At 35.8% G+C, this 138,244-nt stretch overlaps 10 protein-coding genes, 2 non-coding genes and 2 pseudogenes across 21 annotated transcripts; 7 read left to right on the top strand and 7 right to left on the bottom strand.

The window, feature by feature from the left end:
* The first annotated feature begins 257 nt into the window (after window positions 1–257).
* Window positions 258–6,074, top strand: LOC141845659 (uncharacterized). The gene is made up of 4 exons (XM_074733713.1): window positions 258–308; window positions 2,777–2,889; window positions 4,913–5,168; window positions 5,698–6,074. The coding sequence occupies exons 1-4, from the start codon at window positions 270–272 to the stop codon at window positions 5,974–5,976; spliced, it is 687 nt and encodes a 228-aa protein (XP_074589814.1). The 5' UTR covers window positions 258–269; the 3' UTR covers window positions 5,977–6,074.
* A 9,162-nt stretch (window positions 6,075–15,236) lies between these two features.
* On the top strand, window positions 15,237–15,812 carry LOC141844788 (ethylene-responsive transcription factor ERF110-like). The gene has a single exon (XM_074732786.1). It carries the CDS (start codon window positions 15,237–15,239, stop codon window positions 15,810–15,812), a length of 576 nt encoding a protein of 191 aa, XP_074588887.1.
* A 6,551-nt stretch (window positions 15,813–22,363) lies between these two features.
* On the bottom strand, window positions 22,364–26,523 carry LOC141844760 (tubby-like F-box protein 8). 5 transcript variants are annotated; one of them, XM_074732752.1, is made up of 6 exons: window positions 26,251–26,523; window positions 25,219–25,277; window positions 24,677–25,134; window positions 24,376–24,463; window positions 23,435–23,567; window positions 22,364–23,359 (listed from the first exon to the last, which is right to left on the bottom strand). In XM_074732752.1, the coding sequence occupies exons 3-6, from the start codon at window positions 25,031–25,033 to the stop codon at window positions 22,582–22,584; spliced, it is 1,356 nt and encodes a 451-aa protein (XP_074588853.1). In that variant the 5' UTR covers window positions 25,034–25,134; window positions 25,219–25,277; window positions 26,251–26,523; the 3' UTR covers window positions 22,364–22,581. The 5 variants fall into 5 exon arrangements, with proteins under 5 accessions (XP_074588853.1, XP_074588855.1, XP_074588856.1 ...); XM_074732754.1 differs by having other exon boundaries at window positions 26,287–26,523; XM_074732755.1 differs by having other exon boundaries at window positions 26,314–26,523.
* A 5,626-nt stretch (window positions 26,524–32,149) lies between these two features.
* Window positions 32,150–32,704, bottom strand: LOC141844655 (uncharacterized protein At5g01610-like). Its single transcript, XM_074732658.1, has one exon. It carries the CDS (start codon window positions 32,633–32,635, stop codon window positions 32,150–32,152), a length of 486 nt encoding a protein of 161 aa, XP_074588759.1. The 5' UTR covers window positions 32,636–32,704.
* Window positions 32,705–34,413: 1,709 nt separating this feature from the next.
* Window positions 34,414–71,694, bottom strand: LOC141845521 (uncharacterized protein At5g08430-like). Of its 5 annotated transcripts, XM_074733577.1 has the most exons (14): window positions 71,394–71,694; window positions 66,751–66,830; window positions 60,322–60,518; window positions 59,112–59,997; window positions 57,898–58,019; window positions 57,608–57,667; window positions 51,424–51,474; window positions 47,687–47,757; window positions 47,375–47,520; window positions 40,647–40,718; window positions 40,352–40,408; window positions 37,511–37,555; window positions 37,368–37,415; window positions 34,414–34,935 (listed from the first exon to the last, which is right to left on the bottom strand). In XM_074733577.1, the coding sequence occupies exons 1-14, from the start codon at window positions 71,480–71,482 to the stop codon at window positions 34,622–34,624; spliced, it is 2,238 nt and encodes a 745-aa protein (XP_074589678.1). In that variant the 5' UTR covers window positions 71,483–71,694; the 3' UTR covers window positions 34,414–34,621. The 5 variants fall into 5 exon arrangements, with proteins under 5 accessions (XP_074589678.1, XP_074589679.1, XP_074589682.1 ...); XM_074733578.1 differs by lacking the exon at window positions 40,647–40,718; XM_074733581.1 differs by lacking the exon at window positions 66,751–66,830.
* A 7,281-nt stretch (window positions 71,695–78,975) lies between these two features.
* Window positions 78,976–79,057, bottom strand: TRNAS-AGA (transfer RNA serine (anticodon AGA)). The gene has a single exon. It is a non-coding gene; the product is annotated as a tRNA-Ser (tRNA).
* A 1,389-nt stretch (window positions 79,058–80,446) lies between these two features.
* On the bottom strand, window positions 80,447–80,528 carry TRNAS-AGA (transfer RNA serine (anticodon AGA)). The gene has a single exon. It is a non-coding gene; the product is annotated as a tRNA-Ser (tRNA).
* A 507-nt stretch (window positions 80,529–81,035) lies between these two features.
* Window positions 81,036–81,904, bottom strand: LOC141844683 (uncharacterized). The gene is made up of 2 exons (XM_074732683.1): window positions 81,827–81,904; window positions 81,036–81,730 (listed from the first exon to the last, which is right to left on the bottom strand). The coding sequence occupies exons 1-2, from the start codon at window positions 81,881–81,883 to the stop codon at window positions 81,113–81,115; spliced, it is 675 nt and encodes a 224-aa protein (XP_074588784.1). The 5' UTR covers window positions 81,884–81,904; the 3' UTR covers window positions 81,036–81,112.
* Window positions 81,905–82,647: 743 nt separating this feature from the next.
* On the top strand, window positions 82,648–84,518 carry LOC141844702 (uncharacterized). Of its 2 annotated transcripts, XM_074732701.1 has the most exons (3): window positions 82,648–82,759; window positions 84,079–84,359; window positions 84,484–84,518. In XM_074732701.1, exons 1-2 carry the CDS (start codon window positions 82,675–82,677, stop codon window positions 84,321–84,323), a joined length of 330 nt encoding a protein of 109 aa, XP_074588802.1. In that variant the 5' UTR covers window positions 82,648–82,674; the 3' UTR covers window positions 84,324–84,359; window positions 84,484–84,518. The 2 variants fall into 2 exon arrangements, with proteins under 2 accessions (XP_074588802.1, XP_074588801.1); XM_074732700.1 differs by lacking the exon at window positions 84,484–84,518 and having other exon boundaries at window positions 84,079–84,453.
* A 4,142-nt stretch (window positions 84,519–88,660) lies between these two features.
* On the top strand, window positions 88,661–90,153 carry LOC141845335 (phospholipase A1 EG1, chloroplastic/mitochondrial-like; annotated as a pseudogene).
* A 2,387-nt stretch (window positions 90,154–92,540) lies between these two features.
* On the bottom strand, window positions 92,541–97,183 carry LOC141845590 (uncharacterized). The gene is made up of 3 exons (XM_074733653.1): window positions 96,983–97,183; window positions 96,183–96,357; window positions 92,541–92,900 (listed from the first exon to the last, which is right to left on the bottom strand). The coding sequence occupies exons 1-3, from the start codon at window positions 97,122–97,124 to the stop codon at window positions 92,810–92,812; spliced, it is 408 nt and encodes a 135-aa protein (XP_074589754.1). The 5' UTR covers window positions 97,125–97,183; the 3' UTR covers window positions 92,541–92,809.
* Window positions 97,184–109,215: 12,032 nt separating this feature from the next.
* LOC141845452 (uncharacterized) lies at window positions 109,216–117,190 on the top strand (annotated as a pseudogene).
* An 8,965-nt stretch (window positions 117,191–126,155) lies between these two features.
* On the top strand, window positions 126,156–127,814 carry LOC141845299 (uncharacterized). Its single transcript, XM_074733363.1, has 3 exons — window positions 126,156–126,451; window positions 126,546–126,838; window positions 126,990–127,814. The coding sequence occupies exons 1-3, from the start codon at window positions 126,184–126,186 to the stop codon at window positions 127,629–127,631; spliced, it is 1,203 nt and encodes a 400-aa protein (XP_074589464.1). The 5' UTR covers window positions 126,156–126,183; the 3' UTR covers window positions 127,632–127,814.
* Window positions 127,815–132,597: 4,783 nt separating this feature from the next.
* On the top strand, window positions 132,598–134,190 carry LOC141845451 (poly(ADP-ribose) glycohydrolase 1-like). The gene is made up of 3 exons (XM_074733503.1): window positions 132,598–132,869; window positions 133,070–133,255; window positions 134,113–134,190. Exons 1-3 carry the CDS (start codon window positions 132,621–132,623, stop codon window positions 134,188–134,190), a joined length of 513 nt encoding a protein of 170 aa, XP_074589604.1. The 5' UTR covers window positions 132,598–132,620.
* Window positions 134,191–138,244: the final 4,054 nt, after the last annotated feature.

Below are 138,244 nucleotides of genomic sequence, written 5' to 3'. Positions count from 1 at the left end.
CATATTTACGGACTGTTCCTTATGGTGAAGTGGTTTTGCAGACTTTAGCTTTAAGTTTTTGGGGTGGGCCACGGATAACAAAGTTTGAGCAAACAAATTATCAGAAAGAGTTGAGTGGACTAGATCGGAGGAATTCTTTAGTTAAACGTGGGATCGTGTTGGCAAAAAACCTTGTTGTAGGTGATCTAAGTCTTGTTGAGAGGGCCGCACTGACATGCAAAGTGAAAAGTCGAATAGTGGAGAAGACTTGAGCAACAATTGATGCAGCTATGATCAAAGGAATCCCAAGCAATATTGATCTTTTCAAGGTATTAATTTCTCCATCTATGAACTCTTTAATGGTTTTAACTGGTAGAAAATCTTGGTTTTACGCTGGCTAAGCTTCTACCTTATGAAGTGCTATAAACATAATAAGCATGTGGAGGTAAATGAGACAATTAATCATCGTGCCTTAGATAAATCATGAAATGTAGTAATACATATTCAGATGATCAGATCCTTAGCATGTTGAAATTACCATCATGCCAGCTCAATTAATGTCCAAGTAAAATAATGTGTAAAGTAATAATTGAATTTTTGAATGCCACATTTACTTGGCTAATTATGTATATTTTCTTGTGGTTGTGTTGTTTCCAGAGTTAACCTTATCTCTTCCTTTATTCACCATTAGAATAGGAAGACTGTCTGAATTTTTCTATGCGCTTTACCTTATCCACTTACACTGGGTTTAGGCAGGGACTCATTGCAGTTTGGTAATAAAAAAAAAGAAATTCACTTGGTTCAAATTTAGGGAAGTTTGCTGGTATCCTTGTACATACTCATCAAATCCGGTAATAGAGTCATGAAATTTGAGGCATACTAGCTAGGAGAATAACAACTCTAGTTGGGTCATTTTTTTTTTTTCAAATAGGCACTGATTTGGTTTAGAAAACCTGGGTTATGGCCATTCCTGTTCTTGTTTAGCACTGGCTCTCCTAATGTGCACTAATTAATATTCCTGTCATCTAAAACTCATTTCTAAGGTATGAGGTATTATCATCTGAACAAAGACAAATACCAGCACCGCACCAATTGGTTGAGTAATGGGAAATTTCAAAGTTTTACTTATCTGTTTGTATGTCTAATTGTATACATCTTTTAGACCAAATCAAAAAGGATTTTTAGATGACCTTGATGAAGTTCTTCATGATATACCTGAGTTTGAAAACCTCATGCTTCAAGCATCTTCTAATAGGAGAAATTTGAATGGACGTCATACTTGAGACGCTTAACTAGGGGTGTTGGGGAATACAGCTCGAGGTGTATTTGAAGGTTTTTGGTGAAAGAATATCTTATGATATTATAGTTATTTTTTTGTAAAAAAGACAAGCATTTTTTATTACTTCTAATAGTGGGAATAATCATTGTTAAGCTCACGAACCAAATATATTTTTTTTGGTAGATTTAATTGTATGATAATTGAAAGGGCATACTTGACAGACGCTTAACCAACCAATATGGACTGGTGTTACATATAGTTCACAGAAAATATCATATCATTATCATCAAGTCGTGTTTGTCTCAAATAAGTTGTGTTTGTCCTAAATATTTGTGGTCTTTTATATGTTTATTGAGATCTATACCATGATATATCATTAGTGATATTTAAATCAATTAAATTATTTTTTATTGCATCGACCGTGTTTCTTTTTGCCTCTCTTTACTTTTTAGACATTTCATTCTAATCAAATTCAAATCTTCTAACTATAAAGTTTATTGGTCACCTTTGAACATGATGTTACCACTTTAACTTATTTTCTCTCATTTTATCATATATTAGAGTTACACTAAATTGTTCTTTAGTATTTTTTTTTATTTTTTATTTTATCCTTCATAATAGTTTTATACATTCATTTTAGCATCCTTATCTCTTATACATTAATCTTCTATATATGTTGCTTGCTATTAGTCCAATACTTCGTTTAACTTAAAAGGCACACAACAATCACAATCACACGTGTGTAAAAAGGCTCCTCTCTTTTTGACCAATACATTCTTCGTCTTATCAGTGATGCCTTCGTCGACATCTCCTTGTTTAGTAATAGATTGAAGATATCTAAAATCTTACATGAATTTCATATTCATCCATCTTGTTATCTTTTCTTACTGAAATTACATTTCATATATTCTTATTTTATTTCTATTTGTCTTATTGTAAACTTTCACAGACCTGATATCTCTTCAACTCAGGTTATTTCACAGATTAGATGTGGAAAAAAAATAGTCAAAAACTTGTTAAACATGGTAGTCTTCACAAAATCAAGTTGACTTGTCATATGACTTAAAATGTCAAAAATGACCTTTCACAGTTTGACATAATTGACTTATGAGTTGAAAAATAATTCATTTTTATATTTTTAACCTATCGAAATAATAAATACATCCAAAAAAATCCTAGAATTCTCTAATTGAAAAGTAATTGCAAGTTGGTTGTTCTGGTTATATATCAACAATTATTTTATATCATAATAAATTAATTTTTAATATTGGTTCATCTGTGATTATGATTTCTAAGTATATTTTAGGTAGTGTTTTTTAATCTTAAATTAATGTGATTAATATGCAATTGGAAATATTAATCTGGGTTGGTCTGAACAATTATCTTCTCCTGGATGATGTGGCCGATCAGGACAATTGAACCTCTAGTTGAGCAATCTTTTGATTCGTTAACAGTTATTTATCCATAGTTATATTCTTCCTTCAGTTGATTAACTTGTTCAATCTTTATGGACCTCAGGAGCTTTTGATTCCCTTGGTAGTGGTTGCCAAAAAATTTGATGAGCTTAGGCAGTGGAAGAAGCCACGTGTAACTCTATCTTTTTTATTCATTGTCTATACCGTTATTTTCAGGTATGTAGATAATTTCTTTGTTTTTAGATACTTGAAAGTTTTTGTGTACCCTTCAAGTTTTATTGCTAAATTTTTCAATTCGGTGACTCAAAGAAAACATAGTATTTGAATGTCCTAAAGAAGTGGTGCTTATAATTCCAGAATGTATAGTTGTAGTGAAAGATATTAGCAAGGTTCAAAATTTTGAGTTGTGTCGAAGTTTTGATTTTTTACTAGAACAATGTTTTAGTATCTGCTCATGTTTTGATGCATGGTATCGATAATGGATTGGAGTTCAAAATGAAGGAGATGAAGCATAGGAAGGAGACATTATTTACGAGCATGATTTTAAATCTTATACCATATTGGTCGAAACCTACTATTTTGGTAAATTACTGAAACTTAATACTACAACGTCTCATTTGCTTCATCTCCTTCCTCCTTCAACCTTTCTTATTGATATCATGCATCGGATCGTCGGCACGATACTAGAACAGTTTCTTGTCAGTGTGCATGTTTTATGTGAGGGATATTTTAGTCGCAAACTTAAGAAAATCCAAGGGAGGGAACCAAGCCATTGCTAGTCAAGTTGCATGAGCCATGTTAGTGTTATGTAATTAGTCCCTCAAGTTTGTTTATGGCTTTCACCTTACTCATGATATTGAAAATAGGTAACTGTTTTACGTTTAAGACCCCCACAATCTATAGAGACCTGGAAGGTAGATATTGTCCATTCCAGCTGTGATCCATAAAGAAAGGTTGAATAAAATAAAAGACCAATTCATACTCGATCAATGACCATGATATTTTAGTCTTTTATAGAAATTTCAATTAAACTCTTTCTTGTTTAAGCCATCCATAATTTGTATACCTGAAAGAAACAAATGAATGAAGGACTGGGAATTGGCTGACCAAAGGAAAATATATAAATCATTGTTTAAAATCTTGTACTGTATCATGCGCTATGGTCAAAACATATCGGTTGGGAAAATTATCAGCATTTGATATTGTTCAGCACAAGTAATCTCTCCTATATTATTGTGTCAACTATGTGGATGAATATCATCATTGTGTCAATTATATGGATGATTATAGTGTCATGATAACACTTAATTTCTCTTGGCATGCTATGATACATGTCAAAATAATTTAAAATTTTAAATGTCATTTTTTTTCTCCATTTCTTTCAGATTCTATACCCGAAAGAAACAAATGAGTTAAGAACTGAGAATTAGGTGACCAAAGGTCAATATACAAATCATGTATTGGAATCCCATATTGCGTTGTGCGTATGGTCAAAATATATTCTTCTAGTTATCCAAACTCAATATTAATCGCATAACTAATCTTTCCTATGTCATTTTGTCAGTTATGTGGATGAATATTGTGTCATTGCTAACACTTGACATGATATAAAATAAATTTAAAAGTGTGTCTGCCCAATATAATATCCGAATTATATCATTTTAGATGTAACACAAAGTGCAAAATGAGATATGTAGATGCCATCTCTTGTTTTTTTTTTCTTCATTTCCTTCTTCCTTCCACTTATGATTCTTCACTAGCACTATAAGTCAGAACAGCAGCACAATCAAAACTGTGTACAGTTCCAGTCAAAGATAAACTCCGGCACAACTTGACATTTTGAACCTCGATAAAAATGGTTCATTCAAGTGGGAAAGCCCACAAACAACTACAGGACCAACCCGTTAAATTAGATTGTCTTTCCATTTATACAGCAGCGGGCTCAGATGGATTATCTTTTTTTCCAGTTTGCATCATCTGCTTGTTGTCAATTCTTTCATCAACATCATCTTCCGTTAATCTTTTGTGTAATAAAGAATGCATCTCTGATTTTTATTGTTCTTGGATTTGTTTGTTGTAATGTTTATCTTGTTAATTAAATTGCCTCGGCATTGGGTAGGCATTTACTTGCTTAGAAAAACATCTCCATTTGTTTCTTTAATAATATGGCATTGTTTTTTCGTTATGTCAATAAAAGATTACATTTGGTATCGTAACCATTATCTGTTGCCTTTTTCAGAAATTTACTGTCTTATGTGCTCCCGGCAACCATCATGACTATGGCTACCACTATGCTTTTATTGAAGGGTCTCAAAGAACAAGGGCGTCTAGGAAGATCTTTTGGTAGAGTAGTAATACGTGATCAGCCACCCTCAAATACAATCCAGAAAATAATTGCTGTAAAGGATGCCATGGCATACATCGAAAACTCTCTTCAGAACATTAACATTGTTCTCCTTAAAATTAGGACTATTTTGTTATCTGGTCAACCTGAGGTATGCTATCGTCATTTCCACACCTGTGTGATTGCTGCTGATCTCAAAAATTTTGCTCACATCGAACTGTAGGGATACCATAATTTAAAAGGTTAAGAATCAGCTATGTCAGCATCCGTTAGTGAAATTCCCTCTGAATACCTCTCTTAAGCATATCCATGTAGGTGTATCGAAAGAAAGCATAAGTAATTTGATATTAACTACTTTGATACAATCCTTATAAAATTGCATAAAATCTGTCATTTGCATGCTTCTTTTAGATCAACAAATATGTTAAAAAATTTCTTATGCTATTTCATGAATTTTCTTTTAGTTTATAGACTTGCTTCTCTTTTGAATTAGATTTTCTCATTCAACTTTTCTGTTCATGCAATCAAGCTACCCTACTCGAGTGTCAAGACTCTTAAGTGGAAGATGTAATCATATCGAAGACATTTTTTCGATAAAAACTATTAACATGATTTCATCCTTGCTTTGCTCAAAGATTACTTGAGATAGAAGAGGCTAATTCTATTTGGTCTTCTTGCAGGTGACATCTGAAATGGCCATGGTGCTTCTTGGTTTGGCGATTATTCTCCTTGTGATTCCTTTCAAATACATTCTTGCTTTCGTTATCTTCGACCTTTTTACGCGCGAGTTAGACTTCCGAAGGAAAATGGTTATCAAAGTCATGAAGTTTCTAAGAGAACGGTGGGCTGCTGTTCATGCGGCACCTGTGGTGGTACTACCATATGAGAGTACAGACGTGGTCGAAGTCGACAACACTGATGCAGACAAAGCAGGTCCAAAGAATACTGGAAAACGGTAATGCTGCAGTCGTAGTGTAAAAATCTATGAAATATCAATAAGTCCATTGATAGATACTAATAAACAAGCAAGAGGTTCAATATATTTCACAAATTATAGTTCTAGGGTAATTTCATTTTAAGTTATATATTCTATAAACAAACGTCTCTTTTTTCTCGTGTCAGATAATTTTTATTTTCACAGGCAGATGAATTTGCACCATCACTTTGTGTTTATTTTCCCACTTTTATGCATTAGACAATGTCATTTGTATGGTCGAGCAAGAATGTTAGGAACAAGTTTCTAGTATCCCATTCACCGGTTCCTTCTAAAAATAAAATAAAATGAATGAAAAGATTTTAGCTGTTCTTTTGAGGGAAAAAATAACAAATTATTATTAAAATATTTTCAATTTCGTTCAATACGTGAGTGTTACTCTTTTATGCAAACTCATCAATTTGGGAATGGTGATATGTCCAAATACATTGAGAAGGCCAAGTGATTTGATCAACTCGGCAAACAAATGATCCAAGCAGTCTAGACGAGCCACTCCAATTGAGTTGGATGGGTCAGGTCGATCGATCAAGTTGGATGATATGGTTGGTTGATTGGGCTACAAGTGATTTGATCACTCAAGTTGGGTAGCTAGTTAAGTAATTTGATCAAATCAAGAGACAATTGGATCGGTTAGATTGGGTTAGGGATGAGAGGCAACTGGTCCAATGACCCAAACAAGTTAGGTGGCAGTATCTCTAATTGGTCAATTGATTGAGTCAAGCCAGTAGTCATACCTATTAGGTTAGTCGATTCAGTTGGTTTGGTTGATCATGTAGGATCGATGAGAGCACTAGAAGGGGATGAATAACGCTGATCGTTTTTTCACATATTTTTAAAAATTTCATTAATTAAATATAAAATACATAGCGGAAAGTAATATGTAAAAATAAAGTTAACGATATTTTTTTATTTGGTTTATAGTCTCTAGCTGCTACTTCAAGATCTGCAGTCCTTGATTGCTTTCGTTGGGTAATCCACTAACTCTTTCTCACAACGAGAAAGAGTCACCTTTACAAATAAGATAGAAACAATAAACGTGTTACTGTTTCTATGAATTAAGTACAAAAAGACTTAAATAAAATATGCTAATGTTACTGACAAAGAAATTGGAGTGTGTGTGGTTGTCGGTGCAGCATCTCGACGTCGCAGCAGCGTCTCAGGAGCTTGGATTGCATGAATAAGCATCGTAGAATGAGTATGAAAGTTGTGTCTAGGGTTCTGATCGCAACTGCTTATATGGACCAATTTGGATGTCAGGATCTCCTTTCAGCACCCCACGTCAGCGAGTCGATCCACCATTGTATCTGACTTAGCATCTCTGGGCCCCAGATCCCTTCTGAGAGCCTAGAATACTGACGTAGAGGTTGTTAGATTAGTCTTGATTCCGCTGTGCTTTATCCTTCTTCGGACGCTTGAAAGCCTTTCGGACATTTAGAAGCTGAGGTGTCCCCGACAAATTGTGACGCACCACTTCATCTGCCTCGTTGGTCCAAAGAGTTGACTTCTGGGCGCCTAAATCTGTTCGGTGCCCTTGGACCATCCGAGCGCTTGGATCCAATAGGAGCACCCGAACTCAAATTTCAATTTCTTAATTTCCTGCATCACATAGTTAGCACAAGATATATATACAACAGGAAATTAGTTTTAGACAGTTTTACAACTGTCTGATCTTGAATTTCAAATTTCCAGTGAAATCCTAGGTCAGGTTGATGCCTATTGTTCTCTTCAAGGAAGCATGTCCTCACATACTCCTCTCAGAAGAGTTTATCTTTTTTGTCAACCATTCGGCCTTTCAGACCTAGTTGGACGTTTGCTCGGCATCAATCCTTTGACCTCCAGGGCTTTCTTCCAATATCTGATCCTAGCTGACCCATCAATCTGCTAAACGTCCGGTCCACTAACCCGCCTTGCCTTTCCACTTGGTACATACTTTTGATCTATCAAGACTTCTGTCCGGTCCACTAACCCGCCTTGCCTTTCCACTTGGTGCATACCTTTGATCTATCAAGACTTCTGTCCGGTCCACCTGATTAAGACTTCCTCGATCCACCTAACTCGGACTTCTTGCTCGATACACCTGAATAGGACTTCTTACCCGATCACATGACTAGGACTTCTTTACTTAGCCTCCAACTAGAAATTTCCTCTGTTATCTGCATACTTAGATTAACTTGTTAGCACATAACACAACCTTAACTTGAATCATTTGCCATGATCAAAATACAAGTTCAATTATCTAGTACTCCCTGCACCAATAGATCCAATCAATTTGGTTAGGTTGTTAAGTTGATAAAGTTGGTAGGCTAATCGGTCTTATTGATCGTACAAGCCATTCAATTTGAGCAGTCTAGTTTGCTCGGATGACTGAGTTTGCTTGGGCTAATCAATCAATCCAAACGAGTTGGCCGATCCAAATGACCCGATTAGTTTGAGTCGGCCAAACATATTAATCAAATCAATCCAATCCAAGAGGCATTTTCCTACAAAATAAACATATCGAATCGCCTAACTCGAAGTGGAAATGTGGAATCGGCCAAATCCCTTTCAAGTCTCAACACGAGAGTTGTGTGCAAAACACTTGGCCAAACTAGACCTAATTAAATGACAATGAAAGTGATTTAGACAATATTTTTGAAAACGATATCATGCGCGCATATTAATTAATATTTTATACATTGTGACACCGTACCTCTAAAGGAATAATTTAATTAAATTATTAATTTATAGATTAAAAAAATAATAGACTTTTACATCGTTAATTGTTTATTTGTGCTTGTTTATATATGTTGCCTTTAGTTCTTTTGGCCAAAACTTTTTACAAGGTTCACCCAATTGTCGTTAGTTGGGTAGTAATGAAATTAGGCAAATGAGCATAATCTAAGTGTACGGATAATTAAAGATTAATGATGCGCCATTTGGGCTACTGAATTGCCTATTAATAATTGTTAAAGTAGGCAGACGAAATAATTAGTTAACTAATTAACATCATTAATAGCGATGCATGGACCTCTTGCTAAGTTGGAAAGGAGACGGCGACCAGTAATTCTCCACGTTTCTCTCTTTATACGCATTGAACTCAACCGCCATTTGACTGAATTAATTAAAGATAGAATTAAGACGATCCAACGACAAGAAGTTTAAGCACGGCTTCACTTGTCCCCGGGCCAATGGTGCAACGGTAAGATATTCGGGTTGTGATCCAGAGATCCGTGATTCGATCCCCAGCTACGGCGTATTTACAAGAATTTTCTTTCAAATGGGGAACGTAATCAAAGGATGCTGGACATCTGGATTGGCCGCTGTATGCGCTTCTCGATTTATCCTGGTAGTCGATAGAAAATTTTTGGGATCAAATCGACCACCCCCAAAGATTGAGTCCACAGCACCGCTTCACTTCACGCCGGCGAACCCGTAGGACGACTCGTCGACCAGAAGAGCAGAGAAAGAAAGTGAGGGTAGTCTTGCTTTTCCTGTTCTGATAGGCGGGGCTCCATGGTTTCTCTCTTGGCTCAGCAGCAAGCCGTCATTGTCCCCTCTGTCTTTTTGAGTCTCATCTATCCATTCAGATATGCAGCATTCGACTTAAGATAAGTATTTAATAAGAAAGGATATGCGATAGGCAAGCCCGAGACCCTACTTATTTCGGGGCAACTCAGATATGCATATACGGCGCCCGCTAGGTTATCGGCTGGCTCAGGAGACTCTCCCCTTACCGGACGGATTCTCACTCAAAGAAGGTCAAGTCTACCCTCCGGAGCGCTAGCGCCTGCCCGCTTAGGTCGGATAAGAACCCATCCAATTATAGTTTAGGGAGCTCAATTTACTTTTATATTAGGCCATGAAGAATGGATCTAGAGAAAAGCCTGACATCCCCTCTGTCCTTCCGATTCTGAAGCTTAAGTCGAGCATATCATTTAAGATAGATCCCATACACTCTGACCACTGTTGGCTCTGAAAAGCGGTAGGAAAAGAGTTAACTAGCTCAAGCAGGAGGGTAGAACTTGAAGATTGGGTCCGCGTCAGAAGATGGTTCTCATCCTCCGCGGAGCTTCTTTAATCACGAACCGGAAGAGGTTCTCCGCTGATCCGGATTTTGATGAAGAAGGACGGGCTCTCCACTACTAATGGGAGGAATTCCATTTCACCCTTCCTCTTGCGAGTAGAGCTCTTTTCAGAGTAGGCCGTCTCCTTCTACTAGACTAGTCTCCCTCTCCAGAATTTACTATATTTGTAGGGCGACTTATATTTAGTTTATAGGCGGCTCTCTTAGGTTCTCTAGCAGGTGAACTAGAGGTAGCGTGAGGCCTGACATATCTATGTATGGGCGCTTCAGCGGGAAAGAAAGACCTGCAGCAGGATCTCGCGTCCCAGTCCACTCTATTTGAGACTACCACCAGCGCACTGAAAGGCACCGTCGCTCCTTCCCAACGCTCAGTGGTACAGTAGTCACAATTGAAGAGTGAGTGCAAGAGGTGCGAATGATAATGACGCGTTTGATAGCTCCCCCCGAGGAATTTCCCCATATGTGTCAAGAGAGGGAATGAGAATGCAACGCTAGAGAGTACAGCTTGAAAAGTAGCCATGTCACTTCTTTATCATTGATTCTCACATCCAATGCCAGGGAAAGAAAGAAGAGAGGGAGTCTATCTTCTTCTTCATAAAGAACCAACACTAATAAGTCAAATGCAATGATGAGTTCGCTAAAGCAGTCAGCATCTAGTATTGATAGCCAATATCGCGAAGGACCGCCATACTATAATAAATTCTACCTCACTGATTCATTAGCAATGACCGAACAGATGTGGGAAGGAGTGAATAGCTAAAATTGGATAGCGTGCTTCCTGCTTGGGGTTTAACTGCTAAAGTGAAAACTGGATCCCGGGGAGGACGTGTTCTCAGACCATGGCTGGGTAAGCGAAATTGCGTAGCAGAGAACTTATAATATACAGGCGGATTAGTCGCATAAAGAGTCCATAGCATAGCATTCGAGCATCCTCTGCATAAAGAGTCCGAGAAGCCTACGAGAAGGTTCGCCGGTCTCGGAATTTGGAATGCTACTATTCCGAGGCGATCGTCGTTGTATCTTGGGAACGAGTTGCTGCTATCCGTTAGCACCGTAGCGGAGCAATATTATTTACAGAGATAGTGTCGAACACTAGCCTCGACGATACATATCAGTTTGCGTACTCCCGGAGCTACCGGAATACAACAACATTTGGATAACCTAATTCAAGTAGATATATAATAAATGTACAATTCACTTAGTCGAAAACAAGTGTATTCAAAATTGTTTAAAAATGAACAAAGATATATAGAAGTATGTTTAATTATTCAAATTAAAGACAGAGAGAACAAAGAAATAAAATTGAGGAAATAAGAATAATGAAATGAGACAACAATAAAAAGAATCATGCTCCCATCCTCAACTCATCGTCATCATTTGCGAAGCACAAAAATCAAAGAAATAAAAAACACATGTACAAAATGATAAAACTCCATACAATCCTTGGAAAATGAAGATTGCAACAAGACCAAACCAATCATTATCATTTATCAAGAACTAAATAAACCCTTTTAGGCACAGAACATAAGAAAAAATAAATCATATTTTTCATCACCTAAATAGACTGTAAATACATCTAAATAAAAGTAAAACTTAATCTTTATCAAGGAAATGAAATGGTAGATGTATGCAACTCACTATTGCTCAAAAATAAAAGGTCCTCCATTTGATCGGACATACAAATGCATTAACATTTGAACTCAATCAAGCAAAGAGTATAGTAACACCAATCGGATTAGCATGATAGCGTTAGGTGCGATTTTTCTTTCCCAATCTTAACAGCGAGAGAAGCATAAAGAGAGGGAGTTGGAAAAAGGAGAAGAGGTTGCATTATATGGATAAAAAATTCCTAATTCATGTTCTTACCAATTAGAGGAGAAAGCATCACCAAGGAAGGAAAAACGTAACAAGAGAAGACTAGGATAGAGAGATTTTGAAGAAGAATAGATTAGATGTTGTAAAATAACATACATAATTAAAAATAATTTAAAATACTAAAAAAATCCCCTTTATAGCTTTATCCTTTGGAACCATAATAATATCTTTGCGAAATTCAAAACTTTGGTCAGAGAATGAGATCGTACAAATCTTAATCACATGGTCCTATTTTTTTCCGTTCTCTTAAAAAAATAAAAATATATTTAATATATTAAAAATAATGAGCCTCAATAAAAATTGAGGTCCAAGGCTTTAAGGCCTATGCCTAAAGCCCCTGAGCTAGCATTTTGTTTAATTCAAATAAATATCATCAAAATTATTCAAGAAAATCCTCTGTTCAACTTTAGGATTTTTCATAAATTTCAAAAAATATCTCTAAGTATAAATTTGGATCATTAGTAGGTACACCTTCAAATTGATGCTATTGTATCATGGAAAATAATCTGGCTTTAGTTCAAAGTTATTAGTATCTACCAAAGGTTTCATGATGCTTGTTTTTAATCCTCTCGCACTCGGTATTGTATAGTCCTTTAGAGGCTTGTTCTCTTCGTCGATGGCCATGATAGGTATGGATTGTTTTTGCTCATATTTAAGTTGCTTTTGTAGATTTCTTCTTTTATGGAAGGTTCTTTCAATTTTAGGATCTAAATCTAGAATAATTTTTAATTTGTCAAACCTTCACATAAAAGTAAATTGGTCAACCTAAAAATGAAAAATCAAAAAGTAATAGTAAAATAAGAAATAAAAAAATAAAATAAAATAGAAATCTAAATTAACTAAATTACAAATAAAATTAATATTAACTAAATATATTTCTGACAACGATGTCAAAAACTTGATGTGCAACTACCACAAGTGCACGGTTGTCATCAAGAGGTAAAAATTTTCATCCTCAGGATTGTAGAGTTTAAGTACTAGTTTACGTGCAACAGAGATTATCTAGATGAATCGAAAAGAGAGAATTGTTGCAAAAATAAGTGAACGAGGGAAAACAGAACGAAGAAGTTCGCCTCCCGGTCTAGCCCAAAAAATCTATCCCTTGAACTTTAATCATGCAACTATACACGAATACATGAAGCAAAATAAAATCGAATCAAAGATCAATGTGTCATTGATAAAAGGAAGAAATCACATAAAATAATTCTAGTATTAGGGAAACTACTCCATTACGATGGAGATACAAGCCATAAACACCAAAAGCAACATTCTACAATGCTAATTTAGAGAGAAGTTTAGAGAAAACTCGATTGTAGATGTTGATAATGCCTTTGGAAGATCTCCATGGGCTCTTTTGTCGTCGGAATCTCTTGGCTTCTCTAAAATCCTAAAAGATGGCTCTCTCCTTTAGGTTATCTCTTTCAAGAACCCCCTTGATGATTTGAACCTGTGCCCCCTTATCCTTTTATAGCTTCCAAAAATTATCAAATCTTCAATGGACTTTCTTAAAAATCAAGGGCATCGCCACACATGCCATAACCGTGTTATAAGATACAATGATGCAGAATCAGCAAATTAAATTTATGAAGGTCATAACTTTTTACTCGGATATCAGAAAGAGACGTGGTTTTTTCCTATTCAAAGCTCTTTTTGAGATTTATATTCATTATTGAGTGGAACCCATAACGATCTAGTTTTGGGCCCATCAGACATCATTTAGTACTTTTTCGGAGGCTCATAATATATTTTTTATTATTTATAGTAATTTTTTATTTTTAGGGGTTAAGGGTATTTTTATCCTTTGTAAGTTAGGGTTTTATTTTAAGGTCTATTTAAATGCCTATTTAGTTGTGTTGAGATAGTTTTTGTTGATTACTAATATATTTCCACCATCTTCTTCTTTAGGAAGCGATGAATGCTTTTCTAAAACTATGATATTCTTCTATAGAATCAATAAGTTTTAGAAGATTGCTTTCGGTATTCGTATATGAATCAACAGATTCAATAGTTGCTTATATGCCTCATAGCTAGGTCGTGTGGCCTGCTGGAAGCTTCTGGTCAGATGGCAACAAGGGACACGGTCGTGTTAGGGGACACGACCAGCCCGTGTTAATTATTAGAAGTTCTAATTGATGCTCCGATGTCAATTCTGCTTGTTGGATGGTACATGGCCATGACAGAGGGCCACAAGTAGGTCGTGTATCATGTTACATTGTGATGTCCTTAGACTTTTGTCTCCAATTTGTGTTCTAAAGTCAAGATCTTCACATCTTACCAATAAAATAAAAAAATTAGTCATCCAAAATTAAAAAATGTATATGAAAAAGTAAATAAATAATTTAAATAATGCTCATGTAATGCGATAAATATATATTAAATAAGATCAAAAATATATGTATAACCCCAGAGCAATGGTGAGATAATTAATTAGGTCTGTCAATGACATATCAAATATCTAGAGTTCGAAACTCAGTAACGGAGACTTTGTAGGGATTCTCTCAAATGGATAGCAGACTTAAGAATGCTAACTATAAGCTGATCCGACATGGGGCCAGGTCAATCACCCTAGAATTAATCGGCCCGAAGAAGATTAGTGGAGTCAGATCATCTGTTGATCTCAATGGGATCTAGCATTTTGTTTAATTCAAATAAATATCATCAAAATTATTCTGGTAGATCCTCTGTTCAACTTTAGATTTTTTTTTGCAATTAATTAAATTGTTTGACTGATATTCGTGTTCTTTGTTTTCTTGTTGTTCCCGGGGTAATGGTGCAACGGTAGGACATTCAAGTTGTGACCCAGACACCTGCGGTTCGATCTAAATGGGGAACGCAATCAAAGGATGCTGGACATTTGGGTTGACCGTCGTATGCGCTTCTCAATTTACCCTGGTGGCCGATGGAAAACTTCCGTCGGACCGGACCGATCACCCCCAGGGCTTGAGTCAATAGATTGAATGGGATTCATCATCATTTTTTGTTCAGTGCCACGCCAAGATTCTTGTTTGGGGGAGTAATCACAGATGACCTAATACAAACTGATTGTGGAAAAAAAAATTCAAGATACAAACAAATTATGCTATTGAATATGTGAGAATATGATCAATATGATTTCATCAAAACAAACTTTGATGATTTCAACTTTGTCTGTATTCATCTAAAAATTTTGTAATAAATAAATAATATATATATATATATATTTAATATACTCCAATCTGCATGGTGATTGCTACTTCTCTCTGATAGTTTCTCCGGCGATAGTGATACCTTCGCCTGCTCCGGCTGCCATGGAAGGGACCTCCTCCGCTCCTTCCGCGCCCGCAGTAGAAGAAAGCGAACGGGCGGCGCCGCCGCTGAAGTACCGGGGCGTGAGGCAGCGGCCGTGGGGCAAATGGGTGGCGGAGATCCGCGACCCGCACAAGGCCGCCCGCGTGTGGCTCGGCACCTTCGCGACAGCGGAAGCCGCAGCGCGCGCATACGACAGGGCCGCGCTCCGCTTCCGCGGCAGAAGGGCCAAGCTCAACTTCCCCGAGGACGTCTGCCTCCGTCCGCCTTCCTCCTCCGCTTCCCCCGCCGCCGCCGCTGATCCCCCGATGCCGGGTGCGGCCGCAGCGAGCGACTACTTGGCCTACTCGCGGCTGCTGCTGGACGCGTCTCCGGTGAACGAGTCCGGCGGCAGTTCCATGCCTTTGCGCTCGTTTCCGGTCTCCTCTGTTCCGTCTTCCATTCATACTCCTTTCTACGCTCCAAGCGAAGCAGCTGGGCTGCAGATGAACTGGGGAGGAGGAGGGGCGGAGGAGTCGCCGGAGAGTTGGACGGACTCAATCGAGTTTCCTCCGCCGTCTTCCTGGAGCGGGCAGTGATTGGACACGCTTCGACGGTGTTGTCGTTTGTCGCATCGATCGTTCTTCAATTCTACCGATTAAAGGTTGTGGCATGCACCGCCATGCAAAAGGCATCGTCTGCAGCTCGATCTGTGTTTTGGCCTTGTTTATTTTAGAATATATATATTTTATAGCTTGTTCTGGTATTGATTCTTTGATGATGTAAGGGGTAGAGAATGCACATCTCTCTTGTTTCTCAATCCATTTTATCTTTGAGTTTGTTTTACTTTTAAGTGTTATAAAAGAGGACGAGGCTAAAGAGTTATTTAGTCAATCTTTGAGTTTGTTAACCTTTAAGCTCGTCCCTTTTAATTTATAACTTTCATCACTAGCTACTTCTTTTTTCACTTATTTTAAGTTGATTTAGTTAATTTATCATCGATCAATCAATTTGTTCCTTTGATCGGTTTAACTCGAGTCTACTAATGATTACTTAAGTTAAGTGGATTTCATGATTAATAAATTGAACATTGTAGTTACTGAGTCATCCGACTATTGCAATAGGTCCTTCTGAATTTTAGTCAATTGAATCATGCTATCAGTCACAAACTTGGCTGATAGGCAATCAACTAAGTTTTTTAGTTGCTTTTTGAAGCTTTTATTCGCTTCTATCGTGCCAGTAGTCGATTGATGAAACTCATTTCGATAGACACTGTAGTAAAAATATTATTGTAGCAAACCCCATTGTTGTAGCAACCCCAGTTATTATAACAGAAATCTTAATTTTTGTAATAAACTCTAAAAACATCACAAAACTTCAATTTCAAAGTTTAGAGTATATCGGTCAATTGATACACCATATCAATAGACTAATATTCCTGTTTAAGCCTTACCAAGCTAAATTCTCATCTTTCCTAGTATCTAATTGATCTTAACCTACCATGACTTTTTTTTATCTGACATTCGATCAACTTTGACCTACCTAGACTTTCCGCGCCTATCATCCAATCACCCTTTATCTACCAGGACTTCTCTTATACCAAACATTCATCTTTTTTGACCTGTTTAGACTTTCATACTCACCTAGCATTCGATCGATCCTCCTTGATCTGTTAATTATTTTCATCCATATGCCAAGTGTCTGATACTCTATGATCTCCTTGGACTTCATGCATCTTATGCCAAGTGTCAAGTCAACATTAACTAACTTGGATTTCACTTTTCATGTCAAGTATCTCGTCTTTCATGATCCGCTTGGACTTCACTTCTCATGTCAAGTGTTCGATTCTCCATGATCCACTTGGACTTGCCTTCATATGTCAAGTGTCAGGTTAACTGTGATTCACTTGGACTTCTCATCTCATGCCAACTCCCCATTGGACTTCTAACTATCAAGTGTCTGATCAATCGTGACCTACTTGAACTTTTTATTTCATACTAACTTCCTATTGGACTTCCAACAATCAAGTGTCAGATCAACTATTGATCCACTTAGAGTTCTCCATCGACAAATATCTAATCACCCTAGACCTACCTCACTCAACCAACTACCATATTGCTCACCATATTATTCAAACATCGAAATTCAACTCGAGTTTGATCGACCTAGTCAACCTTCACTAGAGGTTGATTCCACTAACAAGTCTTACATTGGAGTTTTGGAGCAACATGTAAATGTTGTGAATTTGCATGAACAAGAGGTTCTCTCATGCATGTGCACCAGTATGGGGTGCAAATTTAGAGCTCGAATTGCATTAAATCAAGTACACTCACGTACAAGCATAACTTTTGCATGTCGAGTGTCAAATTGGTCAAGGCAAATATTGCCCAAGCAGCCCAATCAATGTTTGTCCACCTATTGCTTTTTATGCTAGCCTAAAAAATTAAAATGGATACATTAATGGCTGAAACAAAACAAATGATTATTAATCGCCAATCGGCTAGCTTTTTGAGCCAGTTGATAGAGAAAAATAATAGTCGAGTAATGGTCATTAATCAATAGAGCTAATGGTTGTCAAGGTTCTGAGCCTATTAAAAGAGGTTCCTTCCTTGGGCAATAGATATCAAACTATCGATCCATCTTTAAGCAAACAACTCCTCCGCATTCATTTTCTGCTCACCTATTTTCTCTATTCTTCCTAGTGATAACATTCAGGTATAATTCAGTTTGTCACACACAATCAATGCTTAGTTGTAAACATGATTAACCTATTGTATCCTGAAAAATAAATAGTCTACCAAACTTTTAAGCACCTTCATAGAGGGGACGAATCTATTTTAAAGAAACTATGTCTAACACAAGCCTTGATAATTCAGTCTACTCAACCTACTCGGTAGGTCGGTAACTTGGTCTGCTGGATAACTCGGCCAACTCAGTAGCTCGACCAACTCAACAATTGGGTATAATTTTGCTTGGTAGCTTGGCAACTCAGCCTACTCAGCAATTCGGCCAGCTTGATAACTCAACCTTTCTTAACGGCTTAGCCTTCCTTACCTGCATAGTCTTCCTAGCTTGATAATCCTGAGTTCAGCAGATCAAACCCATCTTGATAAATTAGATAAGTTTTAATTTTAAAATCAATAATTTCTCAAATTCAATAACTTATCATTCATTACGCGGTAGAAAGCCAACATATAGGTCTCTCAACTTGTTCACCTAAGCTTACTCTCGCAACTTAATTTTGCCACTAACTCATCACTTATTATGTTACTTGTTCCTCGTTGTAAAAATATCTTCACCAAAATATCAAAAATATTTTGATGGCCTACGATTGTTAAAAAAGAATTGTGTGTTAGTGTAAGGAGCACCAAATTATCGAACTTGTATTTTGATCATGACAAAAGGTTCAAGTTAAGATTATATTGTGCACTGATGAGCTAATATAAGTGTGCAAGTAGCATAGAAAAATTTTAATTTGAGGCTAGACAAGACAAGTCCTAGTTGGATGTTAGGCAAGAAGTTTTGGTCAATGAGACTAGGCAAAGAAGTCTTGGCAGATTGAGGATGTCATGCGGAAAGTCTAAGCGGGTCAGTGGACCGGACGTCTAGCGGATCGATGGTGTTGGGTTGCAAGGGTGCAAACATAGTCCCACATCTAAAGTACATGGAAAATATCATGGGGTTAAAAGGATGGAAAGTATCTCCATTGGTATGATGTCTTTTGGGTTGAGCCCAAGAACAAAGTCATGAAGGTTTAGGCACAAAGTGGACAATATTATACCATTGTGGAGATATTTTGATTCCATCGGTACTAACAAGTGGTATCAGAGCAAGACTGCTCTTCACCGGACTAACCGCCGGATGAGCTATGATTCAGATCTAACCATGTGGTTTGAACCTTAAACAAAGGAAGTAGGTGCTCCCGTATCTGAATCAAGAGGACCAGACACCAGGTGAAAAGTCCTAGTAGGTCGGGTGGACCGAGGGGTAAAAAGTCCTAGTTGCGACTAGGTGGGAAGTCCTAGTAGGTCGGGTGGACCGAGGGGCAAAAAGTCCTAGCTGTGGCTAGGTGGGAAGTCCTAGTAGGTCGGGTGGACCGAGAGGTAAAAAGTCCTGGTGGGTCGAGGATTCAGACATCAAAAAATGACGTTGAGAGGGGCCTGTGGTCCTTTGTTTGAGGGGGGATTGTTGGGTTGCAAGGGTGCAAACATAGTCCCACATCTAAAGTACATGAAAAAGATCATGGGATTAAAAGGATGAAAAGTATCTCCATTGGTATGATGCCTTTTTGGTTGAGCCCAAGAACAAAGCCATGAGGGTTTAGGCTCAAAGTGGACAATATCATACCATTATGAAGATATATCGAAAGGAAGTCTTGAGGGTTAGAAGATTGGTGCTGAGCAAAAAGTCCAAACAAATCTGGAGAACTAGATGTTTGGAAAAGGATAAGCTCTCCTGAGAGAAATAGGTGAGGATGTGTTCCCTTAAAGGGAACAGTAGATGTCAGTCTGACCTAAAGTTATACTGAAAATCCAAAGTCAAGACCAGACAGTTGTAAAACCGTTTAAACTTAAATTTTGCATTGTATTTGTATTATGTTAACTCTATGATGCAAGAAAATGAGGTCAAAGGAAATCCAAATTTCGAGCGCCCCTATTGGATCCGAGCGCTCGGATGGTCCAGGTGCCCCTATCAGATCCGAGGCGCCCAAATAGTCATTTCGTTGGGCCAACGAGGCAGATGAGATGGCAAGTCCCGATTAGCCGAGATATCTCATCTTCAGGCGCCTAGAGAAGGATAAGACACAGTGGAGTCAAGGTCTGATCCAGCAATCACCACATCAGCATTCCAAGTATCTCAGAAGGGATCCAAGCGCTCGGAGATGCTAAGTCAGCAATTACGTGCGGATCGGATAGCCCACGATGGGGGTGCCGAAAGGGAATCCAGGCACCCAGATTACTCAATAAAAGTAGCCATGAACAGAGCCTTCAAACACCATTCACGATGATTCTACAACCGATGTTCACGTGCTCTACGCTCCCAATACACTGCTGCAATGCCAAGACGCTACATCAACATCACACTCAAGTTCTCATTTATAGTCGCTAACAAGTAGCAAAATCTAATTTCATCTTTTGTGTCTTTATTTTCTAGGAACAATAAACTGTTTATCATTCCTCTTCTTGTAAAAGACGAGACTCTTTCTCATTGTGAGAAAGAGTCTTTTAGTGGATTACCCATCAGAAGCAGTCAAGAACTGCAAGCCTTGAAGTAGCAGCTAGAGGCTGTGAACCAAGTAAAAATAAACATGTCATTACTTTGTGTTCATGTTTTTCTTATTTTTCACTGCGTACTCAAGGTTTCTAAAATAAGTTTTCAAAAATAAATGAAAAAGTGAAACGCACTATTCACCCCCCCCCCCCCTCTAGCGCTCTAAACGATCCTACAATTGGTATCAGAGCAGGGGCACTCTGAATTGGTGAAACCACCATTCGAGCAAATTTTTTCTTTATTTTCTTCGCTAGTTGATCAAGTAGTCTGAATTGGTGCAATCACCTCTTCTGACAACTTGATCAATTTTTTTAGAGTTGCTCGAATTTGATGCAAACACCACTCGAGTGGTTTTCGTTATTTGTGCTTCTTTGTTCCAACACTACTAATCCAAGGCCAAGTCTTAGTATATTTTTTTTAATTTTTTTATGCAAGAGATACATTCTAACGGCCCATCAAGAAGGCTACAACACATCTCGTCCACCCCTCTTCTCCAAGGAAAGATTTAGACTACTAGAATGGTCGGATGGAGTACCACCTGAACACATAGGTGAAGATGTGGATAATTATCCAAACTGGATACACTGCCCCTACCAACGAAGAAGGAGTCCCCCTAGCTTGTGACAAGTGGGACCAACAAACCAAGAGGAAGATTGAGGCCGACACAAAAGCTACACAAACCCTCTAGTGCCACATAATGAAGGAGAAACTCAACTAGGTAGGACCCTTCAGCAATGTGAAGGACTTGTGGGACAAGCTAATCGAGTTGCACGAAAGAACCTTAGATACAAAAGTGAGTAAACGGGACTTAATTTTAAATAAACTATATAATATCAAAATGCAAAAAGGAGAATCCGCAAGCCAACTTCATACCCAAATCCAAGATCTCCTCAACGACCTCCACGCAATTGGACAACCAATCGAAAATCGGGACGTGATAAGGTATGCACTGAAAGTGTTTCCAAGAACTACTTTGTGGGCATCAATGGTCGATGCTTACAAGGTCTCTCGAGACTTTTCAAAAATTAAATTAGATGAGTTATTTACTGAATTTAAGTTACATGAATAGACTAATGCTACTCAGGTCAAGAAAGGTATTGCCTTAATTGCAGGACAACACAAGAAGAAGGAGCCAAGGTCCAAATCTCGAGTGGAGCTCAAATCCAAAGATGAATCAGATTCAGAAGATGATAAAAAACTCAACACCGAACTAGTCAACCTAGTTCAAAAACTATTCAAAAGAAAGAAAAGGCTCACAAAGCACGAGATCAAGAAAATAACCCAAGCAATGAACAAGCCATCTGGATCAAATCAAAATAAAATGAAGATTATAAGTAACTTGCTACGGCTGCAATAAAAAGGGTCACTATAAGTCAGAATGTTCAAACAAGAAGAAGGACAAGAATCAACGAAGAAGGAAAGCTCTAAAATTACATGGGATGAGTCATCTTCAGAAGATTTCAATGAAGAAGAACAAGCCCAAGTGAACTTTCTAGCACTACTGGTGCAAGATCAAGTGGTCAAAATTGAGTCCAAGCCCGAGTTCAAATCAAGTCCGTAGTCGAGTTCAGATTCGAATCCAAAGCCAAGTCTGAGAGAAGCCACGGATTTATATCCGTTTCAGATGGTTCCAATAACGAGGTAGACTCTTCCCTAGTTAAGAAATTATATTCCTTAATTTGTGATTTGACTCGTGAGCTAGCCAAATTAAATATCTGGATCAAGTCTTTGCAAGGCAATACATAATACATGAAGGAAGAGGTTTAAAAACTAAACCCTAGAAATTCAGAGGTAAAAACTAAGGAGCTAAATATGGAAAGAAGATAAAAACATTGGCAGTTTCTCAGTTCATCAAGCTATTAATGGAACATAAATGCAGTGTGAGGACAATAACTTAAATGCACATAATTAGAAAGAGAGAATCTACATGGGCCAAGCTCACTGTCACATTGCCTCAAAAGTCAGAACAATGTTGCAGGATACAACTCGATCACTAGAGACTAGCAACTGGTAAGAATCAACAAGGCACCAATTTTTTTTTTACCTTTTGAAAATTTTGTTCTTTGGATGTTTTCACTAAAACAATCGACATTATTATTATTCACAAGCCAACTTGGTGTCGAAGCTGCTCAAACAAATGGCGAAAGCCTGGAAAGCAGAGAGTGGATACCTGTAATCCATGGTGAACATGTCCTTTGCCACCTTGCCAAACTGGAGGATTACCTTATCGTGCTCGGATTGCGCTGCCGGTGGTTCTGACGGAGTAGGAGCGCCGGCTGCTGGCTGCACTGCAGATATCAGCTGGAAGTTCTTCACAGAAGCAATTGTGACCCTGCCCCGGAAGTTCAGACACCAACACTGCAGCTGCTCGTGCCACCTTGGGGGTTTGTTTCGCAGTACCAATGGCCTCTCCTTTATGCTATCCTCCTCTTCTCCCTCGTGAGCTGCTCCAGTTATATCAGAGAAGCGAGTGCTGTTGAAGTCCATGCGAGCTCCTCCAGTTATATCAGAGAAGCGAGCGCTGTTGAAGTCCATCGAGCGGTCCATGAACGAGGACTTGGAGAATGACATACTGCGGAATGAGTCATCGAGGGAATGCGAAACGAGGTTCTCAGGTTGATCAGGAACTGTGCCCCCAGGATCAAGTGCTGATGTAGGAATGGAGTACATGATGCAATGCATACGCCGTGGTCCGCGTGTGCCAAGAACATTCAACTCGTATGTAACCTGGGCTATGTTGTAGCTGCCTGAAGGGACTTTAGGAGAGACTCTCTTGGAGAACCTACGACTTGTTCGACCGGGTGGGCAAAGGGAAGAAAAGTTGTACGGAGGTTGGGTGTCGTATACTACAAATTTTGTACCAAGAAAGTTTGACCTGTAATCTTAGAAGAAAATGCTTAGATTGGTAAAATATATCACTTACAAATGCACAATCTAGCAAAACAAATACCTTAGCTTTCCAATGTATGAGCTGCTTGACCTTGATATGTTGCCAGAATTCACTGAGATAGTATATTCTGTATAGGTGGTTCGGCGATTTCTTTTAGCTGATAGGAGAAACTTCCCAGTCTCCACGAGAACAGCTACATATACATTCACTAATGAATGAACCATATGGATGGCAAAACATTTTACAGAATAAATAAAAAGGCCAGTAAAATAAGTGAATATATCAGTACAAGTTGAGTTCTCTACGCAGAAGTGAGAATAATTTTTTTTCCCAATCTTCTGCAGGACCACAAACAGATAAGATGAAATACAAAGTTTCTTCCTTGCCACAGCTAATAGATGAAAAATGAAAATGATAAATACTTAGAAAGATAGCAAACTAAGATTGTGTCAAAAGAATTCCTGAGAGAGAAAATCTGATCACAATTATAATCTGAAATATGGTAATCTTTGTATAATCAATTATTAACTGAAAGGATACCTGTGTAGGAGGAAGACACAAGTAGTGACAAAAAGAGTAACTCCATAAACTTAGATGTGCTAGAAATCTTTCTGAAGGATAAATAATAGCTAAGAGAAAATACAAAATTTCCTTGTGACAGCTAACAGCTAATTACCATAATAGAAAATGAAAGTCGCAAGTATTTAAAAAAAGAAACCTACGACTGTCAAAGCCGAGAGAAAAAAAAATGATCACAATTTAATTTTGCATAATTAATCATAAAGGATACCTATGGATGAGAGTGTTCAAGAGGTGATGAAAACAGTAACTTGATAAACTAAGATGTACCTAGTTCTTGTATGGAATATTTAAAACATAAACCACAACAGATGTCCAAACTAAAACAGCAAGACATTTAGTGTTGTTGGCCTCGTGGCAAGTATTCAACAAGAACAATATGCTTCTGAAATTCAAAATAAACAAAAGGGAAGGAAACTTACAGGGGTTAAGACACAGGTACAGACGATAAGTAAGTTTCGACTTATCTCTCTTAATGAAACATTGAATGGTTCCATCCCGGGGTCCTGGCTGCAAAAGATGACAAAAGTCAAAGATAATTTATGACCATGCAGGCAATTTCTCTTCCACCCAATCTAAATAAATTTTTACAGCAAGTGTTGGTAGCTGTCAGATAGCAAGCAAACGCTTTTGACAAACTCATCAATAGCATGAGCTGAGTTCACATAATGGATGATACACATGGCTGATGTCCATTATACAACATACGAAAAAAGAAACTACCTGCTTTAGAGAGACTGGAAATGTGAGCTTCCCACTAACTTCTGGACACCTAACAATCTCTTTGCACATCTCCCTCCATGATCTACACACAGCTGCACAGGCAACAACATGCTTACGAGATGGCCATGTGCTTTCACTTGTCTCTAGTCTTCTGATCACATCACGAAGAAGCTCAGGGGGTAAGCTAGCCCAACGACTCTGATGAATAATAGGACATGGATCATGCAGCTCCAACACAGAGCCTTGGGATTTCCCCCTGCGATGGCCGATTAGACTTGAAAGCTTGACATCAAAACTTCGTCTTGATAAACTGCCGAAGCTATCTCTAACATCACGGACTATACTACGGAATGACATCTACTCCAACTCAATTGGCAAAGAAACACAAAAACCAATCAGCAATGAGTTTGAACTAGATGGTTAACAGCCAGTTATCAGAAAGCCTTCAGCATGTGAAACTGTATGCAAACAAAAAATTTATAAATAGGAAAGCATATAAAGTATAGTGCAGAAAGGGAGACTGAGAATTAGCAGAGCCTAACCTTGCTATTACTTCAGTCATTCAGGAACTCAGGAGCTTTCACATACTAACCCCAATATGCTGAACAAAGATGAAATGTGAAAAATGAACACATTAAAGCTAATCTGTTAAATAAATAAATAAATAAATCATACAGTGATATACAATGAAAATTTGATCCAACAAGAAAATTGATCCAAATGTTATGGCTACATACGGCCATGTAAAAAAGTCAACCTTGACAAATGGGCACCAACTACACAACCATAGGTCAAATATCACAGAATTAACAAAGCTGTCATGATTAAGCTGTGTTATTTGACCATACATAATTAATTGCGTGAAGTTTTCATTGACAACTTGTTTCTCCATGTGTTTCAAGAAAGTGATTTTCTCCAAATCTTGATTTTACTCAGTACAGCTTTCAGCAGATGAGAATAAAAGTAAGGCACGGAACTTTAATGGTAATACCAAAAACTCCATCTCATGCATCATGAAAGATACTTCTTTTTTTTTATTCCCTGAAAATTGAAACCGACCAAACCTCACAAAGATGTATGAACTTAGATAAGCCTGCATCCGAAAACACAAAAAGAAAAGAAAAGGCAATCATGGTTCATGCTTGAATTCCTAACAGCAGCTGATGAGTTAAACGTAAACCAACCTTAATGAGCACAAAACAACACGAACAAAAAAGCCGTTAAAACAACAGAATGCTGCATAGGATGATAGTACGACAAGATAAAGGAAACATGCCCGAAGGTTGTTATTCAAACTAAGCGGTAGCCAAGTCCCCTTGTCGCCGTTTTAGTATGACTAGAGATCACAGAACTAAGATCGTACATTTTCCTGGGTATAGAGCTTTTAGGCATTTAGCTTAATAGTAGCCCAATACAGGAGAAAAGGAACAATTTTCAGAGAGATCGCTGAAGAAAATTAAGGAAAGCACAGATCGACGAAACAATAAAACAACGGATACAAATTCCAAGCTCGAAGCTTTAACTCTGACAAAAGGAACGCATCGTAGATTTGACAAGAATACCAACGAAATTACTAGAAGTTGAAACTAACGACACCGCAGGACTTTGACCTAGAAATTTTAGCAAAATCAAATCACCCAAAGAGGCAGAACCCCTACGAACTAAAAGCTCGCTCAGCAAATCGAATCCATCAAATCCCTCGGAACCTCGAAGCGCCGCGCTCTAAACCACCGAATCGGCCTCGGCGGCTCGCTTGATCCTTGCTTCTCGCCTCTCCCTCCAGGGAGACGGAACTGAAAGGCTCGTCCAATCCAGTTGAGATTGGGAAGAAGAGGAGGAGAGATGGAGACAGTGGGAGAAAGTGGGAAATGAGTTCTTTATTTTATATGCGTCTCTCGCCTCGTCATCGTCCGGGAGTTGACTTCCGTTCCGTCACCGTCACTTAACGGCGCCGTTAGTCTCCCTCTGCTTGCCGTCGAGGAGTATAATCGGTAATTAGATCTGCCACGTCATCTTCTAGCGCCCGTGAGGACGTGAGGTAGATCTGCTTATTAATTATGTTTCTAATCCAAATGACTCATTTGATTTGATTTAATTACAATTATCTCTTAATTAAAAATTCAGAGTCAAATTAATTGATAAATATATAAGGCCGTAAACAAGTTAAGTAAAATCACGTTTTGATGTTCAAATTTATTTGATAAGATAATTAAATTAAGTTTAAAATAAATTAAACGGTTAAAATGATTATTCAAAAAAAATTTATAAATTTGTGCTTGGTTGAAATTTGTCTTAAGTTTAATTTATTTAGATATTATCAAACTTTTCAATTTAAACTTATTTGATTGTTTAAAATTTTTACATTTTAAATTTATTTATTTAGTTATTGAACTTGAAATACAAACTTATTTATTTATTTTAAAATTTTCTTTATTTATTTAACATATTAATAAAAAAATTTTATTGATAAATATGATTCATAAATATTATTCGTGAATATTATTCACATACGTTCATTAATAAGCTGAACACATATGTGTTTAAACTTACTCATTTAGTTTAACAAGTTATTCAAACTTATTTATTTAATTAATTTTATATAATAAAAAACAAATTCTTACAAAATCAAACATCAAACTTATTCACAAACATTTAATTCATTGACAACTCTATAAATGTATAAAGAAATCATCATCAATACCACTTGTTAAAAACTTATTATTTTTCTCATCGTCATTAAATGAATAATGAAATTATTAGGGAATTAATTAAGTCTTTAAAATTTTTTCTCACAATCCACTAAACAGAACATGTTTCTTTCATAAAAGTTTCTTTATAGTTTTTTTTTAAAAAAAAACAAATTGTCACAAAACAAGCTAAACAAACTTTTTTAAAAAATCATAATTTTTAAATAATTTTATTATACTGTTTTCCTACAGTGGAAATAAACAGATGGTTCCAGAAGTGGCAGACAAACTTGAAATTAAGGGCAAAGGCCAAAACTAAAGTGATTGAGAGAAAAGAACTTGTACACACTATTTGTCTTGATTGGACTTCTTAACATCTCTCAAACCTCTCGGCTTAACTCAATAATTAATCCTAATCTTTATCCATAACTCACTAATAATCCTTGTGGTTTACATTTGCTATTTATTTAAGTTGATAGAGAGAGCTTAACTAATTCTAATAGAAAATACTTCTTCTTCTTCATCATCTTCATTTCATCATCTTCATTTTAAAAGCGTTTGGTGGGACGCATGGTCTTGTTCATCATCACAGCACCCAAGTGGATGTCTGTCCATGCCGACTTGATGCACCGTGACCGCAACTCAGTCGGCCCGCCCACCTACATACCTACCTAATCCACCTTCTTCCGTCCGAAAGTGGTCCTAAGCCGACTGAACTGGCTTAGCAATGCCATGACAAAATTCATAAATAATTTTTAAATTTTAATTTGGTTTGATATAATTTTCATCCACAAGTGATCCTAAGTTGGCCTCTTTGCCCTACGTCTTGCAATAATTATGGACAAGTGTTGCATACTCTTTTAAGAAATCTCCTCGAGCTCCACTATCTCTCGACACTCGTATCATTGTCGCGTGAAATAAGACGGTAAATGAATCAAATTGAGTTAAAATTTATGACATTCAAATTTATTTGATAAGGTAATCGAGTCAAATTAAGTGTAAAATAAATCAAGTCATTGAAATCAGTGTTCAAACTTGAATTAGTTCTTTTTTATGAGCATGAGTTTGATTTAGACTTGACTTAAGCTTGACTCGTTTAGATGTTATCGAGTTCTCAATTCAAACTTGTTTGATTATTTGAAAATTTTACATTTTAAACTTATTTAATTGATTAGTTATTGAGTTTGGTAATAAAACTTAATTATTTATTTTAAAAGTTTCTTTATTTATTTAACAAGTTGATAAAAATTTTATTGATGAATATAATTCATAAATATTATTCATGAATATTAATAAATTATTTAAAAATATTTATTTAATTAATTTTATATGTATTAAATGAACATAAATAAATTCTTATCAAATTAAATATTAAATTCATTGAGTTTAATGTTTGTATTATCAATTTAATAGTTAATGTTAAAAAATTACTAATTGGTTAATAACTCAGTTATTTTAAGTTATATATTAATCCATAAATAAATTATTTATTTATTAATTAACAAAAATGAAGCCAAAATTCATCTTTTTTTTCTCAACTTTCTCCTATTATTATTATGTAAAAAAAGCTACAGAATTAAACAATTTAAAATCTAACTTGGGATGTTGATGCGTGCTAAATATATTAACTGAATTAACTAACAAGGATTAGTTTGAGATTAATTAAAACTTAACTTGTCGTCATTTTATTTATTTATTTTTGCACAGTATGTAGAAGCTTCCACGAAACTTACACATGAAACCTTCTCCAATATGATATTATTTTGTATACATTGTCACTTCGATAGACCCGACTCTGATCCAAACTAGATCCGACTCAAACTTGTAACCGATTGAATTCAATAAGTTGGTTACATAGGCATGAACCCGAACCGGGCGCAGCCGAGCCAATTACAATTCAAACTCAAAAATAACTATTGAATTGACAGTTGTGTTTTTATTTTTATTTGTAAAGCCCCATATATACGACCATATGCCGTTGGCGACGACAATCTACCGTAGGCAACAACCACTAGCGTAGCCAAGTGGAGATGAGAGGGTATGATTACCCCTATGTTTTAAAAATTTAATCTTATATATAATATATATTTTTTAAAAATAAAAATATATTTAATTTATATCAATTTCTCTTTATATTTCTTCCTCCACTTGGGAGGAGATGAAGATGATCACGAGAAGGAAATTTATATCCAGTCATTTACTATAGGAGCTTATATCAACAGCTACAAATGTTATCTCAAGGCTCCAAAAGTATGGAAGAGTATTTTAAGGAGATGGAGATGTCCATTTCAGCAAAAGGTGAAAAAGGACATTGCCTCGGTGAAATTTCACTGAGATTCGACCCTTGCCTACTTCAGCAACTCTGCTCCGTCGTAATCAACTCAACTATGCCACGGGGGCGAGATGGAGATGTCCATGATATAGGCTAATGTGGAGATGAAGATGATCATGAGAAAAAGATTTGTACCTAGCCATTACTATAGGAACTCATATCAATAACTACAGAGGTTATCTCAAGACTCCAAAAGTATGGGTCCTAGATAAAGGCTAATGTGGATGAAGATTGGGAAGTCACCATGCTAGATTCTTGCATAGTTTATATCCAAAAATTGCTGATATTGTTGAATTGCAGTATTATGTTGAGTTGCCGAGACATGGTATACCAAGCAATATAAGTGGAGAAACAACTCAAAAGGAAAAGATTGGCTAGGAGAAGACAACCCATGGCTACCAACAACACATGGAAGGCAGCTCCAAAAGGGAGGAATGACTACAAAACAAGCCAAATTTAAACCCTTAACTTCAAGCAGCCTAAACCAACAACATCCGCTACTCAAGGTAATAGTGAGTCCACTTCTTCCAAATCCCATGATATTAAGTGCTTTAAATGTCAATGGTGTGGTCACATAATCAACCAATGTGTGAACAAAAGGGTGATGGTGATAAACATCCAAGGTGAACTTGAGTCGAAAGATGAGGATGAAATAGCTGATGAAGTGCCACAAAAGGAGGACAATGATGATGAACCATATGTTATTGTTGGAAACTTATTGGTAGTCGGATGAGTTCTCAATATGTAAGCTAAGGAGGGAGAAGATGACCAAAGAAAAACTTGTTTCATAGTCATTGCTTTGTAAATAACAAGATTTGCAGTGTTATTATTGATGGAGGGAATTTCACCAATATGACAAGTACTGATTTGATGGAAAAATTATCACTATCGACGACTCAGAAACATCCGCGCTCCTATGCAATTTGAAACATAACTATCCAAAGTGAATAAAAGAGAAAAGAAAATTATTCAACTACATTCATAAGTTTTATTAGGAGCTTAAGATACTTGAGTTGTATAAGAGTTAATATTTTATTAGTAGTTGAAGTTGTGAATTGATTTATGGAGAATCTAACTGAATCTCACATGTTGAGTAGCTAAGAAGACACTTCATTATATTAAAGATACTCTTAATTATAATATTTTATATTCATTCTCTTGCAACTACAAGTTTACGGATTATTATGATAATGATTTTGCAGAAGACATTGATGATTAAAAAAATACAATTGGTGGTGTATATTCTTTTTAAAAATAATATAATTTTATGGAGTTCAAAAAAGTAAATTATTGTGATACTTTCTAGTTGTGAAACTAAGTATGTTGTAGTTACTTCTTGCACTTGTTATGTTATATGATTATGAAGATTGTTAAAAAAAACTTCATTTGAAACACGAAGATGCTATCAAAATCATGATTGATAATAAGTTTGGCAAAGAATCCAATGTTGCATGAACGTAACAAATATATTTACAGAAGATATTATTTTATTCAAAAATATATTATAAAGAAAAAAGTTCAACTAGAGTATGTGAAGACCATGGATCAAGTTATTAATATTTTTACAAAGTCACTAAAATTTGATTATTTTCAAAGATTCATGCTTGGTGCAAAGAAGATTCAAGTTTAAAAGTGAGTGTTAGAAGTTGAATTAAACTTAAATATATGAACCATAATAAATGTTTGATGTACATGAACCAAGTGAAATATGAATCTTATAATTCATGTATCTAGATAGAATAAATTCATATATATCTAATTAATGAAGTATAATTTAAGAGTTTCTATTGAATATATGTAATGTAAAGTTGCAAGATAAGTTATTTTTATAATACAAGTTGTTTTTACAATATAAATCATTATACTAATCCTTTCCTCTTCCTAATAAGCTATTTAAGAGTCCACCTTCCAACAAAAGAATTAAGAATGTGTTTACCTAAATTATGTGATTATCAAGAAATCACATAATCAAAGTTATGGGAAATAAAGTATAACCTAATATTGTTTGGTTCAATTTATTTATTTGAAAGTTTTAATGTATAATCTAATTTAACATTTACTATATTATCCTTGGTTCAACCCTAAATATTTTTGCAATTAAATCAATTTGATATTTGATTAATTTTTTAAATTAAATTAAATTAAATTAATAATATTAGATAATAATATGTTGATAATGTATATAATAAATAAATATAATTGATTTATAGTTTTTAAATTTAAAATAAATTGTTATATATTTTAATGGAGATAATTCGATTAGTGTAAGGCTATGATCATATGGAGTTTTCTTCACAGATTCAGTTTAGATAAACGCATGCTCTTTGTAAAGATGAGAGTTTGAGACTTGTTTAAATTCTAGTTCATAAGATCTTTTGATTCTGATAATCTAATTCATAAGATGGCACAAAAAATTATTCATTTATGTGATCCCAGCATCTTTGGAAGGCAGACTCATGATTCGGCCGACAGGACGGCGATGCTGGCGGTGGTGGCGCAGTTGAAGCCGCACCGGCACCGCGGGCACTCCTCGAAGTTGGCGACGGGGAAGGTGGCGGAGAGAGGCCCGACGTAGAAGTTGAGGGCCGCGTCGCTCCGCCCGACGCTGCTGATGCTGAACCAGGCGAAGAGGACCTTGACGCTGACCCCCTTCAGGTCGGTCAGCGCCCCGGCGTCCACCTTCCCGGTGATCTTGCTGTCGTACTTGAGCACGTACCCGCCGTCCACCTTGAACTCGCAATTTCCCGCCAGGAACACCGTGAAGCTCCCGTCGCCCTTCAGCTCGTAGCTCCGCACGCCCTCCGGCAGGATTCCCTTGGGGAAATCGAACTTCTCCAGCATCTCGTAGGCGGAGGGTCGCTCGCCGGCGGAGGAGAGGGTTAGGACGGAGGAGAGTAGGAGGAGGAGGAGGAGGCAAGATCGGATTTTGAAGGCAGGCATTACCGAAAGATGGGATCTTGAGATGTTTTCGTGAAGATCCTCTCACGAGGAGTCGAATCGGGTGATGATTTTGATCGCGAGGAGTTTGGCACATGCTGGAATGTTGCCCAGGCAGATTAAATAGGTCTCTTCAGCATCCAAAAAGAAACAATAAATAAATAAATTAAATAAACCCAAAATTGGACTGAAAACAATATTTAGCATCCATCTAACATTTATGATATAGTTGTAAAAAGATAGGATGCTTTGTTGAGGTTTGAAATTCACTTCAGTAAAAATGAAATAAAAGATCGATTCCCTTCTATTTCAATAAATCTATTATATCTATTATGTAATAATCAATTCAATCATACCTCACAAATAAAATTTAAAATTCATACACCATATATATATATATAATATTTGAATAATTAATGACACTGAAGTATACATGAAAAGCCACTTTATTGTTAAATGTATTTAGTAATTAAAACATAAAATCGGATAGCCCCATTTTAAAATTAATTGAATAGCAAAAGTTAGATATCTAATTAATAAAAAAGAGAGAATTTGAAGGGAAATAAGATTAAAAATAAGCAGTGAATTTACAAATTAAGTCCACGAGGATTCAATTTTTATTGAGAGAGGCCTAGAATGACGAGGAAAATTAATTTTAAAACGGTAGAATATAGTTATATTATTATCATCAATCACATCGTTTTGTTTTTCTCCAAATGCATACCTTACAAGCAATAATCCCAGTACCTTACAAGCAATAATGCCAGCTTGTATTTTTATTTGTCTACTCTATGCCAACCACAATTTAGCAAAGATAGTTTACTTCAAAGGGTGGCAAAAGATGATTTGATAATGTGAAAAAACTCATTTTCAATAAAACTTATTAAAAAACTTCAACTGTAGCATATATGTGATATGATTAGACTTGTTTAAATATGAATAACTTTTCAAATTTAAATTAAAAATGATCACTTTAGCAAAAAAAAAAAAAAATATGAATCTGTCACCCCCCACACGATCGATCTCACGATCATCTATAAGGAGATAAATCGAGAAATTACAATTAACCACAATAGAAGAGAGCATTACTTCAACTTCACCGAAATTAAAACAATCACATGCCAATGCGACATGATCATCTAATCCAAATGTCTGTCCCTTGGTATTTTCCCCTTGAGAAGGCACAGAATTATGATCACCAACCATATAAATGACTCCAGTTGAAACTTGAAATGATGAGTTTTCTCCCATAAACTATGCCAAAATTAAATGACAAAATGTTCAGCCTATTATTTCTACCTTGAAAAGCATAACCTACGTGCATTGTTTCAACTCAACAGAACAAACGATCCAATAACAGTATCAGTCAATGTATGCTTTCTACCCTAACGACCTGCAGAAACGATCACAAACTTAGCATGGTGCACTGCATCCTCAGGCAGACAATTTCTAAAGATCAACGGTATGTAAAATGGCTGATGCTTGACCTGAGAATGAAGAGGAAGAAATCAACATGGTTGTACGTAGCTCTTCTTGTAGGTTCCCTGCGTTTAATACTTCCAATCGCCAAAGGAAAAAGGACATTAGCCATCAAACCCAGTGCACACAAGAAACCACCTACACACTGATGCAGAGTAACAATTTAAAACTTACATAAATGACTCAACACCAAAGCATAATTCAGCTTATTACTTACCATCCCATCCATGTTCGAAATGCAATGGAATGCTTTGGTGAAATTTATCATTTCAAGACTTTTACTTAGGATGCAATCTAAAATAAGATTAATCTGGCCAATAAGCAGACCCAAAGATTAACAAATATCATCAACATACAGGATGCTGACTTCCTTGCTGCATCTTAGAAATATAATACTGCCGCAATTCAATATCAACAAAGAGTGAGAGGCCTGGTGTACAGTTGCATATGATTCAGTATGAGTAGATTTGCTGATGGCACTGAAATGCATCATAGAGAAAGCAGAAGACGCTATTGACAGAGACCAAGTGCATCAGTCAGTAACATGGCGTCTTCTTGTGACTGCATTGCTCGCCAGACCTTGAAATCTTCATCAAAATAGCCTTGTTCCATCCAATATCTTAAACATACCATGTTAAATGGCCCTTGTTCATTACCAGAAGGGTCGGCGTAATGCCATATTTTATCCTTCATTCCGAATAGGAGATTTACTGGAATCTGGTTAGTTGACTTAGAGTTTGGAACTTCTTCACCTTTGGTTTCAACTACTGGATCTCTGCTTGTTGAATTAACGTCTTGCATAATGTCTTTTGATGTTTCATTTTCTACAACAAATCCAGTAAATTGAGATTGATGAACAAAAAGCATTTCAAGTTTGTCTCTGGAAAAAAAAAAAGTCAAGTTTTCAATCAAAGGTTCCATCAATTACACAACCAAATCAATTTATTCATTGTACAAGAGAAATTGAAAGTTCAAAAGAAAAAAAATGCTGAAGGCATATTTCCTACGAAAAATATAGTGGCCAACTTAAGTAGTACTTAAACTTTTCTCTCTTGTTCTTCTCTGACTTTGCTGAGTAGGCCGAGTAGTCCCCTCTTGTGAGAAGATCAGGAATCCACTGCTTTTTTCCTTTTGCTACTGATGTCATACCGCTCTAATTGGGCTTTTAGAGTAGATAAGCTTCACCTATTCTATTGATTGACAGAGGTGAACAGAAGGAAGGGACAATGAGTTCAAAAGAAGGCAGAGTTCATTATAGAAGAAAGTGATTTAACAAGTGAATGGGACGAAGACTTTAGAAAAGAGTTCAGCGTTGTGTGCTCGTTTGGGGCATAAGGAGCACTTAATGGAACAAAGGCTAGGAGCCTTTACATGATGGTTGCTTCCCTACCCTACCAACATCCGATGCAAGCATGTATAGGCAACCAAAATTTGATCACCACCAAAGTAAAGTGAGAATCACCAAGTAAATAGCAATTCTCTAGACTAGTTCCATGAACATTTACATAAAGGTCTGAACTGATGTTTAGTACCTGTAAATAATTAACATGGTTCACTAGTAATTTACTTTTTCTCTCCAAATTGGACTAGGAATTCTAGTTCACTTCGAGCTATTGCAATTAATCCCAGCAATTTAAGAAACAGTGATTTTCTAAGAATGAAATAGAGGATTTTCAGTATATAATAAGTACCATATCAAAATAAATTGAGATGTATAATTTTCATAATGGAAATTAATAAAAGACTGCAAAAATCAAACTATTCTTCTCCCAAATCAGGGAATAGAAGAAGATTTTGGAAAACTAAGATGCTGAGCGTATGCGACCAGACTATGCAATATTAACTGTCTTCTACAAGAGCCACAAATATTTCTAAAAGCAGTAGGTCCTTGAAAGATAAAAATATTCCCCAAACACTTCCACTACTATCCAATTGATTTATATTTTGTGAATCAAAGACCAAGAGGGAATTTAAAATATAGAACGTTTATGTCTATGGATTCTTTTGGTTAGTATACCATGCTAAGTTATTACAAGTAAACATGCTAACACTGGATTGGTAAGTTAGCTCAGCGGATTGGTAAGTTAGCTCAGCGATGATAACCCATCATTCTAGAAAAACAAAATTCAGAAAAATGATGTAGAAATCATAAACAGAATGTCAGAAATAGGAATAGGAAAATAAAAATGTCAAGCATGATGAAAACAAATAAACAAAATGGATAAACAGATAAAATCAGTTAACACTTAAATAATCTGGAAATGGCATTGAGTATGTTTTAATTGATTCAGAGTCTATGATCATTCAATTTGTGTTTCCTACGCGGGAAGGAGACAAATAGATAGAAGGGATTAACTTGGGAATATACCTATTTTTTTTTCTATCCTCTACCTTTCATGGTGTGAGCATTTTGAAAGGTGTTTGAAAGGTGTCAATCACCTTGTTGGAACATTACAATGGATGATCGCACGTTTGCCACAACATCCCATATCTCCAACAATAAGATCAGGCATTTCAGCTGCCCTAGTCTCAACTCATCTCAACAACAGCTGCCCTAGTTTCAGCTGCACCTTGTCAGTCCACATCAGTAAAAGAGACATGGCTATAGATAAGATGATTAGGAAGTAAAGTAAACTGAGAGGTCTTGGTCTCAGGATCTCAGCCTCGGGGTCTCGGCCTCAGCTTGAGAGGTCTTGGGGTGTCGGCCTTGGAAATCTAGAGGTCTTGGGGTTTCGGTCCAGACATCTTGAGGTGTTGACCTTAGCCTAGAAGTCTCAAGGACTCAATCTTGGAGTTTCAGCCTCAAAGGTCTCGGTTACATAAGGCTTGACGTGGACGTCTCAGCCTCGGCCCTAAAGGACTCAGCCTTACGGCTCAACTTCATCTATAGAGATCTCGGTGGGTCGTAGCCTGCAGCATGGAAAGGTTCGGCCCTCCCACCATTTGTGTTAGGCACAGTCCATGCTACGCCTAAGAAATCGTCTTTTCCTATTTTCTTGGAGGATACGCCTTCGTCATTGGCAGATGCAGGATAAGGCCTCTTCATGATAAAGCCTCGTCTGGGATCTGGTTTAGTGGCAAAAATATTAGATCCTCCTATGAAGATACCCTTAAATAGATGAAAGTCTTGGCGAAAAAGGGCAGCAGATTCCTAATTAAAAAGTTTAATCCCTTAGTTCCAAAAACTTTAGTTGCTAAATTTTTTGGCAGCATCAAACTACAGACAAAATTTATTAATAAATACATGTTGGCAAACCTGCAAGAGTCATTTCATCATTGTTTTGGTGGATTGCAACTCCTTGTCCTGAATAGTTCAACAAATATAAACCTGATTGAACAATGACACTTCTTCCAATTCACCGTGTGATGAAAATTTAATTGATAGCATGAGGTACGGACCTGGAAATCTTGCTGTGGCATTTAGATGGACTGCAGATCCATTATCTGCACAAAAAAATTGAATCAGAGTCGAACATGTTTCTGTAATATGATTGTAGTCATTCTAGTTATTGAGATATCTGAACTGTCAAAATTCCAATCGTGCTAGAACAAGTGTTACAACATCAATTGAGAATCCTGAACCCAATTTATAACGAAAATTTGATTATTAAGTTATAGAAGTACAGAAGACCTTTTGTTAACAAAATAAGCTTGTGGAATTAACACCTAATCAAATTTAAGATGGCAATAAAAAAAAACCTAAGATCACACATGTTAGAGGAACACAAGATGAGATCCACAGGTGAAGATAACTAGTGTTATTAGGGAGACGACATCAATCTCCTTGGAAGGAGATGGAGGAGAAGAACGGAGAAATGCTAAAAGGAATCATATGATATAATAGAATTTGATTGACGATTCTTTAACGTAAAGATAGATAGATACTTCTATAGTTTGGTTTGAACTCTAAACTCATTGGTTCATGATGGCCATAACTAATCAAAATAATTACTAAAATTAGTATTATTATTTTTATTCTTAACTGCAGGCACAAGCACATAGCAACTAAATTTCCAACTAATTTCCTTGAGTACTAAGCCCTTTTGTCCTACAAGCTCAACAATGCTTTCTCACTTTCTTGATTCACAGTACAAATTTGATATTGCTTGACCGTGAGGGTGAGGGTGGTGTTAGAAAATTGCACCAATTTGTAGATCAAATATATGAATGGATTCATTCCAGACCACTTAGCTCCCATTTGGTATGAATTTTCTTTCCCATACCCCAGGATTTGATAGGATTTAAATCTCAAATAAAGCCAATATAAGACATGGCATTATGTAAGGGATGGGTTTGTAACCACCCGATGCCACAATAATTAAGTATTACAAAGTGAGGTATAAAATTAACAATCCAAAAAAAAATATTACCATAACCCTTGTTGTGAATTAGTGACTAAATAGGAGATATTGGATAAGTTGCATGTGTTATTTGGCACCTTGTAACTTTTTAAATGGTCAGCGTAATATTTTGTTTGATAAGTAAAAGTGATATATCATTTATCCAAAATGAGGTTTTACAGTCAGTTCATGTATGATGTAGTATTAGATCTGAATAGATACTTAAAAATCTAACTGTCCACTCCTGAATATCCTTTCAATATCTAACTGACCCTCACAAATAAAACTATGATTTTGGGCCCTCCACGCATAATGTATTAGTGATGACAAAGCCAAATGACAAGCTTTTATCACCACCCTACTCCCTTTGAAATGTTGTCCAAAGATACAGATCGTCCTTCGATAGGTGAACATCTCTAGACGCATATGAAATTAGTCTCGAATCCTCTGCAATAGGAGGGCAATGGAAGAACAGATGCTCTTGTATCTCCAACATCTATTTATAACAGGTGCACTGTCGATCCTTCTAATACTCCTGTCGATCTCTAGTGGGGAGCCTCTATTGTGCCAGCATCCAAAAAGTGACTGCATGACTCATCTGAACATAAAATTGTTATACTGTTCAGGTCCATGGCACCCTAGGACTAGGACATCTAAAAAAATCATAAGCCTGGATGACTCCGCCATATACAGTTACCACATGCCGCTATATGAACTCAGTCCTATCAAAGGAAAGGGTCAATTTAGAGCATGTTAATTCAATTCGTATTAGAGTTATGATTTGGTTTTATATTTTGAGTCAGAATTTTACTATGGCTTTATTACAAATTGTGCTCATTGTATTTTTCTTTCATCGAACTTTCAAAGATATTTTAGCACCATGTGATAGTGAGATCTTATTCAACCAAAACCTATGCTAATATGTTAAAATAATTAGTTGCCATGAGAATTGAGCAGAAAAAAGAATACAATTGCTTATCAAAAAAATTTCAAAAGCATAATTAACACAAAATTAGGGGGGATTAAGAAACACTAACTTGTATCTGTTGATATTAAGTAATTAATTATTATATTATTACTTAATTAATCATAGTAAACAAAAATAATAACTAATAATGTAGAATAATAATATGACAAGAACATAGGTGTTTAATTAGAATGAGGTAGAGAAATTAAAATTATTAGAGAAGATGAAAGGTGAGGGAGATAAAAAAAAACTTATATCTTAAATGATATTTATGATCCCCTATATGATATGAAGATATTACTCAACCGAAACATATGCTAATATGACACTAAAATAATTAGTTGGAATGGCAATTGGGACAAAAACAGGGATCCGATTAATTATTGTTAAGAAATTTTGAAAAAAAAATGTTATTAATTTTATTCATTAATCTCATAATTAATCTGATTATTTATTAATTTCATTTATTGTTGTGTCCCTGAGCAATAAAGTTTGGCGATTACTCTATATAAACTTCCTCCTGAAAGGTCACCATGGATAAAAGTGTTTTTAATATCTAACTGACGTAAAGGCCAATTATCAGTGGCTGATACGAAAGTAATTTTAGCCACAAGAAAAAAATATCAGAATAATTCATTCCATAAGCTTGAGCATAGCCTTTAGCAATAAGACAGGCTTTTAGTTGAGTAATAGACCCATCAAATTGACTTTAACTATAAACACTCATTTGCATCAAATTGCCTTCTTCCAGGTCCAAGTACTATTGTCATCCAGAGCATTCATTTCTTCAATCATAGCATTGTGCCAACCAAGATAAAATAGAACTTCATGAACAGTTTTAAGAAGGAATATAGAATTGAGAGATGCAATAAAGGAACATGTAGATAATGATAAGACACACAAGAAACATTGGATAAGCATATTGATGTTTACCTTTGCGAGAAGCAATTGGTAGATCATCACCTGTAACTGGATCCGCTGACGAAGAAGCTGATGCAGAACATGGATCAAGAAGAATATAATGTCGAGAATAAACTTGTTGTATGGAAGGCTTAACAAGAACAGATTCAATAGGATCAAAAATAGAGGATGTGACGTTATAAAATAACAAAGCATCATCCTCCCCTTGACTAGGACGATAGTAGAGGCAAAGAAAGGTGTGGTTACAAGAAAAGTGACATCAATGGACACCAAATACTTATTAAGATTAAGAGAGTAACATCTATACCCTTTTGTGCATCAAGGATGGAGAGGTCTCTAAACTCATGTCCTTTACCAATAATTTTCTTCGTCGTACGATCTTGAAAAAAAAAACAATAATCAAGAAAGAAGAGACACAACAATTAAGAAAACAACTGAGTTTGCTTATAGAAATTAATTAAAAGACTATTAAGGTAAGCTTAAATAGTGTAATGAAATTGAAGGAGTTTGAGTAATTATCTCAGACCCAAAAACATAAAAGGTTGTGTTGGTGCAGTTTGCACTAATGGTCTAACTCAAGTTTTGATGAATGACAAATAGGTTAAAGTTAAGTTTGTTATGGGTTTTAACCTTCTTACTAAGTGTGCAGGGTTGAAAGACTTAGAACCAGACACCAGGCTGAAGTCCAGGATGGTTGAGTCCTGGCAGGAAGTCCAGTTGGGTCCGCGGGGCCTGACAACTGGCTGAAGACCAAGTTGGTGGAGACTTGGCAGGAAAACCATGGTGGTTGAGCCTTGGCAAAAGACCTGGTGGATTAGAGAAGTCTAGTAAAGTTGCGCTAAGGTAAGTAAGGTAAGTCACTGGAGGAGCGAACCAGTGAGGACGAGTTCCATTTTGGAACTTTAGGCGCGGTCCAACTTAGACCCACTTGGGTGATCTAAGTTGAGGCCTGGTTAGATCTTGGTCTGGATTGACAGGATCTAATTAATTTTGAATATTCTGTATTTTAGTATATTTTATTATTATACTAACTCTATTTTATAGGGTTTATTTGGTATATAGATAAAGTTAATTTTGCATGTGAACTCTGCAAAATTAATCTTCATTATTATTCATTTTACTAATATGAAATTTTATTAAATGATAAAATTATTCCTATAATAAATATTTAAGGAGGATAAAATTTCCTATAAAAATAATATATATATTATTTGAATTATTCTTTAATCCTGAATAAGATAAACTGCAAGACGTGGATCAAGTTTTGCGTTTTTTTAACATTTGCAGATCTAGATAAATTCAATAATGCCTATATAAAACTTCGGTCAGTGCATGAATGATAGAACTTCGACCGTCCTTCTACGGCGGCCCGAGCTTCGACACGACGTCCTTCTTCTGCGGCGGCCCGAGCTTCGACACGACGTCCACTTGCTATCGGAAGACAACTCCAACACACGGAGCTAATCGACAATCTACAAAAGTGTTTGGTAAGCATTGTTCTTACTGCTTGTACTTAATTTATAAATAGGAAGTGTGGGGTTGTCACATTTCCTATCCTTTGTATTCGAATCTCTCAACCGGGGGGTTTTCGTCGATCGAGGATTATAGTGGATTGCACAACGCAAAAGTTTGAGGAACCCCGACCTTCGAGTAAGAGTCGCCGAAGGCTCCGAATGAAGTAAAATCGTTCTGTGTTCTCCTGTATGCATTTCCCGCTTCGTATTTCTTATTTTCCGCTGCACGCTTTTCAAAGCTCAAATTGTTTAACTCTGATTTTAAACGAACGAATTTTTTTAAAAAAGCACGTGATTCACCCCCCCCCTCTCACATACACTCGATCCAATAGGTTGATCCATTTGCTAAAGTAATAGTAGAAATAGAGGTATGTGATTGAAAAATAGAAAACAAATGAAAATTATCTGTCATATAATCTGTGGCATAAGAATCAATGACTCATTTGGAGGATGAGGAAACAAGATATATTTGGTTTACCTGACTCGACAATGGTAGTAATTGGTGTAGATGAAGATTTAACACTTCTTGGAGAAGCAAGAACAAAATAAACAGAGAACTAAATTTGTAATACCAAAGAAACTCCGAAGTTGCACAAAAATTCTCACACCTGAACAGATGTTGACTCCATCAAGTATGCAAAGTTGTATGAAACAAGGCAAACGGAATAGTGACAATCAAAGAGATTTATGGTAACAAACTCATTTTCACATGCTGACTCTTACACGCAGAGATTTCAATGATTGGAATTTGAGCAATAACAAATTGGCAATAGGTGGTTCCTCCTAGGCCAGTGACGACTAATGTAGGAGAAGAATTGTCGCCATCGTTCAATAACGGAAGAGAAGAGGTTAAGGTTTGGAATGACAACTAGGGTTGGGGACAACAACTAGGGTTTGCTCTAATACTATGTTAAGAAATTTTGAAACAAAAAATATTATTAATTTTATTCATACATATATAGAAAGTATCTCGGAAGCAGCCTCTTGCAAAGCAGGATAAGGCTGCATACAATAGCCTCTTCCCTGGGGCCTTATATTGGCAGGAGTTTCGTACACCGAACTACCCTTTTTATATATATAAAGAGAGTATCTAAACTTAATCAAATCCCTACTGATACCCCATAATAATCTGCAATTATCAGTCATGGGGGTCAGTTGGGTGGGCCCATAAGGAAAAAAGTTGGGCTCGAGAAACATAACATGTTTGGTAAACGGGCTCAGAACTAGGAGATGCCCGGGAGTTCGGAGCTGTATAGTCCTCAATCTTAGAGTCTAGAACTTGGGAATCGGATTTGAAGCCCTATAGTGCTTAACCTTGAGTCTAGTACTCGAGAATCAGGTTCGGAGTCATATAGTGCTCGATCTTAGAGTGTAATGCTTGAGAAGTCTGGTGTCGAATAGTGCTCGGCTTCAAAGTCCAGTGTTTGGGAATTAGGCTCAAAGTCAAATGATGATCTGCGTTGGAGACTAATGCTTGGGGTAAAAGGGTGAAGGAAGCAATGGGCAATAAATACAATCAATAGTGAATGGTAACCATTATGGACAAAGGAAATCTTTAGGGAGGTCATTGTTAAATGGAAAGGTAATAATGGTTGTCGGCGACCATTGCAGACGGAGTATTGATGTCATAATGGACGTCATTATGTGGTAAGAGCTATTAAAGAAAAGTGATAATTCAGAAAAGGGGTATGTTAATCTCTCGCTATTCATCTTCATTCTACTAAAAATTCTATTACCTTCCTCGAAGTTTGACTTAAGCATAGGAGGAGTCACGCAGGGACAAGATCGGCGCTCTCTGACTATGTGTTAACTTTGGGTAGGACAATTCTCTTATTAAGATACAGAGGCTACAAGGAGTGCTCAACCACAGGCATCCAAGGAATACTCAGCTACAAGCATCCAAATTCCACCCTATCATGAATAGGCATCATCTGTGGGAAATATGAGACTTAGACGTCAAAGATAGTGTGTATGCGCCATAGTGCAAGACAACAGAGGGCTCAATCTCGCGCCTCCACTCCGGATGAGGGAGGAGTCCCCTTTGATCATAATCAATTGGTGCAGTTGATCAATTAGTGCAATGCAATTTGAACCCCGACTACGTTAGTTGGGGACAATAAATATAGGAAAGACTCAAAAGTGATGGAGGCTAAAGAAAGAGCATTGCAAATTTGTGAAGATCATCAGGTGCTAAGGCATCTTTCGGGTATGGCGGTGAATCCCAAAATCCACCGTCAGATGGTTACTGTGCTTATCACATATCACAGAGAATATGATCACACTACCCAAGATTGTCAGGGCCTGGATCAGGAGATAGAAAGGATCAAGGCGGAATATCTCCGACTTCGATTGCTCTAAGAATCGGGAACTTTTGATCGAGGGGCTTAGTCAGCTCTTGCTCGAGCCCATATTCTTCAAGAGGGCAGACTTCGCGGAGCAGACGGGATTCTTCTTCGACATCAACTCCACAACCCACGGATAGTAGCATCGGGGAGCAACCACAACCTAATCTCCCTACACGAGGTGTTATTAATGTGATTGTCGAATGAGCTACAAATAGAGATTCTAATCAAGCCTAAAAGGCTCATTGTCGAAGGGAAAACATGGCTATCGAGGATAAGTCGGTGACTCAGACTACACCCCCTATCCAATTTGGCTCCAACAACTTAGAGGGTGTCCAAGCCTTATGTAGCATGCAATCTCCTAGAACTTTATAGGAAGCTCAGAGGCTAGTCGGACGGATAGTGGCTTTATCCAAGTTTATCTCCCGATCAATGGATAAAGACTTGCCTTTCTTTCGAGTGTTGAAGAGGGGTGTTCGGCTCCGATGGAATGAAGAGTGCAAACAAGAATTCCAGGAATTGAAACAATATCTGGTTAGCTTACCAATCTTATCCAAGCCGTGCTCGGGAGAGCAGCTTTGGATATATCTGGTTGTATCTACAAGGGCGGTTAGTATGATTCCGATCCGGCAAGAGTACATTATGGGTATAATCACTACTTCAGTCCATTGTGACTTTTTAATCAAGGGTACATTATGGGTACAACCCCTATAGTTTTAGGGTCATCTAAAGTAGATTATTTATGGAGAGAATAAATAGTGTGCACGGAATGCTAGTAAACTAGAGAGGTTGTACATATAAATTACCTATGAACTTATATCTCCCCTCTTCCACTTGTTGGGCATAGACGAGTTTAGTACAACACGTCCAACGTTGCTAAGATTAAGCCATAGGTAGGGAAGTTTCCAATTGACCTTTTTTAGAAATGTATGCACCCCCTTTTAAGTTAAGCAAATCACATTCCTTATCTATTACTTTAATTATTTAGTATAGGTTAGTTCAGAGTTTTGCTGTTGTAAATAAGCCTATATAATTCTTGTCTTTCCTTCCTTTATTCCTCTTACTCTCCCTTTTCCTCCCCTTTTCTTTCTTTATTTCATTGTTACTTTTTGTTCTCTAAATTGTAACCCTAAACACCTCGCCACTACCATAACAGCCTAGCACATCTTCACTTCTAAGTAGAAGCTTATGTGGATCTGAAATTTAACTTCTCTTCTAAGTTTCCTACTCTTTCCTAGTTCCTCTTCACCTGCTTCTTTATTCTCAACTATTGTAAACATACACCTATCAAGACAAAGAAATGTCTCATCAATGATAAGTACTTTAATCTCGTGTATAAAAATAAAAGAGACATACAAAATTATGCAAATTATATAAGCATCAAGTTAATAGCCTTTTGCAAAACAAAATAAGACTGCGTACAATAGACCTTTCTTGAGACCCTGCATTGGCTGAAGTTTCGTGTACCAAACTGCTCTTTTTTGTATAGAAGCATTAAGTTAATGAGTTGTACCATAATATTTTTTGAAAAAAAAAGACCAAGGTGTTCGAAAATTAATTTGGATTCATACATGAAAGATCAATGATAAAGATAGAATTACATCAAGAATCAACTCTAAATCCATTTCTTTTACACTAGGCATGGATGAACTCACTGAACACATCTAAGATATGTTATCATGGTACATAATTGCGTATAACATTTTTTAATTGATGAGACACGTAAAGGAGTAAATACTAAGCTCGAATTTTAATGAAAAACACCCAGAGTAAAAGATTTTGGGCTTAGTAAAGATTGAATATATAGAATTTAAGTTTAGTAAAAAAACATAACAAGACAATTGGAAGATAAGAGAGAACTTGTAACTGAGAATTTTAAGTATCTAAGTTTGTTTTTGCAAAATGAAGAGGTTGAGAGAAATATTTTACATAAAATACAACCAGGATAGTTGAAATAGAGAAAGATATCAAATGTTCTTTGTAATCGTAAGGTATCTCTAAAACTTAAATGAAAGTTTTATAAAACGGTGGTTAAATCTGCTATGTTATATGGAGTTGAATGATGGGTTGTGAATCGAGCATATGCAGAAATGAGGATGTTAAAGTGGATCTGTGGATCTAGAGGATAAACACGATAGGAAATAAGAACATTAGAGAGAGTTAAGATTGAGCCTATTGAAGGAAAACTTCAAGAAATGCATTTAAAATGATATAGTCGTGTACTTAAACGACCAATAAATGTTCAATTAGGTAATGTAAAATCATGACAAATACACACATTAATAGAGGAAGAGAAATATCAAAGAAGACTTGGCTAATAATGATGAAACAATTTAAGATTCATTTAAATATCAATGACAATATAGTAGGAATCGAACCCAATAGCATCGGAGAATCCATATGTCCGATCTCACTTAGTTTTTTTTTTTTGATAATCCAAGTATCTAGGCCTTGAGCTCAACCAATCCTAGAGGCGAGCGGTCTTCCTCCTTGGTTCACCCATCGGATAAATCTGGAAATGCGAGCAGCTCCTCGCCTAGCAACCAACGTCCCAAATTTTTCATCCAAGGGAAAATGTCCTACAGTACGTCGTAAGCCCGACCTCACATTGTGGAATAAGACTTAGTTGTTATTGTTGTTGTATACACCACAAGGTTGCAATAGAGGGTAATGCATTTAATAAAAAGGTGAACCTATCAAACTTCAACAGAATTAAATATGTTGATGTGAAACTTGCAAAACGTTAAAGGAATCAAACAATTCTTAGAACATCTGGTAGGCAGCCGAGACCAGCCAATATGGTTAAAGTATTGTGTAGCAAAGAAAAATGATATGCATGGACAAATAGGCTAAGTATTTAGAAGCAGGGAAAATACTATAATCCAGAAAGGATAAATGAAAACATAGAAGGCCAAAAAACTTGCTGCCTTCACATATACAACAGAATGTTGTTATAAGATCATATAAAGGGATTTAGATATGTTATTTAAGGAACAGATGTTGGTTCATTAGGCCTGATCAGAGTATTATGATTCACAGCAAAAATGATATAATAAAACAGACAGTTGTTCCTATAAAATAATATAGGCAATAAATTGGATAAAGATGCATATCATGGAATGGGCAAATAAGATTGCAATCTGACAACACCAAGTTGAATGGATACTATTGCAGACAACCTTTCTTTGCTGGAGAAGTTAGTGGACTGTTGCTATGTTCCTCAATTTGGCAGGTATCGACAACCACATCTGGAATTTCTTGAAGAAGACGATTTCTCTCTTCTGGCATAAGAAGCTTTTCTCTTTTGTCAATATACTCAAATAGTGTAATACCCATCACCCAGAAATTGTCAAGGAGAAATAATGTAAATACAATTTTCAATTTTAATTATTTCCACAGCATGAATGTGATATGTGCTAAAGTAAGCAATAAAAGCAATTGTATAAACATTGCATATGATGCATGTACATATTTCCACATTTGAAGGATATTCTCTACGCCATCCTTTGTCATTTGCACGATCAATCAGTTTCTGTAGCTTCAAAATTTCCTTGTCAATCCACTGTAGGAAAGGAACTTAATCAACTTCATAGCAGATAAATTAAAAAATATGAAATATAGACAACAAAATGATGGAGCTTGATATGTTGGATGCCCTCCACGTGAATACACAAGTAATGGGGAACAATCTTATTACAATTAATGACTTAGGAACCCCCTCTAATTAAACATATATATTAGATTAGAGACATTATAGGTCCAGATCCATATACAATTATATATTTAAATGAGGTCCTCAGAATTCCCTCCTTGAGCTGGATAAGACATGATAGAAATGTAACTTGTTATATATGTATTCAATTCTAGGACTTCCTAAAGATTTAACTAGCAAGACTGCAAACTCATAATTGAAACTAACAAACAATGTAACAATCTACTGAGTACCATCTATCTAAGAAAATGACAATCTATCTCTATGTGTTTTGACCACTTAGAGAATGTGTGAGGAAGGTTGATTCTGACAATATAGTTACATTAGTTCATTGCAACTGTTTGAGTGAAACAAACTCACATGTGACAAGAGTCATAGCCTATGATTTGCATCTGTACTTGATCTGGGCCATCTGGCAACTACATTTTTCTTTTCACATTTTCTAAGACATTATATCCCTACTCTAAATAACCTAATAAGGCAATTAGGGTCTTGAATTTATAGAAGCACTAGCCCATTATACATCTATAATTTGAACGTGACCGCAACCATGACATAAGACACCCTTGCTTGGGACAACCTTAAGGTATCGAATAACACTCAAAATTGACTTACACCGGCTTTGACAAAGGAGATGCCAAGTCTATCTATGTTAGATAGTTCAATTGATTAACTAATCTATGATATTTCCTTATATCAGATAAGGACTCCCCTAGTGTATTAGTCTGATTTTCAAAAAATATTATTAGAGTTGTAGAACTTTCTAAATTAGTCTCTTGAAGCATATCCAACTAGTATCCTCACTGTGAGATTGTCTGCACTTGTTGAGCAACCTCGAAGTTTAAAAAATATCTATGTATTCTAAGTCATTGGCATCGTGCTAATGGGGACAGACTTTCAACCTTGTGATGCATGTAATGCCTTCATCTGTAATATAATAAAATCTACATTGACAACGAGAAGACTCATTTCCCAGATTGAGAATAATGTAACTTGAGTAATATGTTATTTCTTATGAGAGTAACACTAAATTTTTGAAACCATGCTCTGGGGATTCTTTCAACCTACACGGATTTTTATAGAAAATCATTATTCATGATCTCTAACCAATGCATCAGTGGACATCAGGAGATAATTACCACAGTGATATCAATATGAGACATAATGACCTTGGCACTAGTAGAAAATATATTCATATAGCCAACATATAAATCTATATATGCCCTTTTACCACCAATCAAGCTTTGAGATTACGAACAAAGGGGATACTTTAGCTATAAGCTCCCACTTGTACCAAACAACAGAAACTTCTTTGAAGGACTTCAAAGAGAAATTAATTTTCATATGTTTGCAATCTTTCATACTTGGACTTTTCATCAACCCCTCAACCTTGAAAATAGTTGTGTTGAACACTTGGATCCACATCCATGTTAGACACACCAACTCAATTAACATAGTTAAAAAGCAATGATGTCATTTCATCTTCTATAACTTGTCTCCGTCTTGGATCAAATATAGAACCTCTAAGATAGTTTCAGATTTGAAATGTTGAGCCATGCCAGTGTTCTAATCTTTGACTGGAGCAACACTATTTCAATATCATGCCAATATTTTGATATATAGTGTTAATAGTAAATTGGAGGTGGAAGGAAGAAAAAGATATGACAGTTACATACACAGTTAAATTCAATATTTGCTTTCCATCTAGAATATTAAGATTTTGAGATTATATGGAGAGAAATTACAAAATGAAAAATAGCAATATTATCTCAATTTTAGTATTTGTTAGTAAAATAATAAAAGAATTTTTGCTCTCTATTACAAGATACAAGGCTCTATTTCTTTACAGAGTTAGGGGCTTATTCTAGGAAATCCCAAAAGCTCTTGCAAGAATAGGGATAGCCTCGCATTTAAAGTTCTTAGCGTGGTGACAAACCAAAAAAAAAACAATGGTTGCAAATGACAAGTAGGTGGAGGAACAGAGGCAACAACAGAAAAGTGTATGCACGGGCAGTTCTTAAAAGGGAGACAAATAGATGTATGCTTCCCCCGTCGTGATGGAAGGAGACATCAAAGGGTGACTCACAAGTCCAAGAGAAAAAATAAAGGCATATGATCATCATGTTACTGCAGCTCACATACCATTAATGGAGAATAATCTCACCAAAATCAATGGCCTAGGCATTATTCTACCAACATGTATATTAGATTCAAGATAAGTACAATTAGATCCTTGTACATTACATATTTAAAAATATATATACAACACAAATTATTGGGACTATAGTTTCGTCCCTTGTGGTTTGCTTTAACTACAACATTTTGATGGTTTAGCAATACAAGTCAAGTTAAATTTGTATTAGAGGCATAAGAAGCTTCACACTCATGGATGGTCATTGACCCTAGAGAAGGAATTGAAGATATGTGATGTTCTATTAAATTGTGTTGTAATCTTAGGTGTATTTTCAAATTAAATTGTATTGATGGTATGATTGCCTAGGTAGAGTTTCATTAGGGTTAATTTATGTTTTGAAGCCTTATAACTTAGTGATATTATTATCAGGTCCCCTCATGGACTTATGCATCGGAACATTGTCAACGACCTATGGTTTTGTTTGTAGGGAATTGGAGTGGAGGCAAGGCTTTCAAGACTCAACAATGGCATGGTTAAGTATTAGTTCAACTTAAGAGTGCTCAGGGGGTCATGCTTTTGTTAATAGCTTATGGGCAAGACCTAAGGGTAACTTATGGGGCTCGTAAAATTTCTCAACCTATGTTAGTCAATTGGGCATATTTCAGTTAACTAGAACTGGGAACAAAATGGTTCTATTTGACCTTGTTCGGTTGACAGATGACTAGATGATGTTTAATCAACTAGGAGATCTGTTCAGCCAACTATGATTAGTATTGTTAGGTTTTCAACATTCAAATTATGTTCAAATAGTTGACAGGAACCTTGGTTCAGGTAATTGAAGTCATATGTTTCAGCTTTTTCCAAGTGAATGTTTGACCAGAGGATATATGAGCTTTCAGCCACTAAGCCACCATTCCATAGTCATTTTGTTGTGCTCTATTGCTACAAAAATGCCAAAAGAAAATCCAAGAGCTTGGACAAGATTTGAAGGTTTCAACTATATCAAACTCATTTGTAACCTCTCCTCTTGTCTTGGTTCTCACTTCATCTCTTGCTAAGAGCAACAGATTTGGTTTTTTAGAGAAATCCCTTGTTTGGGTCATCCATGAATCACTTGCAAAGAATCTAGAGTTGTTGTCTAGACTTAACAGTCATTGGAGAAGGTAATAGGTAATTTGACATGATAGTATAGGTGTGAGAAGAACTTTGCCCTTAGAGGCCAAAATAATAAGTCTGTGGCACTAGTATTTATGATGAGTAGTAAACTTTTTCACCAATTACCAAAATTGGTTAACTAATATAACTATCATAAAATTTAATTGTTATATTTCTAAGTGATCAAAAAGAAATACATGTTCTTTTAAAGAAACACAATGACATACATGGTTCATTATGTCAGCATGAATACTTCTGACCTTCTCCTCAAGATCTGCCTGTCAAAACAACAAAACTTCATAAAAAATAATATGATACAGGATAAGCTGTTCAAATTACAAAATTACATACAACCAAGATGTTACTCAAGCAAAGTACATTTTTAGCAGGAATTTCTCTCCATTTTAAAATAGCAATCTTATTATCCAAGTAAGCAGTATGCAACCAATAAAATAGAGATGGACTCAGATATATATATGCATATGTAGCAACCTTTCAAAAAGGATGTTATCTAAATTGATGAAAGCTATGGACTATGGTCATGCACAACCTATGTCAGTCATTTGAATCAATAATCCATAAAGCACAAGCAATGGTTAATAAGAAAATTCCATTTAACCTCATTCGTATTTTCAGCCTCGGATACCTTGATGCAGAATACAAACAATAAATAAATAAAATTTGTCAATCATTTTCTCTCTACCGTTACTCAAGGCCTTAGATCAATAAAATGGCATTCTTTTTTTTACAGAATTTATAACCATTCATGCACATCTCATGAACTAACAGTTTGCTGAGGGGATTTACTGCTGTAACCTGTCAACCATACGCCAAATGCTCAATTTCATGGAACATCTTCCAATTTCACCAAAAGTAGATACCACAAAAGCTTAAACAATTTTAGAAGATTAAGTTTCAACAAAAACAAGATACGCCAAGAGCCAATTCTAATGAAAGGCATTTGACATTTTCATAAAAATTAAAAATGTATATATATAAACCATACCATTGAATATGTTGTCAATGCAAGGTACTGGATCCAAATCATCACTTAAAATGCCACTCCTTGTTGTTTGTAGATAGAAACTTACCATTCCCCATGGTTTAAAATCTTGTGTCACACCGAGCAACATGGTGAAACAACTCGTTCCGCTAGCAGATCGGCACTGCAACGATATCGGCATTCCCCGCGCCTCCACACATGAGGCATCCGCGAGGCCCCGCTGCTGCAGCGGCTGCCACAGTAACCTCACGCAAGCCCCACGGCCACTACGGAGGCTTCGCACGAGTCCCATGGCCATCGCGGTGGCCTTGAGCAAGCCATGGGACTCGAACGAGGCTGAGTTTTTTTTCAATTTATTTTTTTTAAATAAACAGTTTATTTTCATTTTATTTTTCTTAACTGCCAATTTTTCCTCCTTAAACTGATTAAAATAAATTAAATATGAATTTAATTTAAACTTACTTGATTCTAACCATTGCATCTAGACTTTAGTTAATCCTAAATTGATTTTTACTCAATTCTAATTTTTAAAATATTAGTTTAACCTAATAATAAGTATTTATAGTAATCAAATATTATAATAATATATTTTATATTTAAAAAAGTACCAAAACCATATCGGCACGACACGATATAATACCGAAACCGTATCATTCCAATCATAAACCAAAACTCCAATACGGCTTGAAATTTTAAACCAAGTCATTCCCCAAGTTGACCTAAACAGAAATACTTGGCATGGGTAAATATACTCATGCCAGGCATGCCGCTTGAAATCAAGGTATCATCTGTATTGGAAAATACATATGTATGTCTCAGGTTCTTGGCTCATTTCCAAGCAAAACCAAATGGCACGTGGATGAGGATTAGAGCCTAGCTTGACAACACATTTGATTTGCTACACTACACTATAAGGAGCTTGAAGCAGCCAATCACTGATCATCACAGAAATTAATTTGGGTTGTCGCAGATCATCATGCAATGGCTACAGAAAAGCCCTGATCATTACAGAGAACATAAGCAGCTTTTCAATCAACAGTAATCCTTTACTAAGGATCAAGAATGTACCCCTTCGCATAACCTCAAACCCATTAAACTTCTTACTCCTCTTCTTCTACTTCTCTCTGTCCCTACTCTTTTTACTTTTCTTCTCCCTCTTTCTGCATTTGAGCATGGATGATATATGTCGACCTATCCCGATAGACACTGTTAAAGGATACCAGAACAGATATTGTAAACCTTTTCCTGAACCAATTAACCAAGTGTCATATTCAAGTATTAATATAGCCAACCCCACCTAGTGGGATAAGACTTAATTGTTGTTGTTGTCATATTCAAGTATTAAACAACTGGAGTTCCTACAATGTTTTTTTCTTTTCTATTGACTATTACTATTACTTTTTACTTATTTCAAATGACTAACTTAGAAACAATATCTATAAAAGAGTGAGCCTTGACACAAAAATAAAGTTGGATAAGAGTTCAAGTTGCTTTCTGTGGTATGCAAGGGAAGAGTGGATACATTGACATTCACTGGATGTGTTACTGGCGTGAACCTCATGGACTAGTATAGCCCCAATCAAGTGGAACCTATCTTCAATAACTCGGAATGGGTAGAAGATATAAAAAGGATGGAAAATACCAAGGGTAGAGGGTTTAATTTTTTCCATTATGTTTGTCTACTTAGAAGGATGGATGATGTTAAATGCTGAATTTTATCTATAATTTTTCATGTCTTAAAAACTAATGTTTCCTAAAATTTTTAAATGACCAAATAAGTAGAACGGAGTCATAAAATATATTTTGAGTGTTGAGTTGAAGTCGAATTGGGTTTGGATTGAATCCATTGAGTAGGTGTAGTGCTTAGGATCATGTGGATTCAAATCAAGGTTGATTTGGATTTATTATGATCAGTTTATGGCCAAATTATAGTGAGAATAAATTGGTTCGATCAAGTTGGGACGAATTGAGAAAAAGTTTTGAGGAGCTAGGGATAATTTTCTCTCTCCTATCTCTCTTGCAAATTTTGTCCCACGCACATGCAACTTCTTCCCTGCACACCAACGCTCCTTTCTCTTTTTCCAGCACCAGTGTCTCCATCAATTGCCGCTCAATAACCTTCCTTTCTCCTCTCTTCCTATTCCTTCCCATGCCACAACATAACACCAGCAATGCTGCCCCCTTTCCTATTGCCATCATTGTGCCTCCACAACACCCACACGCCAGCACTAGCTACTAACAACCCTTCTTTTTTTTTCCCTCTTGGTTTCTCTTCTCCCCCTACTCTATTCCCTTCCAGCATGTGCACAATAGTAGGTGTTGTCGTTCATCACAGCACTAGCAGTTGCTTGATCTAATAGAGGCCACTGCCAATTGGCAATGAGCCAAGAAAGCCCTTCTCCCTTCCCTCTTTTTCTCCCCTCTCAGTTTTCTTGTGCCCACAATCACACATCAACTACTGGCCGCCATTGAGATAATGGAGAGGGACACCAGCCCACATCATTCCATTCTCACAACCTCTCTTTCTTATTGTTATTGCTTGTCGTTGGAGCCAAAAGAAGCCACAACTGACTATTTTTGGTTGAGCCACGAGGGAGGGATTGTTGACCTCCCTCATTTTTGGAGCCTTCTAACATCCTTGAACGAGGTGGTTGTCCGTACACAGACCAATTAAAGGCAAAGGATTGGTGAATAACTGTATGGTTGATATTGGGAAATGATTAATCATACAGGACTAACTACGACATGTTGTTTAGGGTTGATTAGCTCTAGTGTTGCATACACCTACCTTGGTTCACCGATCAAAGGAAAATTGCTAGCTAAATATTTTATTTTATTATATTTTTGATTTACGTTGATGTATCTAGTTTAGGATGGAAACATAAATTATTCTTCGATAGTAGTATGAGTTCTCGTTTAGGAATTGAGATTATATCAAGATAACAAGAACAAGATTTAATCTATAGACTTCGAATTTTAGTTAATTTTTAAATTTTCTTCCATTATTATTATTAGATATTTATTTCCGGTTTTCTAAAGTATTATTTTCATATTGTATTTGCAGATACACATTTGAGTGGAGCATGTTGATTTATACACGATCAGAATTTTTTGTTGTATATAGAAGTAGATAAATATATTCTTTAACTTCTATAAATATTTCTTTGTGCATGAATAAATAGATAAAATGGATCATATATTCTTCTATAACTCTTTTAGAAAAGGGGGATTAAAATAATATTTAAAATAGTGAAATGAGTTTTTAAAATGAAGTAAACTATTGGAGTTAAATAATTGTCATGCTTTCTTGTTCACATGTGGATTACATATGGCAATTATAGAAGGGTTTTAAAAATTAAAATTTCTAAGTTACTCTTCAGTTGATATCTATCGTTAGATCTCTTTACCTTTTATGTTACTTGCCAACTTAAAGGTTGATACATGTATCTCCATATTGTATACCTCATACCTAGAAATCACATGCTAATATACTGTAAATTAGACTCGTGTTAAAATGTTGATTTTTGATAATATGTAAACTCAACGTAGAATAATTGTAGTGTAAGTGAAACAATAACAATTTTAAATGGAAGAAGGAAATATTAGTGAAAATTTTAAGCCTAACCTTATATATTGCCCACATGAGGTTGTGGTAGCAAAGGGTCGTCCACGGTCAATATTTATCTCTACGAGAGTGTTATGTTTATTGTATATCAAAGGTGACGGTTTTAGCCCACACATTAGATGACGTTATTACACTCTTAAAAAAATGATAAATCTCAGTCAGTCTCATGGACTCAATCCCTGGGGGTGGCCGGCCCGATCCCACGGAAGTTTCCCACCGACCACCAGGGTAAATCGGAAAGCGCATACGACGGCCAATCCAGATGCCCAGCATCCTTTGATTGCGTTCCCCATTTGGAGACGTTATTACACTCTTAATTCCTAGTGAATTTATCGGTGATAGATTTATTAGAGATATAGTATTCATAGGGGGTTTAAATGATGATAATTAAAAATTATCTTAACTTGTGATAAAAATATAGTAATTTAAAGAAATATAGTGACTCTAAATGTTGTTAAATAATTAAAATAAAAAGCAATAGTTGACTATATATATAAATATAAATTTCTATATAAATTAAAGAACTCAAATGAAATTTTAAAGTTGTGATATAACATTGTAGCTTGCTCAATTTTCTTATGCATATTTCCTATAACCCACTTAACAAATTTATACCTACCTCCAATTTTACAGGCAAAGATATGCTTTTAAGATTACAGTTAGTTTCTGCTAGTACATAAAGATCTCGACTTGTTGATTCCTGATTCTTTTTATTTATTTCATTGTATTTTTCTTTTGTTCATATGATGCTTTACACTGTATGGTTTTCATTGTGTTTGTAGAAAAAAGGTTATAGTTAGTTTCAGCTAGTACATACAATTGCTCAAAGATCTCAACATGTTGATTCCTAATTTGGTTTTGTTATATTTTTCTATTGTTCATATGATGTTTTAATGGTCCCCATCACACTATCATCAAGTGGGGTACCTATTGATAAGTGGAAATTACAACCCTGACGTATGACAGTTGAATATTATTTTGAAGTGTTCTTTTTTCACTTGGGAGGAAGACTAGAAGGATCAAAATTTGAATATGATAAAACAATGTCAATATCCATAAATGATCCAATTATGAATAATGTGATTATGCAAGCAAATTGAATCTCATTGGAGAAGAATAGATAGTGTAATTTTAGAATTTTTGTTGGCTAAGGTGGGAGAGAAGATTTATTATAAATTGGTACATACTATAATATTTTTACAAGATACCTTCCATTCCATCTTCCCTTTTGTGTGGGTGTGGGCAGGTGTGCATGTGTGGCTTGCGTTAAAAAGATTAATATAACCATATAGCCCTCAAGAACAACAAAATCGAAGTATATATATAATCCTTTCAAGTAGACAGAATAATAGTGACGTCTTTCTCCTCCCTTCTGTCCTATTCTCCCTTCCCTAGCGCTCTTCCTTGCTTCTGTCATTTCCTCCCTTTTGGCAAACACGTGTAAACTAGATCTTAGTATAAAATTAATCCTAGTGCTAAGTTTGTATACATACATAGAATCATTCCCCAAAAAATTTAACATCATAAATAAGAAGGATACAACACCGATAACAACATCATCTGGCACATAAACAAGATTGAGCCTCTTTAAGAAAATGAACACTAAGAACCTTTGACTTAACACCTTCTATGGTGCACAATAACAATTATCAGAAGAACAGAGGCATATTAAGAAATATTTCGTAATGAAAGAAAAATTAGAGAAACACAGTACAAAATATCAGAAATGGGCATAGAGAAATATTTCATTATAGAAAATGGAATCTTGGAGGAATGAACTTACAACAGTAGGCCTATTGAAAACGCCTTTATTTGCTAACTTGCGTAAATCTTCACATTCATCCTACAAAAAAATTATGCAACTCTTAAACAAGCATTTCCAGATTCCTAGGAGAATAAAGATATTATAATATGCATATGGACTTCAAGATTAGCCCAACAAACCTTAAACAACATTTATAGACAACTAGTATACCTTACAGAGTGTGATGAATTAAGTTAGAATTTCAAAAGTAAATAGAATATTTTTTTTCAACAATACACATTCAATTATTCAAATACCATTGTGCATACCTCCTGAAAGTCATCATCAGATAGCATACACATTGGAACATCCTTGTGCATATTGGATACACGTAGAACCATAGCAGTGGACATTTCCCCTATCTTGTATGTTTGAGAGACATTTTTAACACCTGTCAAACAGAAACATAGTTTGTTTGCAATTCAGTTTCATATCATCCCTTGTCACATTTTGAGATTTGGTAAGCTTGAGATCAATGAAAGGATTTACAATTAAAATATGTAGCTTTTTAGGTCTAAACACCCTCCCAAGGTTTAAAGTATCTTTCCTTTTAGGGTTTTGATCGGTGGCCAAAATTGTAAAGTTTTGGTACTGTAATATGTTGACACTTAACATACATCGAAGCATGCTGAAACCAATTCATGTGGATTTTATTCTTTTAACCCCTTATACTTGGGTTTATTTCCTTTTAAAAATAGACTATAGCAATTAGATAGCAAATTAAATAAAATTTTACCACACTTTCTAAGATGTGGTCCTGTGGATGCTAAGATGAATTCAAATATTCAATTAAGTTTTATTCTTCTAATCCCTCTCTACTTATTTTTTTACTTTAAAAGTAAGAAAATAAAAAATTGATAGTTAATTAAGTTTAAAATGACATTACAATATCATGTCACCTTCTAGTCCGCACACTTCAACATGTATTAGAGCATAATGAGATGAATTTACATAGTTTCCCTCTTGTAATCTTCTTTCATTTAAGTTATTTGATACTAAAAATAAGATTATAGCAATAAGATATTTTCTTGAAGTAAAATTTCAGAGAAACAAAGTAAAAAAGACATGTTAACTAACAAAAATTAGCACAGATGTTATTAATCGAATTCATTTTAACTCATCTTGAAACGTTTTGACTTGTGTTGAAGTGTGCTAATTGTCAACATGGTATGGAACTTGGCATGGGAAGCATGGGAGTGGATATTCATGCCAACTATATCGGGTTCCAATAATTAACCGAATTGTGCCCACGCTGCCCAACAGAGCTCAAAATTTCAAGTCATGCACTGCATAGTTAGTAGTATATTTTGCACCCAGAAGCAAGAAAACTATCTGAAATTTCCTAATACTACATGCCAAAAACATTGTTGCCTCACCGCCAGTTCAGTTCAGTTGTTCAAAGGTTAGAGCTAACAACATTGCTCAATATAGAGAAGGACAAAAATGTCATTAAAAAATTGAAATGCATGAAAAAAGGGCAAACCTGTAACCTGCCCGAGCTGGTACATCTTTTCAGGCAGAGAGTAGAAATATTTAGGATCAAGTTTGACTCTCACAAAACATCTAGAAACTTTGGCTTCAAAGGTATCAGGATCTTTAAGAAGTTCTACAATTAAAGATCGCCTCATATAAACCAAATTGATGTTCTCACTAACTATGGAGGCATAGTGAGATTTATACAATGTAGAAAGGTCTCTCTTTTGATTCTTCAGATGTGATGTATCAAATTGGTAATCATTGGCTGTATTCCGTTTCTTACGCCTACCAAATGCATCATCACCCTCTTCCGAACTAAAAGACAACTCATCATCTGAGTTATCACTTGAAGCAAAGTGACTTTCCAGTAAGCTGTATATTTTGTGAAATTTCACTTTCTTCTTTCTGAATAAAGTGTGCAGCCGTTCATCACATATAACATTCTTTTTCTTCTTATCATTAGGATCATGAAGTTTGTTTTCTTGAATGTAATCCTTTACAATTTCACACGCATCCAACTGTGTAAGTGGTTCTTTTGTATCCTTACCGAAAGATGCAAGAAAGCCAATCAGCTCTACTGAACCCCAACCGACAAACTCCTTTCTCTTTGGCCTGGATCTCTTTTGCCGCTTTTTTGATCTAACAGATGTGCCTTTCAAATCCTCAAAAATTGCCAACCCATTATTGAAATTGTCTTTAAACTCATCATAGTCAGATTCCACCTCCTCAAATCCATCTGAATCTGATCCAGCCTGACAATTTTCACCTCTTTTAAGAAGAGCATTTGCTGTCTGAAGATCAATAAGTGTCAATTTTTCCTGATCCTTGATGATTTCCCAATAATCCTTGAACAAAAACTCATATGTAGTGGTATCTTCAAAGTCTACCTTTACCTGGAGAAAATGGCTTTCAACCCAATATGAACATATTTACTTAGAATATTAAAAAGTAGTGTGTCGTAACATCAATATCACACCATTGGAAAGAGAAATATCAACAAACCAAATCACACTACTTGCATAGCCAGCTCTTTGTCTTCATTAAATGAGATATTGCATATGAGGCAAAAGAATCATGAATTTGAAAGCTATGTTGAAAAGATACATAAATGTTTCTAATAAAGATTTTAAATCCATTTAAAATCAACTATGACTGCATAAATGCAACTACCAAAGAAATTCATGCATTATCTATTAAGAAATTTATACAAAGCATACCCCATCTGAATCAACATCCATATTTCCTTCAATTAAAATTGCTAGCTTCAAACAGTGACTACAGAAACCTTTTGCCTTTTTCTTAACTTGCACAAAAACAGCTTCCTTTATACATGAGTTGGTGCCACATACTGACCTTGGGCAGCAATAACATTGGATAGCAGCTGCTCTTTTACAAATACAGCAATAATGCCAACCTATCACATAGATTGGTATCAGCAAAGACATCTATGTCAAACCAAAGTGAAGCATGATAATCAAAACTTAAATGCAGTTGTAGAAGATTATCTCATTGTCTCATTTTAAGGGGTAATAATAGTAGGTCTAGAATAGAGTAGCAGCAGAGCTCCATACCACGTTACACCTTTCATGTTAGCGTTGCATTTATTGTTTACGCTTTTGCATGTGCATTTTATGTTGCTTTAGCTCCACAATACAATGTTACATATATTCAGTGACGCTTGTATTTTAATGTATACAATGTTACATTTATTGTTTACGCTTTTGCATGTGTATTTTAATGTATTTTACATCTATTCGCCCTCTCTAGCCAGCCATACCATACACAGTCTTCCAAACTCTTCTTATTTCTTGGTTGTGTAGCTTAATTAAAGTGAAATGGAGGCGTATAAGTTGTTATAACCTGGTAGTGTCGCCAAGGCCCAATTTAGTTGACACAAACTCTCCAAGGTTCATCAACACACTATTCCAGAGAGAAAAGTTGGTTGAACAAACTTTACTAGATTGGTCGACCCAACTTTGTATCATTATTGGTCAATCCAACCTTCCATTAGACATCATTTATAGAGTGACACATTGAGTCTATATGAGATGATCCTTTCAGTTCAACCACAATCAAGATCTTATGGAGGTGATAGAGACTGCCAGGACATAGAGGGTGTAAAGGTGGGCAAGGAAGAAAGTGCCCTGTATAAGAGGCTCAGATATGCTGACATGGCAGTATATTTATAGTTCTTTTTTCAATCTGACCGTTATGCTGACATGGCAGTTCCGGGCGCTTGAAAACCTAACGAACGCTTGGATTCGTCGAACCCAATCCACTGTGGCAACGGTCCTCTAACGGGTATGGATGATTCCTCGCGATCCAGACACCTGGAACCCTCTCAGAGTGCCTAAACTCCGCTGACGTGGACTAGCGCCCAGAATGAATCCAGGCGCCTGAACTTCTAGGCACCCGGAATGGATCCAGGTGCCTAAACGTCAGGGCACCTGGAACGGTCAACTTCATGTTGACCATTTTCCTCCTCCGTTCTCTGTTCTGTCTTGGTCGTCTTGCGCAGTCTTTCTTCCAGCTTCTCGTCCCTCGGATGCACCAAGCTCTTCCGGCTCGCTCTTGTGCATCCTTCTCACTTCGTCAAAATACTTTTCCGCAGCTTCTCGTACCTCGAATGCACCGAGTCCTCTAACGGGTATGGATGACTCCTCGCGATCCAGACACCTGGAACCTCTCAGAGTGCCTAGACTCTGCTGACGTAGACTAGCGCCCAGAATGAATCTAGGCACCTGAACTTCTGGGCACCCGGAATGGATCCAAGTGCCTAAATGTCAAGGCACTTGGAATGGTCAACTTCGTGTTGACCATTTTCCTCCTCCGTTCTCCGTTCTGTCTTGGTCGTCTTGCGTAGTCTTTCTTCTAGCTTCTCGTCCCTCAGATGCACCAAGCTCTTCCGGCTCGCTCTTGTGCATCTTTCTCGCTTCGTCAAAATACTTTTCCGCAGCTTCTCGTACCTCGAATGCACCGAGCCCATCAGCTCTGTTCCCGTGTCATCCTTCGCTCACTTACTTCTTCTACCAAAATTCGTCATCTTACGTGTGATCTCCTAAGTCCCTGTGCACTTAGACACACATGTCAAATATAACCAAGACCTAATTTCAGACTTATTTAACCACATATCAAAACACCACTGGAGTACTAACAATCTCCCATTTTTTATGTTGGTCAAACTAAGTTAGAAATTAGGATAAATAATAAAACATAATAAACATGAACAAGCATAATACAATAACAAAATAATATAACTATATTTTTACTCCCCTTGCATTTATGCCTAATTTTTTAATTTTTATTTCTCCTCCTTTTGACAACAAAAAAAAGCACTGGGGTTGTACATAAAAATGTGATACTAATTATTCGGATCATAAAAATTTCTAAAATTTTAACTAGATATAGATCAAAATTTCCTTAATCATGAAATTTTAATTTTTCACCAAAAATGCATTTTAATTAATTTTCAAATTCCAAAATCCATGATTTTCGTTTAATAATTTTTTAAAAACATTCAATCATTCAAAAATTCTGAAATTTTATGATAATAGAAAATATATCATATTTTCATAGAAAATAATTTTACTAACAAATTTCTTTTATTCAAAATATTCAAAGAAAATTATTTTTGAGTCAACCATAAAATAAAATAAGAAAAACAATTTCTTGGTTGACAAAAACAAAAAAAAATATTAATAGTAAAAATTGATTTTGAAATCCAAAATAAATTTAAACCTACTTGATTTATCAAATATGTTTCTAAACTAAGCCATTTTGGAACTTTTCTAAAAGTACCAAAATAAACTAAGCCATTTTGGTACTTGATTTATCATTATATTTTGATCATGTGTACAACTTATCTGAACAAGTAGAAAATTTTCTTAATGTTAAAGAATCTACCTGGTCCCTTAATCTTAAGTTGTCAATTTTTAGTTTTTCATTTTCTTGCTTAAGACATGAACTAGTTAATTTATTTTCTAGCTCAATATTGGTTCATTTTAGATCCATGTATTTCTTTCTAACTTTACATAATGACCTAGATAACATTTTAATTGCATCGTAAAGTTGCTCAGAACGCAGGTTACGTACCTCACTTACCATTTCGGATTCATCGGTTAAGGCTCCCCCTGCATTATTGTTTTTGTCATTGGATCCTACTTCTGACTCTTCTTCTTACGTCGCCATCAGTGCAAGTTCAGCTATTTGCTCTAACTCTGAGTGTTCTGAATAATCGTCCCAAGTTACTCTCAGATTATTGTGTTTGGGTTTTATCTTTACTTTCCCCTTTTCTTTGATTATCTTCTTAAGCTAGAGGTAGTTTTCCTTGATGTAACCTTCCTCACCATAGTTGAAACACCTTACTCTTCTTTTTTCCTTCCTTCTTAGCAACCGTGAGGTCTGTTTCTTATTGAACTTGTCAAATGAAAAAACTTTTTCATTTTCTTTACCAAATAGGCCTTCATCTTCATCTATTGAAGATTCCAAATTTGACTCGCTTTGCCTTGCTTTTAGTGCTAGGTTGTAACTTTTCTTCTCTGTTTCTTTTAAACCTACACATTTTGATTCGTATAATTCTAAAGTAAAAAATAAATCTTCTAAACTACTTACCTCTAGATTCTTCGAAATATGATAGAAATCTACTATAGACATCCACTTTGGGGTCCGTGGAAACTCGTTGAATGCATACCTTAGCTCGGTTTGACACTCTTTCTACGAGGTTGTTGAGACCGATGATTATTTCTTTAAGCTTCGCATATAGTTAAGTCACCTTTTCTCCCTTTTCTAGCCGGAGATAAGTTAGTTGATTCCTCAATAAGTCTCTTCTAGCTAGCTGTATTTCTAAGGTCCCTTCGTGAAGTTCTAGGAACTTTTCCCAGAGGTCTTTCGTCGAATCGTAGTGGTCTATCCGGTTGAGTTCTTATACTGGTAACACATTAAGAAAATGGAACTCTTCTTTACCATTGGCTGTGAACTCATCTTGGTGCTTTTTGGTCCATCGCAGTTCATCGAGTTCTTCTCTATCCTCATTCCTGGGCACTTTGAAACCATTTTTAATACACAGCATTATTTCAAAATTCGTTTTGAAAAATACTTCCATTTTTCTCTTCCAGATGGTGAATTCACCCTCGAACTTTGGTGAGTGGATGTTTGATCCGGCCATTCCTCCCGATCTAATTTCTTAGTTGACGATTAGTCCTTCTGAGCGGTTCGGCTCTGATACCAATTATTGGTGCAGCGGAGGTTGTTCGTGAATCGCTAGAGGGAAGGGGTAAATAGCGACCTGTAATAAAAGTGGCATCTTTCTCTTGCTAATATTTTTAGCAAGGACACACTAATTAAAATATAAATATAACATGAAATAAAACACGAGGCAAGGGATTTACTTGGTTACCACCCTCGAGTTGTTAGTCCAAGACTATGAAAGTACTCGCCAAAATCTCCTCGTCGGAAACAATCCAAAGGTGGAGAAACCTCGTACAACAGTTGAGAACAAAACAATTAAAGCAAACTGAACGAAACAATTAAAACCGAGTGTGTGAATTGTTCTTCGAGCTTCAGTCAATTTATAGCTTTTTCTTCGATCTGATCATTGTACTAATGTGGAAGTTCCAGACACTTAGATTCGTCGAACCTAATCCACTCTGGCAATGATCCCCTAACGAGTCTGGATGACTCCTCGCGATCCGAGCACCTGGAACCTCTCCGGGCGCCTGGACTCCGTCGACATGGACTCCATTCTCATCCACTTCGGCAACGGCTCGCGCTGACTTGGAATGGGTATCTAGGCACCCAGAATGGATTCGGGCGCCTGGACTTCTAAGCGCCCGGAATGGATCCAAGCGCCGAGGCGCCCAGAATGGATCCGAGCATCGAGGTGCCCAGAATGGATCCGAGCGCTTGGAATAGTCAACTTTGTGTTGATTATTTTCCTCCTTCATTCTCCGTTCTGCCTTGGTCATCTTGCACAGTCTTCCTTCCAGCTTCTCGTCCTTTCGATGCACCGAGCCCTTCCGACTCGCTCTTATACATCCTTCTCGCTCAATCAAAGTACTCTTCTACAGCTCCTCGTACCTCAAATGCACCAAACCCGTCGGCTCCTTTCCCGTGTCATTCTTCTCACTCGCTTGCATCTTCTGCCAAGGTTCGTCATATCTTATGTGTGATCTCCTAAGTCCCTGTACACTTAGACACACGTATCAAATACAATCAGGACATAATTTCAGACTTATTTGACCACATATCAAAACTTCACTGGGGTACTAACATTTACGCTTTGTTTGGGAGGAGGTGATGTAAGGGGAAGGAAGGGTAAATAAGGGAGGGGAAGTTTGAACCTTATTTGTAAAGGAGTGAGGGAAGATGAGGGAAGGATAGAGAAGGGTAAGTTTTAACCTTCCTTACCCATGAAAAGGGAGATTTTTTTACACTCCAATTTGAGGTGTAAGGAAAGGGAAGGTAACTCTAAATATTATTTGTTCCAATTTTATTTGTGTTTTAACATATTAATTCTTAAATAATTTATTTAACCTAAAATTTTTAAATTTCTCTAGCTGAGCACGATCTTTTCACTCCTTTCATATCAATAAATTTTTATAGAAATATACATAAAAATATTAATTTATCCTTTATCGTACCAAAGTATATAGATTTTATATTTTGCATGTTTATTGTATGTCTACTCATTATTTTTTTAAATTATTTTATTTATTTAAGTCGTAAATATTAATTTTAGTTGGTCTCACAAGGTGGTTTTGATAAGAAAAATCTTATATTGGTTTAATGAGCTATACATATTTTTTTCATATGTAGATTTATTTTAAGAAGTAAGGGTATTTTTGTAATTTTATATATTTAACTTTCATTCCCTTTCCTTTCCTCCCAAACAAGGTAACACATGTTACGTTAATGAACCTTCCCTTCCTCCCAAACAAGAAGAACATAAATATTTCCCTTCCCCTCCCTTTCCTTCCCTTCCCCTTCCTTTAATGAACCTTCTCTCACCCCATCCAAGCAGAGCGTTAGGATCCAAGAGGAGTCTATACAAAACTTTATTTTTTAGTACTTATTCTAAAATGAAATGGCTTTTATTAATGAAGAACGTTTTAAAATCTATTTTACTTGTTTTTTTGTTTCTTTTATGCTGAGGAGAGGGAGCAGCCTAGGCATCGCCCATTGATGCCTCTACTCAAGCAACCACACTAGTTGCACATAGGATCACACTCTATGACAAGATCTTAGAGGCATGACATAAAATGCAATGTACCTTTCCATGAAAATGTCATGGAATAACTGTATCAGTTTCCTCAAATTTAGTAACTCTAGAGAGAGATTATTTTCTAATAACCTGGTGATAGCATGGATTTCTCTTCCCATTGAACTTGACAAGAGAAGCACAATTTTCCAACTTTTGGCACAAAATGTTTCAATTAGGTGGCTATTATCGCCTTCAAAATTCACCACAGGTTTATTTGCTACATTTTTACTCATCAACTAAAAGTTTTGTGCTCCAACTTCAAAACAATTATACAGTAAGACGCTTGTCCAAACAAGAAGTAAATACTATGTATCTGTTCCTAGCATACGAAACTTGCAAACAGCAACTGATAGAAAAGATGTATAGGAACAGGGTTTTAGATATTTACCACATGTCCAGCATTCATCACTCTCCAAGAAGATCGGGTCCTTATCTAAACAATCAGGATGGTAAGCCTTAAGACAATTCCTAGAAGGACCATTGAACGATTTAGTACTCTTTGTTCCAGAATATCTCTTGATCTTAATTTTACATTTTTCACAGGTAAGCAAAAACTTTACAATGGTCCAAACTATTCAAGATGCAACATGCTACAGCCAATAAAAAAGAATATTCCAATTTATCATGCATGTACAATTAAAAATAATTCCCATAAAGACAAACTTCCAATTGTATAAAAGTTGAAGATAATAAGATGTCAAAACATATTGCACAGAACTACCAGTATACAGAATGGGATGGTCCCTTGTATATTTTTTTTTTTACCGTGCCATAGTTTCGATCTTTAACTGAAAAGATATTATTCCAGTATTGTACTGACGCTCCAATGTATAGTATCGATGACAGATTGGAGGTTAAAAGAGGAAGGGAATGAAGTAAACGAAGGAGATCTATACTGAGTGGTATCGAGTTTTAGTAATTTACAAAATGATATGTTTTGACTCTTTCGCCCACATGGTACAAGATTTAAAATCATGTTTGACACAAACAATGTCTCCTTCCAATGCTTCATCTCCTTCCTTTTCAATTTTAATCCGTTACCGGCACTATACATTGGAACATTGGCACAATACCAAACCAATATCGTCCCATTCAAATATCGAAATTTTGACACGACTCGAGATTTTAAACCTTGGTTTGACATTTAAATGACGAGTTGATGTGCAAAATGGACTCACAAGCATTAGAATCATCCAAAGATCAATCTGTCTAGCTTAAACGTGTTCGCTCATTTTTTAAAACTCATAATGTTATCCTTGTGTTCTATGGCTCAAATTTCTAAGATGTTTTTAAACTAAGATTATATATATCTATATAACCTTTTAGCAAAGAACTATAATAATTTTATTTTCAAATTCATATGTTTTCATAGGATTTCCCAAGAAAAGCTACCTTCTTATTTTGTTTACTACCAACTTGCTAAAATTATGAAAACCTAAATAGTCTAGTCTCAAACTATATGAATTCTAATAAAAAAACACTAAAGTTCTCATTTATAGGGTGTTTCATCCAGATTCTAGATTTCAAGTTTTCTTACAATGATTAACATCCTCCTTCACTCTTTAACATTTTCCTGTAGTTAAGAGATTTCTTCCATATTTTCTTGACACAATCTTCTACCTAACTCTTTAATAGTCTACTCTCAAACTGTATAAATTTTAACAAAAGAACAGTGTTTCATCCAGATTTTATATTCTATGTTTTCTTACAATGATTAACAACTTGCTTCACTCTTTAACATTTTTCTCTAGTTGAGAGACTTCTTCAAAATCTTCTTGATTCAATTTTTACCTAACTAGTATTATTCCCTTATCATATGTATTATATATATGCTTGTATCAGCAAGCTGAATAAATGCCTAACATTTTCATACTTGGAAAAATAATATATAAGAGTTACTAGAAAATTAATATGGTGGATCATATGTAAAAATGGCATCAAGAAGAGTACATTGGTATGTAAAAAAGTCATATAATAGTATAATTTCTGGTGTTAGAAGGTAGAACTATCAAGGTACAACTACTAAATTTCATATAATTGTTGTCTCATCGACATTTAGTTATGAGTCTATATCATTATAATAATGTGATAAAAGATAAGTATGATAAATTTTGTTACCAGTACTAGAACTATTGTAAGTGTGACGAATGATTTTCCAATGGTTATAAGTTTAGATCAAGGGACAACCAATGCTCCCTATCTTATTTCCACTAGCACTAGATAACCTAACAATTTGATATATGTTATTTAATGGCAATATTGAGTTAACTAATATATTAAATCAAATTCAAAGATTAAAAACTTATGGATTTTAAGATAGTAGAATTAAAATTAAATGTGAAATGTAATTTAAGTAATAAGAAAAGATTAATGGAGTAGTTAGGATTGATGGAAAAGAATTCATTGTAACTGAAAGTTTTAGACAACTTGAACAATTATTTAACGAGGGATATTAAAAAAGACATCATCGATAAGGCAAAGAATGGATTGCCAAAATAGCAAGGAGTTTCTGAAACCTTGTGTGATTGTTGTATTCCTCTAAGTTAAAGGAAATTTTTATAAGACCATATGATACATCATATGCTATGAAACAAATGCTAGGTAGAATAGAACTATAATAAAAAAATAATGTAGTAGGAATAAGAATAGTATGATGCATGCATTGAGTTACTAGAAATGACAAAAAATATATTGAGATGGGAAAACCATATTTGAAGGTGACCAAGAGATTGTATAGTCAAAAGAGTTAAATTTTATTAGTCAATGTAATAAAAATGATTTAATTAATTTGAATATGAGTAGCATATAATAATTCATTATGCTTAATGAAGGGATAAAATCCAAGCAGTGAATCTTAAATCATTAACTCACACATGGTTTAATGATAATAATGAAGAAGAAGATATTTTTTTTAATTCATACATTAGAAACTAGATTCAATTATTAGTCTCATCTTGGTAGGTGTTATTTTGAAATTTGATGAGATTTTATTCAAAAAAATCACAAAACATGAGATTTTGAGACTATAACGTTAACGTAATATGTATCTTCAACAATTAAAGTGTAATAGTTGAAAGTCGAATGTTGAATTGTGGGGGGAAAATTAGAAATTAGTAGTTTCAAGATGAACTAAAATTAAATATGTGAAATATAGTTGCAATAATAAGAAAGGATTTAGAGCACAATTTAGTTGGATGGATAAAATTTTTTATGTTTTAAATACTTTAGGTGTATCATTCGCCAGGAAGGAGATACTAATAAATATATTATTAATAGGGAAAAGTGGACAGTTGATATAAAGAGGAGCTTATAGTTGTGGAATTATTGCAAGCCTATTATATTTGGCCAATGAATAGTTCTACAAGATTGCAATATGACCAACCATATTTTATGGACTAGTATTGGATTGTTAGGAAACATGTATTAAAAAAATAATCCAATAAAAATGAGATTATCAAGATGGATATGAGGATTACTAAAGAGAATAAAATAGAAAAAAAAAATCATTAAGTTGAAATAATTAGGTGCGCTACAATAGGTGATTAAAGAAAGAGAATAAGTTGGAATGGCATGGAGGCATGGACAAGTTCAATGGTAATAAAGATATACTTGAACAAGTTGAATCAATTAAAATGGAAGATGTAAAGGATGCATGGAGATCTAAAATACTTTATATGTTGTATAGGAAAATAATTAGTTAATTTGAATATTGAGAGAATATAGCTACACATAGATCTCAATCGAGGGATAAGATTAATATAGTTGACTACACAAACTTAGGCAACAACTAAAGAAAGAAAAGTAATAGAACATATAACATGGATGGACTTGGACATATAGAAATTATTTATGATATTTTCTATTTACAAGTATATTTTATGATATTTGAATCTATTATTCAACAACAAAAAATCGATGAGAACATCGTTAATAGGAGAAATACTTAAAGGTAAAAATGAATGGAGGCTTCTAGATTGTCATGCGCTTGCGGAATGGTCCTTAAGTAAAAAAAAACAAAAGAGAGAGGGAGAGAGAGAGATTTTATAAGATTGTGGTGTGACCAATTATGTTTTATGAGCTAGAGCATTGACAACAAATAAACAATAAAAAATGGTAGAGATAACCATGCAAGAGAATGTGTGAGGTTGCATTGCAAGAAAAAAATTTTAAATCTATATATATATGAGCAATCGGGTGTAGCTATGAAGAAAATATAATGAGAGAAAACATATCGACGATATGGTATTCACATATTTAAGCATGACCCATAAATTGCATAGTTATGCAAGTTGAACTAATTAAAGTTGACATATGAGAGATAAAGGAAGATGATCTACTTAACTGAAAGTGATCTAATTGTCTTGCATAATACTAGATAGCAGCGATAACCTAACAGTGTGTTCAATTTCAAGATAAGAAATTTATATGCTAGATCCCAAATAGTAGTATGTTGAACCTCTCTCATTCTGCCATGCAAACAATCAACTGTTTGTAGAATCAGTGGACAGAAATCAATATAGGAATGCATGTAACATAACCACATTACTAACTCAGTGCATGCCGAGATGGGATTGAATGGCAGAACTCACTGCCAGAAAATCAAAAGTTCTGCTGAAGATGGGAATAAATGGGAGAAATCGCTACCAGAAATGGGAATTGCGCTTTTTTCTGCAGGGGTGAAAAAAAATTGAGCTGTATCCAATTACAAACAGGAGGAAGCCCTACCAAAAGGATATCTGAGGTACCAACCGAAGGAAAAAAAACATTTTTTGAGAAAAATTACAACACAAAAAGAAAATGCAATTGTCAGCACACGAACACCAAGAGAAGAATCTTTATTATGTGTATCTACGTGAAAAGAAAACGAAGAATGATACAACAATCCATAACCAAAACTATAAAAAAAAAAATGAGAGACGAATTATGCATGGGATTGACCATGCTAACATAGAATAGCGGTAAGAAGTTCATGTAGAAAAAACACCAAAAGATATACAAGTAAAAAGAATAAGAGAAAGAAACGGAGGTCACCTGAAATCGCACACCCGTAAATTTCCCCCATCCTTGCAAATGAAGCAGTAGTCCTCCGCTAAATCGTCCTTGTTCGGCTTCTTACTCATCTTAAACCCACGTCACTTACGTTTTAAATCGACTCCTCTACCTTGATAAGGATCCCTAAAACCTCGAAAGATTCCAAGATCCAGGCACAACCAAAAAAGAAGCACAAACCCACCTCATTTTTCGGTCGATCGAACTGCGCTTCGAGCGACGATCAGAGAATCGAGAAGCAAGCATTCCTCTCCCAAATCAAAAACCAGGGGCTCCCATAGCAACGGACGACCCAACGACAAGGAGACTGTAACGGAGCGAGTTTGAGCCTCCAAGTCGAATTTATTCGGGCCGTCGCTTCATTTTGCGAAAATCTCATTTTTGCACCTGGACTTTATTCTTTTACAAACTATTTCCAAAAGTTTAGGTTATTCGGATTTGCTCCCTGATGATTAACAAATTTATATGCATTATTATTTAATTCGAAAGAAAATTTAAAAAAAAAACACACACACACATTATTAAATTGAATAGATAATACCTTTCCTAACATGTTATGACTAATTGTAATTTTTCAATTTATCTTTTTATAATACAATATATTTATAGGAATTTTTAAATACAATTAAAGGATGATAGATGTCTTGGTTGGTCACTGCGTGTGTGGATTTATCTTTTTTTGAATACACAATGTATATATATAGTTTATTCAAAAAATGATAAAACTTGAGTAAATATCAAATGGAAATTTTAATTTCTCTTGCATTACAATTAATGTGGAAAATTATTATAATATATATATATATAATAAATAAAATTTTTAAAAAATTCATTCGAGCACGTGCGTGGACGCGCCAAACACACAAGTGCGGCGCGGGCACGCATGAGCCTGGGAGGGCATGGGAGGCCGAGTGGCCTTTGGGCCTGGGCACTCCCACATGAACCCCTCCACCTTTGTTTAAAATGTTTTCCTTTTAATTTTAAAAATTCCTTTTAAGTGTTTTTATAAATATGATTTTATTTTAAAAAAATTCCAAAAAATGAGAAATTCTCAACGGCTATATAACAATCAATCGTCAAATAAAATTTCAAAAATTCCTCTACAAATACTCATCTATTTCTATAAATTATTTCATTAATCCGAATACATTATTCTACGTCATAAATCACTCTTAAAATCTTTTCTCTACTATTTTGATCATCTCAAATTTATTTTTAATTTTTATTTCTATATTTTTATTTTTTATTTGAAATGAATGAAAATGACAAGAAATTTTTAGAAATTTCATGAATTTTCAAAACATACGATCTTCCCAAAATTCATAAATTCCATCAAATTATCAATATTCTCAATTTACTTCTTCTACCCAATTTTCACCTCATTTTTCAAATTTCTTATTTGTTCCACAATATAGTTAAAATTTTCAAGATTTTGAAAATTCTTTATAGGAATACGCAATCCTTTACAAGGACACTTCGCTGCAACAAAAGATGGAATCCGTCATCTCAGAAGCTTTACAAGGTCGGTCACATGATCATCTGTGAGGAGGTAAATCGATAAGCTACAGTTGATCACTACGGAGGAGGACATTACCTCAGTTTCGATGAAATTCGACCCTTGTCTACTACAACAAATTTATTCTACAGTAACCAACTCGATCGTGTTCCAGGGGCAAAAGTGATGATTGAATACACTTCGCAAATGATAGAGGAAGGAGCAGCTTATCTTTCCTGATTGTCTATGTCAAGAGATTAGGTGGAGTTAGAATATTTAAAATGTGGTCTCAACTTTCAACTTTTAGTATTATTTTATTTTCTATTAATGTAATTTTTAATTAATGTAATGTAATTCTCCGGTCATTTAATGGAATTATCAATTAATTTAATGTAGCCGTTGAAAAGTAGCTATTATATTGTAATTCTCCTTGTGCTATGCAATTCTTCATTCTAAAAACATAACATTTGGCAAACACATATACTTAAATTCGTTTCCTCCGACATGTCTCCAAATTCCAGCAGCTCCACGAGTGAAAATGAAGTCTAAGTTGAAGTTGATGACCAAGGTTATGATCCGGGGAGGAACTAATGTTATTGATACTTCAACAAAGTCGAGAAATACTTGAAGCATATCAAAGTAATAATGAGATGCGGCGAAGAAGAAGGTTCGTCCAAAGAAATTGTAAAGCAGGGCACATGAGACTTGTCGATGATTATTTTTCCACAAATTCGGTGTATCCAAATCAAATATTTTGAAGATGATTTCAAATGTGAAGAGAGTTATTCCTTCACTTAATGAATGCACTCGAGAATCATTCATCGTATTTTCAGCATAGGGGTGATCAGGGGCGGATCCAGGATTTCATATTTGGGGGGCCATATTTGAGGTGTATAAATCTATGACTTGTGCAATAGGAGGACAAATTAACATGGATGTGTGTTGTGTGCATATGTTATAGATTTATAGGTGAAAAATTCTAAAGCCCCATTCAATTTGGAAGCAGGGCAAAGAAGACCATGTAATAAACTAATAATAATTAATAACTATTAAGATTTTTTTCCCTCTCACCGAGGAGGAATATTAATATATAGTACTTAAAACTCAAAAATAGTTTTTTGAGAGGTGTACGTATACTACGTTGATATTATCATCAATAACGCTTAACAGCTCTTTATAAATAAGTTGATGCAATTGTTCAATAATTTTAAATAATCAGATAAATTTAAAATATAATTAACGGAGATAATATTTGGACATGTCGATGAATTAACTTATTTATATAGTACGTATATATATATCATCTAACTTTAAATTTTTAAGGAGTTTATTAGTATTTGTAAAATTATATTTAGAATGCAATCTAATTTAATTATTTTATGTAAATTCCATTACAATTTATTAGCGACTTCATAAACCGAGCAAAAGACAAATAATACATTGATTCTAGGAAAATGAATCAGTCGTTGAGTTCTTACACTCGTTACCAGCAACGGCCTAGATCTTATAGGGACCTGGACGACGCTTCGGACCGGGATGAAAGGGACTCCGAACCGAACTGATAACTCGAGAACGAACCGGAACCAGCTTCGTCGGAACTGGAGAAGAGTCCCGCGAGCCGCTGGGGCACAATCTCGGGCGACAACTTCGCTGCTTCGCCCTCCTCCACTGCCGCCCTCCACCGCTGGTAGAAGAACCCCCCTATATGCCGGGAGCACCATCCCCCTCACTGCCTCCCTCACCTCCTCTCTCATCCCAACGTCCACCACCACCCACCCCGCCTGCGCGGCGCACGCCGCCTCCACCGCCTCCACAAATGCCCACATCTGCACCCGCGCCACTCCGGCGCCGACCTCCACTGCCGGAACCTCCGCTGCCAGGGGTCTCCGTGGGTCTCCGCGGGAACGATCACCCAGGGGTCTCCGTGGGCTGGGGGGGCCATGGCCCCCCCGGGTCCCTTACTACATCCGCCCCTGGGGGTGATTCGTCAATTGGCTTATAGAGTCCCTATCGACCATCTTGACGAGTACTTATGTATGGGTCAATCAATTGTCATTAACTGTCTTTTCAAATTATGCAAATATGTGATTAAAGTTAAACTATTTGGTGATTGATACTTAAGAAGATCGAATGTTGATGATGTTCAACGTCTTCTTCAAATGCATGATGAGAGGCACGACTTCTCTAGTATATTGGGCAACTTATGTGAACTAGGAATGGAAAATTGCCCAGTTGCTTGGAAATGATAGTTTATAAGAAGCCATATGGGCCACCAAAAATCGTGCTTGAAGTCGTCATGTCTCAAGACTTGTGGCTACCATATGCATTCTTTAGGATCGCCGATTCACACAATGATATTAACGTGTTGTACAATCTCCTATATTCAATAACGTATTGCAAGGAAATGCCCTGAAGATTAATTTCACGGTAGACAATACTCAATATATAAAGAGGCATTATCTAACATATGAAATATATTTGGAATAGACTACTTTTGAGAGGACTTTTCCTTGCCCGAAGGATCCCAATAAGAGGTTGCTCAAGGAAAGACAAGAGATTGTAAATAAGATGTCAAACATACATTTGGGGCGATCCAATCTCGATAGATAATTGTCAGAGATCATAACTTATAAAGTTATGATTGCAATCACAATCATATTTATCACTATTTCCATATATATTATTACTATATTTATCATTATAATTTCCATATATTATCTTGGCAATATTTATAAATAGGTTTGTGAGTCTACGATAATTATCAATAAAGTATCAATTATTTTCTCTCTATTCTTTCTCTTTATTCTTCATATGTCTCTATGTTTTAATATGGTATCAGAGCCACGATCCTTTGCACCTATCTCTTCTTCCTTTTTCTTTAAATAAAAAAGGTTAGCCCTTTACTTAGGTCCTCTCCTCGTTGTTGGTTTCCTCGATCTCTTCTCCGTCTCAGGTATGCGTCGTCACCAATAACAATCTTCTTCTTCTTCCCCATACTACCAAAATCAACAACAATCCTCTCCTTTCTATGCTGCGATCTAATTTTCTTTCCTCTGTTTAATTTTTTTTCATCTTGTCACCACAACTGTAGTTCTTATTTTTTCCTACACAACAACCCTACTGCTTCTTTTCTTTTACCTTAACACAACAATGTTATTTCTCACTTTTTATATTTTTCTACAATGCTTCTCATCATTTTTTTTCCTTGTAGAAGAATTAGAGTTTCGCTCCCCTCTTTTCTCTTTCTGTTGTGCTTTTCTTAAACGAGAAAAGTTGGTTATTGTTCCAGTTGGATGTCGAGAACGGTCAAGCCATCAATCAAAAATATACCACTCAATCGCTGCTGGTCCTATCGACGAGAAAGAGCTGAGCAAAGGGGTCAGTGAGGCGCCGGTGATTCCAAACAGACCACTCCGACGCTTAAGTCAGTAGAGAGTGAGACTGAAGAAGAAGTAGTATGCGTGTGTAAAGAATTTCAGAAAGCCTTTTATTCATATCTGTAGGGGTTTATATAGCAGCTGAAGGGAACATTCCTCTTGTCAAAGGAGCAGGCTGTGCACGATCTTCGAGAAGCAAAGTCTGTGATTAACTGTCAAATGAGCTGATAATACGACATTAAAGGCACCATCTCTGATGGTTTCCAACCATCCAGTGGCTTGACAGAACTGATTATTCTCATACGGTTGTAGATACAAGTGCAGAATTTAGAGAACCAAGTTTGGAAACCTAGTAATCGTCTTTATCCTTTTGACAGCGTTCACACGCTTGGCTGTCTTCTAATACCAAAATGTGGCCGAGAGGGAGATCGAACCCAAGCTAAGTAGATGGGTCGGACTGTTTGAGGATAAGTTCAGGAACGAGTGGCCGAGTGACATAGCTCGGCAAAGTGGACGATTGACAGAGCTGCTGAGTGACAGAGTTCGACAGAGCTGTTGAGTGACAAAGCTCGGCAGAGCTGCTGTGTGACAGAGTTCGGCAGAGCTAGCGAGTGATAGAGTTCGACAGAGCTGCCGAGTGACAGAGCTCGATAGAGTTGCCGAGTGACAGAGCTTGACAGAATGGTCGAATGACAGAGTGACCAAGTCAGAGTGGCCAAGTAACAGAGCTCGGCAGAGTGGTCGAGTGACAAAGCTGCCGAACTACTGAGTGACAGAGCTATTGAGCTGACAAAGTGGCCGAACTGCCGAGTTGCTGGGTGACAGAGTGGGCGAGATGACAAGAGTGACAGAGCTACCGAGCTGACAAGGTAGCAGAGTGGTCAGGTTGTGCCGAGCTGATAAAGCTGCTGAGTGGCAGAGTGACCAAGTTGACAGAGTAGTCGAGCTGCCGAGTGGCAGAGTGACTGAGCTGACCGAGGTTCACATATATAGGTCTTCAAATAAATTTTATTTTCTTTTTACTTCTGACACAACAGATCAATTTGATTTTTGACACACAAGAGCAATAGGATTCCGTCACATCAATTGTCATGGAGTTTTCTTTTTTTTTTCTCTCTCTCTCTTCCACCGTACGCTCCGCCGATCTCCTCTTCTTCTCTCCGCCAGCTAACTTTCTCCTTCTTTCTTCGAACCACCATCAAAAGTAAGTCTTTCCTTACTTCCTCTTGTTCTTGCTAGAATCCCACATCCACAGTAGCAAGAGCAATACCCAATAGCAACAAAAGCAATACCTTGTTGCTCTTTTGCCAACCTCCCTTTTTCCTATTTTTCTTCTAGCAACCACATCGTTGTCCTTTTTTCAGCTGGCCAACAACAACAGCAATGTCAGCGCTTGCAAAATTTTCACTTTTTCTTTTCCAACCAATAATAGCAATAGTCTTTTATCATTCTTTTTCTTCCTCAACAAGAGCTGCTTTGCAGCGACTTTTCTTCCATCGAATATTGTTTCTTTGTTAGCCATCTTCTGACCGACCAAATAACAAGCTTTTTTCAAATTTTACTCAGCAAACAGTAATAGATTTGCCTTCTTTCCTCTGTTCTAATAAATTTTGATTATCAGAATTACAGTCCTAACTCTTCTTCTTTCTCCAAAATCATCAAATTCGCTGCCCTCTACTAGAACTTCAGCAACAACAAAACTATAGTCTTCTACGGCTCTTTTTCTACTCATGGTCATTGTTTTAGAAGATGTTCAATGACAACCAAACTCGACTTTCCACATCTCCCAATTGAGTTGTCGGAAGGTAATAACGATAAGATAGTAGTCGAGGATATCAATCATAAATTGATTAAAATTTTTGATAACTTAGATTGCAATCGCAACCATATTTATCATTATTTCTATATTTATTATTATTATCGTATTTATCATAATATATTATCATGTTTATCATTGAAGTTTTCATATATTATATTGCCAATATGCATAAATAGACTTGTTAGTCTATGATAATTATCAATAAAGTAGTAATTATTTTCTCTCTATTCTTTCTCTCTATGTTTTAAATGGTATCATAGTCATAATCCTTCACACTTATCTTTTTTTTTCCTTTTCCTCTAAACAAAACGATGCTAATGAGTGTTTTAAATAGTCTAACATTTTCTAAATCTTTCATTCAAATAAATATCAGAAATTCATCCTTCAGATGTGTTTTTTTAAACAAAAAGAGAAGGTATCAAGATTAAATTAATTGACTCTCACCGAAAAAATGATGAAGCTATGCGTAGTGACAAATGATATAACGTATTGTTGTTTTAGGAAAAGGAAAATAACATAGGATTTCTGGAGTATAATTGAGTTGATTACGACGGAATAAAATTATTGAAATAGGTAAGAGTCAAATATCGATGAAGTTTTTCGATTTACTTCTGATCATGAAACTGATCGTGCATGTAGAATCGTTGAGTAATAGATTCTATCTTTTGTCAAAGAAAAATAAAAATATTTAAAAAATTGACATATTGTATATTAGATATAATAATACTACTGATATAAATATAAATAAAAAAGGATGTGTTCACAGTTCTGATAAAAATATGTATATTAAAAAGTGAAGATAATTTTTTTAAAAAACAATTCATTCTTCGGAGTAAAATTAATTATTAAAATTAAGTAACTTACAACGAAAAACGTGGTCGGCAGGATTCGAACCTGCGCGGGCAGAGCCCACATGATTTCTAGTCATGCCCGATAACCACTCCGGCACGACCACAAGATATCTGATAATCCACAAGATAAATATATAGAGGTATGTATTTCTAATTGCAAGGTTTTGCTAATATTAACTTCAGCAAAAGTGGAATCCACCACCCTAACAGCCCCACACAGTCAGATCCACGGCCATGTATAAGAAGGTAAATAAAAAAACTGCAGTTGACCATGATAAAGAAAGACATTTTGCTAGTATTAATAATTATGAACAAAATATAATTGTACTAATATTAGACGATATGTTCAAGGGATACATGTCGTTCCGTCCAAATTGGAGAGAATAGAACCAATTCTTCCGTGGAAATAGGAACACACTCTCGAATATATATCAACGGACTGAATATTTCTAGAACGGAACCAATATGTCAGAATAATTCTTAAACGGTTGTTAATATCTCGGATATCAACTGCTATAAAAAGGTAAGCCATGCCCATGGGTACATGTACGCATACATAAACCTTAACTTTCCCAAGTCATTAAACTTCTTGCGCCGAATCCTAACTTGAGCGTCGGAGTAGCTTGTCGGGATCCACCTCCGATGTCATTATAACTCTCTTTTTTAGTACTTTGCAGGCCTCTTCTTCTCCTTCCACAACCTCATCACAGGAACGTGCATATCGACGAGCCTTGAACCAGCATTTGAACCATCCACAGTGTACTGACCGAAACATTAGTATTCTGTTGCTCTTTCTCTACTAGTGGTCATTGTGTTAGAAGATTTGATTGGTTATATAGATAAAGAAGATATTTCATGACAACTAAACTTAATGTTTGACATCTCCCGTTGAGTTTGTCAGAAAGTAATGATGACAAAGATAACAGTCAAGAATTATCAATAATAAATTGATTTCAATTTTTAATAACTTACCATGTTTGAATTGCAATCACAACATATTTATCATTATTTCCATATTTATTATTACTATATTTATCATAATATATTATCATATTTATCATTATAGTCTTTGCAAATATGTATAAATAGGTTGGTTAATTAGCCTATGATGATTATCATTAAGATAGTAATTATTTTTTCTATATTCTTAGTATGTCTCTATGTTTTAATAGCAATCTTGCCTCTTAACATCGCACTATACCCTGGGGCATGAATTTATTGAGCATGATTGAAAGATGGTTAAGGATGCTTCAATAACACTAGGATCTTACTAATTGGGTTTCATTTAATTTGAATGTCTTGGTTGCAAATAGTATCACTTATTAGATATAATAATACTACTGATATAAATATAAATAAAAAAAAGGATGTGTTCACAGTTCAGATAAAAATATTTATATTAAAAAGTGAAGATAATTTTTTTTTATAAAAACAATTCATTCTTCGGAGTAAAATTAATTAATAATTAAAATTAAGTAACTTACAAGGAAAAACGTGGTCGGCAGGATTCGAACCTGCGCGGGCAGAGCCCACATGATTTCTAGTCATGCCCGATAACCACTCCGGCACGACCACAAGACGTATGATGGTCCACAAGATTCATATATATAGGTATATATTCTAATGGCAACAACTACTAATATTAACAATTATGAACAAAATAATTGTACTAGTATGTGACCAGTTGGGACTTGGATAAGCCATGAACATGCAGCTATATTATAGAATGAACACTGAGAATCATGTAGGAATTATGCGAGGATATTTTGACAAGCTTGGATGAATTGATTTAAACTCTAGATTTGATGATGTCATGTCTTTGTTACATGTGTGACACGTAGCTTATAGAATGCTTTAAGTGGAAATATACATGGAATGCTTAAACAAGGAGAATTGTCATTTGAGCAGTAGATTATTATTCCATCTGTGTGACAGGTATAAAGTTGATGACTCTGTTGCACAAGAAGAGAAACTCAATGCATAAACCATCTTCTAGTTGGAGAAATATAATCTATACCCTCCTTGTTATGTTCAAGGGATCGAAGAAGTATTAGACGATATGTTTAAAAAGTATATCCACCATTTAGTTCATTCATAACTTTATTGAAAATTATATATAAATATATATATATCATCCTTATTCAAGGTCTACACAATCTTCATGCACGTACGGTCTCACGATCTTCATAATACACCACAAAAGTCCTCCTCTTGCCCCTCCTACCGCCATCTCCATCCCCCCTTCTTCCCACAATTCGTATCACCTCCATCCCTCCACCGAACGGCAGCACCACCGACGACCTCCCCCTCGTCCTTCCTCCCGCCGGAGCCGCCTGCTGCGACCTACCGCCATCGAACAGGTTGCTCACAACCACCACCGCCCCGCGCGGTCCCGCGTCCACGGCCGCCACCGCCTCCTCGCAATCTTCCTCCCCCATCCCTCGGTCCACCACCGCGAAGTCCACTCCCCTTAGCCGCTCCACCGCCTCCCCCGGCCGCCCCGCCACCCGGCACTCCACCACGTCCGCCAGGCCCAACCCCTCGGCCTGCCTCCTCAGCAGCTCCCCCGCCTCCTTCTCGCGGCGCACGCAGACGACCCGCCCGCCCGTCTGCCGCGCCGCCGCCGCCAGCGCGATTACGGACGGCGACATGAGGCCGGGTTCCACGTCCACCATGACCCTGGCGCGGTTGCCGGCGGCGAGGGCGGAGATGTACTCCACGCACATGGGTTCGATGCCCACTTCCTCTTCCTCGTAGTACTCGTAGAATTCCTCACACTGTAATTCATCGCAACATCCAATCGCGCTTAATTAATCAATTGCTCTTCAATTCCAATCAAAAACAAATCTCTGCATACAAAATTAGAAACCGACCAGTTGAAGAGTGCGCAGGTAAGCTTTCATGGCGTCCACCGGCGACCAGCAACCCATTGTTCGACGATGGAGATGGAGATGGAGACGACGAGGAGATCAGAAGGCCTCGAGCTACCTCTTTATATATATCCAGAACGAGACGCAAACTGCAGAAAGGAGGTGGGGTCACGTTCGCATGTGACGGGTGGACGAGGCCGCGAACAGAAGCGGACGGCTGTCGAAGCTCCGCCTTTCGCGACGGACACGTGGGAGCATTCCACGCGCGCTCACGTGAGCAAAGCTGACACACAGACTCGACCAACCAGAAACCGACGCGTTAAATGGGCAGTTGGGCAATGTCAGCGCGCGCGCGCCTTCTTTCTCGTGATCGATTGACTTTCTTTCTCGTGTATTGACTTTGACTTGTGTTCGATCACGTAAAGTCGTACTTGCTCGTGGTGATCGAGACGAAGGCTTAAAACTGAGAACGAGTGTATCGATCTTTCTCGAACAATTTCATGTATCATCGCATTGATTACCGAGTTTCAATTCTATCTCTAAATATGAAGCATGTGAATCTCTGGAAGCAAGACTACTCTTGATTTTCTTTAATTAAATAAATAATTTAATGTGCTAAGTATTTTTTTTAAAAAATAAATATGTGGGCATAGAAAGGTCTTGGTGGATGCTGCCGTACGTTCGTTTTATGCGGCAAGGCTGATTGTGGGCAAAGAAAACCCTCGCGCTTTAATTAGTCAAATTAAATAATAATCGAAAAAATTGAAATTTTATATATATTTTGAAAATTTGGGAAGCAGGGATGCAATCGCGAGCTTGCTCAAGCCGAAGGCGGTGGACGAAACGGAGAGATGAGCGGAGACATTGGCGGTCGATTGCAGCGGCTTCTCCTCCTCCTCCTCCTCGTCGTTGCGATCTCTCTACATACGATCGCTGGTCCGTTTACTCTTTCCCGATCCCTAATCCGAGTGATACTTCCTCCATTCGATCTCAGACTCGGTTTTTTCTTCTTGTATCCATAATCCAAATTATTCTCGCTCCTAGATCTCCGATGATCTATTCAAGTCTTTATTGGCGATCTTCGTTTGTTTTGGATCAGCATTTTTGTTTTCCTTTTTCTGTTAGGTTTTGAGGTTATTGGCATTTTTGATTCATTCGTAGAATCTAATTAGTTTTTCCGCATTGGCTGGTGGTTTCGATCTCGATTGAGGAGGAATGTGTCTATTGGCGACGCGCATTCTATCTTGTTCCTTCTGGAAACAATGGAGTAGTTTTTGATGATTGTTTGGGTACGTCTAGTCTTTTGAGTTTGTTCGCTAGGTTTCTTTTAGACCAGATCTTGAATTTCCCCCTCGTATTGAAATCAAGTCGTCAATCAGGTATAAGCCATTTAAAAGTGTCCAAGCCATTAAGAGTTAAAATGTTCTAAAACATCAAGGTGGAGTTTGAGGCATGTGTTTGGTCCTAGTGTGATTTTAGCTGATACATACAAAAATTTTAAAAAAGAAAGAAGAGGAAGAAAAGTCCAGGAAGTTGCTTGCTGATTCTGGATTCTAGTTCTAGACTCCATACACTATTGGGGCTGCAAAGGCTTCCTCGTGTTCTTGGCTTGAAATATCTATGAAATGGAGCGCTTTTCTCAAAGCTAGCTGCCCCTTGATTTGGGTTGATTCTCGTCAGTTTACTGATTGTGAGCTTGGTAATCTGTTGGTCTGATCAGTTGTCAGAATTGGTATCATCATCCAACAATTTGGGCGCTTATTACTTGGATTTCTTATTTGTCACAGAGTTGAAACAATTTTACAATGTCTTCCATCTGGGCTCCTTAGGCCTGGGCAATTTTAAGCATTGAATATAACATATAATTGCAAATTTTCTTGGTGCAATTTATTTATTTATTGTTGTAGTTTTGGTGTGTTATGGTCATGCCAGATTGTGACGACAACAGTACAATTTATACTTTGTATATAGGCTATTATACACCTAATGCATTTTCAAGTATTTGCATTCGCTACAAATTCCATTTCATAACTCGCCAGTCACATGTCACTACTCGCTTCTCTTTAACAAGGCATTTCCTACAGAAGGTTGCATGTCTGATCTAAACCAATTAAGCTATTGTAAGGATTTTTCAAATGCTTAAAAAAAATTCATTTCATGTTTAGAAATGTTTTTAGCACAAATGCTTACTCCGTCTTGAGTGTCTTACCTTTCTCGTTTCATGCTTGTGAGATACTAAATGTTTTGTTCTTTAGGTTTGGCTGATGATCCACCAAAATCAAAGAATGTAGTTAATGCTGAGGTTAATACTTATAATTCTGGCACTACGACAAGACCCGAGGTGTTATTTGTATGTGTAGTTCTCGCGGGTGTTGTGCTCTTGGCAGTTTTCCTTTTCAAACTTTGGCAGAAAAAGAAGAGAGAGGAGCAGCACGCCCGTCTTCTGAGATTATTCGAAGAGGATGATGATTTGGAGGTTGAGCTTGGTCTTCGAGATTAAGAAACATTTCATCCAATATGCCTATTGTTTTTTCGGGTAGTGTTGAATTGTTTTTTTTTTTCTTTAATGATGGACATAGTGTTCTGGTTCATACTTTTATATTCCAATGAAACTTCATTTTGCTGCTTTAGCATTTAGTATTTTGTATGTTCATTGGCAGCACTATCAAGATCATCTCCAACAATAAAGTTTACCTCACCGTCTTAGTAAAGACTTCTATATTTCATGATATAGGTATGGAAATTGTTGATACTGATAAAATTATCATTTTTATACCTCAGAGATATTGACTCAGATTATTATCCGGGAGTCTATGGCATAGTATTTATAGTGTTTCGCTCATAATTGTAGAGAAAGGCTTCACCATTATTACAAATGTTGGCTACTAAATCCCAATTATTCTATGTTCAACTCTGGATCTTATTCATATTTCAACAGTCTTTTAATATCATCAAGATATCATCAAGATAGCAGAAGTTTCAATTTGCTGCACTCTGTTCTTGTTATGCCCTTTTTTTCTGGTCTCTATGTTGTTCCCTCTAGAATGTTGGTAGTGGTATACTCAAATGAATCTTTCTGGCTGCCTTGTTAAGTTTTATGTCTTGCTTTAGAACAGTATAGCTAATACTCCTTGTCACAATAAACACAGATTCTAAACTTTTGTTACTTGATCAAGGATTTGCCATATAGGCAAGTATTCAAATGTTTTGACAGGATTGTAGTGATGCTGACACATGCTGTGCCATAGTTTGCTAATTGCAGTTAAACTTGTTATGTACTCTCTTCATGGTATTTATCTTATGAATTTTTTAATTAATTCTTCGTGTAGGTTCAGTGAATGTCCTGCGCATTTGTGTGGTTTGAATGATTGCTAGGGATTTGCCATATATACAATCTAGGTATCTGAAGATGCAGTCAGATGTATTTCATTTTTACATTTTTTTTCTAGTGAATTTTTTTTTACAATGAATCATTGTTTTCCCTTTTGGAAGATGTTTTTGCTTCACGTATGCACACTCTCATTTGATTCTTTCATACTGCTTTGTAAAAAGATGCAGCGTAGAATTACTACCTTTGTTTAATGGCAGCAACGGATTCCGATGATAAAAAACGTCTAGGAATCTAGAATTACTACCTCAACTCCAAGGTTGTGTTTACAGTCTTGAGGGGAAAAGAAAGGAAGCGCAAAGAAGCCAAAAGAAAGGTAATGAAAAGAAATCACTTCCACTCTGCTTAGTTTATCACTTTATATCGCTTCTTGGAAGGAAGAGGAAAGAAAAAGTGAAACTACAATTTCCTTAGTTTATATTCACACTTCAATTCCTTTTTAAGTTATCTAGGAGTGTTGCTGTCACATTGCTATATACAACCTTTGCTCTTGTAGGTTTAGGGAGTAGAAAAATAATAATAATTTTAGTTGAATTATGAAGGACTGAATGAATGATAGAGGGGAATGCCTATAAAATTAGCATTTATGACTTATATAATTTGTAATGGATAAAAATTAAGATGGCATCTTATTTTTTAATTAAAGTCAAATGGATGACCCACCAACATAAATTATTTGAATTATTCTTATCTTTATTCTTTTGTGTAACTATTTGTTAGTTTTTATACATTGTAGAATTTAGTAGATAGTTGCTACATGTTGTAGAAGCAATATGTTAGTTTCTACACGCTCGATCATTATTATTAAATTATATTCATTTGAAATGTAATGAGTGTCATAAAGTCATTATCATTTGTTTTGCTCTTTGAATTGTTGTTTTAATCAGGTTATCATTTAGAGAAGTAAAATCAAATTGATATAAAGTTATCGTTGTAGAAATTAACAATCAATTTTTACATATGTTGTAGAAATTATATGTTAATTTTTACATGATCGATTGTGATCATATAATATAATGCTCATTTAAAATGTAGTGAGTGTTATGAAGTTTTTATTATTTATTTTACTTGTTGAAATATTATTTTAATCAAGTTATCATTTAAAGAAGTAAAATCAAAATGATATAAAATTATTACTGTAACTTAGCAGTTAGCTTTTAACTGTAAAAGTTAATTGTTAGGTTCTACATAGTCGAATGATCAAATAATGTAAGGGCATTTCGAGTAGTTAAAGTCAAATGGAATATCTATTTGACTTTAATTAAAAATGAAATCTAACAAGAAGTAAAAATATTTTAATTAGAAATGGAACGTCCATCTCATAAAAATACAATGATGGATTTTCTTTTTTCCCTACTAAAGATTTTTTTTGCCCATTAGTAATTTCCTATACTAAAGATTAGATACCTACCTGAATTATCAAAAAATAATTAGCATTGGATATTTGGATTATCAATTTTTTTTAGCATTTATGACATATACAATTAGTAATTTCCCTACTAAAGATTAGAAACAAGAAACTACAAAATATGGTAGAATATTCTAGTGTAACAAAATATGTTTTAGTTGGCAAAATATTCTATATTTATTTATCAAAATATGGTACAATATTCCAATGTATAGATATTATAGTCCCGTCCATTTCGATGGCTTACAAGAAGTTCAAAATTAGGCCTAAACAATTCTTTGTTTAGAATATTAATTAGTTGTTGCGTAGCAAGAACATAAGACATTAGAGAGTTTGACAATCAATCTTTGTGTAGGTCAATTTCTACGTGATTTGTATGATCGTGTTGTCCTAAATTTTATTTTTAGATAATGAGGGTTTAAATTTCATCTAGGACACATTACATTTATAGAGTTTAAAAAATTTTTATGACATTGAGTTATCATCTATATACGAGTCATCCATCAGGATCTATATACGCTTTCTGATATATTTTGATGGTTGGTGAAAAATTTTCATAAAATTAGATCAGTTATTTTCAGAATTAATTAATCAGATTATAAAAATTAGATCATTAAATATATATATATATATATTATTAAATCTTGTGCAATATTTGATAATCTTTTTCACCTACAACATTTTACAAGCTCGGTTAGTTATATTTTAGTAAACACAAGTACAATAATATGAGTATAAATAGAAACTCATTAACTCCGAGATGGACGACCTATAACTGACTTTAGTTTAGGTTGTAGTAGTCCCTGGGGCAATGGTGCAACGGTAGGACATCCGGATTGTAACCTAGGGACCCGCGGTTCGATCCCCAGCTACGGCGTATTTGTAGGAATTTTTCTCCAAATGGGGCACTTCAACAATACAACCAGGATGCTGGGCATCTGGATTGATCGCTGTATGTGCTTCCTGATTGATCGCTGTATGTGCTTCCCGATTTACCCTGGTGGTCGGTGGGAAACTTCCGTAGTAATATAACCGACCACTCCCAGAGATGTTGGCTACTGGAATTATCATTTTTTAGTTTAGGTTGTAGTAGCTCCTGGAGCATAGCTGAGTTAGTTACGACGAAGCAGAATTATAGAAGAAGACAAGGATTTGAATCTCGCTGAAATCGAAACAATATTATCCTCCATCGTGGTAAGTTAGGATGACGAATTTTACCTTTTTTACATAAGAATAGTTTAGATTGTAGCAGTTGCACTCAAGGTGTTTGGACTTGTCCAAAGTGCTATAGAACTTACTATCTCGACCCCCGACACCCTCTTCGCTTGTCCCTCTCACACTCCCATTGTTCGAGTACGGGAGTCGGTTGAGGTCCACAGGCGCCGAAGCTCAAGTTCACACTTCCGTCCATCCATCCACCCATCCAACGGTCGTAGATTCAGCTTTCGGACATTAATTTCCCCACATATATCAGGTTTACCAGACCATCAATTCGATTCCATCCCGGCCACAACACTACAAATTACTCGTCCCTGTCCCAATCGTTGCGTTGGCACATCGATCTCATGGACGGAGAAGGGGCCATGCACATACATCCATCCACCATCAGATAATTGTCAAACGTACGCGCTCCACGTTTCAAACGAAATCCAAACCCTTGAAAATCCTGATGCAGACGTACTGCACTGGTAAAACGCCACGGGTCCCACTTTTGACTTTCACCTGCTTTGCCCTCCGCGTTGACCTGAACGCTAATCCACGTACGTCAGTTAAACGGACGGACGGATGGACGGAAAAGATATATATGATATAACAATTAATGCACATGAATGTGTGGGCGTCAAACACTACCGACCAATTCGGTGAGACAAGTCGATTAAAAAGCAAACAAAAAAGAAAAAAAAAGTAATGGATGTGACTCGAAATTCAACGCTTATTTCAAAAAGACAAGTTTGACGACAGCCGAAACCGCGTTTACCTATAAATACGCTGCGATCTCTGACTGTTCTCCTCACCTCACCTCACCTCGACCGGCCGATCGACTGACTGCTCTCCTCGCGCTCAGCTCGATCCATGGCGTCGCGGCTTCCGGCATCCAATTCCGGTGCCGCGATCACTGAGTGCCGGCGGGCGCGGGTCTCGGCCGCCGCCGCGGCCCAGTCGATCATGACGGCGGAGCTCGCCGCGGCGTCGGTCGCAGTGCCCAGGATTTCTGTGCAGCACGCGCCGGCGCCGGTTCCAGCTAAAGCGGCCCGGCCGGTGTTGGTGGATGTGAGGAAGGAGATGGAGGAGGATTGGGAGGATCTGGTGGCGCCGCTGCATCCGGCTCTGAGAGATGAGATCGTCCGGTACGGAGAGCTGGTTGCTGCCTGTTACAAGGCTTTCGACCTCGACCCTTCGTCGGACCGCTACCTCAACTGTAAATACGGCAAGCGGAGCATGCTCCGGGGGGTGGGCATGCCGGACGCCGGCTACGAGGTCACCAAGTACGTGTATGCCACCCCCGACATCAGCCTCCCCATCCCGACCCAGAGCGGCAGCACCTGCTGCAGCCGCTGGATCGGCTACGTCGCCGTCTCCTCCGACGACGCCTCGGCCGCCGCGACATCCTCGTCTCCTTCCGCGGCACCGTCACCAGCACCGAGTGGATCGCCAACCTGATGAGCTCCCTGGAGGCCGCGCGGTTCGACCCGCACGACCCCCGCCCGGACGTCAAGGTCGCCTCGGGCTTCCTCAACCTCTACACCTCCGGCGACAGCTCCACCAAGTTCGGCAGCGGCAGCTGCCGGCAGCAGCTCCTAGCCGAGGTGTCCCGCCTCCTCCACAAGTACAAGGGCGAGGAGGTGAGCATCACGCTGGCCGGCCACAGCATGGGCAGCGCCCTCGCGCTGCTCCTCGGCTACGACATCGCCGAGCTCGGCCTCAACCAGGGGGCGCCCGTCAGGGTCTACTCCTTCGGCGGGCCGCGCGTCGGCAACGCCGTGTTCAAGCAACGGTGCGAGGAGCTCGGCGTCAAGGTGCTGCGCGTGGCGAACGTGAACGACCCGGTGACGAAGTTGCCGGGGGTCATCTTCAATGAGAATTTCAGGAATCCGGTGGGCGGCGGCCTGAGCAGCTACGCGCACGTCGGGGTGGAGCTGGCCCTGGACTTCTTCAAGGTGCGGGACCCGGTTTGTGTGCATGACTTGGACGCCTACATCCGGCTCTTGAAATGCCATTCCAAGAGCGGCGCCGCCGTCCAAGCGAAGAGGAAACGGGTCGCCGCCGGCGACATCGCGAAGAAGGCCAGGGAGCTGGTGAGCAGCGTCCAAGTGGCGGAGGCATGGACGTGGCAAGACGCCGCCATGCAGCTGGGCAATTGGATGCAGCTCCTAAATATCTAACTCCCTCCCTCCCTCCCTCCGGCGCCTATGGACAACAAAGTGGTTCAAAGAATCACTTCATTTTTTTATTGTAAAATAGACATGTATTTTTAAGACTCATGTCCATTCGACACCATTTTATTCATTAATAGTTTTTATGTCCATAAATTAAATGAGAAGATTATTTATTAAATTTTTCTATATCTTTTTTTTTCTAATTTCATTCTTTTTATTATTTTCTAATCTATATATTTAAAGAATCCATAATAAATCTAGGGCGACCCTAGCTACCAAACTCAAGAAATTATAAAGATTTGATATGCACGCTTAAAAGACTAACTTCTAGAATATTCATTCATATTATTGTTATTATATGTCTTCGAATACTTTATTAGGGTACCAGACCTATCCTTTCCATCTATTTCAGCTCTAAATTAAAATAAAAAATAAATTCTCTAATTTAAATTGATCAAGATAAAAAAAAATTAATTATTTTATCAAAGACTCTCATACAAGACATGAATAATCTGGAAGTGCTTTACTTTTTTTTTTTCAAAAATGAATTACATCATTAAAGTCGTGATAGTTCTCAAAATTTATTTAATTTTTAATTTTAAATTTTAAATTTTAAATTTTAAGAAACTTAATAAAAATTTTAAAAAACAAAAATACTTTTTATTTTTAATATCTAATTATAAGAAAAAATTTTAAGTTCATAATTTTAATCAAAAGTCATCAATTTTATTCTAAATTTATATTAATTATTACAATCATGGGATCTCTAAATTTATCCATATTTTTATTTCTAATTTTGGAATCTAAAAAAAAAATTATAAAATTACAAAAGAATGTTAATAAAAGTAAAAAAGATAATATTAATTTTATTTTTATTTTTAGAAGAGAAAAAAAAGGACAACTTTACCGTGTCACTTAGAGATTATGAGTTCAAGTTATGAAAATAATTTTTTATAATGTAAAATTAAAATCCTTCTTAAGATTGAAATTTTCGTGTACCAAACTGTCTTTTATTTACAGTATTATTTGGGTTAAAGCAGCACAGTCGTGGAGCTCCGAAGGTGGAATATCAAGAGGTTTCTTTCAATAGATTTTTTTCCTTTTTAGAATTTTATCATGCTTAACAACTTTTTGACTTATAACTCTACCTGCCTGAAAAAACTATTAAAAAATTTAATTTTATTTCTTTTGACAAGATATCATATCCGGAGATAAACATTTTTTATTTAAGTAGGGCAATATCAATAATTTTCTTGAATTCTCTTTTATCTCAGCGAGTTTTAAATTTCAAAAATATTTAAATTATTAAAAACTTATAAATTTAAAATTTAGAATAAAGTTAAAATTCAGATTAAATCAAAGTCCCTTCCACTCCCTTAGGAATTATCAAGTCCCACCACTCATGACTCGTGATTCTATTGATAAGTGATTCTAGTCCTTAGGACATAGTTGAGTTGATTATGATGGAGTAGAATTGTTAAATTGAATAAGGATCGAATCTCGATAAAATTGAGATAATGCCCTCCTCCGCCGTGGCTAACTGCAGCTTTTTTATTTACCTCCTCACAAATGATCATGGAACCGACCATGTAGGGCCACTTGGTGATAAATTTCACCTTTTGCTAAAGTGATTCTATTGATCTAGACAAACTATTTAAAAAATTTAATATTTTTTATTTTGAACATAGTATCATACACCCCTATAATTTACTCTAAGATAATATCAATAACTTCTTTATACTCTTTTGATCTTATCCATCTTAAAGTTTTAAGATTTCAAAAATATTTAAGTTATCAATAAATTTTGACAAAAACTTATTGTTATATTTAGATAAGTCAAATTTAATCCAAATTTTATCCTATATATTTTTCTTTCATTCTCCTAAATTTCATCATATCCAAAAACTCTTGATTTATGAACTCTATCAATTAAAAAAATTATTTAAAAAATTTCACCTTATTTACTTTTGATACAACGTTATATCTAAACTTAACCACTTTTTACTCTATAACAACACCAATAACTTCCTCTTTACATTCTCATAATCTTATCCATGATAAAATTTTAAAATTTTAAAAATATTTAAATCATCAATAAACCAAAATTTATTAATAAAGTTAGATAATTCAAATTTAATCCCAACCTTATCCTTGAGGTCCAAAAATTCTTAATTTATATCATTTAAAAAAATTAACCAGAGATTAAAATTTTTAAACAACTCACAACAAGCTTCAGCCATTATTATGTGCATCCTACCTAATATAGACATTTCTAATAACAACCAGAGATCAAATCTCAGAAAAACTCACAACCTGCCATTCACCTTATCATGTGCATCCTTTCTGTATAGAACAAGGGTTCGTACCCACGGAGCCGTTGAAGTGGCGGATCTTTTTTTTTTAATCCATTATCATGCCTAAATATAGCCGATTGACACCTCTAGAGGTAGACTATAAAATACACTCAAATGCTGACCATCTTGCCCGTGGCAAACACTAAAAACCTTGTCACAATCTCCAGGACTGGAACAAGACAACTGCATAAACTGTGAAATTAATGCCCTTGTTATAAAAATTCTTTTTCCATCTCAGTTGAGGTTGAGGACGCATCGCCATCTAATAATTCAGTTCAACCATTTCAATAATTCAACGTGGAGAATAAGAAAAGAGAGACAAAAAAACACAAAAAACGTGCCACTAGTCTGACTTAACAATCTTTAATATTCAATTAATTTTCTTAACGACGTAAGAAATTAAAGGTTGGACAGTTCTGTACGCCTTTACACGGAGAAGAGCAACATGCATGAACAGTTTTATCTCCATTTCTCAATCTCTCTGGAAGTTGCTTTTATCAGCTTTCTTGTACTTTCTACAAGTTCATCAAACAGAGCCTCAACATAATTCCTACAAAAAAGATAAGAAAACAAGTGTGAATTTGATGATTGGTTTGAGACGATTCTTGAGTAGCTTAAGGAAATTTAATGTCCATAATTCCCAATTAATAGAGGAAAAGGTTCCAAAAGAAAGTATAGATCATGAAGCAACTAAGGAAGTGAGCTGAAGGGTAAAGTAGCATGGTTTGAGGACGTTTTAAAATCTACCTAATATTTTAACTTGTTTCAATGGTATATATATATATATATATATATATATCTACTTTTGTTTCGATTCAATTATGGTTCAAATTTCATCTATTTCTGATGTAACTTGAATGGCATGGAATCAAACAGGTGACATAAGGTGCCTTGGGAACATTATGCCATTGAGATGAAGAGAAAAACACATGTTTCAGCTGTCTAATTATCGGTTTAGGCCGTGTTAATAATAGGTCTAGACATGTGGTGCAATGTTGGTGAACATGCCTATTTCCATGTGATCACGATTGTAATCAGTAACAGGTGGTGCATACAATTCAAACAAATTAAAATTTCAGCTAAAATCCAAGGAACTACTTAGGTTCATGCTATTTCCAAGTATTACCCCATAAAAACGTGAAATCATCCATAGAGACTCTCAAATTGCCAATCACTTGTTGTCGTCTCGAATCTGCCCTCTAACTTGCATCTACCCATCGCTTTCTGTAAAAGTATTTAAAAGTACTCTACTTCACATCCACTTTCTCGATTCCTATCATATGATTTGTTATAACCCATATATTCTACCTTTTGTCTTCCTAGTTTCATAGATAATTTCATGCAATGTTTAAGAGGCTCTTCAAAGCGGCAAGCAATATTCAAGGAAATGAATATCCTCTAACAACATTTAGGAACAAATTGCACCATTTTTTAGGAAAATCTCTAGTAGGCTGCATCACAATCAAATGCTCCCACAATGGTACTGTGAACTTCTTAAAGGCTCGTTTGACAACGAAAGTATCAACTCAACTTTATAGGGTGGACTAAGAGGCTTTTTCTCCAATGGTCACAATTACTTCAATCTGACTCTTCTTCACATTAGCAATTATGTTTCATTGGCCTCTTCACAAACTAGATACTAAGAGTATTTTTCTTTCTAATGATCTTACTAAGGAAGTCCATATGAAGCAACCTTCAGATTTGTTGCTTAAGAGAAATCAACTTTGTGTGCAAACTAAAGAAATAAAGCTTGGTTTGGCAACTTTAATTCAGCTCTTCTCCATTATTTCATAATGATAAGTGCAACAGATGACTCGGTTTTTCACCTTATCTCTCGATCAAGTAGATGCATTCTTCTTGTTGTTTGTGGACTATATAATCATTAGCAAGGATGAAGCAGTTGGGATCGCATAACTGAAAGATTATCTCCACCAGCATTTTCTAAAGAAGAGCCTAGGCGATCTAAAGTATTTTGTTGGTTTAGTGTCACACTTATAGGGGAGATATCTACAACTCTCAGTGAAAGTATATACTTAACATGCTTGAGGAAACTGAAATGTTAGGCAGCCCAGTTAATACTCCAATGAATCCATGTCAAAATGGTAATTAGATCGGGGGAGTCACTAATTTATCATGGAAAATTCAAAATATAAATGGGAAAACTAAATTATCTTATAGTCACAAAAGTCAAGAACTTGCGTATGCAGTCACTTTTTAGAGACTCCATGTTCTGATCATTAAAGAGCAACTTCTTAATAGTACTTATGGAAAACGGCTCTTATTCCACAATCAAAGTCACCTAGAGATTGTAGGATACATTGATGTAGAATGGGAACCTCACTTACAGATAGATGATCTACTCCAGCCTATTGTGTTCTCCAAACTGGTAACTTAATTTCCAATTAAAAACAAGAAGCAAGATAAAGTAGTTCAATCAAGTGATGAGGCAGAATATCAATGGTGTTAGCAACGTATGAACCTATTAGATCATTATTAACTGAGTTATGTTGTGGACTAGTAGATTTGATGAAAATTTTCATAATAACCAAATTGTTATGCACACAGCTTCTAATCCAGTGTTTCATGACAGAACAAGCTTGATTCTCACTTCATTATTATTGAGAAAGTGAAATCCATTGAGATTTTCTCTACATGGTTAAGTTCAATAAACAATTAGCAAATTTACTCACCGATCCTTTAAGACGTCCCAAGATTGACTATATTTATAACAAGCTAAGTCGTCACAAAATATTTGAACCAACGTTAAGGGAGTATTAGACACCCACCCATATATAAATAATATAGGAAGTAAAATGTAAATACTATAATAGTCAAGAATCTATTTGTAATACGGAGTTGTGAATAATGCAAGGAAACAGGGGAAACGGGAATCCTAAGTGAGTGTTTCCAGTAACACTCGCAGACCCAAAACAATTCCTTCTTACTGTAACTATCACACCCGCCTTCCATATAGGTGCTTTTTTTCTACTTAGGCTAATAGAGAATTGGGAATCTAGGAATAACATGAAAAATGAAAGGATTTGCATTTTCAGAACAAGGGTAACCAAGGCCAAGTGCCAACACAATGCAAGAACTACCTAGACATATTAAAACTGGTGCGAATTGCAAACTAAATTTTCTTCAAGCTCTATTACACTATTGAATTTGGTACTGAACTATTTTCGAATATAGATATTCTAGAACTATTATTCAACCCACAATGATCCAAACTTCATCGTTCAATCTTCTCAATCTCAAATATGAAAAAAAAAATCTCCTTTCCATGGTCATGGCCCATAAAGAATATCAACCACTCATTCACGGGATCAATTATCCAGTCAAAAATAGACTTAGAAGATCCATCTCATTCAAACCTTTCTGAATGTAGCAGATACCAGTTGAGCTCGAGAATTGATGTGTATTCGAATCATAGGAGTAAGCGTTTTCTTGCTTGATCTGATAAGTTAAACCCTTGCATTTAAAGTGCTAAAGACATTTACTTTCTTCTCTTCGCCACTCTAGTTCATTGTTTCTCATCTTGCTAGGAGTTTGTTTACATCCCACTCCACTCCTTTTTACCTTGGCATTCTGTTCCATCCATTTAGAGGTCCTTAGCAGGAAAATAGGGCCAGGAAAGAAGGCAAGAAAGTCAAGCAATCAGGGTCAAGGGCTGGGTAGGTAAAAGCAATAGAACTATTCAATGCCTGCAGGGGATGCTTATATAGCTGCTTTGATATTTTCATTTTCTAGGGCAAATGCAAATGCAGTGTGACAGAATTAGAGGCTAAAGGGAGAAAAAAACTTAGTTAAAACAGAAATAAGAGTAACTTACTCAGATGGACTGTTTCGGACACCACGAAACAGCTTTCCAACATTTGAATGTCTTCGGTACTCGTCATATGCAACTCCTCTCCCAACACCATAACCGAAACCTAAACCTATTCCACATCCAGCTCCAAATCCAAATCCAAGCTGCATACCAGGAAATCCAGCTCCCAATCCTGCACCTGTAAAATGAGATGGAAGTTACAGGGGCTGATGAAACTGTATGACAATGAAGGACCTAATCTAAAATCACGACAGTCAATCCATTCGCCCGGTGTGACTTCGGTATCAGCAAAAAATGGACTACTCTGATAGCAAAACAGATAATATCACTTGGGGTTCAAACATAGTTGTCATACTCTTAGTCGTCAGAAACTCAGAATCACCCACTTCTTTGGGTGGGTAATTTAGGCAACATGTTCCAAAGATGGCAGGTTAGTGAACTCATTGCAGACATACATGAGACGGCATCATTCAATTGAGACAACACGGCAACAAAAAACACAAAAATACAGCTTTTGCGTCAAAGTTTCAAACAGTGAGTGCGCTAAGAAGTTGTTTTGCTTGTATACGTTCGACATGTACCAAAAGAACATGAACGCAACCCAATTCATGCTGCTGCGTATATTCTAAGCCCCATTGCTAATTAGGGGGGAAAAAAAATACTAGCTGTAGCTTGAATGAGCGAAACTCACAGTTAAGATGTATAAAGATTCAAGTTTTCACGAACAATAAGATTAATCTAGGACCAACGACAAAAAACAAACAAACAAACATATGCAATCGGAAACTGAAGATATTCATCACCTCCGATGAGGCCGATGCCGAAGCCAACGCCACAACCGGCGCCGAAACCTATACCAGGACCCAGCTTTCCCAGCTCTTTCATCTTCAGCGTTGGGATCCGCCACAGCAGTCCCTTCTGCTCGCTGCCGCCGTTCCAATCCATTCTTCTCTCCCTCCCGATCTTTCGATGGATTGCGTATTGATCTTGGTCTTGGTCGTGGTCTTGGCCTTGGCTGCCCCGCCGTTACGGGCTACCAGTTAGGCGTATAATTCGTGTGGCTGACGAATGGCAAATGGTGTTTCTGGACTCACAGCTAATCCGAACGTAAAGTGGCTAAATAATTCAATCTATGGGATCAAATCTAATTAATGTTATCAAATTTAATTTGTTTTTTATATATGATTTTTTAGGAAAAAACATTAAATTAACTATCATATTGAAATCTTTTATTTTATTCAACAATAAATAAAATCTTTTAGGAGTTTGGTTGGTCCAAAGGATGAGTTTGGCTAGGTTAGATCTAGAAGGAGGAGAAAATGATGCTAGATGCTCGGGTCTCGAGTATCAGGTATGTGAGAGCTTTACTAAATTTGATTGTTCATCTATTAAATCGAAGTTGATTTTCACCTATTAATTGATTGTTCATTATCATTAGTTGATTGCTCCACTAAATTCGACCATTTGCAGAATGATTCTTATCAACTTGGATTTGACTATGAACAGTCAACTATAGCTATTCATCAATCGATTGATGCTCAAACAGTTGAGTGATGCAATCAACTCAGAAACATTCTTTTCATTGCTACAGTGTCATCATTCGATTGATAAAATTCATCAATTACTTATGGACAATCAGTCGAGTTCTAAACTTTCTGTTCGCTCGAATAGTAACATCAGTCGACTAATCAATTCAGCTGATTTGACTTATCAACATCAATTGAGTTAATGAATCGATTTCCTAATTTTCTATTTTCTATAGTAATAGACGATTGATACATTGTTCATAGTGCTGAAAACCCCCTCAAACTTTAATTTCGATGTCTATAGTCCATTAGTCGATTGATATACCATATTAATCAACTGATACTTCTGTTTCAGCCTTATCAAAGCTAAATTCTCGTCTCTCCTAATTCCTATTGACCTCAACCTATTAAAACTTTCTTTGTCTGATATTTGGTCAATCTTGACCTACAGAGACTTTTCGATGTTTAGCATTTAGTCAATCTTAACTTATCAAAACTTTATCATTTTCTAGTATCCGGTCAACCTTGACTTACAGGGACTTCATACCTCATGTCAATTCCTTATTGGACTTCTAACCATCAAGTGCTCAATCAATTGTGACTCACTTAAACTTTTCTTTTGTTGTTGGTTTTTGAAATATCGTGTTCGATCAATCATAACTCACTTGAACTTCTCCACTATTTAGTATCCAGTCAACCTTGACTTACTTGACTCTTCACTCTAGTTAACAAATATATTTATCGACTATTAAGTATCCGATCAACCTTGATCTACTTAGCACCTCCCTCGATCAACTAACATTTTGATCAAACATAGAAACTAAATTCGAATCAACTCGAGCTTGGTTAACTTGCTCAATCTTGACAAGAGATTGATTACACCAACACAATAATCTCATCCTTTTTTATATTTGACAATATGTGTAAGTTAGGCTAACTCATTAGCCCACCATCCTACTTCATCTTTCTTCTCATGTCAAAGCACAAACGGTGGTCTCTAACTTAAGCCCTTTATTCTCCCTCTTTGACATATATAAAAAAACTACTTCTCAAAATTCATTCTCTTTTTCTATTCCAAACTTCCAACATCATCCCTTACCTTCCATTTCCTCTAATGCTCAACCTTGAGTATAAATCTTTTATTCATTTAACCAATCCTTAAATCTTTCATTCTCCTCCTTTCATATCAAATTCATGTCTTTAAGGTGGACCTCCTCTTCAAAACATGTTCCACTTCAATCATTGCACAAATAATATTTTGAAGTTCCTAAACCTTTAGAAAATTCTAAAATCTAAGTCATGAAGTTAAAAATTTAATCTAAAATCTTAGCCTTACCCTTTAATCTTTGTTCTTCTCTCTTTAACATTTCTTTCTCATTTTCACTAAGAAAATTCCCTTTGAATTTTTATCCAAGCATGTCTTAGCGATAAGAGTAGTTAGAATATTTAGGAGTGAGCTTAAATGAATGAAACAATCCTATTTTAGTCAAAATCAACGTATCAGCCGACTGTTAGACTCAACTTTTTGTTAGAAATTTACAATTCAATTTGGATCAAATTTTAGGAATGAACATACGTACAGATATTTTTATGTTAAATACTATTATGAAAAGATAAATTTTTTATGAAAATACATCTTATTTTAAAGAATGACACAATTGAAAACTAATGAAATATTCAATGTTTTACTCTAATTTTGTATTAACCTAATCAATGGTAATTCCTATCAACAAATAGACTTCATCAAAGTTTTTAATATGATTTTAAAATGATTTTCAAAATTAATGTCAACTATGATCTATGAGTTGAATGTGCATGACTAATATATTAACTTTTCCCATGTTGATCATCACAAAATCTATTTAATTTGATGAAACTTAGCTCAGTTTTGATGCACCAAATTAGCATCTTAAACTTAGTTTATTATCTTAACATCTCATTTGTAGTTAATGTATCTTAATACACATATAAAAGTCAATCATATTATTCTTATGAGATATAAATTTGATTTTTTCCTAAACTAAAAGATTATGCATCTCTATCTAGAAATTCTTAATTTGACCATCCTATATAAGATGTCATATAATGTCATTCAAATGCATACTTTTTAATATAAGATGTCAAACAATGTCATTCAAATATATACTTTTTAAAATAAAATTTATCATACTAAAATGATGCATATATGACATGACATGTATCAAATATCATGGTAAGATATAATACTCATGTATGCCATGATGCCATGACAGGTATCAACATACAATCATGGTAAGCATAGCACAATAGTATAAAAAATATACCTAGATGCCCAATCTAAGCATCATCATTTAACCTTTATGCCAAATATAAAATTTGACATAAGCGGACCAAACTCCCTCAAATGTGTCAAAACCTCTAAATTTGACACACTTTTGGATTCTATCTTACTGTGTCAATTTTGATTAGACTTAAGAACTCAATTCTTATTGGCACACTCTAAAATCCTTAAAGATAAAAATTTTAAATTTCATTTTTAAGATATCACTATATCTCGAAAATGCCATAAAATGTCAATTTTACTATGATTTAATTAACCACCCTTCTAATCTAAGTTGGTACACTCCGAATACATCTAGTGTGAAGGGATCACACTCTTAGGAATTCAATACCCATTGGTGAAATAGGTACTCACTAGGAATAACTTCCCTAGATACCTTCCTAATGACTTTTCATCAAGGTTAACTATACAAATGACCTTCCTGGTAACCTTGACTTGATTTCTAAACTTAGGGTTTGCTTTGTTCTTAGACCCTTTAAACTTATTTGTCATATTTTTTAGGGCCTTCTCCAATTGATCAAGTTTTAACCTCAAAACTTGATTTTCAACCTTTGAGGCACTAACTCTTGATTGTTCATGTTTAGTTTGATTATTTCTTTTTCTATGCATTTGTCTACCTTTCTTAGGATTTGTTGCCTAGATTATTTTCCACCTTCCTATTTTTAGATGGGGTAGTTCTAGCATGATATGATCTAAAGTTATCTTTAAATTTATCATACTTCATATTATCATGATAATAAACAATAAAATTATAAACTTATTTCTAGTATGTTTCTTATTATGACACAAGGGAATTGCATTATGAAATAATACCTTAGAAGCTTCTTCTAGGCTTGAGCTTCCTCCCTTATCTTTACTTTGGTGCCTCCCCTTTAGATATTGATTCTGATAATGCCCTCTTTGGTTGCATGAAAAACACACTATGCCCTCCTTGCCTTTCCGTACCATGAGTTCGGCTTCTTTTGGCTTCTCCTTAGCCTTAGGTATTATTTGAGCTTTCTTCTTTGTCAACTTAAGACACTTGCTCTTATCGTGCAATTTTCTCCTACACTCGAAGAAAATAATATGATCTTTACTCTTAACAATCAAAATTGTTATGCCTTCTAGTGTTGGATTCTCTAGACTCGCAGAGGTAGCACAATCTTCCTTATTGATTTCATATGTTAAGAGTTCCTCTAGTTCCTATGTCAATGGCCTCTTCCTCTCAATCCTTGAGGTAGATGCTTTTTCAACTTCCTGGATGTTGAACACCTCTCAATCTCTATGTCCTCTTGTTTTGAGACAATAACTTTCCTTCTTGTTTTCATCTTCATTTTATGTTAGTGTGGATGGATCTTCATGAAGCTTAACCAACTTGATCCATAGATCACACACATCCTTATATTTATCTAATTTACATAAAACATTATCAGACACCAAATTAATCAAAATTTTGATTACCTTGTCGTTTATTTCAGATTTTTAAATTTGTTCTTGGTCCATTTCTTCTTCTTGAAGAGTCTCCCTTTGCTATCCTTTAGGGCTTCGAATCCCTCCATTAGAATGAACAAATTCTCGATGTCCATTATCAAGAAATTTTTCATCCTTGATTTTAATTTCAATAATCGAAGTTTTCCATTATGAAAGGTGGAGATACTCAGATATCAAATCCAAACGTCTCTAGGGTCCATTTCGAAATCTAGCTCCCTCTAGCATTGGTTCCTTCAGCGGTCAGTCCGATAAAGAGAGACCTCACTTCGATACCACTTGTTGGTATCGAATGACTTGAAATTGCAGCTCTTCATTCTTCCCTCTAATGCTGGGCTCTTTGATGGTCAGTCTAATCATTAGTCAACCTAGATTTGATACAACTTGTTGGGACCAATGTGATGCTAGAGGGGGGGGGGGGGGGGGGGGGGGGGAATCACTTCGATTTGTAGATTAGGTTGCACAACGGAAACTTAAAGTGAAATTGACAGCACAAGTACAACACTAAAATTTTACTTGGTTTTAAACCTCCAAAGGTTGCTATTCCAATGCCTAGTTCTAGCTCCCTACTATCACTAAATCTTCTCTTATTCATATACTTTTTAAAGGCAGAGAAACCTTTACAATTCTTATTTCTTACAAACAATACAACAAGAATACAAATATACAAAAGCAAATACAATAAAAGTAAACTATTTTACAAGAATCTTACTTATGATCACTTTTTTATTTCTTTGGATTGTCTCTTGATGGTCTAAAAATATAGTAACACTTTCTTCCAAAACCCCAAAAAATTGATGTTGAAAAGCTCCTCAAAACCCTTCTTTTATAGCCTTTAGGTTGCGGCTGATTTTCTCCTATTAGTCAAATGTTCATCATCATCATCAGTTGATTACTCCACTAATTCAACCCTTGCATCTACAAAATAGTTCTTACCAACTCTAATTTGAACATGAAAAATTGGCTATTACTATTTATCAATCAATTAATGCCCAAACAGTTGAGTGTTGTAGTCGACTCATAAATCTTCTATTTGTTGCTATAGTGTCATCAGTTGATTGATAAAACTCATCAATTGACTAATGGATAATCAGTTGAGTTCTAAAATTTTTGTTCGCTCGAATAGTGACTTTAGTTGACTGATCAACTCGACTGATCACATCACTGGAGTTAATCAATCAATTTTTTAACTTTCTATTTGCTATAATAACAGTCAATTGATACACCTTTCATAGTGTTGAAAATCTCTCAAATTTTAATTTCGGGGTTTAGGATCCATTAATTGATTGATACACCCTTCTATTTTAACCTTATCAAAGTTGAATTCTTGCATCGCCTAGTATCTTATTGATCTCAACTTATTAGGACTTCCTTTGCTCTACATCTGATCAATTTGACCTGTCAAAACTTCTTGTTGTCTAATATCCGATTAATCTTGACCTATCAAGACTTAATCATTGCCTTGCATCCTATCAATCTTGACCTGTCAGGACTTCATCATTACCTAACATCTAATCAACATTTGTTAGGACTTGCATGATGCCAACTCCTTGTTGGACTTCCGAACCGCTAAATGTCCGGTCAACCGTGATCCACTTGAACTTTTCTTTTGCCAAATCTCTATTGAACTTTCGACCACCAAGTATCTGATCAACTATGACGCATTTGAACTTTTTCACCGTTAAGTATTCAATCAACCTTGACCTATTTGGCTCTTCGTTGTTGTCAACAAACATATTTATTGTCTGTCAAGTATTTAATCAACCTTGATCTACTTGATGTCTCACTCAACCACCTAACATATTGATCAAACTTCAAAATTAAACTTGAGTCAACCCGAGCTTGAGTAACTTGGTCAACCTTGACTAAAGGTCAATTGCACCAATAAGGGTGACTAGTAATGAAGGCGACCAATAATGACAAACGTTAGACATTACAAGGGGGGTTGAACTTTGGGGCCATTATGAGAAGGTGGTCAATAATAGAGGTGAGTGACTATTGTGGAAGGAATATCATAATGAGAGTTGTTACTTAGTGAAAGCTATAAAAGGAGATTGGTAATCAAAGGACGATGTAAGTTTTTCCTCTCCAATCATCTCTCTAATTCCACAATATTTTTCACTTTTCTCTTTCATGAAATTTCATTCACACCAGGACAAGATCAACACCCCTTGACCACGTGTTGACCTTGAGCAGGAATATGTTCTTTGGACTTGGGAACTGCGAGGAGCACTCGGTAATGAGCATCCAAATTTCATTGTAACCCTAACAAAGCTTCAAAAGCCTTAAAATGCTTTAGAGAGGAGGAGAGTAAGAGAAGAAAAACTTAAAAAGTGAGATTCCTATTTGAGTTTCGAGTGATTTAAGCAAGGGAAGAAATATTCCTTTCATAAGGTTAAAATGAAATTAAACATACCTCGAGGGGTGAAAAGTTAGTTTATTTTCAAAAAAATTATTTTTTTTTCAAAAATTATCATAATTAAATGGAAATGTTGCATGTCATTGATATTGCCTGTTTTTCTCAATAAATATGTGTAAGCATACTTAATTTTGTCGGCTATATAACACTCAGTCATTTTCTAAGTCTTATACATGTGCATATAGGGGTGAATAAAAGTTCAGTTAAACTGAACAAATTAAACAAATTGATCAAATTTAAAAATTTAATTCGATTATTTTAGAATTACATTTTTTCTAAAATTTTTTGTTATATCGGTTAATTCGGTTCAATTTTAATTTTAAAATCCCTTATTCAATTAAACCAAATAAATTAAAATAAAAATAATCAATAAATTCCTAAGTTAGTGAACCTATAAATTCTTAACTAATCGATAAATATCCCATAATATTTAAAAAATTTAATTAATTCAGTTTTTGACCAAATTAACTGATATTTATCAGTTTGATTTATTTGATTTCTATTTAAAAATTTGATTGGTTCGGTTAGTTAAAAAAATTAATTTGTTTGATTTTGATTAATTCGGTTTGATTCAATTTTTATCAAATACTCAGCTCTATGTGCATCTAGTGCATAATGAACAATAATGTTATTTGCTATTAGAGCATATTTTTAGTGCAATCATATTCTAAGTGGTCAAGTTTGACTAATTGAGTGATATTTGAGGAGACAAGACACTAGAGAGATTGTTCATACAATCACAAACAAGTTGTCGAGTTTGATTAAGTAGTTTTGATGTTTGGGTAAAGTTTTAAGTTAAACCTATATCATCTTATTGATGTAGATATCAAGTGTATAGGTATAGATTACTTAATAAAGTTATTACAATGCAACAAGTGAGTCAAAGTTGATTGAACACTTTACAATCAAAGAAATCCAAGGAGGTTCAACTAGGTCAAAAGTAATCAGAACTTGACTTAGTAAATGTAAGTTCAACTAGGTCAAGAGGTGAGGCCAAGGGCGTAATGGGCTGTAGATACTTGACAATTGAAACTAATATATTGTCAAACTTAATTGGGTACATGACAACTAATCCAGCCCAGTGCAGTAGTCCAAGAGGTGAGGCCTCTTGGCACAAAAGTTTGGAGACGAGACTTCTTGATAGAAGAAAAGTCGTAAAAGTCAGACTTCTTGGTAGGTAATTCTTGATGAGTTGTGAGAGTCAAGTGAACTTGTAATTTGAGTTTTAGGTACTACTTGACTTAGGTTTAACCTTTAGAATTGTTTGAGTCGATGATTCAATTGACTAACATGTGAGTTAATTAGGAAGTCAACTCTTAATCAATGAATAAAATATTTTTATTCAGTGTTGAGTTAACTTAGATGAATTCAATTGATTATGTAGTCAACTAATATTCTAATAAGAAGATCATTGATTAAAAAAATGAAAGATTATGATTTTTAGACTCACTTGACAGGAAATGGATTAAGTTGACTAAGATATTCGTTGTTGTATATAAGATTAATGAAAGACTATATTTAGTTGATTAGATAATGTTGAAGTAACTATTTTGTGACCATAAATTATTTTTCAGATTGAAGTAAAGCTGAGTTAAAGCTCTAACTGCATGTGAGATCAAGTGCATTTAATGAAGACTATTGAAACTATTGATTCTTATCGTCTAAAGTGTTGGAGACCGAATGTGGATGGATGGTTGGATGAGCCAGAAGGGGTGAATAGTAATCGTATCTACAATTACAAAATTATCTACTCTTGCAAATACCTTAGCAAGGCTATACATTAATTAGTAGTGTAAATAAAAAATATAAAAACAATTGCATACCAATCTCTAACAAGCTCATGTAACTTGTTTCGAAACTCTTATTTTTACTTTATAGCTTATAACTTGTCAATTAGTTACTCATAGAAGATCAAGGCTAAGAGTACAAGGAAAGAGCTAATAAGATTTAATCAATCTCTATTACACATGCTATAAAGTTGTCCATCTTTCGCCTCCATCCTTATTCAATCTTCACTATTGTTTAGTTAATCTGTCAACTGATTAATAGCTTGGATACACCTATCAATCAACTACCTTCTTTGATAGTTTTAGTTTGAGTTTCCTTATGACTACTTGGTCAATTGAATTCCACTATTAGTCGATTGTCTTATGGTAGTTGTTAGATCATCCAATTGTTACAATACATCTTTGCCATCAACATCTTCATCTAACTTTCCTATTGTAGCATCAATTGACTAGATCCTATAATCAGTTGATTAACCATAAAAGATAACAACAAATACAATGCAAATAAATAATTATAAACGAAAACTTTACTTTGATCGCTGTTGAATGCTTTTGGATTAGCTCCTATAGTATGAAAATGCAACAATACTTTTTCTAAAACCCTCAAGAATTAGCTCTGAAAATCTCTTTGAAACTCTTCTTTTATACCCTTCAGGTCAAGATTTATTTCCGCTTATCAGTTGACTATTCATCACCATCGGTTGATTACTCCACTAAATCGATTATTGCACTGCAGAATGGCTCTTATTAATTATAGTTTGACTGAACAGTTGATTATTACTGTTCATTAATCGATTGATGTGTAAAATAATCGAGTGTCACAGTTGACTCAAAAATCTTATGTTCGCTACAATAGTGCCAAATTATTTGATCGATCCCAAATTTATTATTGTTCATCAATCAACTTTTCTCAAATCAATCGAGTTTAAAATATTTTGTTTGTTACTATAATGTCATCAGTCGACTATTACTGTTCATCAATTGACTAATCCCAAATAAATCGAGTTTTAAATTTTTTATTTGCTATTATAGTGTCATTAGTTGATTGATCAAATCGATCAATCAATTATTATTATTCACTATAATAGTAAATCCCCTTAAATCTCAAATTCAGGGATTAGGAGTGAAAACCCTGCAACAAAAATCCTAATAAACACTATAGCATACCCTAAAATACTATTCACAATGCTAAAAAATACTATTCATATTGAATACTTTTATACTAAGGGACCCTCATATCTCCGAAACTTCCTTGTATGATTAATACAGGTCAATCCTGACTTATCAAAGTCTCATCCTTGCCTAGTATTTGATTGACCTTAATCTATTAGGACTTCTTTTGTTCAGCATCTAATCAACCTTGACACGTTAGATTTTTCGTTGCTAATGTGTGTGATTTATGTATATATTTTTGTTATCATTTAGCATGCATCTATTATATTACAGGAGTATATTTTGTATATTTTCTAACTTTTGCATCTTTTTTATCATTTTAATTCAAAGAACTGTTCATTGTGTGTTTGATTGACATGATGTGAAGTTAGACTGCCATTGGAGATGAAAAGTCTAAGGATAACATGATGCAGTGTGATACACGACCTACTTATGTCCCTTGACACAGTCATCTACTATCCTAGAGGCAGAACGAGCATCAACATGTCAATCAAAATTTTTAACATGGAACACATCTGGGCGTATCCCGTGACACGACAGTGTTCTACTTTGACACCCATCGAGGAAACATCAAACATGTCACACGGCCTGACCATGCTTCCCATCATGACCGTGGCACGGTGGCGACGCCCTTGATTTTTAGGAAAGTCGTACTAGATTTGAAACCTTTTGAGGCTATAAAAGAATTAAGGGGGCTCCTGTTCAATGCATCAAGGGTTTCCCCATGACAGAGAACCCTAGGAGAGAGTCATCTTTCAAAGGGTGTAAAAATTCCGTTCATCAAGAAGACAAGGAGATCTTCCGAAGCCGATATCGATATCTATGATTGAGTTCCCTCTACATCTTTCTCTTATTTTGAGTTGTAGAATGCTTTACTTCATATCTTTGGCTTGTATCTCTATCTATCATGGAGTAGTTCCCTTAATTCTAGGATTATGGAGTAATTTGATATTGAATTGATAATTGTATGTTGATATTTATCTCTTTTATCGCATGATGTGTTGATCCTTGATTTAATTATTAATGTACGCAGATCTTAATGGATGTTAGCATAGATCTTAGGGTAAGGAGGAAAAACCAAAAGACAAACTCTGATCTCGGATCTATAATAATTAAACTTGAGGGCTGTTCACGAAAGTAGTTCAAACCTTCCAGAGGATACCATTGGCTATCATAGAGTGTAAGGGGTTTATCTTGATTCGGCATCACGAAGTAATAGTAGAGGTCGAGAGGATTGCGAGGTTCTCATGATAGGTGCCTGACAACCCTAGATTAGATGTCACGATAGGGCTTCAAATTAGAATTTATAGATTTTATCGAAAACCCACGATAAATGCAAATAAATGAAGTATAGGGGCCTCGAGTCGTGTTTTTCCAAGGACTAGTAGAAAATTGCCTAAATTGAGCTTATCGTGTCGTATTTTTGGGGTTTTCCATATAAAATGGGGGTTTTGGGTGTTTTTGAATGAAATGAAACTGAAAATCAACAACTAAATGCAAAATGCAAAAATTAAACCTATTCCTATTAAGCAAGAATCCTAGAATTGCAAAATCCTAACTTATAAATGAGGAAGAAACAAATTTAACTATATGAACTAAATCTAACTAATCAAATGTAATGAGCTTTAGAAACTTGAATTCCTGCAGCTAATAAACCGGCAAAAACCTCAACCCTTTGGCACGGAACAGTGCCAAGAGAGTTCAGATTCCGGTTTCTTTTTGCAAACAGCTGAGAATTGGAAACTTGACAAACTATAACTAGATTAGAATTCAAAGAAACATTAGCTGCCAATTAAGTAAACCAAATCCATAGATGTTGCTAAGGAAAACAATGAACAAAGCTGGAATATGAAAAACAGCAGCAAAATTTCAGAAATCAGAAATCAAATGAAATGCAGGAATAAAAGCAATAAGCATCCGCGACTTCCTCTTCTTCGTATCTTCCTCAGCTGGTTGTCAATCAGCCGCCGTTAACCCAATGTAGGCACCGATAATCCTTTAAGAAGCTGGACTACGATCCCTGGATCGTTTGCTCGCGTCCACAGCTCTGAAAACCGAAGAAACCCTCCTCAATTCTACAGAAATCGGGATTTGAGTCGCCTTCGATGTTGCAAACTGGAATGGTGCTCCCCTCTTCGCGCCGGTGAAGTCACTGACCCCTCGAGCTGGCTACGAGACCTTCAGAGAACCCCTCTTCCAATTCCGGGAGCTGAGGATGCCGTGACTCGCCGTAATTGCCGCGAACAGAGGATTCCAGCGGCGGAGAAACCCTCACCGTCGCTAGTTCCCAGCCGCCGATTTGTGCCCAAGAGACCGGTTCCAGCCTCCTCAAGGATCAAGGAAGATGCTCGAAGTGGAAGATTTGGATGGGACTGGCTGTGGAGTTACGCTCCTCAACAGAGGAGGAGGCGCGGGGACGAAGCACAGTAGCGGCCGGGTCACTATTCATCAGGTAAGGTTTTTGATTTTATACTGCTTATTAATCAACAGATCTGAGCCGTTGATCTTGAATCCAGCGGTGAGAACTGATCTAGGGCTTTAGGGCTTCTTAGGGTTTCCAAAAAATTCTGAGATTTTGATCGGGCTCGATCCAGATCATGTCCTTCATGTTGGCTTGATCAATTTGACAAATTTGACTTGATTTGACTTGATTTGACCGCGGTTGAGCTCGAGTCGGATCCGATTTAGCCCTAAAATCAATAAAAATCCATTTAATGCCAAAAAATCACCATTAAATCACAAAAATTGGAATCAAACCTCAGATTATGCAATATAGGACAATTAAGATCAAATCGATCCATTTCATAATTTATTTTCATATAAAAGCCCAAAATTGAATCGATTAAAATCAAAAAAATCCTAAATCATCAGTGCCTCTAGTAGAAAGTGACCATCTTGGTATGACTATTATGAAAGTAGAAGTCGTATTTGGGTATATACACTAGTATAAACTCGAAAGGAGTATCGATTATCTTAGGATAGACCACCTTCAAACTTGATCAACATTGAGATAAAAAAGAGATTCACAACTATATTATCAAGGATTGTTGAGGTAAAATCGAAGTTCTAAAATTGTCTTTAAAATTGATTTTCTCACTCACTTTGCTTTCTTTCTTCATTTACTTTCACAACAAATTCTCTCAATTTCGGTTTCTCTAAATAGCCTACTTTACATTTGGATTGGTACTCGATTCTACGGTCCTAGAGGATAATATTTTATTATTTGACGATGATCACACACTTGAGAAAATCACACATCAATTGCCTAATATCCAGTCAACCTTGACCTATTGGGATTTCCTCATTACCTAACATCCGATCAACCTTGATCTATCGAAGACTTCATCGTTACTTAACATCTAGTCAATCTTGATCTGCCAAAACTTCCTATCTCATACCTAATATCATTGCATACTTAAAGACCGATCTCCAGAATATTTATTCCTATTAAAATTTGAATTTTGATCTTATTATTTATTCTCCTAAGTATTTTATTATTGCATCACGCTCGCGGGAACAATAATTCTCATAAGTGAGCATTGTGATGGAAGCATCATGTTCTGGAACATAGGTTATAAGTTATGTAATCACACCCAAAGCTCAAAGAGTGGATGGTTAGATGGCTCTATATATGCATTATGTGTAAGATTTCTCTTCAGTACTACGATTATCTGTGAAGAAGTAAATCGAAAAGTTACAATTGATCACGACGGGAGAAGGTATTGCTTCGACTTTGCTAATATTTAATTTTTACCCATTTCAGGAAGTTTATCCGTTGTAATCAATTCATTATGCCCCGGATTGTTATTAGTGGAATTAAGATTTCTCATTGTATTTTATATAAGGGGATTTATGTTCCCAATTAAGAGCGTTTGTTATTACGTAAACTATTGTCCTCGTGACATTGTATTTATATTTCTCTAGATTTCCACTAAACTTATGTTCCGACATAAATAAACAATGAGCACTAGTTAATTATGTACTAATAAAAATTTATTTAGAAGAGAGGTTCAAATTTATACTTTGCAGATTAATTAACTATTCACAACATTAATGATAAAAAGGAAATTATGATTTCAATTGAATTTTTAAATAATATAAATAAAGAGGATGACTCATTTTTAAATCATGTTCTTAAATTATATATTATTTATTTAAAAAACTTAAAAGATATTTTAATAATTTCAAAATTGAAATAACAAATTAGAGGAATAAAAATTTTGTTTTTTCTTTTCTTTTCCAGCCGCAAGTCGCAACTCGCAAGGTACGTCGTTGCCACCCACGACGACCACGCAGTTCTTGTCACACTCTCCGAAGAGCCAGAGCGAGGGGAGAGAAAGGCTCCAAAGAAGAAGGGGGATGGATAGCGATGAGATGAGATGAGAGAGGAGGACGATAGGAGCCCGTAAGGTATGATGAGATTGCGAACAGCGCTCGTGACCCCTTGCTCCCTTTCCCTTCCGTGTCTCCGGATCGTCGTCATGGTCAGTAGCAAGAAGTCGCAATCCAAAAGCAGTAAAACAATAATGATTCAGCTGTTGTTGGGTTTGGGAATGTTTTCATTTCTTGCTATATGTTTGTTCGGTCCTTGCTAAGATTAGCGCACAATTTTTGTTCGAAGTTCTGGTTTGCTGAAGAATGCCGCTTTATTTGATGAGATTTTATCCTTTTCGATTTCATGCATATCGATTGGCTTTCCCCTTGTCACAGCGACATTTTTAAAGGGAAGAGTGGAAATGTGCGATGACAGAGGACAGAATCAGTAGGTCAGGTCAGGCGGGAATTACACATTATTCCGATCGAGTTTAATAACTTAACCAGACACACTTTTCGCGTAGGCCGACACCTTTTGTAAGAATTTATTTCATTTTATCAGCTATCATAATATCATAAATAGGTTTGGAGTAGTTTGAATACTCTTAAAGAGTTCCAGTGCATTGAGCACGTCTTGTGAAATTGTGATTTTTTTTCTAATAAATTTAGCTACTTGTTTTTCAAGTCGTGTTTTACAATTCCTATCCTTGTTTTGTTTTCTCAGTCGCATAGTATCGTTCTGTTCTTGTAGAGTCCTGTTCAAGCTCCACAAGGATCACATCCAGTGTCAAGCAAAACTTAATTTTTAAAATTTGGAAGGTATGCCAATCTTTTTCTCTTCATTCTTTCATACAAATATCCCTATAACTACTTGTTGCTTCTCAATCATGTACTAGACTGTTTGTTAAGACCACCCTATATTTGACATTTTGAGGAAAGGCTCCTATGAGAGGGTTCTGGGTCTTGTATGGTGCATGCATGGTAACTCGCTGCATTTGTTCAATATGAATGTTCAGGGTGGAATGCTTATTTAAATGAACAGCATAGTTAAATGTATGCAAAGGTCTGAGTTTGTTTTTGTCCAATTTATATTAACTAGAATTTCATTCAAATGCTAAATTTTATAAGGGATGATAAAGGTTTCAATGGTGGATCATACCTGAACATTAGTACTATAACAAGTATGCTAGGAATAATAAAAACAGTGAGAAATTGGATCAACAATGTGATTTTTTTTTCATGCACAGATAGATTCCTGCGCAATAAATTTCACAGTTCACATACATTCATTGCATGTCAGAAGCTCATGGTTGAGCCCAGGTCCACAGAAGAACTGTGGGATCTTTGAGGTTGATGATGTGTTGTTGGCCAGTGTGGAAGTAGCTGATTCGTGCAGCCTTTCTTCATGCAGCCTATTGTAATAGTTGTACAATGATAAAAATCTAACAGCTAGAACACCAAAACTAGAAAAGTTATTTATTTTATATGCAAACTGCCCTTCCCTTCATGCTTTCGCAGATGTACATATTTGCAAAATCCATGGACCAAATCAAGGACATGAAGACTACAACAGGAAACAACAAAAGGTTCAAATATGTATAACTACGTGCTTGGAATGCTAAACCTCTAGCGCAGCCAACAGAAAATCTAAAACATGCTAATTAGATAGACTTGGTTATGAAATTTGAATGATGATGCTAGTAGAGCACCTATGACATGCTTGTTAGATGGCCATGATCATGCAATTTAAATGATGACTTCTCTTATGTCTTATGAGAGTGAGGCTTGTATACTTGTTCATAGAATCTGTCCCCTTTAGGGGCTGGGAAAAAATACAAATTTTCGGTATACCGCACATACCATACCGATATTTACCGTCCATACCGAAAATTTCGGTATACTGAAAATTTCAGTACGGTATAATACCGTACCGAATTTTTCGGTATCGGTATCGGTATGAAATTATTATTTTTCGGTATTTCGGTATATACCGAAACACCTATTATATATCATAAATTATTTATTATTTTTAAAATTGATATTAGGTACGGTATTTCGGTATGATCGGTATACCAAATATTTTTATACGATCGGTATGATCAGTATGATCGGTCGGTTGGTCGGTATTTCGGTATGATCGGTATACCGAACATTTTGATCGGTATCATTTTATACTATACTGAAAATTCGGTATACCGAATTTTCGATATACCGAAATTCCGGTATACCGAATTTTCGGTATGGTAACGGTATATGTTTTTTTATGCCGAAATTTTCGGTACGGTATACGATATCATATGTAAAATTCAGTATACCGTACCGACCCAGCCCTAGTCCCCTTCCATGTCAGCACCAGACACATTAGCTTCCCTCCTTCCATATTTCTAACACTCACCAAACTGCATAGATTTGAATTAGGTAATCTTATGAATAGAATATATCATACACAAGCTACATTAGCCACATTTCAATCATTTTTTCCATGTTCAAGGTTAATGGTGGGTAGATTCATGGCCTACTTAGGAGCCATTTATTAATTGACATTTTGAATGAGACAAGAGCCAACACTGCATATCCCTCATAGTACACCAAGGTTGTTGTTACTTAATAACTTATGCCTGACTCAGGACATTCAAAGACAGAGATTGACTACCACAAGGCCCACTACAAGCTATCAAAAAAAGAAGTTAATGAAAGAAGAAATTCCAAAAGACATAGAGCTCTATAACGATCCAACTATGAATCTTTATTAGTAGGACTCATACTAATTATTTGGATATAAAATTTAATGCAGCCACACTTCTGACCAAGCACAGAAACATTGCGCATAAGTTTGTTTCTTAACTTTTGTCCACTACAAGCCAGGGGTCACAAACTGATGTTCCTGTTCTTGTGGATGGGTACAATGGATGTGGGTATTGGCCAAAATTGAAGAATCATTTTATGAAGGGAAGCTTGATATTGCTCTCTAGATGATTGATGAGTTGATAACTTTTAGTGCAATCAAAGGTTTGTTTGTTTCCGACAGTGTAGATTACTCTTTCTTTTTTCCTGTTGGTTCATATATTTGTATGATCTCAATAAGATCTTGAAAACTTGTGGTTTCTTTGCTTCTTCTTGAAAGACATCTAATGATGCTTGCCATTGTAGTTGGAACGACAGACAATAATCAGTAACACATTAATCTGTTTAGAAAAGAAAGGTTCTCAGTTTTAGCAGATTATATGGGCATTATGAGTGAGTTGGTGTTTGGAATTAGGTTTTTTATGCTGAGATTTAGAAAAGAAAACCAAGTTTAAGTAGACAATATTCAAAAGGCAATTCTCAATAAGAAAAACAACTGAGTGGAACTGCAATGACACAAGTCAAATGCAGAACCTTGTATGCTGTGGCTAGGGCTGGGTCGGTACGGTATACCGAATTTTACATATGATACCGTATACCGTACCAAAAATTTCGGCATAAAAAAAACATATACCGTTACCATACCGAAAATTCGGTATACCGGAATTTCGGTATACCGAAAATTCGGTATACCAAATTTTCAGTATAGTATAAAATGATACCGATCAAAATGTTCGGTATACCGATCATACCGATCATACCGAAATACCGACCAACCGACCGATCATACTGATCATACCGATCGTATAAAAATGTTCGGCATACCGATCATACCGAAATACCGTACCCAATATCAATTTTAAAAATAATAAATAATTTATAAGAGGATATATAATAGGTGTTTCGGTATATACCGAAATACCGAAAAATAATAATTTCATGCCAATACCGATACCGAAAAATTCGGCACGGTATTATACCGTACCGAAATTTTCGATATGGACGGTAAATATCGGTATGGTATGTGCGGTATACCGAAAATTCGGTATTTTTTCCCACCCCTAGCTGTGGCTAGTCTTGAGCCGTCCATTATTCTCTTGATGCCGCAACTCCAATCATTACCTTAGAATTAATCTTAGAATTTGGCCCCGTTAAATGGTTCCAATTTGTATTTCCAAAAAGCTGGATGTGAGGATGACAATAATCTAATTGCCAAAACCAGGTTGGGAAGTTGCTAACCTATGTTACTGCTATTAAACTTCATGAATTTCTATGTGGACAGAAAGATGACAGATACAATTTTGTTTCTCATGAAAATTCTATTTTAATACAGCATTGCAAAACTTGACATTAATATCAAAGGTTTAAACAGCATTTTGTGCCAAAGTTCAGTCTTCAGCCAAAACTGTATAGTTTTGGTACAGTCTTGTTTCCAACACTAAGCACACTTTGACATGCTTTTAATATTCTTTGTTTATTTACTTCTTTAATATTCTTCACTTAGTTTATTTACTTTGATTATAATAATTAGACAACCAACTGGATTTAAATTTTATTGTACTAGATGTATTGATACTCCACACATCAGGGTATGCATTAAACTGTGGCGAGATGAATTCGATATGATTTAATTATTTAATCCTTTTTTACTTTGATTTTCTACTTTTAATAAGACTATATGTTAACCTAAAAATAATTTTTACTTCACCGACATAATTTATATAAGCTCTATTCTATAATTTTCTTTCATTTAACTTGTTTACTTCTAATAATAATGTTTATAACGCTATGATGTCTGGACTTCCAACTCATAAGGAAAAATTTGGAGGGTAAGTTTATTCAATCATGGTTGCGCATATTTGCAAAGATTATTTAAGTTAATTGAGCTTTTACAATCCCTTTTGGAAGGTAGAAGCTGTCATGACAAGCAAATGTCTCATCATTATTGTTCTTTAGTATTGCTATTGGCAGCACCTACTTATTGATTGTTTTATGTCTCAGAAAAGAGCCATTTCCTTAAATTCTTAAAAAATTTGAGAAATTTGTGTGCCTTAACCTTCTAATTTAGGGGTGGGAAAAAATACCGAATTTTCGGTATACCGCACATACCATACCGATATTTACTGTCCATACCAAAAATTTCGGTATACCGAAAATTTCGGTATACCGAAAATTTCGGTACGGTATAATACCGTACCGAATTTTTCGGTATCGGTATCGGTATCGGTATGAAATTATTATTTTTCGGTATTTCGGTATATACCGAAACACCTATTATATATCCTCTTATAAATTATTTATTATTTTTAAAATTGACATTAGGTACGGTATTTCGGTATGATCGGTATACCGAACATTTTTATACGATCGGTATGATCAGTATGATCGGTCGGTTGGTCGGTATTTCAGTATGGTCGGTATGATCGGTATACCGAACATTTTGATCGATATGCATTTTATACTATACTGAAAATTCGGTATACCGAATTTTCGGTATACCGAAATTCCGGTATACCGAATTTTCGGTATGGTAACGGTATATGTTTTTTTTATGCCGAAATTTTTGGTACGGTATACGGTATCATATGTAAAATTCGGTATATCGTACTGACCCAGCCCTATTCTAATTGGCTCAAAGGCAGGATCTTTATGGTTGTAGTTGATCTCAAACTGTTGGGATTCTGTTTTTGTGATCCTAATTACTTGGTACCTCAAATGTACATATCGGATGAGATATTCCTATATGTTATTCTTCCATCTCTTTGTTTGTTATCTTTGCACTGGGTGAGCATGCTGTAGAGGTTGTGATTCATGGTATTGGATTGTGTAGCTTCCAAATATGTTTCCTTTTTCTACCTTTTTCATCTTATCTAAGTTCTCACACAATTGATTGATATACAAAAGATAGCCTGTACTCCTGCTTTTGTCATGAAAGTGAACTAGTGACGAATCACCTTCAATTTTCTATAGGGACATTGTTTAGTATGAGATAGTCGAAAGATGGTTTATTCATTATAATATAATTTTAAGAATCTCCTAATGCTATACCTGACATGTAATTTTATAATGGATCAGGGTTGATATAGTATTCTCATGTGACATGTGCTGATTCTTGGATTGAAAAGGAGGTGCAATTTTTGCATTCATGTTTTTCACTCTGATTAAAATTTGTATGTTAATGTGATGCAAATACTAGAATGTAGAATGATTTTATAATGTGAATTCTACACAAGCATTCTTGCATTAAATTTATAAGCAAATTGTTTTCTTTTCCAAAATTAACAGTGTAAAATAATTAGTCTGTTCATTGTTGATATAGCTCATTTTCTGGAAGTAGGAGAACATGCAAAATTCATTTTTTGTGTAATTATCTACACAGTCACCATCAATTATAGGCTGATCATAAACTATCCTTTATCGGAACTCTTTCATGCTGTGTGTTCTATGGTATGCATAAGAAGTGAAGGACATACTTAAGGGAAAGGTGATGAGGAGTATACTTTCTCCTGAATTCTTCCTCCATTTTTTTCAAGAGAAATGGGGAGAGGGAATCAAAGATGGAGAGAATTAATTCTCTGTTTCTATCAGAATTGGTTAGTCATTATTATTAATTTTTGAAAAATAAAATTAATCAGATGATTGTTCCTTGTTTCCCCCATGAAAATAATGTGAAAGAAAATTGTATATGTTTCTTTTCTGTTGAGGAAACACATTGCAATCATCTATCATTTCTCTTCTACTCACTTTCTATCCCTTCCAACATTTCTTTCTTCATTACTTTCTATCCCTCCTAGAAACACAATTCAACAACAACAGTTCCTGTGTATCAATCGTTTGGAAGGTTTGCTGATACTGATGACAATTTGACTTGTTCAATGGTGGATATGAACTTTCTGCAAGTTCATATGATGACAAAATAGTCTTAGGATGGATATAAAGCTAGTTGAACTATATGGACCATTGTACTCTATCCCTTTTTGTCCTTGCTCCACTTGTGGGCATGAACATAGGCAAGGGAGCGGATGATCTTTCTGTGAACTTATATAGCAACAGAATCACCTTATCTTTTCCCTTCTATTCACTGTCAATCCCTTTCCACATTTCTTTCTTATTCACTATCCCTCCTAGGAAACACAGTCTAAAAGTTCATGTGTATCAATGGCATGAAAGCTTGTCGGTACTGATGATGACAATTTGACTTGTTCGATGGATGAGATGAATTTTCTATAAGAAACTAGTGTGAAATTGTATGGGCTATTTTACTCTATTTTTTTTCTTTTGTGGTGCTTGATTGGTGGGTATGGACTTTCTTGGAGCTTAAGGAGTCTTATGTTGGATTTGATTCTCACATGGATTTCATTTTCCATTTTGATCCTTCTCCTGCTCGACTGGTGGGTATGCACACAGGCAGATTAGATAAGAAGTGACTAGCAACTCACAGGGTGAACACATATCATATAAGCAGTAATACCAAGAGGAACTGTCTTAAGACTCTTATTGAGTTTGGTTTTTGTCTGTACCTAAAAAAGATAATTTTATTGGATTTTGCTCCATAATTGTGGTACATGGTAAGGCAAAAAACTGATCCATTGAGCTAGTGTCACCAACAAAGCAGCTCATGAAGCAGTAAGCACTTACTGATATTAATTAGTTTATGCAAATTTACCACCTTTCTTAGCTTTTCCAAATTGTTTTCAATTCTCTTTGTTCCAAAGTAACATGATTAAGTTATTGCATTTGCATAATTCCAAACTTCCAATAGTCAGTAAATGTGGTCATGGAGCAAGTTTACTGAATTCCAATCAAGGTGTGGAAATCAGCAGCAGGATCATGATAGAGGTTATGCTAGTTATTTATAGATTGGTTATAGCTCTTGCTTTGGCATCTCTCTTATTATGTGAGGTATTTCTATCCAGATTTGAATTTTTTTTAATCTTGACTAAAATTGATTAGATAGAAAGGCTTCAGTATATATTTTATTTTATTTTTGCTTTCACTTGTTTGTATTAACTGTTATGACTTGGAATTCATACTTAATCTTGAGAACTGGTTGTGTTTGCTTAAGAAGCCTCTCTAGTTATTCTTTTTATGAAACTTTTTAGATATTGATCTTCTCCTGCAACAAAATTTTATAAGTCAGTCGTTATTTTTGCTTAGTCTTCTCCTGCATTTCTCCTGTTCAGTAACCTAAAACAATTTATCAATAATTTCTCCAAAATTAGGACAAAATCTCAGACTTGGAATCAGCAGACCAAAGTTTATTATAATAACATGGGAGAATTGTGTGCCTCCGAAAGGCTCCAATCTGAAGAAACTAAAAAAAAAAATTAATCCAATTACAAATTCTAAAAAAACTGTTAAACTCCTAGAATTGTATCATCTGATCCAAGAACTCATTCTTGTCGAGTGGTACTTATTATATAACTATATATACCTGCACTAGTTTTTTTAGATGATCCTACATATATAGTTATTCTTGCAGTGTGTGACAGAAAAACAGGAGTAGATCAAAATCACTTCTACTTAGAGTTCCTCCCTGAAATGGGCCTACTTACAGATTGAAATCCAGGGACTGAAAGTTGAAAGTAGAGAGCATTCCCAATGGTCAACGGTCAAACCTGAAACCCATGGCACGTCCAGCGATGTCGGACTTAAATTTAAGGATCCAGATCCAATAATGAATGCCTCATGAAGGTACGTACTCTTCCTTTCTCTTCCTTCCATGCATTAACGTCATGGGAGGCTGCTTCAACGACATCCACCGCTATTTAATATTCCGACGTCGGCGGCCAACCGCCGCACCTCCTCCACCACGAAGAAAGAGAAATATATATATTCCACCGCAGGGTTTGAATGCTGAATGGGTGAAGGTCAAATTTTAATTAGCTTGTTGTTCAGTGCAATATATTTACTTGTTTTAATTTCATTGGAAAAATTTCACTCTTTTAATGCTAAATACTGTCCTTAATTATAGAAGAAATTCAAGGTAGCTAGCATATAGATCAAGTTGGCACTAAATATTATTTGACAAAATCCTTTGTTTGCACTTTGATACCTTAAGTGTGGCTAGGTTCGACGCATGAATAGGATGGATATGTCAAATTGGTGCTGTTTTAATCCATCAATTTATGTCGGTAAAGACATGACGATATGATGGCCCTAGCTAGTTGCGTATGGTTCACGACATACGATCCTTTGTTTCATTTATCGATTAAGATCTTGTCGAGAAGTTATTGGTGTCGAGAGGTGGAATTTATTGTTGATAGGTACCATTCTCCGTCGATATTCCTCCTCTTTGTTGACCATATTGGAACTCGGTGGATGGGAATTCATATCCAACAAGAAGAGGGAAAAGAAGAGTAAATATCATGTTTGAGTTTGTCAGCTTTAGATCTACCATTCTACTTAATTACATAGTGAAAGATACAAATCAATATGTGCACCTAATAATTTCGTCACTTGTTTAGTTCACAAACTACTTGTCAAATGTTCTTAATCATATAGCATGGATGAGCTTTCATTTCCTTATAGAATTTACATTATTTCAACTTTTTGTTGCAGACCATGAGAGTGATCATATATATAGATTAAAAAAAACACATGCATAGAGATATGACTTCATTTTTCTTTCATAAAATTATGCATGATATATATATTTCCTGTAGCATTTCTGAAAATTTCTCATATCAACTCATATACACATAGTTGTGTTCAGTACAATATATATTAATATACATATTGAGGAAGAAAAAAACAATATTGAAAGAGATACCAAAAAAAACAGCCTTTGGTGTTATATACTGCACCCATACCATACCGATATTTACACGAATCCATACCAACATATTTCCGTTATCGAAAATTTTAAAGCCACATCGGTATCGGTATCGGTATGAAATTATTATTTTTGGTATTTCGGTATATACCAAAACACCTATTATATATCCTCTTATAAATTATTTATTATTTTTAAAATTGATATTGGGTACGGTATTTCGGTATGATCGGTATACCGAACATTTTTATACGATCGGTATGATCAGTATGATCAGTCGGTTGGTCGGTATTCGGTATGATCGGTACCGAAATTTTAGTATGCATTTTATACTATACTGAAAATTCGGTATACCGAATTTTCAGTATACCGAAATTCCGATGCATACCGATTTTCGGTATGGTAACGGTATGGTTTTTTTTATACCGAAATCATACCGATCATATCGTATGTAAAATTTGGTATACCGTACCGACACAACCTACCCACCATTAACCTTGAACATGGAAAAAATGATTGAAATGTGGCTAATGTAGCTTGTGTATGATCCTAATTCAACCGATCATACCGTGTCTGGTCTGACATGGAAGGGGACAGATTCTATGAACAAGTATATTTAGGGGTGGAAAAAATACCGAATTTTCGGTATACTGCACATACCATACCGATATTTACCGTCCATACCAAAAATTTCGGTATACCGAAAATTTTAAAATCGGTATCGGTATCGGTATGAAATTATTATTTTTTGGTATTTCGGTATATACCAAAACACCTATTATATATCCTCTTATAAATTATTTATTATTTTTAAAATTGATATTGGGTACGGTATTTCGGTATGATCGGTATACCGAACATTTTTATACGATCGGTATGATCAGTATGATCGGTCGGTTGGTCGGTATTTCGGTATGATCGGTATGATCGGTATACCGAACATTTTGATCGGTATGCATTTTATACTATACTGAAAATTCGGTATACCGAATTTTCGGTATACCGAAATTCCGGTATACCGAATTTTCGGTATGGTAACGGTATATGTTTTTTTTATGCCAAAATTTTCGATATGATATATGATATCATATGTAAAATTCGGTATACTGTACCGACCCAGCCCTATACATATTGAAGGAAGAAAAAAACAATATTGAAAGAGATAAAAAAAAAAAAAAACAGCCTTTGGTGTTATATAAATCTAACTGTGACACCCATGGAACAGGTTCTTCAGTAAAGCCACATCCTTGTACTGATGTAGACAGACAGACAGAGAAGACAACAATTATGTATGTATTGATATACGACCAATATATCTAAATATATTGCAATCTTTTTTATTTGTTATACATATTCTCTAGTTGATCCAAAGCTTTTACAGGTGAGGACAAAGATATATTGGCACCTCTTAATTTGCAAGCTGTACTAGATTGTTGTTGTTGATAGAAAGAGACAAGATTGCATGCATCAATAGGTTAATTGAATCAGTTTAGATAGAATAGTTGATTCATAGAGTTGAAAATGAGGACCTACAAATGGCCAACAATGTTGTCACTAGAACAGTGATAATGCTATCTTTTAGTGCCCACCACTCAAATTCAGTCTATATGAATTCACATTTTTAAAGTGCCACCAAACACTATATAGGACGTCAATAAATAGTTAACTGATATGGCACGAAAAGAGTCATCCTTGGCACTTTGAATAGTTGGTGGCAAATTACAAGACTAATCGTTGACACTTTGAGAGTGACTTCAAAAAGAAGTCAGGCTCTCGTTTAAGATTCACAAGAATGTTAAGTTGATCTATATATCGCGAAGGGGACACACCTATGTTTCTCCATATTGTTGTAGAATGTTTAGATCATAGGACTTTTGACATTTGATTTAGTTTTAGGAGCACTACTTTGTTAGGATAATCTAATTATAGATATGCAATTTCTGAACACACGGTGCACATTGGTATGTGACAAATTAAGATAATTAACAAACTATCAAATATAAGAATAGTTGATTGATTACAAGTTGATTTGATTAATTAAGAAATAATTATGTCATTATAATAGAATGATTATTCTATTTAAACAGTAATAACCTTCAAGATTTTGTAAGAATAATCAACTGATCATGAAAGATTGAATCAATTGATGAATAATTATACGATTAAATGGTTAATGGATTCATTCATGGATTTGATATTGATTAGCAATCTAATACAATTCTCAATCTTTTTCATCTGATCTGCATTGACCGTTTTGACGTGATATAAAAAATAATACACTTTAATTTATCCATTCACATAGTTTAATCTAAAATACAAGCAACATATAACCCAGCATAATAATGAAAAATAAGCCTTGGTAAAGGGGAGGAGATGATGGTTGGATCAATTTGTGATAATGCTAGAGAGACATTATTTAGATTTGCCAAGAAGAGAAGTTTGCTAGAGTGGAGGTGATAGCGTCGAGGTTGGATGTATAGAACTAAGGGCAATCACGACGTATATTTATTGAGATACAATCAAAGTTTTACATTGTAAATACATGAAAAAGATCCTGAAATTATAAGATGAATATATCTATATTGGTATGAAACTTTTTGGGTAAAGCCCAAAAATAAAATTATAAGAGTTGAAAAGTAAACAATATCATATTATTTTAGAGATATATGTGGATTTCATCGGATCTAACATGTAGTATTAGAGCAGATTTATGTGGATGTGGGGACCCTCACAAAGAAATGATTGGGGACTCGTTGTAAGGGGTGGACCGTTAAGGGGGTGGTATGAGGCCTTTAAGGTAAAGTTCAAAAATAAAATCATGAGGGTGTAAGCTCAAAGTGGACAATATCATAAGCTATTTTGAAAATATATGTGGATTCCATCGGATCTAATAACATTATCATACACCAATTCAATAGATGAATTAGCTCTTCGTTAAGCTCTCAAAAATGAATTGTTGCCTTTGTCATAGATGTAACTTTTAAAGATATTTGAGTTGTTCTTGAGCACAAGAAAGTCAAAGACTATTATATTACTGTTAAGTATAAAAAAAAAACCTCCTAATTGATGCCCTCTCCTAGGGCACATTGCTACCCTCTTTTTTGATAACCACAATCATCCGTAGGAGGTATACTTTTGTTAATCAATTTGTAATTAGGATGGTTATTTAGATTGGAATGGAGGACTTTTGTTAATCAATTTGTAATTAGGATGGTTATTTAGATTGGAATGGAGGACTCACGTAGGAATATTAGAGAGCACGAAGAAGCGAGATAAAAAAATGATTATTCAATTTCGAGTTGTAGATAATGTTTAGATTTTTATGTCATTATTCTTATTGGATAACACTTTGATTATTTGAGTATTTGAGTTATTATTGTATTATATGTGTAGATACTGGGTTTGAGTGGAGCACGGTAATCTGCTGACACTCGGAGCTTTTGGTGTACATAAAACGTGGATACATTCTATCTTTGACTCCTACATTTTTGTGTGCATGAACAATGGATTATGTATACTTATATAATTATTTAAAAAAAAAAGAGATTGAAATGATATTTAAAATAGTGAAATAGGGTTAAAATAATTAAATCATTGGAGGGTAAATAATTGATATTATTTCCTATTTACACATGGGTTCATTTGGGGATATATGGGAAAGAGTGTTTTAAAAATTAAACGGATATTTTGACTCACTCTTTTGTTAATACCTGTCTTTAAATTGTTTGATCTTTTATATTCTATATTGTTGATATTGCATCTTGTTGATACTTGATCTTTACTTGCAAACTTTATGATGATACCTTAATGAATGGATAAAATTTATATTAAAAGTTGATTCTAATTGATCGTTCAGACTAATCAAGAAGTTACTAATTGAAAATCTAACAATTACGATAAATGATAAAAAGAAGGAAAGTGAAATAATAAAGATGAAAATAGAAAATACTAACAAGTGATAACTATGAAACTAGTTTTATATTAGAGTACTGGATTGTACACTTAAGTAGTGATGGCGTGATGTAGCCCTCGGTCCAGAGCACCTGATCGCCTACATGTGTTGTGGTAGCATGGTCACCCGCGGTCAGTATTTATTGAAGAAAATTAAATTAATATGAACCCAAGACACTATTTGATAAAATACTAAGGATAAATAATCCACATAGAAATAAATAGTCCTGCACATAAAATAATAATTAACTAATTAATTAATATGTTCTATCTTCCCTCTAATTTAACGTGAACAGGATTCTTAACCGGCATCTACCATTTTTATAAAATTTCTGACTTTATTAATGTAGAAGAAATTTAACACTCAAACAACACGATCACTGTTGTGGCTAATAAAGTTGTTGAGGATGATAAACCGAAATGTTCCATCTCCATCTAATATAAGTAATAATAATAATAATTTAGATATTCAGATTCTCACCTTAATTCTTCTATCAGATAAATTTAAAAGTTCAACAATAACAATATCATTTTAAATTTTTTATCTCATTGAAGAAAAATATCTTACAATGTATTATAATTGAGATTTGAACCATCAGTACTTAGTTAATTTTTTTAAACACCTTGTCACTAGCTATATCATTTGGGGAGGCTATATAAGTAATTTTATAGACTCTACAATATCTAGTATTACTATTTATCATTCATAAAGAATTCATATAATTCCATATGAATTTTAAGATTACTATTCTTAGTCCTATATAGCAATAATGAGGCTTAGGATCTGATCCATTTGTGCCTTTAAAATAGATAGATATATATATATATATATATACCATGTAGAATGGATTATGATTAAAGTTGGTTATTACAGAACAAGTTTATTAAAGTAATAAGCAATTAAATTTTAACGAAATCAAGATAATGTTCTATTCCTCACATATATATTAGGGAATCGATAGGGCCGCTAAAGATTAATTCCATTGGTTATGAATTAATCAAATACACCGATAAATACCTCATTAATTATACTCCAATTAATTAATCTACATATTCAAAAAAAAATTTAACGGCATTTATTTATTTATCTTTAGCTTTCTGATTCGCTCGTATCGTATATGAGCCCTAATGACTGCAGCAGCTTCACGTCGTCTTCCATCGCCGTCCGTCCTGCCCCATCTTGATCATCTTCCATCCACTAGCGAAGCTAGCTAGCTAGCCACTGGCATTAAACACGCCTCCGGTACCTTTTTCCGTGTAGGCCCTCCTCCGATCCATCTCCCCTCACCACTCTCTAATAATGCCACAATGTACGTGTGCCATCATCAGCATGCAGCCAGCAGCATCACCTCCTCCACTTCACCACACACGCCAAGATTAAGATTAATTCAACTCCTCCTCCTCACTTTTTTTTTTTCGTGTAAGAAAATGAAGCTTCTCCGCGATCAGGAAGTGTGCGCGGCGGCGGCGGCGGTCGTAGATATGCGGGCTGGAGAAGACGACGGCGGCGGCGGCGGAGGAGGCAGTCGGGGAGATGGGCACGAGCACGACCTGGTGATGCCCGGGTTCCGCTTCCACCCGACGGAGGAGGAGCTCATCGAGTTCTACCTCAGGAGGAAGGTCGAGGGGCGGCGCTTCAACGTCGAGCTCATCGCCTTCCTCGACCTCTACAGCTACGACCCATGGGAACTCCCCGGTTTCAATTCTCGACATATATAAATATATTTTATGCGATCGATCTGCATGCTACTAACTATAATTTTGATATTATACGTGCGTGTGGCCTGCAGAGATGGCGAGGATCGGGGAGAAGGAGTGGTACTTCTACGTGCCGCGGGATCGCAAGTACCGGAACGGCGACCGGCCGAACAGGGTGACCCGGTCGGGGTACTGGAAGGCCACCGGCGCCGACCGGATGGTCAAGGGGGAGGCCGGGCAGCGCCCGATCGGGCTGAAGAAGACTCTGGTGTTCTACGGCGGGAAGGCGCCCAAGGGAGTCCGCAGCAGCTGGATCATGAACGAGTACCGCCTGCCACACACCACTGCAGATCACACTTCTCATCCCTTCTATCACATTCACAAGGTCAGATCGATCTATCGATCTTTATCTCTCTTGTTAATTAATTCATTAGATGTTCTCAGCAATTTGCTAGATGTTCCCTTCCCTACTTCGTGGGATTCTTTCTTCAGCAGATTAATTAAAAGTGGAAAAAGGTTAATGAATTTGATTGCAGACTGAAATTTCACTCTGTCGCGTGTACAAAAGAGCTGGAGTGGAAGACCATTGCCAGCAACTTCCCGGAACCCTAAACCCCAAGCCACCCTCCTCCTCCTCCCAAGGCGCTGCTTTCTCTCCGACCGACAAAAAGCACCCTCCTCCGCCGCCGGCCGCCCTACTGCATTCTTTGGCGCCACCAAAACCGCCAGAAAAGATCAGCGACTTGTTACCCTCCCTGCCCATCATGTACGGGTCGACGATGACGACAGTCGCCGCCTCGGTAGCAAACTCACTGAGCTCGACTGCATCCATGGAGGAAGACACCAGCTCACTAGCTCATCAGTACCATTCCAAGCCGCCACCGTTATTCCCTGATCTCCTCGCTTCCGCTACCAAGTACTCCATCTCCGACGAGCTCGACAGGGCAATAACAGGCTACGGCAACGGCGAAAGCTTGTCGACGATGATGGATCAGCGACCAAACCATGGCCACCAACTAGTACTGCTGCATCCGCCTCACGAGCAAATACTGCAGCCTCCCCTCAACCAGTACTTGTCCTTGCCCATGATCTCAGAGAAGCTGTGGGAGTGGTGGAATTGTAACCCTAACCCTACTGTCTCAGATGCTGGTAAGGTCGACTTCACAGGCTTCAAGTGATTGTTGTACTATGCATAGTTATTATAGCAACATGAATCATCATATGGTTTGGGTGAAGACTTAATTATATATATATTCCTTTAGTGCAACTGAGTAATAACTAAGTACTTGAGAAAAATAAGAACATTTATTTGGGAAAAAAATATGGTTTGATTAATTGGCTTGTTGTGCATTGACCTTACTGAGCACTGAACAATGATGCCATTGATCATTTTTAGAGGACTTGCAGAAAGGAAGTCGTAAAGGGACAAAGAATGTGAGAGTGCTAGCTGCTCTAGGCATGCATGCATGCATGTGAATGATGCATATGTTGTCTTTTCCTTTCCTTTGGGATGATTAATTAAAGGAGAAAAAGATAATTAAGGTTAATTTTCGCAAAGTAGTGTTAATTAGTTAAATTATATATAGCTTAGAAGTAGTAATTTAACTTGTTCTTTATTCAATGCTGCATATATATGTAGTGCATGTGTATTTCCTTTAATTTCTTCACATTCTTTTGACTGAATTATTTTGCAAGTTAGTTAGTTCCTATATATCATCCAATTTATGGAATCTCTAACACTTTTAAATTTGTTTTAAATAAACAATTAATTATATCATGAAATCATCTTTTGCATCAACTATATATTCTTGGAATATTACTATTCTTATAAGAAAATTCGACTAGATCTAGATTTTGAATGAAATTAATTATGAAATGAAAAAGGTTTTAATACCTCTTATGAAAATATGCAAGCCATTTAATTTGGATATAACTTCTCCCCAATGGAACTAGTTGAGAATGATGTTAATTAATGGCACCATTTGGATCAATCGATGTTGGATATATAGTTAAGTGTAGAGATCTATAAGATATATAGTTAAGTGTAGAGGTATGATAGTTTTTTTTCTTCTCTTTTGTTAATATATATCTGATTATCGACCTCAAGAAACACATGATAAAGAATTAGTAATGTGTTAGTGATAAATTTAGAAAAAAATTAACATGTAATGAATTTTTAGGTCTTCACTCAATATCCAAAGTAAAAGAGGTTAAAAATTATCAAACTCACTCTTTTTGAACAAACCTAAATTAATTTATTTAGGTTCATCAAATCTATTTATATACATAAAATAAATTTAATTAGATTGAACAAACCTAATATCCATCCAATAATGTTTATCCACCAATCACAAATATAATCATGAAAAGGTTACAAGATAAATTTTCAAACTTCAAACTAAAACTATTTATTTATTTTTTAAATAAGAACCTTATCATTGAATTTTATAATAATTCCAATAATTTCAACTAAACCAAATGTAGAAGAAATAAAAATTTATTAAGGCTTAAAGTAATATACTTTCAATAAATTTGCTTGATCAAAGTCGATCTACCATATTTTCATATAAGTTAAAAATGAACTATACATGTCTTAAATTTGAACCTTTAATTTATGAAAATCTACTAAAAAAATATATCACATATGATCTTGACTATATGCAATTGAAAGTTATGAATCATAAGTACTTTAGGAAGTTGCTTAGACCTTCAATATTTTGGCATCATAGTGAATTCTCCAAGGATGCATTATTAGTATCCCACTATATATAATGCCTTTGCGCTCATTAAGAACTTCAGCTCATCCATTCTTATAGTTCATGTACTTTTCTAGTCCCTAAGAATAAATTTTGAGATAATTCTAAAAACAATGTAACTTCTTATAGCTTAACTCTACAACATATTAGTGTTGGAGAATTGTTGATGCAACAATATTACTCCGAAGTGGTTGTTTTGATGTATTTAGTAAGGAGTTTAAGTTAGGTTTATGTTTTGATATTGATGTGTGTATTACGTGTGTAAGGACTTTGCATAGTAGACATGAAGTTTGAAGAGTTGGTCGAGTTATTGTGATGGATAACTTGAAGCAATCAAGTTGGTTGGATGGTTATGCATTATGAATCAAAAGTTTGTAATGAGTTGGACTCAAAGGTGATTGACGAAGGATGGTGTGATATATGTTCAAGAGACAAAAAATTTTTTTCACCAAAGTGAAGTATAGGATAAGGAACATGTGTGATTGTTGGTTTAACGGTCTACAACAAATTAAGTGAACTTATATGTGATTGGTGAAAAATGGTATAGATCTTCTAAAGGCTTAGAAATTTTCAATGAGGTGTACTCTAGGAAACTCAATAGTAGATGTACTTCTATGTGACCGAGTCAATTATCTCGAAGATTAGTCCGATCGTAAGAGTTGTATATTTGGATTACCAAAAAAAAAATGGACTTCATAAGTGAATCACAAAGGAAGACAACTTTGAGGGTTTGATGCATCAGAGGTATCGAGGATTTGACACAAGAAAAATCAAGGGGAATGTAAAATATTAACAAGTTTGAATATTTGGAGGTATGAGAGTCGTGAAAGATTACGAGTGAAATATAATCTTGGATTTGAGTCATCAAACAACATCATCAAGGGATGATGGGAGGTTGATGACTTGGAAGCTATGTGAGGAGGTTACAAGTGAAGTGTATTCTTAGGTTTACATTTTTAGATAGTTTCAATAGAGATGATATGTATGACTAGATAGAAGTCTAAAATACCTAGTGACTTGTAGGAAACCTTTGATCAAAAGCCAAAAGGCATTAAATTCTTAGTTGTGGTTGACAAGTTCTATCTAGAGATTTGTGTAAACTTATTAGGGTGGTTGGAATCTTTGAGCAAATTCAATTAATTGAAGGTGAAACTCATTCGATTAAAGTGTTAAGTCAACTTAGGAGTTGACTAAACACATGAATTTAGAGAATAGAATATTTCTGTTTGGGCTTCAATCGACCAAATTCTCGAATAGTTGATTAGATAGGAATTCCAATCTATTGGTTAACTAGTTGTTGACTGTGAGACATTTAATTATGCCTAATTAGTCAACTTTAGGCAAGCAAAATAGAGAGCCATTGAAGCTTTTGCTATATAAGTCACGGAGGTTGTTTGACTTGCTAAGTGTGCACTAAATAATTTAACCCATCAATCTCTTGTCTAGTTATTGCATACTTAATCTGTTAGGATTGGTGTGAGCTAGATGGGGGTGGGGTGAATAACTCCTTTCGCTTCATCTCGATTTTGTGCTTATCGTTTAAATGCTTAGTGGAAACTTGAATCCAAATCGATGCCACATGCTCAGTGGAGACTTGAATCCAAATCTTAACCATTAAAAAAAGACAACAACAATAATAATCAAATCTTATTGCACTAGGTGTTGCTGATAAAAATAATAATAATAAAAAACCCCAAGGTCACCGTTTTAGTTTTTTTAAAGTTTTGACTGTTGGATTAATCAACATTTAAAGTTTTATTTTATTTTTTATTTTTTTAAAGATATTTTTTAAAAATAGTCAGAATCGCTAGTTAACTTCGCCCATGACGAATTCAAGACACATTCGAGACACAGTATTGTGGTGTATGTTGTTTGTAGATATTGTTTTGGTAGATGAGATACGTGAAGGAGTCAATGCTAAACTAGAATCTTGAAGAGAAATACTAGAAGTGAAAGGTTTGAAGCTTAATAGAGTAAAAATAGAATATATAAAATTTAAGTTTAACAATATTAGACATAATGAGATAATTGTTAAGATAAAAGATATCGAGTTGTCTAAAACTGAGAGTTTTAAGTATTTATGGTCATTTTTGTAAGACGATGGAGAGATTGAGAGAGATGTTTTATATAGAATACAAGCAGGATGATTGAAATGGAGGAGAGAGGAGAGCGTCAGGTGTTTTATATATGTGATTGTAAAGTTTTTCTACAACTTAAAAGGAAATTTTACAAAACAGTGGTTAGACCTGCTATGCTATACGACGATGAATACTAGGTTATAACTCGAGCACATGAGTAGAAGATGAAAGTTGCAAAGATAAGGATGTTAAGATGAATGTATGGGCATATGAGGATGGACAGAATAAGAAATGAGAGCATTAAAGAGAAAGTCGGAGTTGCATCTATTAAGGAAAAACTCCGAAAGACACGTTTAAGATGGTACATATATGTATTTAGACGACTAATAAATATTCCAGTTAGGCGATGTGAAACTATGACAAATACGCACATCAAACGGGGAAGAGGTAGATTAAAAAAGACTTGGTTAGCAACAATAAAATAAGATAAAATTTATTTAAGTATAGATAATGATATAGTAGGGGATAGAGTCCAATGACGTAAAAAGATCCATATAGTCAATCCCACTTAGTGGGATAATGCTTGGTTGTTGTAGTAGTAGTAGTCGGAACTGCTGGTTAATCCAACTGTCAAAAATAATAAAAAAAATTGAATTAGAGTCGGTTCTAGTTCAGATCCGATCTATGGTCGGGTCTACATTGATGTAGTGTTGTCAAGATGTTATCCAACCATGCCATCGTTAAAAGTTGGTCTCCCATGAGGTTCGACGAAAATTTGACTTAAAACAACTGTCATGGGCATGTGACAACTACCCATGACAGTTTCTACTGGCCCTTACTTTTGTTCGGATAAGAAAGATAGAATGAGCGGGGGTGGGATTCATTAGTATCTTCCCTTAATTTGCCCATCATTGTTCATTCCATTGCACATATATATAATTTTTGGTGTAATTTTCCCTCAATGGGATCTAAGTTCAAACATTTTTCTATATTCAATTAAAATAATTATGAAAAATAATTAAAATTAACGAGAGATTTATACACCAGATTATTTTTTTTTATCTTGTATCTATATTATTTTTTATGATATTTGTTAGGCGTGAAAAAAATAATAAAGACCCATTAAGGGTTTATTGAATTCACAAAATTTAATATTTTAAAAATAAGTATTTAGAATTAATTTTGACATATTTAAATTTATTCAAGATGAATTATGTCGAAAAGAAATTTTAAATTATAAAAGAAATTTTAAATAATTAAATTATAAAATAGGCGGTTCCGCCCCCCAGTCCACGCGACGGTCGTCACGCTCGACTTCGCTCGGCTGGAGGGGATGGAGACGAGGGGCGATCTCGCCTCCATCATCCCGTTCCTCCCTTTGGTTCTCCGCTCCTCCTCCCTATACTGGCCCTCCGGAGCCCTCGGATCGCTCAAAGCTCTCGCGTTGGGCCCCGACGTCAGTCGCATCCGCTCCGGCGAGGTCCTTTTTGACGCCATTCTCGACCTGAGGGAATCCCTCGGCCTCTCATTCCGCCCCTTGGCCCACGGATCTGCCTCTGGATTCTCCTCCTTCTTCGATAAGGTGTGTCCTTCTCTTTATGACGTCAACCCTTCATCTCTCTGTATCTTTGACAAAGGTTTACGTCGACGGCTGAAAATGTGTTTTTTTTAAGTGAAGAAGATAGTAAGCCAAAGGGAAATTGGTTCGTGGTCAATATTTGACAAATGACGAATTTGAAAGCCCAATTTGTTTTTTTTTTGGTAATCCTTTATTTTTGGCAGCTGATGTCAAAGGAAGATTCGAGGGTATGGTTCGACAATGTAGTTCCTGAGATGGCTAGATTGCTGCTGCAGCTACCTTCTCTCTTGGAGTCGCATTATCTGAAATCCGATGAACTGTTTTCTGAAGGGAATTCTGGCATCCGCATCATGGGTCCTCAGGAACCGGGCAGAGTGTTTCTTAGTCAGGTGAGACTCGATGAGATCAACATAACGAGTCGTATTTACCTTGTCAGTTGATTTTTTTTTGTTGATAAACTTAAATTTGATTTAGTTTTCTTTTGTCCTCCACATAGTCTTCTTATTAAAATTCTGTCATTCAAGGGCCATCAAGTAGAGAAAATAATATAAAATTCTCTGTCACTCAAGTGTCATGAAGTGGAGGAAACAATATGGATTTATACTCTTAGTGTGGTCATGATATCTTGTATCTCTAAACCCCTATAAAAATGTGAAATTTGTCTGTGAATGATAACGAATTCTCTATTTTGTTTCATTCCTCAAAGCTTCTCCCTCTCTCTACTTTTGTCCTAAAAACAACAATGTGGTATCAAAGCTATGCTAAGCTTCCTACAACCTTCATTTGTTCGTCATACTGATAGAAACTATGGCAATTGAAGCATCTACTTGAATCCCAAAGTATTTGAAATGTTATTGAAGGTTGTATGGAGCTGCAAGAAGAAATTGTCCTCACCAATCAATAAAGAGAAGCATTACGAGACTCTTGTAAGAAGGACAAGAAGGCTCTACACCTCATCTATCAAGCACTGGATGAATCAACTTCTGAAATATTGCAACCACAAGTACTTCAAAACAAGCATGGGACATTCTTGAAAATGTCTATTAAGGATTTGGCAAAGTAATAAAGGCATGACTCTAAGTTCTTCGTGGTGATATTGAGGCATTACATATGTCAGTTTTTGAATCTATTTCAAACTATTTCTTTAGAGGTTTATCCATAGTCAACCAATTGTGAAAATATGAGAGAAATTTAAAGATGCTCGGCTAGCAAAAAAAGGTTCTATGTTCTTTTGGATGACAAATAGGTGACTGAAGAGTCAAAAGATATGATGTCTTTCACCATTGACAAGCTCATGGGTTCTTTACAGGCCCATGTACATTGACTCAACAAGAAGAACAAAGAACCTCTTGAGCAAGTGTTGCAAAAAAGTCTCAATGAAGGCTAACAAAGAGGGATCAAAGAATGAGCAAGGATAAAATCAAAAGAGGATAGATAAGAAAGAGGGCGTAGCCAATAAAGAGGCCATGCCCCTCATCAAACCCCTAGGGTTCTTGGACAAGAAAACTCTCATGTTTAAAGGGATGCAAATTCAAAATTCAATGCTATGTTTGTAAAAATTTGTTCACTATGCTTTAGAATGTTAGCACAACAATTATAATCAAGTTGGCAAGAATTCTTATCTCAAAGAAAGAAGAGGAAGACTCCATTCTTTTGTAGCATGCAAGAGAGATGTTGGAAATCAAAGCCTGTGGTACTTGGATAGTGGTGCAAGTAACCACATGCATGAGCACAATGAATTGTTTGTGAATCAGTGGACAAAAATGTTTCTTTTGGTGATTCCTCCAAAGTACCTATGAGAGGCAAAGGTAAAATCCTTATCAAAGTTAAAGATTTGGAGGAATTAGGTGTATCTTCAATGGTTGATGACATGAGATAAAATAGATTGAGATAGCATAGTCATGTTTAAAGGCCACCAATAATTTCTAGTATAAAAATGTAGAATCAATTACATTATAAGGTGAAGATAAAAACTCTAGAAAATGTAACAGGACTTGATTTAATTGATTGAAATATCATTAATCATGTGGCCTTGCACAGTATTCATTCTGTAGAAATAAAGGCCAACAACGACCCATTTAGTGTTATATCATTGGAAAAAGGATCTAGTTGAAAATTTTAAAACTGATTGGATTTTTTTGCAAAAATATCAATAAAAAAGTAACAACCGAACCCTTCTTTCCCGTGGTTGACCCTTTCTTCTTCTTCTTCTCCTTTTTATGCTTGCCCTAACCCTAGTTTTCCCCCAATTGGCATTCGCCACCCTCCCGTCGTCGCACATCGTTGTAATACCCGACTTTTCCTTCAATAAATTCTGGATAAATGGCTATGTAAATGATAGAATTATTAATGATAAAAATGAATAAACATTTAGGCAAAAAGAAATGGCCTAAAATATTTCTTGTATGGGATTAAAGGCTTTTGCTAAAAGAAAAGAAGAAAAAGAAAAGAAATGTGGAGGTGCCAGGGATTGACCCTTGGACCTCCAATATGGAGCAAAGCCAAGTTAACCATATGAGATAGAAATCAATTCTTGTTAAGAGAACGAGGGCAATGCTTGTTAAGCCTGAGGATTCATGAAGTTCATTAAAACCAAACGAAGAGATAAGTAGTGGGGTCAAGTCGTGGGTTCAAGGGTTACGAGAAGTTAAGGTAACTGCCGACTTCTCTCCTTTATAAACTCCTCTCCTCGAGTCTTTTCCTTTTTGGCTTCTTTATTTTCTCCTCTCCTTGCTTTCTTCTCTGTGGATTTCTGGCCGAGAGGCGCTCAAGAAGTCGACGGCAGGAGCTCGGAGGTTTAGCAAAGAGGAATTTGGCTCTTGGGTTGGGTAGAGTTTTAGAACTTCGAAACGACTGTAAGTTCCCCTCTCACCTGTAAGATAATTGTTAATGTTTGCTGTGATGTATTATGCCGAATTTAGATTATGATGTTTGTTCTAAAAGTTTAGATAAGCCTGTTGTAATTATGATATGGGTTTTGTTCTAAAAGTTTAGATAAGCCTGTATGTTGGAATCTAGGTTCTATATGCATGTTTAGATTTACAAATCTGTTTTGTTCGTTATAATGGATTTGTTTAACATGTTTTGATTCCTTGCATAACACTTAAATTCTAACCATATTATGCTTCTGTTAGATCGAGTATGTTTTCGTTGTTGCATATTATCATGTTAGTTTAGCTGTGTAATCCGTTGTTGCATTGAGGTTAAATTGTGCTAAGTTAATTACTGTCTAGGCATGAAACTTAATTAGTATTGATTAACTGTTAGATTGTTGTTTAAACTGTAAGATGAACTGATATCGGGAAACAGAAGGGTATATAATCGATCAAGGAATCGATTACCATTAGGGTAATCGATCTCCCGATCGATTATATGTGTTATTGAGGAACGAAAGTTCCGTCAATTATCGATCCACGATCGATTAAAGCACTGTAATCGATCATCTGATCGATTACGGGTCGGTAATCGATCGGTTGATCGATTACCAGCCCTACTGTGAACTCCGAATTAACCCAATCGATCTTCTGATCGATTAAGCCCTGTAATCGACCATGTGATCGATTACAGAGGCCTCAGTGATGAAAATTTCGACCCCATCGACCCTGGATTGATCCAAGACCTATCGGTTGATCACCTGATCGACCAAGAGGGTTATTGATCCACTAATTGGTCGGTTTAGGGTTAATGAATGTCAAGTGTTATGAAGAACATACAATTAAACCTAAAATTAAGGTTTAAAATGATTAACCATTATGTTATGACAATGTTATGGATTTGAAAATGTATGTCACGAATGTTCAATGAATGAAAGAAAGATGTTATGGAACATTCGTGCTATGATGAAAAGAGAATGTATAAAAGTATTTTACTTTGAATGAATGGCTGTACCGGAACCCGAAAGGGATTCCAGGGATGGGCTCCATAAGTTGCCCCTAGGTGACCTAAGACCTAGTAAACCGAGTAATCGAGATTTGCTACCTCGTTACTTGGAATGGCGCGTCAAAAGAAATGAATGGGTACAAGCCAGGGATCCCCAAAGATGTTGATGATTATGTTTAACTATTATGATAATAGTTTTCAAAAAGGCAAAACAAACTTCTATGTTGAATATATGAAATGTGAATGTTAATGATTGCTTATACATGTTAGGAAAGAATGATATGCTTTTATATTGTGATGTATCATGTATGTAACGAATGGATTTTGTGAGTAGGAAAGGGACTTACTAAGCTTTATGCTTATAGATACTTTCCTTATCTTGCAGATCCCGTTAGCAGGTACTGAGCAAATGGGAGGCAGCAGGACGGGGCGGTGAAGATGGATGTGTGTGGTGACTTGATTATGCTCGGGCCATGCAATTAGCCTTGCATGATTAAATGATATTTTAATTACCTTGTATTAGTAATGCCTGACAATTATTTCATTTTCATGTTTAGAACTTGATAACCTAGAATTGAAATGCAACCTAGGTTAGTTTATCATGTTTCCCTACTATTATATATGAACTGTTTTAAATTATTACTAGTTCCGCTGCATGTTTAGTTAAGTTAAGTTTGTATATGATAGTAGTTTAAATGAAATGAATAAAATGAATGAAAGTAAAGAAACTGTAGCGTCCGTCGAGGGCCCACGTAAGGGCGGGCGTTATATGTTGCCTATTTCGGAACTACAACAACGGTTTTTGAAGACAACGACAACGGTTTGAAAACCATTGTCTATGTGCGCTTTTTTGTAACGACAACAACGATTTTGGAAGCTATAACAACAATTTAAAACCGTTGTATATTTTCAATTTTTTCTTTCCTTCTCTCCCCCCCCCAAATATTTTTACATCCCGCTGATCTTCCACTGTGCGCTTCCAAAACCCCTAAACCCGACTTCCACTGCGCACTTCCAAAACTCCTACACCCTGTTGGTGCAATCTGTTAGTGCAGGAAGCACTAGCAGGTCAAACCTGTGTTTTGATTATGGAACTAGGATCAAGTTAAGTATATGGTTTGGCTAACTGAGTTGCAATGAGATTGCAGAGAACAGGTTAAGTCCTAGTAAGTCTAGGCAAGAAGACTTGGCAGAGTCAACGTGCACCAGGCAAGATCCGGACTTGGGTAGTTGCGGATGAAATGGACTTGGGTCAGGAGGACCAAGTTGCAGAGAAGAATGGACTGATCAGGAGGATCAGTTGCGTTCAAGTCCTGGGGGGCAACAACAGAGCCGAGCAAAAAGTCCAACAGGTCAGGAGGACTTAGTTGGCATCAGGTAAATTCTCCCGAGGGGAGTGGGTGAGAACGCGTTCCTACGAGGAACAGTAGGCGCCGGTCTAACCCAGGATCTCACTAGAGATCCGAAGTTAAGACTCGAAGCCGGTTCGGTGAACCGAC

Source organism: Curcuma longa, chromosome 14 (assembly GCF_044706935.1).
Source record: "Curcuma longa cultivar G26 ecotype Majalengka, Jawa Barat chromosome 14, ITB_CL_G26_1.1, whole genome shotgun sequence".
In the NCBI taxonomy this organism is placed as follows: Eukaryota; Viridiplantae; Streptophyta; class Magnoliopsida; order Zingiberales; family Zingiberaceae; genus Curcuma; species Curcuma longa.
This window is presented reverse-complemented; position numbering and strand designations above follow the sequence as displayed.

Coding starts and splice junctions, on each gene's coding strand:
- LOC141845659 (XM_074733713.1), top strand. CDS start 270: ATGATCAAAGGAATCCCAAGCAATATTGATCTTTTCAAG. Junction 2,890..4,912: donor GTCTATACCGTTATTTTCAG/GTATGTAGATAA, acceptor TGCCTTTTTCAG/AAATTTACTGTCTTATGTGC. Junction 5,169..5,697: donor TGTTATCTGGTCAACCTGAG/GTATGCTATCGT, acceptor GTCTTCTTGCAG/GTGACATCTGAAATGGCCAT.
- LOC141844760 (XM_074732752.1), bottom strand. CDS start 25,033: ATGTCATTCCGTAGTATAGTCCGTGATGTTAGAGATAGCTTCGGCAGT. Junction 23,568..24,375: donor GTACCTGTGTCTTAACCCCT/GTAAGTTTCCTT, acceptor ATGTATATGTAG/CTGTTCTCGTGGAGACTGGG. Junction 23,360..23,434: donor TCATACATTGGAAAGCTAAG/GTATTTGTTTTG, acceptor CTAAGATTACAG/GTCAAACTTTCTTGGTACAA.
- LOC141844788 (XM_074732786.1), top strand. CDS start 15,237: ATGGAAGGGACCTCCTCCGCTCCTTCCGCGCCCGCAGTAGAAGAAAGC.
- LOC141845590 (XM_074733653.1), bottom strand. CDS start 97,124: ATGGATTGGAACGGCGGCAGCGAGCAGAAGGGACTGCTGTGGCGGATC. Junction 96,358..96,982: donor CGGCATCGGCCTCATCGGAG/GTGATGAATATC, acceptor CTCATTTTACAG/GTGCAGGATTGGGAGCTGGA. Junction 92,901..96,182: donor GTCCGAAACAGTCCATCTGA/GTAAGTTACTCT, acceptor TCTTTTTTGTAG/GAATTATGTTGAGGCTCTGT.
- LOC141844683 (XM_074732683.1), bottom strand. CDS start 81,883: ATGGGTTGCTGGTCGCCGGTGGACGCCATGAAAGCTTACCTGCGCACT. Junction 81,731..81,826: donor ACCTGCGCACTCTTCAACTG/GTCGGTTTCTAA, acceptor GATGAATTACAG/TGTGAGGAATTCTACGAGTA.
- LOC141845521 (XM_074733577.1), bottom strand. CDS start 71,482: ATGAGTAAGAAGCCGAACAAGGACGATTTAGCGGAGGACTACTGCTTC. Junction 58,020..59,111: donor CCAGCTCGGGCAGGTTACAG/GTTTGCCCTTTT, acceptor TCTGTTTGACAG/GTGTTAAAAATGTCTCTCAA. Junction 37,416..37,510: donor TGCCACAGCAAGATTTCCAG/GTCCGTACCTCA, acceptor TGAACTATTCAG/GACAAGGAGTTGCAATCCAC.
- LOC141844655 (XM_074732658.1), bottom strand. CDS start 32,635: ATGCCTGCCTTCAAAATCCGATCTTGCCTCCTCCTCCTCCTCCTACTC.
- LOC141845451 (XM_074733503.1), top strand. CDS start 132,621: ATGGAGACGAGGGGCGATCTCGCCTCCATCATCCCGTTCCTCCCTTTG. Junction 132,870..133,069: donor TCTCCTCCTTCTTCGATAAG/GTGTGTCCTTCT, acceptor TATTTTTGGCAG/CTGATGTCAAAGGAAGATTC. Junction 133,256..134,112: donor GCAGAGTGTTTCTTAGTCAG/GTGAGACTCGAT, acceptor GATGACAAATAG/GTGACTGAAGAGTCAAAAGA.
- LOC141845299 (XM_074733363.1), top strand. CDS start 126,184: ATGAAGCTTCTCCGCGATCAGGAAGTGTGCGCGGCGGCGGCGGCGGTC. Junction 126,452..126,545: donor CGACCCATGGGAACTCCCCG/GTTTCAATTCTC, acceptor TGTGGCCTGCAG/AGATGGCGAGGATCGGGGAG. Junction 126,839..126,989: donor CCTTCTATCACATTCACAAG/GTCAGATCGATC, acceptor ATTTGATTGCAG/ACTGAAATTTCACTCTGTCG.
- LOC141844702 (XM_074732701.1), top strand. CDS start 82,675: ATGAGCGGAGACATTGGCGGTCGATTGCAGCGGCTTCTCCTCCTCCTC. Junction 82,760..84,078: donor CTCTCTACATACGATCGCTG/GTCCGTTTACTC, acceptor TTTGTTCTTTAG/GTTTGGCTGATGATCCACCA.